The sequence below is a fragment of the Rhipicephalus sanguineus genome, chromosome 1 (genome assembly GCF_013339695.2).
Source record: "Rhipicephalus sanguineus isolate Rsan-2018 chromosome 1, BIME_Rsan_1.4, whole genome shotgun sequence".
Lineage (NCBI taxonomy): Eukaryota > Metazoa > Arthropoda > Arachnida > Ixodida > Ixodidae > Rhipicephalus > Rhipicephalus sanguineus.
Genome location: NC_051176.1, coordinates 82211444 through 82355622, shown reverse-complemented (window position 1 = coordinate 82355622; position 144179 = coordinate 82211444). Strand labels below are relative to the sequence as shown.

The 144179-nt window shown below is 47.1% G+C and overlaps 1 protein-coding gene and 1 long non-coding RNA gene across 2 annotated transcripts; both read right to left on the bottom strand.

The window, feature by feature from the left end:
- Positions 1-49472: 49472 nt before the first annotated feature.
- On the bottom strand, positions 49473-62259 carry LOC119386071 (uncharacterized). The gene is made up of 4 exons (XR_007414982.1): positions 62198-62259; positions 57454-57564; positions 53999-54112; positions 49473-49696 (listed from the first exon to the last, which is right to left on the bottom strand). It is a non-coding gene; the product is annotated as an uncharacterized LOC119386071 (long non-coding RNA).
- Positions 62260-87984: 25725 nt separating this feature from the next.
- Positions 87985-112098, bottom strand: LOC119393467 (defensin). Its single transcript, XM_037660504.2, has 4 exons — positions 112083-112098; positions 106400-106479; positions 105519-105578; positions 87985-88421 (listed from the first exon to the last, which is right to left on the bottom strand). The coding sequence occupies exons 2-4, from the start codon at positions 106440-106442 to the stop codon at positions 88300-88302; spliced, it is 225 nt and encodes a 74-aa protein (XP_037516432.1). The 5' UTR covers positions 106443-106479; positions 112083-112098; the 3' UTR covers positions 87985-88299.
- Between the last annotated feature and the right edge of the window lie 32081 nt (positions 112099-144179).

Here is a 144179-nt window from a genome sequence, read left to right as displayed (position 1 = left end):
TTCGTTAATTTGATATACACCAAAATTGGTATGACTTGACAAGAGCGTATGGCGAACATAAATAACAGGAGGTATTATGAAAATCATGACACGCATGTCATGTATAGCATGACTTACATGCCACGCTCATTGTGCGCTGGCGGCCGTTTCGCTAGCTTGATATACACCAAAATTGGTATTGCGCGACATGACTGTGTGACGAACATAAATAAACGGGAGTTAATATGCAATCATGAGAGGTATGTCATGTACGCGTGACATACGTGCCATGCTCATGGTGCGCTGGCGGCCGGTTCGCTAGCTTGATATACACCAAAAATTGGTATTGCGCGACATGACTGTGTGACGAACATAAATAACGGGAGTTAATATGAAACTCATGATAGGTATGTCATGGACAGCATGACTTACGTGCAACGCTCATGGTGCGCTGGCGGCCGGTTTCCGTTAATTTCATATATACCAGAATTGTATTGCGTGTGACTGACTGTGTGACGAACTACCAATCAACAGGCAGTTAACTATTAAAATCATGAGCCGCATGTCATGCTATACAGCATGACTTACAGTGCCACGCTCATGGTGCGCTGGCGGCCGTTTCGGTAGCTTTATATACAGCAAAATTGGTATTGCGGCCGCAGTGACTGTTATGACGAAACATAAATAACACGGAGTTAACATTGCAAATGCATGAGACGCTTAGTCATGTACAGCATGACTACGTGCCAAAGCCTCATGGTACGCTGGCGGCCGTTTCGCTATCTTTATATACAGCCAAAAATGGTATTGCGCGACAGTGACTGTGTGACGAACATAAATAACACGGAGTAATGCAAATCATGAGACGTATGTCATGTACAAGCATGAATACATGCCACGCTCATGGTGCGCTGGCGGCCTTTTCGCTAGCTTGATATACAGCCAAATTGGTATTGCGCGACATGACTATGTGACGAACATAAATAACGGAGTTAATATGCAATCATGAGAGGTATGTCATGTACAGCGTGACATTACGTGCCACGCTCATGGTGCGCTGGCGGCCGTTTGCTAGCTTGATATACACCAAAATGGTATTGCGCGAATGACTGTATGAACATAAATAACGGGAGTTAAATGAAAATCATGACAGCATGTCATGGACAGACATTGCCACGTGGTGCGCTGGCGGCGTTTCGCTTGATATACACCAAAATGGTATTGCGCGACATGACTGTGTGATGAACATAAATAACGGGAGTTAATATGCAAATCATGAAGATGTATGCAGTACATGACATACGGCCACGCTCATGGTGCGCTGGCGGCCGTTTCGCTAGCTTGATATACACCAAAATTGGTATTGCGCGACATGACTGTGTGATGAACAAAAACGGGAGTTAATATGCAAATCATGAGAGGTATGTCATGTACAGCGTGACATACATGCCACGCTCATGGTGCGCTGGCGGCCGTTTCGCTAGCTTGATATACACCAAAATTGGTATTGCGCGACATGACTGTGTGATGAACATAAATAACGGGAGTTAATATGCAAATCATGAGAGGTATGTCATGTACAGCGTGACATACATGCCACGCTCATGGTGCGCTGGCGGCCGTTTCGCTAGCTTGATATACACCAAAATTGGTATTGCGCGACATGACTGTGTGATGAACATAAATAACGGGAGTTAATATGCAAATCATGAGAGGTATGTCATGTACAGCGTGACATACGTGCCACGCTCATGGTGCGCTGGCGGGCCGTTTCGCTAGCTTGATATACACCAAAATGGTATTGCGCGACATGACTGTGTGATGAACATAATAACGGGAGTTAATATGCAAATCATGAGAGGTATGTCATGTACAGCGTGACATACGTGCCACGCTCATGGTGCGCTGGCGGCCGTTTCGCTAGCTTGATATACACCAAAAAATGGAATTGCGCGACATGACTGTGTGATGAACATAAATAACGGGAGTTAATATGCAAATCATGAGAGGTATGTCATGTACAGCGTGACATACTGCCACGCTCATGGTGGCGCTGGCGGCCGTTGTCGCTAGCTTGATATACACCAAAATTGGTATTGCGCGACATGACTGTGTGATGAACATAAATAACGGGAGTTAATATGCAAATCATGAGAGGTATGTCATGTACAGCGTGACATACGTGCCACGCTCGGGCGCTGGCGGCCGTTCGCTAGCTTGATATACACCAAAATTGGTATTGCGCGACATGACTGTGTGATGAACATAAATAACGGGAGTTAATATGCAAATCATGAGAGGTATGTCATGTACAGCGTGACATACGTGCCACGCTCATGGGTGCGCTGGCGGCCGTTTCGCTAGCTTGATATACACCAAAAATTGGTATTGCGCGACATGACTGTGTGATGAACATAAATAACGGGAGTTAATATGCAAATCTGAGAGGTAGTGTCATGTACAGCGTGACATACGTGCCACGCTCATGGTGCGCTGGCGGCCGTTTCGCTAGCTTGATAGACACCCAAAAATGGTATTGCGCGACATGACTGTGTGATGAACATAAATAACGGGAGTTAATATGCAAATCATGAGAGGTATGTCATGTACAGCGTGACATACGTGCCACGCTCATGGTGCGCTGGCGGCCGTTTCGCTAGCTTGATATACACCAAAAATGGTATTGCGGCGACATGACTGTGTGATGAACATAAATAACGGGAGTTAATATGCAAATCATGAGAGGTATGTCATGTACAGCGTGACATACGTGCCACGCTCATGGTGCGCTGGCGGCCGTTTCGCTAGCTTGATATACACCAAAAATGGTATTGCGCGACATGACTGTGTGATGAACATAAATAACGGGAGTTAATATGCAAATCATGAGAGGTATGTCATGTACAGCGTTGACATACGTGCCACGCTCATGGTGCGCTGGCGGCCGTTTCGCTAGCTTGATACACCAAAAATGGTATTGCGCGACATGACTGTGTGATTAACATAATAACGGGAGTTAATATGCAAATCATGAGAGGTATGCATGTACAGCGTGACATACGTGCCACGCTCATGGTGCGCTGGCGGTCGTTTCGCTAGCTTGATATACACCAAAATGGTATTGCGCGACATGACTGTGTGATGAACATAAATAACCGGGAGTTAATATGCAAATCATGAGAGGTATGTCATGTACAGCGTGACATACGTGCCACGCTCATGGTGCGCTGGCGGCCGTTTCGCTAGCTTGATATACACCAAAAATGGTATTGCGCGACATGACTGTGTGATGAACATAAATAACGGGAGTTAATATGCAAATCATGAGAGGTATGTCATGTACAGCGTGACATACGTGCCACGCTCATGGTGCGCTGGGCGGCCGTTTCGCTAGCTTGATATACACCAAAAATGGTATTGCGCGACATGACTGTGTGATAGAACATAAATAACGGGAGTTAATATGCAAATCATGAGAGGTATGTCATGTACAGCGTGACATACGTGCCACGCTCATGGTGCGCTGGCGGCCGTTTCGCTAGCTTGATATACACCAAAATGGTATTGCGCGACATGACTGTGTGATGAACATAAATAACGGGAGTTAATATGCAAATCATGAGGGTATGTCATGTACAGCGTGACATACGTGCCACGTCATGGTGCGCTGGCGGCCGTTGCGCTAGCTTGATATACACCAAAATGGTATTGCGCGACATGACTGTGTGATGAACAAATAACGGGAGTTAATATGCAAATCATGAGAGGTATGTCATGTACAGCGTGACATACGTGCACGCTCATGGTGCGCTGGCGGCCGTTTCGCTAGCTTGATATACACCAAAATGGTATTGCGCGACATGACTGTGTGATGAACATAAATAACGGGAGTAATATGCAAATCATGAGAGGTATGTCATGTACAGCGTGACATACGTGCCACGCTCATGGTGCGCTGGCGGCCGTTTCGCTAGCTTGATATACACCAAAATGGTATTGCGCGACATGACTGTGTGATGAACATAAATAACGGGAGTTAATATGCAAATCATGAGGGTATGTCATGTACAGCGTGACATACGTGCCACGCTCATGGTGCGCTGGCGGCCTTGCGCTAGCTTGATATACACCAAAAATTGGTATTGCGCGACATGACTGTGTGATGAACATAAATAACGGGAGTTAATATGCAAATCATGAGAGGTATGTCATGTACAGCGTGACATACTGCCACGCTCATGGTGCGCTGGCGGCCGTTTCGCTAGCTTGATATACACCAAAATTGGTATTGCGCGACATGACTGTGTGATGAACATAAATAACGGGAGTTAATATGCAAATCATGAGAGGTATGTCATGTACAGCGTGACATACGTGCCACGCTCATGGTGCGCTGGCGGCCGTTGCGCTAGCTTGATATACACCAAAAATGGTATTGCGCGACATGACTGTGTGATGAACATAAATAACGGGAGTTAATATGCAAATCATGAGAGGTATGTCATGTACAGCGTGACATACGTGCCACGCTCATGGTGCGCTGGCGGCCGTTTCGCTAGCTTGATATACACCAAAATTGGTATTGCGCGACATGACTGTGTGATGAACATAAATAACGGGAGTTAATATGCAAATCATGAGAGGTATGTCATGTACAGCGTGACATACGTGCCACGCTCATGGTGCGCTGGCGGCCGTTGCGCTAGCTTGATATACACCAAAAATGGTATTGCGCGACATGACTGTGTGATGAACATAAATACGGGAGTTAATATGCAAATCATGAGAGGTATGTCATGTACAGCGTGACATACGTGCCACGCTCATGGGTGCGCTGGCGGCCGTTGCGCTAGCTTGATATACACCAAAATTGGTATTGCGCGACATGACTGTGTGATGAACATAAATAACGGGAGTTAATATGCAAATCATGAGAGGTATGTCATGTACAGCGTGACATACGTGCCACGCTCATGGTGCGCTGGCGGCCGTTTCGCTAGCTTGATATACACCAAAAATGGTATTGCGCGACATGACTGTGTGATGAACATAAATAACGGGAGTTAATATGCAAATCATGAGAGGTATGTCATGTACAGCGTGACATACGTGCCACGCTCATGGTGCGCTGGCGGCCGTTGCGCTAGCTTGATATACACCAAAATGGTATTGCGCGACATGACTGTGTGATGAACATAAATAACGGGAGTTAATATGCAAATCATGAGAGGTATGTCATGTACAGCGTGACATACGTGCCACGCTCATGGTGCGCTGGCGGCCGTTTCGCTAGCTTGATATACACCAAAAATGGTATTGCGCGACATGACTGTGTGATGAACATAAATAACGGGAGTTAATATGCAAATCATGAGAGGTATGTCATGTACAGCGTGACATACGTGCCACGCTCATGGTGCGCTGGCGGCCGTTGCGCTAGCTTGATATACACCAAAAATGGTATTGCGCGACATGACTGTGTGATGAACATAAATAACGGGAGTTAATATGCAAATCATGAGAGGTATGTCATGTACAGCGTGACATACGTGCCACGCTCATGGTGCGCTGGCGGCCGTTTGCGCTAGCTTGATATACACCAAAATTGGTATTGCGCGACATGACTGTGTGATGAACATAAATAACGGGAGTTAATATGCAAATCATGAGAGGTATGTCATGTACAGCGTGACATACGTGCCACGCTCATGGTGCGCTGGCGGCCGTTTCGCTAGCTTGATATACACCAAAATTGGTATTGCGCGACATGACTGTGTGATGAACATAAATAACGGGAGTTAATATGCAAATCATGAGAGGTATGTCATGTACAGCGTGACATACGTGCCACGCTCATGGTGCGCTGGCGGCCGTTGCGCTAGCTTGATATACACCAAAATTGGTATTGCGCGACATGACTGTGTGATGAACATAAATAACGGGAGTTAATATGCAAATCATGAGAGGTATGTCATGTACAGCGTGACATACGTGCCACGCTCATGGTGCGCTGGCGGCCGTTGCGCTAGCTTGATATACACCAAAATTGGTATTGCGCGACATGACTGTGTGATGAACATAAATAACGGGAGTTAATATGCAAATCATGAGAGGTATGTCATGTACAGCGTGACATACGTGCCACGCTCATGGTGCGCTGGCGGCCGTTTCGCTAGCTTGATATACACCAAAATGGTATTGCGCGACATGACTGTGTGATGAACATAAATAACGGGAGTTAATATGCAAATCATGAGAGGTATGTCATGTACAGCGTGACATACGTGCCACGCTCATGGTGCGCTGGCGGCCGTTGCGCTAGCTTGATATACACCAAAATTGGTATTGCGCGACATGACTGTGTGATGAACATAAATAACGGGAGTTAATATGCAAATCATGAGAGGTATGTCATGTACAGCGTGACATACGTGCCACGCTCATGGTGCGCTGGCGGCCGTTGCGCTAGCTTGATATACACCAAAATTGGTATTGCGCGACATGACTGTGTGATGAACATAAATAACGGGAGTTAATATGCAAATCATGAGAGGTATGTCATGTACAGCGTGACATACGTGCCACGCTCATGGTGCGCTGGCGGCCGTTGCGCTAGCTTGATATACACCAAAATTGGTATTGCGCGACATGACTGTGTGATGAACATAAATAACGGGAGTTAATATGCAAATCATGAGAGGTATGTCATGTACAGCGTGACATACGTGCCACGCTCATGGTGCGCTGGCGGCCGTTGCGCTAGCTTGATATACACCAAAATTGGTATTGCGCGACATGACTGTGTGATGAACATAAATAACGGGAGTTAATATGCAAATCATGAGAGGTATGTCATGTACAGCGTGACATACGTGCCACGCTCATGGTGCGCTGGCGGCCGTTGCGCTAGCTTGATATACACCAAAATTGGTATTGCGCGACATGACTGTGTGATGAACATAAATAACGGGAGTTAATATGCAAATCATGAGAGGTATGTCATGTACAGCGTGACATACGTGCCACGCTCATGGTGCGCTGGCGGCCGTTGCGCTAGCTTGATATACACCAAAATTGGTATTGCGCGACATGACTGTGTGATGAACATAAATAACGGGAGTTAATATGCAAATCATGAGAGGTATGTCATGTACAGCGTGACATACGTGCCACGCTCATGGTGCGCTGGCGGCCGTTTCGCTAGCTTGATATACACCAAAATGGTATTGCGCGACATGACTGTGTGATGAACATAAATAACGGGAGTTAATATGCAAATCATGAGAGGTATGTCATGTACAGCGTGACATACGTGCCACGCTCATGGTGCGCTGGCGGCCGTTGCGCTAGCTTGATATACACCAAAATTGGTATTGCGCGACATGACTGTGTGATGAACATAAATAACGGGAGTTAATATGCAAATCATGAGAGGTATGTCATGTACAGCGTGACATACGTGCCACGCTCATGGTGCGCTGGCGGCCGTTGCGCTAGCTTGATATACACCAAAATTGGTATTGCGCGACATGACTGTGTGATGAACATAAATAACGGGAGTTAATATGCAAATCATGAGAGGTATGTCATGTACAGCGTGACATACGTGCCACGCTCATGGTGCGCTGGCGGCCGTTGCGCTAGCTTGATATACACCAAAATTGGTATTGCGCGACATGACTGTGTGATGAACATAAATAACGGGAGTTAATATGCAAATCATGAGAGGTATGTCATGTACAGCGTGACATACGTGCCACGCTCATGGTGCGCTGGCGGCCGTTGCGCTAGCTTGATATACACCAAAATTGGTATTGCGCGACATGACTGTGTGATGAACATAAATAACGGGAGTTAATATGCAAATCATGAGAGGTATGTCATGTACAGCGTGACATACGTGCCACGCTCATGGTGCGCTGGCGGCCGTTGCGCTAGCTTGATATACACCAAAATTGGTATTGCGCGACATGACTGTGTGATGAACATAAATAACGGGAGTTAATATGCAAATCATGAGAGGTATGTCATGTACAGCGTGACATACGTGCCACGCTCATGGTGCGCTGGCGGCCGTTGCGCTAGCTTGATATACACCAAAATGGTATTGCGCGACATGACTGTGTGATGAACATAAATAACGGGAGTTAATATGCAAATCATGAGAGGTATGTCATGTACAGCGTGACATACGTGCCACGCTCATGGTGCGCTGGCGGCCGTTGCGCTAGCTTGATATACACCAAAATTGGTATTGCGCGACATGACTGTGTGATGAACATAAATAACGGGAGTTAATATGCAAATCATGAGAGGTATGTCATGTACAGCGTGACATACGTGCCACGCTCATGGTGCGCTGGCGGCCGTTTCGCTAGCTTGATATACACCAAAATTGGTATTGCGCGACATGACTGTGTGATGAACATAAATAACGGGAGTTAATATGCAAATCATGAGAGGTATGTCAGTACAGCGTGACATACGTGCCACGCTCATGGTGCGCTGGCGGCCGTTGCGCTAGCTTGATATACACCAAAATTGGTATTGCGCGACATGACTGTGTGATGAACATAAATAACGGGAGTTAATATGCAAATCATGAGAGGTATGTCATGTACAGCGTGACATACGTGCCACGCTCATGGTGCGCTGGCGGCCGTTGCGCTAGCTTGATATACACCAAAATGGTATTGCGCGACATGACTGTGTGATGAACATAAATAACGGGAGTTAATATGCAAATCATGAGAGGTATGTCATGTACAGCGTGACATACGTGCCACGCTCATGGTGCGCTGGCGGCCGTTGCGCTAGCTTGATATACACCAAAATTGGTATTGCGCGACATGACTGTGTGATGAACATAAATAACGGGAGTTAATATGCAAATCATGAGAGGTATGTCATGTACAGCGTGACATACGTGCCACGCTCATGGTGCGCTGGCGGCCGTTTCGCTAGCTTGATATACACCAAAAATTGGTATTGCGCGACATGACTGTGTGATGAACATAAATAACGGGAGTTAATATGCAAATCATGAGAGGTATGTCATGTACAGCGTGACATACGTGCCACGCTCATGGTGCGCTGGCGGCCGTTGCGCTAGCTTGATATACACCAAAATTGGTATTGCGCGACATGACTGTGTGATGAACATAAATAACGGGAGTTAATATGCAAATCATGAGAGGTATGTCATGTACAGCGTGACATACGTGCCACGCTCATGGTGCGCTGGCGGCCGTTGCGCTAGCTTGATATACACCAAAATTGGTATTGCGCGACATGACTGTGTGATGAACATAAATAACGGGAGTTAATATGCAAATCATGAGAGGTATGTCATGTACAGCGTGACATACGTGCCACGCTCATGGTGCGCTGGCGGCCGTTTCGCTAGCTTGATATACACCAAAATTGGTATTGCGCGACATGACTGTGTGATGAACATAAATAACGGGAGTTAATATGCAAATCATGAGAGGTATGTCATGTACAGCGTGACATACGTGCCACGCTCATGGTGCGCTGGCGGCCGTTGCGCTAGCTTGATATACACCAAAATGGTATTGCGCGACATGACTGTGTGATGAACATAAATAACGGGAGTTAATATGCAAATCATGAGAGGTATGTCATGTACAGCGTGACATACGTGCCACGCTCATGGTGCGCTGGCGGCCGTTTCGCTAGCTTGATATACACCAAAATTGGTATTGCGCGACATGACTGTGTGATGAACATAAATAACGGGAGTTAATATGCAAATCATGAGAGGTATGTCATGTACAGCGTGACATACGTGCCACGCTCATGGTGCGCTGGCGGCCGTTGCGCTAGCTTGATATACACCAAAATTGGTATTGCGCGACATGACTGTGTGATGAACATAAATAACGGGAGTTAATATGCAAATCATGAGAGGTATGTCATGTACAGCGTGACATACGTGCCACGCTCATGGTGCGCTGGCGGCCGTTTCGCTAGCTTGATATACACCAAAATGGTATTGCGCGACATGACTGTGTGATGAACATAAATAACGGGAGTTAATATGCAAATCATGAGAGGTATGTCATGTACAGCGTGACATACATGCCACGCTCATGGTGCGCTGGCGGCCGTTGCGCTAGCTTGATATACACCAAAAATGGTATTGCGCGACATGACTGTGTGATGAACATAAATAACGGGAGTTAATATGCAAATCATGAGAGGTATGTCATGTACAGCGTGACATACGTGCCACGCTCATGGTGCGCTGGCGGCCGTTTCGCTAGCTTGATATACACCAAAATTGGTATTGCGCGACATGACTGTGTGATGAACATAAATAACGGGAGTTAATATGCAAATCATGAGAGGTATGTCATGTACAGCGTGACATACATGCCACGCTCATGGTGCGCTGGCGGCCGTTTCGCTAGCTTGATATACACCAAAAATTGGTATTGCGCGACATGACTGTGTGATGAACATAAATAACGGGAGTTAATATGCAAATCATGAGAGGTATGTCATGTACAGCGTGACATACGTGCCACGCTCATGGTGCGCTGGCGGCCGTTGCGCTAGCTTGATATACACCAAAATGGTATTGCGCGACATGACTGTGTGATGAACATAAATAACGGGAGTTAATATGCAAATCATGAGAGGTATGTCATGTACAGCGTGACATACGTGCCACGCTCATGGTGCGCTGGCGGCCGTTGCGCTAGCTTGATATACACCAAAATGGTATTGCGCGACATGACTGTGTGATGAACATAAATAACGGGAGTTAATATGCAAATCATGAGAGGTATGTCATGTACAGCGTGACATACGTGCCACGCTCATGGTGCGCTGGCGGCCGTTGCGCTAGCTTGATATACACCAAAATGGTATTGCGCGACATGACTGTGTGATGAACATAAATAACGGGAGTTAATATGCAAATCATGAGAGGTATGTCATGTACAGCGTGACATACGTGCCACGCTCATGGTGCGCTGGCGGCCGTTTCGCTAGCTTGATATACACCAAAATTGGTATTGCGCGACATGACTGTGTGATGAACATAAATAACGGGAGTTAATATGCAAATCATGAGAGGTATGTCATGTACAGCGTGACATACGTGCCACGCTCATGGTGCGCTGGCGGCCGTTGCGCTAGCTTGATATACACCAAAAATGGTATTGCGCGACATGACTGTGTGATGAACATAAATAACGGGAGTTAATATGCAAATCATGAGAGGTATGTCATGTACAGCGTGACATACGTGCCACGCTCATGGTGCGCTGGCGGCCGTTTCGCTAGCTTGATATACACCAAAATTGGTATTGCGCGACATGACTGTGTGATGAACATAAATAACGGGAGTTAATATGCAAATCATGAGAGGTATGTCATGTACAGCGTGACATACGTGCCACGCTCATGGTGCGCTGGCGGCCGTTTGCGCTAGCTTGATATACACCAAAAATGGTATTGCGCGACATGACTGTGTGATGAACATAAATAACGGGAGTTAATATGCAAATCATGAGAGGTATGTCATGTACAGCGTGACATACGTGCCACGCTCATGGTGCGCTGGCGGCCGTTTCGCTAGCTTGATATACACCAAAATGGTATTGCGCGACATGACTGTGTGATGAACATAAATAACGGGAGTTAATATGCAAATCATGAGAGGTATGTCATGTACAGCGTGACATACGTGCCACGCTCATGGTGCGCTGGCGGCCGTTGCGCTAGCTTGATATACACCAAAATTGGTATTGCGCGACATGACTGTGTGATGAACATAAATAACGGGAGTTAATATGCAAATCATGAGAGGTATGTCATGTACAGCGTGACATACGTGCCACGCTCATGGTGCGCTGGCGGCCGTTTGCGCTAGCTTGATATACACCAAAAATGGTATTGCGCGACATGACTGTGTGATGAACATAAATAACGGGAGTTAATATGCAAATCATGAGAGGTATGTCATGTACAGCGTGACATACGTGCCACGCTCATGGTGCGCTGGCGGCCGTTTCGCTAGCTTGATATACACCAAAATTGGTATTGCGCGACATGACTGTGTGATGAACATAAATAACGGGAGTTAATATGCAAATCATGAGAGGTATGTCATGTACAGCGTGACATACATGCCACGCTCATGGTGCGCTGGCGGCCGTTGCGCTAGCTTGATATACACCAAAAATGGTATTGCGCGACATGACTGTGTGATGAACATAAATAACGGGAGTTAATATGCAAATCATGAGAGGTATGTCATGTACAGCGTGACATACGTGCCACGCTCATGGTGCGCTGGCGGCCGTTTCGCTAGCTTGATATACACCAAAAATGGTATTGCGCGACATGGACTGTGTGATGAACATAAATAACGGGAGTTAATATGCAAATCATGAGAGGTATGTCATGTACAGCGTGACATACATGCCACGCTCATGGTGCGCTGGCGGCCGTTGCGCTAGCTTGATATACACCAAAAATGGTATTGCGCGACATGACTGTGTGATGAACATAAATAACGGGAGTTAATATGCAAATCATGAGAGGTATGTCATGTACAGCGTGACATACGTGCCACGCTCATGGTGCGCTGGCGGCCGTTGCGCTAGCTTGATATACACCAAAATGGTATTGCGCGACATGACTGTGTGATGAACATAAATAACGGGAGTTAATATGCAAATCATGAGAGGTATGTCATGTACAGCGTGACATACGTGCCACGCTCATGGTGCGCTGGCGGCCGTTTCGCTAGCTTGATATACACCAAAATTGGTATTGCGCGACATGACTGTGTGATGAACATAAATAACGGGAGTTAATATGCAAATCATGAGAGGTATGTCATGTACAGCGTGACATACGTGCCACGCTCATGGTGCGCTGGCGGCCGTTTCGCTAGCTTGATATACACCAAAATGGTATTGCGCGACATGACTGTGTGATGAACATAAATAACGGGAGTTAATATGCAAATCATGAGAGGTATGTCATGTACAGCGTGACATACGTGCCACGCTCATGGTGCGCTGGCGGCCGTTTCGCTAGCTTGATATACACCAAAATTGGTATTGCGCGACATGACTGTGTGATGAACATAAATAACGGGAGTTAATATGCAAATCATGAGAGGTATGTCATGTACAGCGTGACATACGTGCCACGCTCATGGTGCGCTGGCGGCCGTTTCGCTAGCTTGATATACACCAAAATTGGTATTGCGCGACATGACTGTGTGATGAACATAAATAACGGGAGTTAATATGCAAATCATGAGAGGTATGTCATGTACAGCGTGACATACGTGCCACGCTCATGGTGCGCTGGCGGCCGTTTCGCTAGCTTGATATACACCAAAATTGGTATTGCGCGACATGACTGTGTGATGAACATAAATAACGGGAGTTAATATGCAAATCATGAGAGGTATGTCATGTACAGCGTGACATACGTGCCACGCTCATGGTGCGCTGGCGGCCGTTTCGCTAGCTTGATATACACCAAAATTGGTATTGCGCGACATGACTGTGTGATGAACATAAATAACGGGAGTTAATATGCAAATCATGAGAGGTATGTCATGTACAGCGTGACATACGTGCCACGCTCATGGTGCGCTGGCGGCCGTTTCGCTAGCTTGATATACACCAAAAATGGTATTGCGCGACATGACTGTGTGATGAACATAAATAACGGGAGTTAATATGCAAATCATGAGAGGTATGTCATGTACAGCGTGACATACGTGCCACGCTCATGGTGCGCTGGCGGCCGTTTCGCTAGCTTGATATACACCAAAATTGGTATTGCGCGACATGACTGTGTGATGAACATAAATAACGGGAGTTAATATGCAAATCATGAGAGGTATGTCATGTACAGCGTGACATACGTGCCACGCTCATGGTGCGCTGGCGGCCGTTTCGCTAGCTTGATATACACCAAAATTGGTATTGCGCGACATGACTGTGTGATGAACATAAATAACGGGAGTTAATATGCAAATCATGAGAGGTATGTCATGTACAGCGTGACATACGTGCCACGCTCATGGTGCGCTGGCGGCCGTTTCGCTAGCTTGATATACACCAAAAATGGTATTGCGCGACATGACTGTGTGATGAACATAATAACGGGAGTTAATATGCAAATCATGAGAGGTATGTCATGTACAGCGTGACATACATGCCACGCTCATGGTGCGCTGGCGGCCGTTTCGCTAGCTTGATATACACCAAAATTGGTATTGCGCGACATGACTGTGTGATGAACATAAATAACGGGAGTTAATATGCAAATCATGAGAGGTATGTCATGTACAGCGTGACATACGTGCCACGCTCATGGTGCGCTGGCGGCCGTTGCGCTAGCTTGATATACACCAAAAATGGTATTGCGCGACATGACTGTGTGATGAACATAAATAACGGGAGTTAATATGCAAATCATGAGAGGTATGTCATGTACAGCGTGACATACATGCCACGCTCATGGTGCGCTGGCGGCCGTTTCGCTAGCTTGATATACACCAAAAATGGTATTGCGCGACATGACTGTGTGATGAACATAAATAACGGGAGTTAATATGCAAATCATGAGAGGTATGTCATGTACAGCGTGACATACGTGCCACGCTCATGGTGCGCTGGCGGCCGTTGCGCTAGCTTGATATACACCAAAAATGGTATTGCGCGACATGACTGTGTGATGAACATAAATAACGGGAGTTAATATGCAAATCATGAGAGGTATGTCATGTACAGCGTGACATACATGCCACGCTCATGGTGCGCTGGCGGCCGTTTCGCTAGCTTGATATACACCAAAATTGGTATTGCGCGACATGACTGTGTGATGAACATAAATAACGGGAGTTAATATGCAAATCATGAGAGGTATGTCATGTACAGCGTGACATACGTGCCACGCTCATGGTGCGCTGGCGGCCGTTGCGCTAGCTTGATATACACCAAAAATGGTATTGCGCGACATGACTGTGTGATGAACATAAATAACGGGAGTTAATATGCAAATCATGAGAGGTATGTCATGTACAGCGTGACATACATGCCACGCTCATGGTGCGCTGGCGGCCGTTTCGCTAGCTTGATATACACCAAAAATGGTATTGCGCGACATGACTGTGTGATGAACATAAATAACGGGAGTTAATATGCAAATCATGAGAGGTATGTCATGTACAGCGTGACATACGTGCCACGCTCATGGTGCGCTGGCGGCCGTTGCGCTAGCTTGATATACACCAAAAATGGTATTGCGCGACATGACTGTGTGATGAACATAAATAACGGGAGTTAATATGCAAATCATGAGAGGTATGTCATGTACAGCGTGACATACGTGCCACGCTCATGGTGCGCTGGCGGCCGTTTCGCTAGCTTGATATACACCAAAATTGGTATTGCGCGACATGACTGTGTGATGAACATAAATAACGGGAGTTAATATGCAAATCATGAGAGGTATGTCATGTACAGCGTGACATACGTGCCACGCTCATGGTGCGCTGGCGGCCGTTGCGCTAGCTTGATATACACCAAAAATGGTATTGCGCGACATGACTGTGTGATGAACATAAATAACGGGAGTTAATATGCAAATCATGAGAGGTATGTCATGTACAGCGTGACATACGTGCCACGCTCATGGTGCGCTGGCGGCCGTTGCGCTAGCTTGATATACACCAAAAATGGTATTGCGCGACATGACTGTGTGATGAACATAAATAACGGGAGTTAATATGCAAATCATGAGAGGTATGTCATGTACAGCGTGACATACATGCCACGCTCATGGTGCGCTGGCGGCCGTTTCGCTAGCTTGATATACACCAAAATGGTATTGCGCGACATGACTGTGTGATGAACATAAATAACGGGAGTTAATATGCAAATCATGAGAGGTATGTCATGTACAGCGTGACATACATGCCACGCTCATGGTGCGCTGGCGGCCGTTGCGCTAGCTTGATATACACCAAAAATGGTATTGCGCGACATGACTGTGTGATGAACATAAATAACGGGAGTTAATATGCAAATCATGAGAGGTATGTCATGTACAGCGTGACATACATGCCACGCTCATGGTGCGCTGGCGGCCGTTGCGCTAGCTTGATATACACCAAAATTGGTATTGCGCGACATGACTGTGTGATGAACATAAATAACGGGAGTTAATATGCAAATCATGAGAGGTATGTCATGTACAGCGTGACATACATGCCACGCTCATGGTGCGCTGGCGGCCGTTTCGCTAGCTTGATATACACCAAAAATGGTATTGCGCGACATGACTGTGTGATGAACATAAATAACGGGAGTTAATATGCAAATCATGAGAGGTATGTCATGTACAGCGTGACATACATGCCACGCTCATGGTGCGCTGGCGGCCGTTGCGCTAGCTTGATATACACCAAAATGGTATTGCGCGACATGACTGTGTGATGAACATAAATAACGGGAGTTAATATGCAAATCATGAGAGGTATGTCATGTACAGCGTGACATACGTGCCACGCTCATGGTGCGCTGGCGGCCGTTGCGCTAGCTTGATATACACCAAAAATGGTATTGCGCGACATGACTGTGTGATGAACATAAATAACGGGAGTTAATATGCAAATCATGAGAGGTATGTCATGTACAGCGTGACATACATGCCACGCTCATGGTGCGCTGGCGGCCGTTTCGCTAGCTTGATATACACCAAAAATGGTATTGCGCGACATGACTGTGTGATGAACATAAATAACGGGAGTTAATATGCAAATCATGAGAGGTATGTCATGTACAGCGTGACATACGTGCCACGCTCATGGTGCGCTGGCGGCCGTTGCGCTAGCTTGATATACACCAAAAATGGTATTGCGCGACATGACTGTGTGATGAACATAAATAACGGGAGTTAATATGCAAATCATGAGAGGTATGTCATGTACAGCGTGACATACATGCCACGCTCATGGTGCGCTGGCGGCCGTTTCGCTAGCTTGATATACACCAAAAATGGTATTGCGCGACATGACTGTGTGATGAACATAAATAACGGGAGTTAATATGCAAATCATGAGAGGTATGTCATGTACAGCGTGACATACGTGCCACGCTCATGGTGCGCTGGCGGCCGTTGCGCTAGCTTGATATACACCAAAAATGGTATTGCGCGACATGACTGTGTGATGAACATAAATAACGGGAGTTAATATGCAAATCATGAGAGGTATGTCATGTACAGCGTGACATACATGCCACGCTCATGGTGCGCTGGCGGCCGTTGCGCTAGCTTGATATACACCAAAAATGGTATTGCGCGACATGACTGTGTGATGAACATAAATAACGGGAGTTAATATGCAAATCATGAGAGGTATGTCATGTACAGCGTGACATACGTGCCACGCTCATGGTGCGCTGGCGGCCGTTTCGCTAGCTTGATATACACCAAAATTGGTATTGCGCGACATGACTGTGTGATGAACATAAATAACGGGAGTTAATATGCAAATCATGAGAGGTATGTCATGTACAGCGTGACATACGTGCCACGCTCATGGTGCGCTGGCGGCCGTTGCGCTAGCTTGATATACACCAAAATGGTATTGCGCGACATGACTGTGTGATGAACATAAATAACGGGAGTTAATATGCAAATCATGAGAGGTATGTCATGTACAGCGTGACATACATGCCACGCTCATGGTGCGCTGGCGGCCGTTTCGCTAGCTTGATATACACCAAAATTGGTATTGCGCGACATGACTGTGTGATGAACATAAATAACGGGAGTTAATATGCAAATCATGAGAGGTATGTCATGTACAGCGTGACATACGTGCCACGCTCATGGTGCGCTGGCGGCCGTTTGCGCTAGCTTGATATACACCAAAAATGGTATTGCGCGACATGACTGTGTGATGAACATAAATAACGGGAGTTAATATGCAAATCATGAGAGGTATGTCATGTACAGCGTGACATACGTGCCACGCTCATGGTGCGCTGGCGGCCGTTTCGCTAGCTTGATATACACCAAAAATGGTATTGCGCGACATGACTGTGTGATGAACATAAATAACGGGAGTTAATATGCAAATCATGAGAGGTATGTCATGTACAGCGTGACATACGTGCCACGCTCATGGTGCGCTGGCGGCCGTTGCGCTAGCTTGATATACACCAAAAATGGTATTGCGCGACATGACTGTGTGATGAACATAAATAACGGGAGTTAATATGCAAATCATGAGAGGTATGTCATGTACAGCGTGACATACGTGCCACGCTCATGGTGCGCTGGCGGCCGTTTCGCTAGCTTGATATACACCAAAATTGGTATTGCGCGACATGACTGTGTGATGAACATAAATAACGGGAGTTAATATGCAAATCATGAGAGGTATGTCATGTACAGCGTGACATACGTGCCACGCTCATGGTGCGCTGGCGGCCGTTTCGCTAGCTTGATATACACCAAAAATGGTATTGCGCGACATGACTGTGTGATGAACATAAATAACGGGAGTTAATATGCAAATCATGAGAGGTATGTCATGTACAGCGTGACATACGTGCCACGCTCATGGTGCGCTGGCGGCCGTTTCGCTAGCTTGATATACACCAAAATGGTATTGCGCGACATGACTGTGTGATGAACATAAATAACGGGAGTTAATATGCAAATCATGAGAGGTATGTCATGTACAGCGTGACATACATGCCACGCTCATGGTGCGCTGGCGGCCGTTTCGCTAGCTTGATATACACCAAAATTGGTATTGCGCGACATGACTGTGTGATGAACATAAATAACGGGAGTTAATATGCAAATCATGAGAGGTATGTCATGTACAGCGTGACATACGTGCCACGCTCATGGTGCGCTGGCGGCCGTTTCGCTAGCTTGATATACACCAAAATTGGTATTGCGCGACACGACTGTGTGATGAACATAAATAACGGGAGTTAATATGCAAATCATGAGAGGTATGTCATGTACAGCGTGACATACATGTCACGCTCATGGTGCGCTGGCGGCCGTTTCGCTAGCTTGATATACACCAAAATTGGTATTGCGCGACATGACTGTGTGATGAACATAAATAACGGGAGTTAATATGCAAATCATGAGAGGTATGTCATGTACAGCGTGACATACGTGCCACGCTCATGGTGCGCTGGCGGCCGTTGCGCTAGCTTGATATACACCAAAATTGGTATTGCGCGACATGACTGTGTGATGAACATAAATAACGGGAGTTAATATGCAAATCATGAGAGGTATGTCATGTACAGCGTGACATACGTGCCACGCTCATGGTGCGCTGGCGGCCGTTTCGCTAGCTTGATATACACCAAAAATGGTATTGCGCGACATGACTGTGTGATGAACATAAATAACGGGAGTTAATATGCAAATCATGAGAGGTATGTCATGTACAGCGTGACATACATGCCACGCTCATGGTGCGCTGGCGGCCGTTTCGCTAGCTTGATATACACCAAAATTGGTATTGCGCGACATGACTGTGTGATGAACATAAATAACGGGAGTTAATATGCAAATCATGAGAGGTATGTCATGTACAGCGTGACATACGTGCCACGCTCATGGTGCGCTGGCGGCCGTTTCGCTAGCTTGATATACACCAAAATTGGTATTGCGCGACATGACTGTGTGATGAACATAAATAACGGGAGTTAATATGCAAATCATGAGAGGTATGTCATGTACAGCGTGACATACATGCCACGCTCATGGTGCGCTGGCGGCCGTTCGCTAGCTTGATATACACCAAAAATGGTATTGCGCGACATGACTGTGTGATGAACATAAATAACGGGAGTTAATATGCAAATCATGAGAGGTATGTCATGTACAGCGTGACATACATGCCACGCTCATGGTGCGCTGGCGGCCGTTCGCTAGCTTGATATACACCAAAAATGGTATTGCGCGACATGACTGTGTGATGAACATAAATAACGGGAGTTAATATGCAAATCATGAGAGGTATGTCATGTACAGCGTGACATACATGCCACGCTCATGGTGCGCTGGCGGCCGTTCGCTAGCTTGATATACACCAAAATGGTATTGCGCGACATGACTGTGTGATGAACATAAATAACGGGAGTTAATATGCAAATCATGAGAGGTATGTCATGTACAGCGTGACATACATGCCACGCTCATGGTGCGCTGGCGGCCGTTTCGCTAGCTTGATATACACCAAAATTGGTATTGCGCGACATGACTGTGTGATGAACATAAATAACGGGAGTTAATATGCAAATCATGAGAGGTATGTCATGTACAGCGTGACATACGTGCCACGCTCATGGTGCGCTGGCGGCCGTTTCGCTAGCTTGATATACACCAAAATTGGTATTGCGCGACATGACTGTGTGATGAACATAAATAACGGGAGTTAATATGCAAATCATGAGAGGTATGTCATGTACAGCGTGACATACGTGCCACGCTCATGGTGCGCTGGCGGCCGTTTCGCTAGCTTGATATACACCAAAATTGGTATTGCGCGACATGACTGTGTGATGAACATAAATAACGGGAGTTAATATGCAAATCATGAGAGGTATGTCATGTACAGCGTGACATACGTGCCACGCTCATGGTGCGCTGGCGGCCGTTTCGCTAGCTTGATATACACCAAAAATGGTATTGCGCGACATGACTGTGTGATGAACATAAATAACGGGAGTTAATATGCAAATCATGAGAGGTATGTCATGTACAGCGTGACATACGTGCCACGCTCATGGTGCGCTGGCGGCCGTTTCGCTAGCTTGATATACACCAAAATGGTATTGCGCGACATGACTGTGTGATGAACATAAATAACGGGAGTTAATATGCAAATCATGAGAGGTATGTCATGTACAGCGTGACATACGTGCCACGCTCATGGTGCGCTGGCGGCCGTTTCGCTAGCTTGATATACACCAAAATTGGTATTGCGCGACATGACTGTGTGATGAACATAAATAACGGGAGTTAATATGCAAATCATGAGAGGTATGTCATGTACAGCGTGACATACGTGCCACGCTCATGGTGCGCTCGCGGCCGTTTCGCTAGCTTGATATACACCAAAAATGGTATTGCGCGACATGACTGTGTGATGAACATAAATAACGGGAGTTAATATGCAAATCATGAGAGGTATGTCATGTACAGCGTGACATACGTGCCACGCTCATGGTGCGCTGGCGGCCGTTTCGCTAGCTTGATATACACCAAAAATGGTATTGCGCGACATGACTGTGTGATGAACATAAATAACGGGAGTTAATATGCAAATCATGAGAGGTATGTCATGTACAGCGTGACATACGTGCCACGCTCATGGTGCGCTGGCGGCCGTTTCGCTAGCTTGATATACACCAAAATTGGTATTGCGCGACATGACTGTGTGACGAACATAAATAACGGGAGTTAATATGCAAATCATGAGAGGTATGTCATGTACAGCGTGACATACGTGCCACGCTCATGGTGCGCTCGCGGCCGTTTCGCTAGCTTGATATACACCAAAAATGGTATTGCGCGACATGACTGTGTGACGAACATAAATAACGGGAGTTAATATGCAAATCATGAGAGGTATGTCATGTACAGCGTGACATACGTGCCACGCTCATGGTGCGCTGGCGGCCGTTTCGCTAGCTTGATATACACCAAAATTGGTATTGCGCGACATGACTGTGTGACGAACATAAATAACGGGAGTTAATATGCAAATCATGAGAGGTATGTCATGTACAGCGTGACATACGTGCCACGCTCATGGTGCGCTCGCGGCCGTTTCGCTAGCTTGATATACACCAAAAATGGTATTGCGCGACATGACTGTGTGACGAACATAAATAACGGGAGTTAATATGCAAATCATGAGAGGTATGTCATGTACAGCGTGACATACGTGCCACGCTCATGGCGCGCTCGCGGCCGTTTCGCTAGCTTGATATACACCAAAATTGGTATTGCGCGACATGACTATGTGACGAACATAAATAACGGGAGTTAATATGCAAATCATGAGAGGTATGTCATGTACAGCGTGACATACGTGCCACGCTCATGGTGCGCTCGCGGCCGTTTTGATAGCTTGATATACACCAAAATTGGTATTGCGCGAGATGACTGTATGCCGAACATAAATAACAGGAGTTAACATGAAAATCATGACACCCATGTCATGTACAGTATGCCGTGGTGCGCTGGCGGACGTTTCGCTCGATTGATATACATCAAAATGGGTATTCCGCGATATGACTGTGTGCCGAACATAAATAACAGAAGTTAATATGAAAATCATGACACGCATGTCATGCATACCATGACTTACATGCCACGCTCATGGTGCGCTGGCGGCCGTTTCGCTAGCTTGATATACACCAAAATTGGTATTGCGCGACATGACTGTGTGATGAACATAAATAACGGGAGTTAATATGCAAATCATGAGAGGTATGTCATGTACAGCGTGACATACGTGCCACGCTCATGGTGCGCTGGCGGCCGTTTCGGTAGCTTGATATACACCAAAATTGGTATTGCGCGACATGACTGTGTGATGAACATAAATAACGGGAGTTAATATGCAAATCATGAGAGGTATGTCATGTACAGCGTGACATACATGCCACGCTCATGGTGCGCTCGCGGCCGTTTCGCTAGCTTGATATACACCAAAATTGGTATTGCGCGACATGACTATGTGACGAACATAAATAACGGGAGTTAATATGCAAATCATGAGAGGTATGTCATGTACAGCGTGACATACGTGCCACGCTCATGGTGCGCTCGTGGCCGTTTTGATAGCTTGATATACACCAAAATTGGTATTGCGCGAGATGACTGTATGCCGAACATAAATAACAGGAGTTAACATGAAAATCATGACACCCATGTCATGTACAGTATGCCGTGGTGCGCTGGCGGACGTTTCGCTCGATTGATATACATCAAAATGGGTATTCCGCGATATGACTGTGTGCCGAACATAAATAACAGAAGTTAATATGAAAATCATGACACGCATGTCATGCATAACATGACTTACATGCCACGCTCATGGTGCGCTGGCGGCCGTTTCGCTAGCTTGATATACACCAAAATTGGTATTGCGCGACATGACTGTGTGTCGAACATAAATAACAGGAGTTAACATGAAAATCATGACACCCGTGTCATGTACAGCATGACATGGTGCGTTGGTGGCCGTTTTGCTAGTTTTATATACACCAAAATTGGTATTGAGTGACATGACTGTGTGACGGACATAAATAACAGGAGTTAATATGAAAATCATGACACGCATGTCATGTACTGCATGTCCTACGTGCCACGCTTATGGTGCGTTGGAGGCCGTTCCACTAGATTGATATACACCAAAATTGGTATTGCGTGATGTGACTGTGTGACGAACATAAATAACAGGAGTTAACATGAAAATCATGACACTCATGTCATGTAGGGTATGATTTAGACGCCACGCTGCTGGTGCGCTCGCGGCCGTTTTGTTAACTGCATATATACCAAAATCAGTATGGCATGACAGGAGTGCGTGTCGAATATCACGTATCGTAAACATATACCAGAATGTACGTTTCATTAGCATGGAGTATACCAGATTGTACCTGCATAGATTCATGACAAACTTGCGATATATAGTGAATTAGATGTCACGACATGAATGAGTTCGTTTGCTTCAATGACAAACAACACGATGCATGCAGCTCTTTGCTGGCTGCTTCGCATTACATCGATTCCCACATTGCGTGGGATCTGCCGGTTTTTTTGCTTACGTAGATCACGTATACACACCACTAATGCACAATTTCACCTACAGAGATATACACATGAAGGGGCAATTCATAGTGCTTCGTTAAGGTGCATTGTCCTTAACAACATGAGCAGATGCACAGATATCATCACTTTTAGTTTTCGCGGTGCACAATAACTCGGCACACATTTGCTAGCGCTAATGCTGCGCGACAGCTCAATTGTTAATGCTCCCGGCTTAAGAATCTGCATTGCTTCAGAGACATCAGTTCCTTTCTTTATTGGTAGTGTTGCGCGAGGCTTCAGTTTCGTCACTCTCCCTATTGAAACGTACCGTATGCCATTTCAATAATTCCATATGTTCCGTACGTATTACATATGTTTTCTGTATATTCTCCATATATTGTCCATATCTTTCCGTAAGATTCTTATGGAAACATACGGAATTATGGGAATGGCCATACGGAACGTTTCAATAGGGATAATGTGACTATTATGAGACGGTGAGCAATCTACTAATGAATACTAAACAGGAAGAAACTTACCTTTTGATGACTATGAAATAATTTTTCATGCCTGATTAAGCGCTTTGTAAAATCTTGAGTTATAGCAGCTCAGAATTATTTGCGAACCCTCCACCGACACTACCCTGCATTTACTTGAATTGCCCCAGAGCGAATGCACCTCAACGTCATTATCTATGTTGTAACACACTTACATGGGAGGCCTCGGTTGCTAAGCTGGGCAAAAGATCCTCCTCGTGGACAACAGTGCTTTACGATATACTCAGCATTAATGGGGACGTTATTAAAACCTCACTCTAGAGCACAAACCGAGACAGTGGCTTTGAAAATAAAAGTTATCTCTCTACTCTCAAACTTTCCCCACCATGCAGCTGAAGTCTTGTGCGTTTGCACACAGTTTACTTTCTTTTTAATATTTGCCGTTGTTGAAAGCGGTTAAACCAATTTTGGCCAGCAATAGCTCAGTTTCGCTTGCTTTAGGGAAAAGGCGATACCATTCGTTTACACGCTTCAACCACGCAGCGCCACTAAGGAGGCATACTTGTACTACAGCACACAACACCGATCGGCGCCGTCGGCGCTCTCGGCGCGAACTGGCCGTGAACTTGCATGTAGCCAGCACATCTGGCGGTAGTGGCACGAAAGACTCACATTAAGCCACTGAACGGCAGGAAGTGGAAGATGGAAGCTGCGATGAAAAAATCCGTAAACAGGGGGTGGGTGCTCGAGCCAACGTTTCGAGAAGTGGACTTGTCTTCTTCAAGGCTGGAACTGATTTCCTTGGCTATCGTGTGTATATGCTTCGTGCCCTCTCCAAAAGAGGGGAGAAGGGGTGGGGAGAGGCCACCGCGGCGACTCGGTGAGTCATAAGGAACGCGAAAAAAAAAGCGGGGGCGGGGGGGGAGAGGGGGGGGGACGGGAGGGTGTACGTTTCACTGAATGATTGTCAATAGAAGCACGTGGCATTTTAACAATAGTAGGTTCGGAATGCCTAGAAGAAGGGATTAACTCTCATTCGTTTTCGTTGTGTACGTACCATACCGAATAGATTCAAGAGCCCCCTTAGAAACGTTAATGCCTGCTGGCTGGAGTGTATTGAACTTGTGAATAAGGTATGACTCGGTATATTTTCTGTCTCTTGGGGACCGGAAGTTTGACTGTATGTAAAGTTTGAGATCTTCGAAGTTGTGACCTGCTACATTAAAATGCCGTGCCACTGCTTTGGGTAACTTATTCGCTGTGTCCGCGCGATGCCCGTTTAATCTAACATTAACAGGTTGTCCCGTTTCGCCAATGTACCGTTTTTGACAATATGAACATTCGATCATGTAGATAACGTTTGAAACGTTTGTAGATAACCTTGAAAACGTTTGTAGATAACCTTGAAGAAGACAAGTCCACTTGTCGAAACGTTGGCTCGAGCACCCACCCCCTGTTTACGGATTTTTTCATTAAGCCACTGTTCATTTTCACGAACGTGCCACACTAGTGTTCCGCTGCAGGTCTTTCGCGGGCATTGACATTGGCAGAGCTTGAAGGTCAGATTCACTCAACCAGGCATTTTCAGGGTTTATACTGGAAGGAGTTCAGCAATTGATTTAAAATATTCAATTGCGTGTCTGATGGACGAATCTAACCTCGCTCTCACAGCCGAGAAGCTCGATGCTCTAACCATTAGGCTACTGTCTCTCGCATGGTTCCAAGGAGGGTGGACTGCTGGGTGATTTGTTATTTCGTGGTAAATGAAGGCCGCGAGAATATAAAGGTGGGCACTGTACTTGAACAGCACCAGAACCCGTAAACAACATTCTGTTTCTTTTTTTCTTTTGCGCCCTTTTTGTTTGTCGTGTATACGAGTCGCTCTGTAGCAGCCATCAAGTTTCGATGACATCGATATTAGAAGCAATTCTAAATCTTGCAGCCCGTTTCATAGCATCTACATACGATAGTCGGCAAAATATTATAGAATTTAAATATCTTTTAAATTTTCGACATTGCAACTTTGCCACAGAAAAATCACTGTTTCATATATTCCGCTCCATCTTCGAGCACCTGCATTATAACACGTTGCTTGCCCCATATGGCTGTTAGGACTCGGGTCCGGCCGGTCTCGTCCACGGTAGCTGGCCCCCGCCGTCGAACCCGTTAGCCCGTATTTTACAGAGGAAGGTGCGTTCGTACTAGTGAGAACAGAGGTTTATTTACATAGATGCATGATGAGAGATCATGAGAGTGATCTTTTTACAGGAAGTATTCGACTTATAAAGCCCGGAGTCTGCCAACACTGAGGGCCTCGAAGCCGGTATCCGCAGCTCCGGTAGGGTGGCTAGAATGGGGAGGTGTGATGACCGGCCTGCGGAGGCTGGCCCAAAAGCGCGTTCCCACCACGCGGTGGCGCTGCCGGCGGGGGCGCTGTGCTTTTCTCGCGTCGTCTGCTTGCCTCTGCGCGGGCAAATGATTCGACCGCGCTCTGTTTTATCGCTGTAGTGTTTTCAGTGATGTTGTTGACGTCGAGAAACTTTATGAAATGGTTCAGCGCTATAATTTCACGTGTAATCTACAAGCGCCGACCACGCAGCCGATACAGAGTGCGGGTTTCGCGGCCACTTCTTGCGAGGTGGGCGCGCTTGTCACGCGAAAAGTAGCTTAGAGGAATCCCTCCCGCAGACCAGCAGGTGGGAACAACCATGCGTGTGTCGCTCGCAGATTTCTAATACATTTTCGATTGTAATAGTACTTTAAAGAGCGGAAGTCAATGCAATTTTTATGCGATGCGGTAGAAGAATGCAATAAAGTACAAGGCTACAAGACTGGTAGCTTGATACAAGTTTATTGGAAACAGTGCATTAAAACATTACATAACACAGGGTGCCTCACTTTTCTACACTTCAAACACCGCTGAGGCATATGGGCCGGCTACCTGGGAGAAACACTAAATGAGCGACATGTGAAGTATATGAAATATTCTTTCACAGTTGTGATGCCGAAGAGGTATGTACCAAAACACAACATACCTTGTGACACAGATCCATCACACACGGCGGAGAACAGGCCATTTCCTGACAATGTTGTGCATCCGACACAGCTAATCGCTTAAACTCGCTGGTTTTGCCAACTCCACAACACAGATAAAGTTTTTGTGCATACACTAGAAGCTCTTGGGCCTCTTCCTCAGACTCAACGGTGCGCTGACAGTGAAGGTGACCAGCCAGGAAAATGCTGCAGGAGGGTGAATTTCGCTCTTCAATTTCAAGCACAGCTATTTTGTTGAAGGCAACAAGAGGTACTTTGCTTATGATGTTCAGCTGTTTGGTAGCTCGCTATGTTTTTGTTTTGGACCGTCTGACGTGACCAATACCCCGACGGTAGTCGAAGACCAAAAATGAAGTGTTTCCGAGGTACTTCATCGTTGACTATGTCCAGTTCGTCATGAGGAGTGAGCTGAACCGATTCGCGTGCTGAATCGTCGATGTCCTCGCGGCATCTTCTTTGCAGGCACGGAACATCACTGTCCCATTCTCATCTTCCTCTCTTTTGGCAGAGTTCTCATCATGTACTTTGGAAGGTTCGGGAAAATTGTTTGGATAGCACTCTCCTTAAGGGCAGGCACATCGCGTCGTATATGGACCTCCTTTCCATTCACAACGTGCACGTATTGTCTCATGATCAACGTGCAAAAACATAAAAAGTGAGCGCAGCCTCTGTAATGAAGACATTTCGAATTTCCAAGCAACGAAACAATATGTGCAAGTGCTGCAACGTTAGGTGACACACATCGAGACGCGGGTCGATGGAGGCGGAACGCAAAATGCGCCCACGTGGAGCAAGATGTCAGTGTGAGTACAAGGACAACCGATCATCTGAATTAGTCTGGCTCTTTCCGCTGCAGTTCTGCTGCTCATGATCCGTGTGTCACACCGGGCCGTTACACACGCCAATGTGTTAACTTGTAGAAACCTCAACTTTTCTAAATGCTTAAACATGTACGAATTCTATACGTACCTTGGGTCAAAATGCCTGTCGCAACCTGCATAATTCTCTTGTAGTGGCTTGTCGGCCCTTGGTATGGCACGTGCCCACTTCTGAAATTCATCCTTACGGGCAGGTGCACGAAAGAGAGAGAGTCTTTCACCGCAGGACCTGTAGCCACCGTCGCAACCTGGCACGAAGCACCACCTCTGCGTTTTTCCTCCCGTCGACGGCATTCATCAGAGCGGTTCAAAAATCGACGACATCCGCTGACACCATGTCCAAGAAATCGTGAAGCGATAGAAAAACAGGCCGTACTTCACGAACACCGACAGCTAACTTGCGCTGCTCCGTTACCTACGGGACACGAGCAACACATGCTCACAGTCGGCACATGCCAACGGCGCCCCAGACTGACGCGTCAAATTCCTCCCCAGCGGCGAGAACGCGCAGTGGGGCCTCGCTAGGCCAGAGGCCGCCGCCACGGTCGTCACATCTCCCCATTCTAGCCACCCTAGCTCCGGTGGCTTGCCGTCTCAGCGTCCGACCTCCAGAAAAGAGGCAATAAGTCACACAATGCACTCGTAGGTCGAGAAATCCAATTGGGGAACACCAGTACACCATACAACTCACGTGCCACGCCCCGACGACTCCAATCCTGAACGTCAGCGAGGAAAAAGTCCGAAAGGGGAGAGGGGAGGGGTCATTGATCTCGGAGAATATGAACAGCTTACTTGAGCACGTGCAAACCTTGATGTCTGCGCTCGGGTAAAAGAATGCAGCGGTTTGGTGAGAACCCCTCGAGAGGTATTATCCCATGCCGACAACACCGCACCAGAAGGGTGTTCGAGATGACCCCCATGTTTTGCTTGGAACCCGTCTACGGCGGCATTCCACGCTCGCTCGACCATGCAGGCGTAAGCGTTCTCCAGAAAAATGCGGCGGTCTTGCCTCTGTCCAAGCGCCGACTTATGGGGAAACCCTCTGGCTGACAGGCCTGATTCCCAGGATCACGCACAATGGCGCCTTCCAAGAGGAATTCTAGAGCCGGTCGTGACATAGCACAGTAGGCCACTTTCTTAAAGGGGTCATGAACCATTTTTCCAAGTAATGATCTAATGACTTCCGTATCGGAGTTTACTGCCTCCCGAATCGATTGCCGCAAAAATTTCTCGAATCCGTCAAGAATGAGCGGAGTTACGGGGGTTTGGCGCACGCTCTCAGCGCTTTCTCTCTTTTCTCGTGCCGACGAGCGCACTGGAAGCTACACAGGGAGGGATGGCACGGGGGTAAGAAGTTACCTCAGCGCGCATCATGAAACGCGATCGCTCCCCCGCTGTGATTCGCGCGTGCGAGTGCGGCTACCGTCTACTGAGGAGTGCGGCGCCAGCAAGTGGCGGAACCCCGTGGCAAGAAGCGCATCTGATCCGAACACCGCTCTCGATTTATGTCGGCTATCAGCCAATGAGGATGCTATGTCTTTTGCGGCGTGAACAGGCAGATCACGACGTCAACGGGCAGACGCCCCGCCCACCAACGAGAGTGAGAACCGGCCTCTGTTTGAAAAGAGGGCGCCTGAGAAAACAGCAACTTCGCGTTCCGCTTGTAGCCTTTACGCGGCGCGCACGACTGCAATATTTGGCTGAGCAGTTTATAGCCGTGTCAGCTTTCCGCAGGATCTGTTTTTTCAACAAGCTCAAGGGGTGCTTCATGACCCCTTTAAAGGAACCGGGTAAGGAAAAATATCTAGAAAAAAAGTTTTTCTTTTCCGTAATTTGAAATCCGCGGCCTTTTCTCAACAAGAATCAGTTATTTATTAAATGCGAAGCATTTCTTAGCGAACCTCAGGCATTTTGGTCGTTTCTATCTACGTATCTATCTATTTATCTATCTAGCCGCCTACGTCTGGGCGCTCTCCTGGTCGTCTCCATAGCTTCTAATATACCAAAATTGGCCTAGCAGGGGATCAGTGCATGACGAACACGATTCACTGTTCATGACATGAATAACGCAAAATACCTGTCGCGTACGTCATGAAACCCTTTCTCTCAGTCACGTGTGACACATACCCGTAAATCAGAGTTAATGTTATGCGGGTATGTGCCACAGGTGATACATAGTCTCAACCAACACAGTAACCGCGAACACACACATTGACACGCAAGGAAAGTGATAATAATAATAATTCTTGTGCTTTTATGTCCGAAAACGACGATATGATATGAGACACGCCGTAGCGACTGGCTCCGGAAATTTTGACCATTGGGTATTCTTTAAGGTGTACCGAGATCGCACAGAACACGGGCATCGAGCATTTTGCCTCTATCCAAATGCGACCGCCGCGGCCGGGATCGAACCCGCGACCTGCAGGTCAGCAGCCGAGCACCTTAACCGCTACACCACCGCGGCGAACGCAAAGAAAGTGGGGAAACTGAAGACAGAACACCCCTGGAAGACTCTCACGTACCATCCACTCGTCCACATGGTCCGCAACGTGGACCACGCGGATTACGCAAAAGCCAGCGTCAATGCTTCCTACAATAAACATGCTGAGAGAGCCAGGCCCCTCATCATTACCGGTGTCTTGAACATTGATTTATCAAGCCCCAAAAATGATTGGTCCTTATATTGCGTGAAAGATGGATATGATCTGGAGAGGGCATCAAAAGACCTCGCTGCCACGTCCACGACAGGAGGCATCATAGATAATTTCATCGTAAGAGGCATCCAGGATTTCCACCAGTTGTACTTAACTACACTTAGACCCCTCGTAACCGCGATCACGAACGGATCCGATTAACAAGTCCGGTCCAGCTGCTGGTGCTCACTGATCACGGTGATGATGACCTTGTTCGAGAACTGTCAAGAACCCCTTCTACACATACACATGAGTTCGTGAAACGTGCGTGCGTTCTCCGTCATAACGGACAAGTATAAGCATTACAACTGTAGCTGTGACTGTAACATACGTGCAGTGCGCCTGCGCGTGCTATTAGGCTGTGTATATATCTGGGAAAACTTTCCTAAATGAAGCTTAGTTGCGACTTACACCTGTCCTGTGCGTCTGTGTTATTTCTTTGTCCTGTTCGGATTCGCGCTGTCCAGTATTGATGAATATAAGAACAACATATCAGTTTACCGCGTGTGGTCTTGGTAACACCCATGTGTCTGTTGCCATCGCTACGCAACTGTAAACAACAGGTTATATAATAGATATGCGACTCTTCAACATATGAGTGTGCGTATACCACTTCCATATTTCTCTAGCGTCATTCCGTAACGTTTCGCTCAATGTGAAAAATTACGCCACAGTCACCATCCCGCGCATGCTTCGCATAACATCGATTCCCACGGTACGTGGGATCTGCCAACTTTTTTGTCTCAGTGCCACTTCTTTTTGGCGAGAAATGGGATACAGTGAAACCTCGGTGATACGAATCTCACGGGACCACCAAAAATATTCGTATCATCGGCAATTCGTATCACCAGAAAACATGGAAAATTTACATGCGACAAAAGAAAGCTGGCGTACATTTTCATTTATTGTTTTTCAGGGCCGCAGCAACGTCAAGAAGAACCCTGAATGATTGTCAGTGAAGTTTTTGGATATCGGCAATCATACTAGCACTCGTAAATATACGGCCTGTACGCGCGTATTTAATTAATGAACCAGGTGCGTTGTGACCCGCGACAGCAGTAGCCCATTGAAAATTTTAGTATGCTTTTGTGCATGACACCGGAGTTCTGCAGCGAAAGTAACGAAAGAAGCATTTTGTCGCGATGTATCAAGGCCGCAAAATTACAAAACCATGGTCCTGTGTTATGATTTTGTTATTGCGGAGGAGTTGAGCATGCTTTTTGGGACATTTACGGCCGTGCCCGCACAAGTGCGACCTCAACGGTCGCGCATTTTGACGTTGTGAGGCCTGACTCCTTCGCCAAGACCGTCCTTGCCTTCTTTCGGTCCTCGTGCACCTTTCATAGGATGTCTGATGCACGAGGTGGGCACGTGTAAACACAGTACAACGTCAGCATCCCGCGTTGACGCGTTAAAAAAAAAGCATGGCGCTAATGTCTTGTGTAATATAAACGCGAAGGCACAAAAGAGCCTCAAAGATTCGCGCAGACAATCTCGGAGGCCGTGACGCGTCTCTGAAGGTTTATTCTGACCGTAAGAAAAGTGTTTTCCTTACACCGTGATTCTGACCAGTTGGCGCTGTGGCGTGCACGCCCACGCCTGCGTCCCCGCGCTCGCACGTGCTTGGCGCATCTTCCGCGACAGCGCGGACAGCACCTCTTCGTACCTGGGCGGTAGCGTGCGCTCGTATCAAACGTCGCTGGGTGAAAATCGGTTCGCAACAACCGTACTCCATTACATTGCAGGCCAATGGGCCTTGGCCGGGACAAACGAAAAATTCGTATCACCCCGAAATTCGTACGAGCTGTGATCGTATCGCCGAGGTTTCACTGCATTTCCAAACCTATGCGGTGGCCTGCCACGCTCTCATTCCTTACGTTCTGCCGAGTGCAACCGTGGGCAGATAAATACGCTCCGAAACGGTGAATGAATGGGCAAACTTTAATTGATGTCAGTCCGGCAGTTTCTTTCGCGCGTGGTGGGAAGAGAGTGGATTAACCCCTGTCCCGTCCCACCCTCCGTCGATGATGATTGTGATGCCTCAGGTGACGGCTCAAAGTCCTTGGACCCAGGCGGCATCTTTAGCTTGCCGGAAGGCCCAAAGCTGGTCGACCAGCTCGTCGCTGGTGAGTGCCGCCTCCCAGCGGCAGCGACGCCGACGGAGGCAATCCGCAGTAGCGACCGCAGCCGCGGTGGCGCCCGGACCCGGACCTCGCGCGGTTGCAGCAGCGAAGATTGAGCTCGGAGTTTGTCTCTGCCTAGTGTGCGTCGCTAAGTGAGGGCGGCAGCTACGTTAACTTTCCCGGCACATTCCCAAAGCATATGCCGCAGCGTAGCTCATTCCCCGCAAGCTCTACACGCGTCCGTCGGGTATAGACCTCTATCTTTTCAGTGGCTGGGCGAACGCTCTCCTGGGGCCGTCGAGCGCGCGCTCCGCGTCCGCTCGCCGCTGCCGCGTGGTGGCGCTGTGCAAGTAGACTACGAGAAGCTGGCGCTGAACGGCAGCGCGTATCACGAAGGTCACGAATTCGTGTTTGCATCCGAGTTTAATTGCATTTGTGCTTCTTGCAGGCTTTCACAGGTACAGGGGGATGGAAAGAAACGCGAACATAGCGGCGCGCTGTTTTCATCACGCTCTAACCGTGGTGGCCATAAAAAGATGCTAGATGGTCTCTTAATGGGTCATGGATGACGTCGTCTTTTCATCAATCATCGAGGCTATAACAACTTGAAGATAAATGCGAAACAGCAAAGAATGCAGATTCCGCATGTTCGCATGTCTTTCCATCCCTGCTGTACGTATTCCGCAAGCAGTCTGTCAGGCCGTGCTGCCGGTTCGATACTTGCACTCGAGTTTTATAGTATTCGCGTTTTCTTTTCTATTTAAGGCTATTGCAACCGCCCCAATGCCTTAGTATGTTGTGGCATACTTTTCTTCTTCTTCTGGCACGACACACTTGGGACATAAACTAGTAGTGGGTAGTCTGCTGAGGAAAAAGAAGAGGTAGTTGGAACAATGGCGGAGATACATTAATAAACCGCGCTGTGTTTTCGGAACCGCATTTCAGAGTGCTATATTTATTGGTGACCCGGACGTGATCTGGTGATAAGCTTTCACAAGATCAATCTTCGAGTATACTGTTGTGCCGGTTAAAAAGGCAGTACAGTCCTGAATATTGGGTAACGGGTATCGATCTGGAACGGTGACTGCATTGAGAGCCCGATAATCACCACAGGGCCGCCAGTCATTGTTCTTATTGGGAACCATGTGTAGCGCCGACGACCACGAGCTTGATGACGGACGAATGATCTGCAGCTGTAACAATGTCATACTGTTGTGTTCCACTCTGCAAATAGAACTGAACGAAATCACGATTGTCTTTCTTTTTTAATTTCTCTTTACTGATAAAGAAAAAAAATCTCACAGGTTCCCTTATGCATTCATCTAAGACAACTGAAAGGCGAAAGCCATCTTCTTCTTTTTCTTTCAGTCAATGTATTGAACATTCCCTGCCTCCCTCCGAGATATTTCTGCGCCTAACGTGGTTTTCTTACAGCCTCAAGGATCGGAGGCAGTGCAAGCTTTCTGTACATCAGCGGAGGCATGCACAGCCTCCGTGATCGGCCCATTTTGACCAAGCAAAGATGCAATATGACGACGTCACGATGATGTCACAAAATTTTATGATCTGTGACGTCATATGATGAGTCAACACGTAATCATTTTTTGCATCACTTGTGCTGACGCCGCCGACGGTCAATTTTCGCGTTTGATGTGGCATCTAAAGCTTTCTCCTTAATACACTGTTCGGTTGTCGTTCCATGAAATTCCAGCTGCCTCTGGTGTTCGGTAAAGGTGGCTTGCAGTAATTAGGCGGGATAATTGGTCTCCTAATACATCTTCAAACTACACGAGAATGTGCAGCCGTCGTTTACGACGCGAGGACTTCATAGAATTTAAGAAGCGGCGGCTTACGAAGGATGCAGTAGCGTCACTTTTTGCAGACTAGCCTTCACGTTTGCAGCCCAAGGTAAACAGTTGAACCAAGCATGGTAAGTATCCCTAAACGTGACCTTGTTGCGTCCGAACAGTCAACGAATGCATGTAGTACCAGTAGCAACGCTGCCTCGCGATCGCCGCCATGTGCATGCAGCGCTGACATTAGGTCCCGAAGCTGAAGAATCCGAGCCCATGGACACCACATGCGCTACCGGCGAAACAACCGACAAACATTATGTACAGTGTCACAATAAATGAGTGCACGAGGCTGAGCAGGCTGCTCCATGCGACAAAAGCGTCCAGGTCGACAGCCATTCGGCCTCTACTTTGCTCATTACCGAAAAGGCCAAATGGAAGAGAAAAGAAAGAGAGCTGAGGAGCCATACACTGAGGCTACAACAATCCGTCGACAGCCCCGCCACGGTGGTCTAGTGGCTATGGCGCCCGACTGCTGACCCGAAGGTAGCGGGATCGAATCCCGGCCGCGGCGGCTGCATATTCGATGGAGGCGAAAATGTTTGATGCCCGTGTGCTTAGATTTATGTGCACGTTAAAAAAAACCCAGGTGGTCGAAATTTCCGGAGCCCTCCACTGCGGCGTCTCTCATAATCATATTGTGGTTTTGGGACGTTAAACCCAAGATATTAATATATTAACAATCCGTCGACATATACAAAGATGAGCTCAAGCAACTGACAACAGGCCGCGCCATTTTTCACGCCTTTCACATTGGCTCCAGTTGAGAGTCGGCACTACGACTTTATACTTCAACGACAGCGTTTGTTCACACAAATCGGTCAGTGTTGCAGGAAGCGCGCGGCATATGTAGCTGTTTATGTTTGTTTTTCATACCACCATGATTTAACTGGTTTAAGCTCTGAAATGGTGGAATCACTTGGCACAGTTCCTCTTTTTCTGGCGCCAGCTGTTACTTTCTCCCGGTGGCAACAAGTGTAATTCTCAAAAGCTTTACGAAGGGAACGGGCGATCACGTATATCCCTGGAAGCAGTCTAGGGACATTTCATGCTATTTATCGCGTGAACTCCAGGCTTGCGTATAGTGTGCTACACCAGTAGACGGTAGCACGCATCAAGGAACTTTAAGCGCCCAAGCTTTCAGTATTAACTCTTGGCAAATGCTGCTTTCGAAAATCGACTTTCAGACAGTCAAAAACAGACTCTCAGTCAAGCGAACCTCACAGTGACAAAACAATTTTCCGCGCATCACTGGCATGCTCTCTCTTGTATCGAGCTAGCAGACGACGCGCGAGTGTCTCGATCAAATAGCCGCGAAAGACACATGCCTTCGAAATGGGCTGGTTGCCCAGAACTACAAGTGCTTCATGATTCCAAATAACAAGTTTTCAGTATACTTTATAATAATAATAATAATAATAATAATAATAATAATAATAATAATAATAATAATAATAATAATAATAATAATAATAATAATAATAATAATAATAATAATAATAATAATAACGTTTATTTCCACCAATACAAAGTTGATGGAGGGGGTGAGAATAAACTTTAAACTTTAAACAACGCGAATACAGACGAAAACTGAACCATACAGCAGCTTCGAATGCAGCCACGGCATTCGCTTCTACGAGCGACGACGCAATGGCGGGTCTACTACGGGGGCGGCGCCAGGCGGCTAAAAGCCGCACTAACGCCGACGGTCGGTTCCCATAGACGTCAGACTCTGCCCAGGCGGCGCTGCGAAAAACACCGCCACCAGCGCCCTCATCGTAGCCCTGGCACTAACTGGGTAGTGCAAAGGGAGCCGCCCGCAAGCGAATGTGCATAGGCCGCAATATAACCCTCCTCTTTCGTTCGTGTCGAGGCGCGGTTTCCTGAAAATCAAGGACCTGGAAAGCTTCTTCCGCCAATCCACGCTTCAGAAACAAAGGAAGCTGATCAAAGCGAACTGCGAGTACAATGCAAAATAAGTTTTAGTTATTCCCGCGCGCTGCAACTCGCAAGTACAAGCGAGCATCACACGACACCGAGTTCGAGGCAAGCCCTCCGACATCCGTTCTCTAGAGCCTAAATGCGTTAAAATCGGGTATATACGTATGCCACAGCGATAAAGTACCTACATACACGATCAATTTACTTAGCTATGCATCTTACGATCAGTGGTACAAAACTCGGTTCATCAGGGGCGAACTCCGGCGATTTTCGCCTTTTCAGTTGCATTCTCTCTTAATTCATCTCTCGCTTTCTGTGCATTGGAGTGTTTTATTACGCATCCTCAAATGGTCTCTTGATGGTCGTCTTCCGTATGTATGTACTGCAAATGGGGATACGTGCGCGTCCACTTTCGCGGCATACAACCAAAGGCAAAACCGTGGCCTCCGAGATAGCTACGGCAACCGCGGAGGACACGGGCGAAACAAACCTGAAGGGGGTCACGACCAACATTCTGCGATTTACTTGTATGACGCACGTGGTGTTAGCTAGTTAGAACCAGAACTCTGAGCCTTCAAAACGTACGTACGTACGTCCGCGATGCTGTGTTGTGACGACCAACTCGTCGCGGTGTGCGTATCACGCGTCTCCAGTCTGCCTCTAGCTGCTCACTTTGTGTTACACGACAAGCACCGCGGTCAGAGCCTCTGCTGAGCTTCATAGTCAAGGTTACCACGGTTTTGCATCAGGGCTACGCAAAACAACAGCAGAGCCACACATTCATGCCACCGGCTGTGGAGAACGCGGGTACTTCGCTTACCCAACACGCTCGCAACGGCCCGTATCCAGCGCTCTCGCCTTTCTTCTTCGTACGACAACTATGGAAATCGGTAAAACTGAACGTTGTTATTCCGTCTTTTACGTCCGTGGCAATTCACAACGCAACAGTGCGTCTTTTGCGGAGTTTCTTCGTAGCGTGCGGAGGGCTCTCGTCTGCTGCTGTTTTCGCCGTCATTCAGGCGAGTGATCCAGCAAGCACTTCACGACGGCTCGGTGGCGCGTCCGACTAGCGGAGAACAATTCACAGCTCTCGTTCTAAGTGCTAAATGCGCAAACACACGTGATATTAAGCTCAATCGTTGTTTCGCACTCGCTAGTTGCACCTGGTCCCATAGCAAACTGTGCGAGAGAGTCGGTCTATGCACTACTCAATACTTCTCTGACAGGTGGCGCCACACATCTTGGAAACTCCAGAGTCTGACGTCTATTGCGCTCAGCTCCTTCGCCCAGGCAGCTCGGGTAACGGAGGCGTAGTATCGCCGGGCTGAAGTAAGTCTTTGTAATAATTTCATCGTTATGGCCTCTTTTGTTTAATTCGCCGTGTGGTGGTGGGTACTTGCGTCTGTTTAGTCTGTAATGTTGGGGGTGGAATGTGGTCAGGCCGTAAGCCGCGGATGGCATCCTGCGAGTCGCTGATCACGACAGCAGCTTCCGGCATCGCGACCAGTGCGAGAGCTATCGCGACCAACGTTTCGATTGGTTCTAAAAACTTTGATCGCGACCTCTTCGGCTGCCTCTGTGTGTCCCGTGCGCACCGTGGCGCTTGCGACGCATTTGCCCGTGCGGTTCACAACTGCGATCGCGTGAGCACACCTTCCCTCTCGGTATCGCGCGGCGTTCACGTACACCACCTCGTCGATGTTGCCAAACATCCTTTGAAGGTCGCTCGCTCATCTGTTGCGGCGCCCGACGTGGTGTGCCGGGTGCGTGTTCTTGGGGATCGGTGGGACGATGAGACGGTCGCGGACCGTGATCGTAACCACCATCTTCTCCCCGTATTGTGTGTGGTAATTTATGCCGAGCGGCTCGACGATGCGCCGGCCCATCTTAGACATGGACTGTCGCTCATACTGTCCAACGGCATGCGCCTCTATCAGTTCGCCCAGGATATTGTGCAGGCCTAGCTCGAAGAACGTGTCCGTGCTCGCGTTGACAGAGACGCTGACCACCCTCTTGAACGCCTTGCGTATCATGCAGCCGAGCTTGTTTCGTTCGGACGCCAGCCACTTAAGATAAAGGGCTACATACGTTATGCGACTGATCGCGTACGCCTGTAGGAGGCGGATCGCGCAGTTTTCCCGCATACCGCTGCGTCTGTTCGTTATGCGACGGAGGAGTCGGATCGTGTCGTCTACCGAACGTCCAAGTCTTCGTACCGTCTCGCCATTATGACCATTGCCCTACAGGTGCAGTCCCAAAATCCAATTATGTGGTCTACGCTCGGTATGGAAACGCCATCCGCAGTTACGACTCTAATTTCCGATCTCCTCCCTCCACCGGGAAGGACGGTTTTGCGGCCCCAACTCGTGGGTCTGAGGAGTAAAGAGCTCTGACTTGGCCGTCGAGCACTCGAGGCCCATACCTCGCAAGAATTCCTGGACCGCGTCCGCGCCCGTTTCTTCAAGATGGCCGTCGCCTCTTCCTTCGGGGACCCAGAGGTTGATGTCGTTCGCGTAGAGGCTGTGATGCAGCCCCTCTATTGTTGCTATTTTTTGGGGAAGCCCGAGAAAGACCAGATAAAAGAACATGGGTGACATTGCGGAGCCGTGCGGTGTACCCGTCGGGCCTGTCTTGAATTCCGGCGATTCCGCGTTGCTGACGACGCTCGCGCGCCTGCCCGTGAGGAAATCGCGTATGTAGTCGTAAACAACGTTACTAGATTAGCTTCAGTTTGCAAGCTCTGCCCGAGCCGCGCGCGCGAATGTGTCCCCTTTCCGTCTCCTCTCGCGGGGTGGCGCTGCCACCTCTCTCGGCCCTAAAACCGCGTTCGCTTGCCTCCGCGGCTGTCTGCGGCCGCCTGATCCGAGCGCGTTCCAGTGCGTTTCGTTTGCAACACGTGAATTTGTATTTGCTCCGCGATAAGATTGAAGTACAGACCTCAGGGATGGCGAATAAATTACCTTAAGTACACATCTGCGGTAACGCGAAGAGTAATGCGAGGGTATGGACTGACATGCTATTCAGCTATAATCGCGCTAGACGTTTAGTTAAACTGCTCAACACAAAAATAGCCAATCTCGTTTGTTATTTCTGTGTCTCTTAGTGAAGTTGTTAATTTGACGACATAGTTTAAGGCCAGCGATGTCGTTTCCCATCTTTGCGTAAGTTACGAGACTCCGCGTTCACTTCGCGTATTCGTTGCTTGCTCGGGAGTCTGGACGAATGAATGAAAGAGAGCTTGTGTTTCGATTCAACAAGTAATTTATTACTCTGTAAAAGTACAAAAAATTTGATGCGCCCACTTGGCCATGGATAACGCATTTATCTACAGCAAACGGGCCTTTTTATTTGCCACGGCTGCTTTCTCGCTATTTTCAAGGCGGCGATTCACATCCCTAGCGTAGAAGTGCATCCTGGTAACTATAATAAAATTGAGCACCTGACATGTAAAGGCAGCCTCATGCTCTACGCATCCAAGACGATCGATGTTCTCCATCTCCAGCTCATCAAGCACCTCCCAAAAGATGTCTGATCTGACTTGATCCCCGCTCAAAGAATGTGAAACTGCGCGGTTCACAATTTTCACGAAGTGCAGCATTTTTCTCGAAGGATGTTTCAAACATCCTTCCTTGAAGCTTCTGTAAATAGTGAGGTAAGCATCTTTGCCTACAACTGGCTCAGTGGAGCTTATGTCTCCTATGCACGAAGAGCAGGTGGTGGTCTTTGTGAATTTATGAACCACATATCCTGACAAATAGTACAGGATGCTCTCGTCTACTTCTCCTTTGAAATCAGAGTGGTCGCTGTCTTCGTGCTGGTGGGAGTCCCCTGGCCCTGTGGTTAAGTCACGCATCCTAGCCTCAATCAGATCACGCAACTTGGCCTTATTCAAGCTACCGTCTTCTTTCGTCCTTCTCAGAGTATCTTGAACACCAACGAGCACAGCACTTGGTGCACCTTCCACGCTCCCGCGCAGAGCTGTTTTGATCGGTGTATACAAACTCAGAAGTCGGAATATTTGTGTGAAGTTGACGACTGTTGGATGTGATTCATCGCCCCCAAATGAGCGCACTAATCCGAAGTGACGCTGAAAAAAGTAAAAGAAATCTGTCAGTTCTATTGAACTTGAATAAACACAGCTTTTGCACTCACCTCTAGAGGATCTTGGTTAAGCTTGGCTGTCAAAATATAGTGAGCACCCTGGCCAAACAAGTATTCAATGATGTCAAGCGTTGACAGCAAAGTTACCCGCATAGCCTCTGTGGTCATCTGTGATGCAAAAAGCTTCAGGCCACTGCAGACAGCATTTCTCTCGGTCGTATTAAGGAGAGCCAAAAAATCTTTGATGACCTAAAGAAGAATGACATAAAGAGGGATACGAGCAAACGTTTCAGCAGAAATTTGAACAGATTTAACACGAACAGAAGACATGATAAAGCAAATATAACGAGCTGATTTATCACCTGTATTTTTTTCCGAGCCAGGCCTGATTCCTTGGGACGGCAACTTGACATTCAAGGCATCAAAAAGTCATTGATGATTTTGGTGAATGCTTCTGTTCCTTCGCTGTGTTCGAAGCCCGGCACTTTTGCTTCTCGGTACACTTTGATTCCAATTGATGTAGAACGGCTGAAGAGCTGTCAAAGAAACGCTTGGCATATCAGTTCTGTGGAACTCCGCAAGCTGGAGAAGCGTCTCATTTGAGTTGCAGCTTCGTTTTACTCTTAGGTGGACAATCCCGTATAAAATAAACCTCGTAGACAGTATCGTAGTTTAATAAAGTTTGTCCTGGTCTACTGAAGCTGCGATTCTCAGAAACTGGGAAAAATACTTTTTTTATAGTTTTGTGCTGCTGTTGGATGAATGAAAAATTTTCTTTTTCATAAAGAAACATTTCTGTGTTCAAAGTTGCAAGCAAATATCATGCATTGACTATTAGGCGAACTATACCTGCGTAGCAAGACAGACGCTCATTTTACGGAGATTGTCGGGCGCCACATGAGCTCTTGTCAGCTTGGGCATCACTCGCAGTTGCTTGTTCTTCTCTGTTTCATAAAGAGTAACGTAATGTTGAAAATTGATTTGATGATCACCCGCCTGAAAGAGAGAGAACATGTCGTTAAAGGTTTGTTCATTTGTAGTGCGCCATTTGCTCTTACCATTCCGTAGGTGTGTTTCTTTAGGTGATTTCGGATGCACTTGATGACATGTGGGATATCACAGATGAAATAGATGTTCTGCGATGAAGTGACACGCAGAATCCAATTTTCCAGATATTCCGAGCTGGCTCCACATGGAGCGGTTATTGCCAGCTCCGTCACTTATGACAGCCAGCACAGAAGCACCATGGTTATGGAGTTGTATGACAGCACTGATTACAAGCTCGGACAGGACTTTTCCTGGTGCAGCTCCTTTGGTGGCAAATGTAGCAATAGGTTGCACCCAGTCTTCAAAAAGCGGGACAAACATGAGTACTAGCCCATGATCCGCGAGCTGATCCATGCCTGTCGCTTGCTCATCACCATAGTCCACAAATCCATCCATTTTGTAGGAGGCTTTGTTGATGCTATAGCCTGCTTTAGTTTTATCTCATCAACGAGGAGCACACCACAGCGCCTCAGATGGCTCTTGTCATTTAGGTGCTCCTCGATGCACCTCAGTGCTACTTGGTTGTAGCCATATTTACATGGTATTCCACTGATTATCTGACGCAATCGTGCTTTAGTTGGAAGTGGCAGCAACTGCATATCAGATATTAAACTGTATGCCTTCGAACTGGAGATTTGAAGGAGGAGACACGTCATCAGCCACTCTTGGTCATAGCGCCTTCCAAGCTTTGATTTTGCTTTTGCTGCCATGAAGGCAGTTTTGAACACAAGTTGCTGCTTTTTCGGAAGTATTTGAAGAACTTCATTAATCTTTGAATCCGACAGTGTGCGGAGCTGCTTCTTCATGAGGAGGATATCCTGCCTTGCCTTTTCTCGTTTCAAAGTAGCACGAATAGCCTTGCGCCGTAGCGTTTTCACCTGAGTGCTCTTCTGCCTAGGTTTCCTCTGCTTTTGCCTGTTCGTGCGCTGCGAAAACAGCTTGCCGAGCAGCTTGCATTCATGACACGTGGAATTTAAGGACAGAGTTGCGCACGTGTTTCGTCGCCATGTGTTGCCATCCTGAGTAGCCACTGAGCTTTTCGATATAGAAGGGTACAACTTCGCAGGGCAGCCTTCACAGAAATTCAATTTCTCTACATACCCAAGTAAACTCTTAAATTCTTCAAGTGTCTGCGCGTCAACATTTTCATTTTTGGCGTACACTACGGACGGCACAAGTCGCCCATTGGCACTCACAGAAACTGTTGAAGTGTCCTAGACACTACAACAGCCTTATCAACCCTAGGCACAGCATTTTCCATTTTCAGCTTGTACACAACAACACTGGCGTCAACAACTTCAAGAGACCAGCCTTCAATTTTCTGGTTTGTTTTTGCCAAATCCGCGAGCTCGCTGTAGAGCGACGCGACAGCTTCACACACAGGGGAGTTAGCTTCCATCATCGCGCGGGCTTGTAACATCACCATCACCTTGCCTTTTGCGCACCTTAACGGGAGGTGCCCTCCGCACAGCTGGATGCTTACGTTTCCTCGCGGGTTTCGACAGGTATGAAGGGCAATTCGGGAACAAACGCGGAACAGCGTCGTCCTTGAGCGCCCAATTGTCGCGCGGAATGATAACAACGTCCCCGATTATATTGTGCACGAACTCCTTCACTAAGTCACTGTCCTCGAAATGGAGATCGCACACAACGCAAGAACTTGGGAGCTGCTTGTCCAGACGTGGAATCGCACGCTGCCACACTTGAAGACGCGAGGAATCTCTAGGCGCCCGGAAGAAGTGCCGCTTCTCGGCAGATCTTTGAGAATCGTAACCGCTTTTGCAGCCGGTTACGAAACAACGCGGCATGTCGATTGGTCACGATACAACGCCACTTAAAAAGTCAGACGACTCGAGCATGATGAACAAAGCACACGAACAAAGCACACCACCACAGCATCAACAACAACGGTTCGCGCAACGTGCTTCGACGAGCAGCCGGGCCGAGCGTGTGACTAGCGCCACCACGCGGCAGGAGACGGAAAGGGGACACGCGCCGCCGCGCAGCTTTCAAACTGAAGCTAATCTAACGTTGGTCGTAAATTCTTTGGCCTAATACCAGCGATTGGACACGGTCGACAATCGCCGCGTGCTTGACGCTGTCAAAAGCCTTTTTCAGGAGAAGGCCGACAATCGTCTTGGTGGAACTAGAAGTGTTGTCTACGATCTTGTGTTTGAGCTGCAGCATGACGTCCTGCACGGAAAGGTTGCGACGAAATCCCAACATCGTGGGAGGTAGACGTCGCGATCTTCGAGGTAATCGGTCACGCGAGTCAGGGCAGCGTGTTCTATGTCTTTGCCCACGCATGACGTGAGCGAGATCGGTCTTAGGTTATCGATCGTCACCTGCTTGCCTGGTTTGGGAATCATGACCACGCGGGCCCTATTCCACGCCTCGGGAAGAGAGCCCTCTCGCCAGCGCTCATCAACGTACGCCATCAGGCGCGAAACTCATTCGTCGTCCAGGTTGCGTAGAGTCTTGTTGGTCAGCCGATCCGGGCCTCGAGCCGACCTGGTGTTGAGACTGCTTAAGACCGCCCTGATTTCTGCTTCGCTAAACTCTGCGTCTACCTTCTCGTTGTCGTCTCTGTCGTACATTGGGTCCTTTCGCCCGCTCTTGCGCAGGGCCTCAAGAAATTCATCTGGTGTGCCCCCAAAATCGCGTACGAGTCTGCGAATCTTGTGCCCGTGGGCGGTCTTGGTCTCCTCCGGATCCAGAAGGTGCCGGAAGAGCCGCCAAGTGCTCGCACCGCGCATCTGAGTCTCTAGGCCGTTGCACGTCTCCTCCCATTGCGCTAGGCGTACCTGGAAGGCGTGTTCTTCTATGTCCTTGTCTAGTTTGGCTATGCGTCTGCGTAGCGTCCTATTATGCCTTGGACGTTTCCATCTCTTCAGCAGAACCTGCTTGGTCTCCCACATGTGCAGGAGCCTGCTGTCGATCACTTAAAGGTTTGCCTTGGGCGGGACCTCGCGTGTTGCTGCCTCCACGTCTCCCCTGAGCGCCCCGGTCCATTCGTCAATGTTCGTTATCGGCCGGGCGCCTCGCTCATGTTGCTTGCGTGTCTTGCGGAATGCGTCCCATTCCACGAGACGGAGCCTATTTCCCTTGGCCTTCCCGTCGCTGTCGAAGCGACACCTTCTAACATGCTGCCCCATGTCTTTTCGTATCTCTATTAGTGCGTGATCGCTTCCGAGATCCTCCTGCGTGTTATGCCACTGCGCGTCGGCTATGTTCGCAATGAACGCAAGGCGATGAGTTCCAGTCCGTGGTCTGCCGAGTCCTCCTGCAGGCGCCTTCCCTTGGGAGTTCCTCGCGCTTATCTCCAGGCCGCGTGAGGCATGTTGAAGTCGCCCGCGATCAGTAGCGGCGCAATGCCGGCGACTGCGCGCGCCTTGCGAAACAGCTCCCTGAATCGGTGCTGCAGCGAGGGCTTGCTGTGTACGTTCAATACAAATAATCCTTAACCACTCCTCAGAATTAGCTCTACGAATACGTTCGGCATCATTATCCATTGTAGCTCGCGCTGCGCCACGGCACAGCTGACTGGACAGTTGGCGGCAAAGGAGGCTCGGCAGGCAAGATATCTAATTACGAAAACAAAAAATTATTCTGGTGACGAGTACCTGGCTGTTGCCCACTGAGAGGGTCCGTCATTTGGCCGTTCTTTCATTGTACTTTGCTAATAAAGCACCTTTTTCCAATTTAAACGCTATTATTTGAAAACATGTTTCTTGTTCATTTGTTCTTTTATTTCAGCATTGGCAGTTTCTAGGAACATAATTTTCAGTCAGTATTTAGATCGTGAACTGGGGAATGTACTGAAGCGGAAATATTGTTATGGGGGGAAGTACTTTTGTTCAACACGTCATATAACACCTAATATTGAGTCATAAGCAGGTACATCAAGTAAACAAATCACAAAAAATGAGCATTGCAATTTTCAGTGATAATACTGCTACAGTCAGAAGAGGAAATGCGTCCAGTCATAATTCTAGTATAATAATTACTGCAACTCCTACATTTATGGAGAAAAAGATACATAAACGGGTCTTACCCACGTAAGGGGCAAGAGGCGTGCTAAAGGCGTGACTGATTCGGTCTCATTACCCACCTGGGTTACGGGGGGAGGCGGACGTCTGGAGCAGCGATTAAGTCAGGAGGACCTAATTTTGACAGCCAGCCTGCCAAAGGCATCTACTGGACTCCTCAATGTGCCCATCCGAAGGTGAGTTAGACTAGTTTTTGCTTCCACACGCAGGCGTACTACCAGGATGGAGAGCTGGGTTGGCCGAACCCCTGTTGCCCTCCAAACTGGTGCTGGGGCCCTACGACACCAGGCAGCCAGCACGCTTCCCCACCTAGCCACATGAACTCTGAAGAAAAACACGCGTTGCCGGTGACGTACCTTGAGGACGTGCGGGGGGTATGCTCAGAGATTGCGGTTCCTGTTAAGCTGAATTATAGGGGCACGCAACCATCTGCACCGTACATGCACCTCTGAGATATGAATGAAGCTGTAGACATTCCTGGGCCAGCTTATGTGAACCGACGTCAATGCTGCGGCTTGCGCTCAGCTGGATTACAGAAGCACGCAAGCTCCTCCAGCCATACAGCAATATAGCAAGACTCTCTCACAAAGAAAGCAATGCGATACCGAGGGATCGAAACCGTGCTGATGCTTGAAAATATTGTTGTTTTAATGACATTTGAATATTTCAGTGCGCACGATGTGGTCGAATAACTTACAAATAGTGCTGGTGAAGAGGACGGGATGATTATTAAGTGGTGAAGCACGATTACCTGATTTGAAGATGGTGTTCTTTATCTGTGCGCCAGGGAATTGGAATGTGACCGGTCGACAGTGACGGGGGAAAATAGGGCAGTTAATATAGAAGAAATGCTATACAATGTGTTTCTCTTAAACGTTATTATTGATGTCTAGATGACCGGAAATAAATGGTGCTTTAAGATTGCTTAGAAGAGATAAAGCAGTAGGCTCACAGATGACTACCGTATACATAGTGATCCCCACTAATGCCCTCATTTTAGCAATGAGTGAAAGTTTTCATGAGTGAAAATTGTTAGAAACGCATCAATAAAAAGTTCAGCGCAGCCTAAAAGGGCGATATGATCACCATTGGAAACTGTTTGACTGGTGTCAGTACGAATTCACGTGTTCTCCATACGCCAGAAGTGACGTGAATTATTTATGACCATGCATAATGAGTTATGAGGGAAAAAATCACAGTTTCCCAGCAAGGGGGAAGCAATGAATGTGATAGCAACAAATGGGCATGTTATACGAAGTAAGGCTAGCAGCTAACTCTCTTGGATGAGTTCTCGCGTAACTCTGCAAAACGCTGGTGCGAGAGAATGCGGATGCTCCCAGGAGAGAAACGTTCGTGCAGTCTGTCGTCTCGTATATCCTTGTACAGCTTCGTATATCCATGTACAAGGATATACGAGGCGTCTGCTGATGTCTGTCGAGATAGCGCTCGCGACAGCGCCCTTTTGATCGAAGTTCGCAGCTGCTGCTCGAGCGATGCAGCCATCCCCCCCCCCAGCCCCTCACCAGCGCCTCTTCATGCTTCTTCGCCCGACGAGACGGGCGGGAAGTTTCCTCTCTGCTTGAGATCGACGGCTGCTTTCATCTCTGCTTCAGCAGCGTCCGTGTCCAGCGGTCACGCGCTTTGAATCCTTCTATGGCGATGAGCACACCGCCATCTCTGCAGTCATCTATCACAGCGAAAGCAATTAGGAAAGGATACATTCGAAAAAATTCTTGCGGATCTCATGCATTGTGGGAGTCAATTTCATGCGAAGCAGTGGCAGCCAGTGGCAGCCTAAGCCGGATTTTATGTGCGGAATACTTTAAGGGCCGGGCTGTCGTTTCATGTCGTCGCTTACCGTCCCGCTCAAAGTACCAAATTAGGTCAGAAGAGGGCGCTACAGCTCAAGTCAGTACCAAAACACGTAAAAAGTGGGCTCTACAGGTCAAGTCATTACCACAATAAGTGAAGAGACGGCGCCACAGCTTCACAAATGAAGGTTTCCTTTCTCAGTTTCCTTTCTCACCCGTTTGCGGGCAAGAGGGCGCCAGTGCTCCTTTGCCCACTAACCTCACCATCGCGGAAGGGGTAATCCGTCCGTCCAAGCCAGCGCAGCGATAGCGAAACGCCAGCGCAGGTAGTTAGACGCAGATCTACGGAAGAGATCAACGGAGGCGAAACGCCAGCGAATGTGAAGCAAAATAATTGTTCCACACTCGCCATCATGGCTACGAGTGGCGCTAAGACTCCCAAGTTTAACATGCACAGATAAGCCCAAAAAAGGGTACGAGAGGACGGCCGCCGCCGTAGCTCAATTGGAAGAGCATGGGACGCGTTATTCGAAGGTTCCAGGGTCGGTCCCTGCCGGCGCCAAGTTGTCGTTTCGTTGCGCTTTAATTTATTCGCATTCATGTCATAATTAATGCAGTTAACATCACCTACAGTTTCCTTGGCTTGACTGTCTGTTAGTTTTCATTAACGTTGCGTATAACACAGAAAAAGAGCCCTTGAACGAGGTTGTTTGTTCACTAAAGAAGCGTGACATGAATAGATTAGTGATGAGAGGCCACCACAGTGAGCGGAAACACTTCTGCAGCATTAGTGTAGCAAAAGAAAATTTTAATCATTGCTACAATGCGCTTTTATTGGTGAGCTGGTAGATAAGTCCAAGCTTAGAATAACATAGGTGGTCAGCTCTGCGGCGAGAAAAACATTAGTTGCAAACGTGACAGTCCTTTTTAAAAATATAGTAACAGCTGTGTCCCAAAAGCGTGATATGATTATGAGATACACCGTAGTGGAAGGCTCAGGAAATTTCGACCACCTGCGTTTTTTTTAACGTACACCTAAATCTATGTACACGGGGATCTAGCATTTTGCCTCCATGGAATCGCTGCCACCGCAACCAGGATTTGATACCGGTGCCTTCGGGTCAGTAGTTGAGCACTATAACCTCTAGACCACTGTGGCGGGTGGGCGTCTGCATTTGGCCTGCGATTTAGCAACTGCGACGGTTCGATAATGTGCGCACTATGACGCATGTGCGACAGTGAACATGCGACGTAGATATGATTTCGGTATTGGCTGCACCAAACTAACAATCTCCTTTGATTGAGTCCTTCCTTTTTCCTCTCTATGGTTGCAGGATGAAGAAGCTTACTGCAGCAGTTTCTAAAGCACCTTTCTTTGTTTCGCCCTGCACTTAGGGCATCATAAACAGTAAGAAAACCATAAGCGACAGCCATTTTGTGACTATACATGACCATGAGGGGAAACGCATAAGCGCACTTATTTAACTACAGCATCATTGTGAGGCAGTTTTGCGTGAATTGCTTTTGACATTGTGGCATTTCGACAGTGAGAACATGACGCAATGACACAAATATACTTTATTTTTAGCATTTCCGCCAGCATTATTATTGTATTGGAAACACCACCAGAGCCGTAATAAAGCACCGTGCACCTCCCCAAGGAGGTTCCTACATGTCCTTGATTTATGGTACATGCCTGCAGGAACACTCCCCATCGACGCACTTTCCTACGGATTTGCCGGGCCTTCCTGGGTATTTCTCTATGCATTTTCTGTGGCACTCCGACTGTATACAATCTGTAAGAGTCGCAAAAAACTCTTGTTAAGCATCTGATATGGCTCTTAACAAATTTCAAATGATGTGGCAAAAGGTTACGTAATGCACGATATACAAGGTGTTTTTTAGACAATACAAATTTTTATTAAAAATTCTGTGACAGTCAAGCTCCTGTCGTTTTCACACACGTACTCTACATGGAGGCGGAAATACTTTGCCTCAACTAAAATGGCATTAACGACACTACCTAGGTAGCACACATGGCCCAGAAAACGTCTGCTTTAGGGATGCATGGGATGAAACAGATTCTAAACCAATTTCGACGTTTTAAATACGTCACAGATAAGCCGTATCGTATATGTTTTTGGTAATGTCTAGCAAACGCACTTTTTAAGACCATTTTTTGTCTCTAACGTCTTCTAAAGAGATATTTCAAGACGTTTGTTGGATTCTAAACCAATTTTGACGTTTTAAAGACGTCTTGTTTGTGACGTCTAGAACCCCCACTTTATGAGACGTTTTCTCGCCGAGCAGCGGATCGCGCACCATTACGTCCATACATGCATGGGCATGCATGAACCACCGGGAATTGAAATTTGGACTCGAGCCTGCACATGCCATTACTCATTTCGAAAAAGAAAGCAACGTGCAAAATGAGAAAGGCGTGTGGTGTCGATATGGCATCAGCAGTCACGAAGACTTCAAAGTTCATTAACCAGTAAACTTTACGTAATTTACTGTAATTTACTCGCAGCCATAAACCGTCTCACTTCCTCACGAAGGTCTTAGCGCTGACTGTATCCATCCGCGGGGCTGTCGTGTTCGAACGAACATGATCGGAAACTGTATTTATATTTGTTAACCTAATTTCAGTAAATGACGATGTTTTTTCTTGGCCGCTTCATGAGGTAGTTTCAAGGTATACATTAGCGTAAGCTACGTGTGCCAGGTAATAGCCTATGTTAGAATAGGGTACGCAAAGATAGCGTACGTTGGGCGCATATGCTATTTCCGCCCCTTAACGTGAGTACGCAAGAGAATGGCGTACGACACATGCGCAGTAGCCAGTTTTACAATAGTGTACGAAAAGATAGCGTGTGTTGCGTACGTAGCGTATAACGCATGCGCAGTGGCGACGAACGCTAACGCAAAGCTTTGCGCAAGCAATTCTATAACTGCGTAGCTGGGTTACGGCATGTGTCTTATGCTTTATTGTGTCAGTGAAGTTCGTGGGTGAGAGAATCTTTGCAGCGACAACGTACTGGTTCATGGCTTCTTCCGCAGTACTACTTGCATGTAACAAGAGGGTGGGAACGCTTTTTTCTGTTGCGAATTTCTGAGGGCATGAGAGTCAAAGACGCGTTTCACGGGGACGAGTTCGGCATTTTTTTCTCAGTGCTGTGATTTCTCAGTGCTGCCTTGACTATCTCGATGCGGTTTCGGACTTGTGATTTATGTTTCCCTTCTCTGTTAACCTCCTCATTTCTCTGTAAAGCCGGCAGCTCTTAGCAGAACCAAAAGGTTCTCTTGCACGTCTTTTGTGCCTGGTTAAATTTACCGTGCTCGCTCTCTGTAGCCGAATGGTGTCATCGAGTTTTCAACTTTTCACACCGTCCTACTTTAGGCATTATAGCATATAAACAAATGATCTTTTCTCCTATTCATTGCAGGTGGTACTCGCCCTGAATGTTTTCAAACAAAGGCTACACCAACTAAATTATTACTTTCTTCTTTTTCATGAGATGACTGGCCGGTTTTCGTTTGAAAAAAGATGGATGTCAAGAGATTTCCATTTTTCTCTTTTTCTTGGGAACTTTAAAACAACATGGTTGATCCCTCCGTCATAGGAATCGGAATAACACGAAAGTAAAGCGTGCCCTTACACAAGTAACTGAATGTTTACCGTACATTGATATAAGAGAGTTTGCACAATGTATATTGATGTCTGGCAGCTATGGCACCGTTTAACGTGTATGCCTCCATTTTGATGGTTGGTGGTACATCTCCATCTTGACGACTAACATCCATGTTAAATGATTCAACAAACCCTTGTGGTAGCTGTAGTAGTTAACGGTGACAGCGTAATCAGAGAACGAGGTGCGATAGCCAGAAGAGCGTGGCATATTGCGCGCGGCATGTGAAAATGTGATTGAACACTACGGCCGGACTAGAGGGAAACGCAAAGCGCGTCGTGCCGCCCCGTAGCCCGGCCGCGATTTTTCTCGGGGCGAGCGCATGAGCGGGGAACGCGGTGTTACAGCCAAGTGCGGCAGGCGCGCGTCGCAAAGCTATTTTCAGTTTGGATTAGCGTGATGCTGTGAGCGAGGCCGACGCTTTTACGACGCTCGGGCTAAGGTCGCCACCTCGCGGTGTGTTAAGGCATTGACAAAATTGAACTTCTATTGAAAACGCGCCGAATGGGACAGACCAGTAACGCGTTGCAGGTGCTAATCGCGGAGGCCACAGCAATGACGAATTACTTAACTTTACCGCTCCCAGAGGGCAACACCACCCCGCCGACCGGGAGAGTGGTAGATATAAAAGGCGCATTTGTAAAGCCCCTAGAGTCTGTGACCGTGGCGCAATGGATAGCGTGCCCGGCATGTGTTGTTGCGGACCGAGCTGTCGTGGCTTCGATGCCCGTTGCCAGAACTTTTTTTCTTTGCTATCTGATCGTGTAAATTTTTTCGACGTCATTTCCATGACGGAAATACGTCACTGAAGTCTTGGTGGACCCCGGCATAAAACACTTGTGTTAAAAAACAGAAGGTCACAATTTAAAAAGCAGTTAACTTTTTTCAGCGTATGTTTTTGTCGGCATCTTGAGGAAATGGCACACGGGCTATTGTGCTAAAATATGTTTGACGTGGAACGCTCCCCATGCTGCTAATCGCACAACAACTTTCATGTCATTTGTAGTGTTCTTAGCAGACTTCCTGAAGTGCCTAGTGATATACATTGCGTACTTGTCATGAAGCCATGTGTTCAGACTGCCTTGCGACACATTGTGATATTTTGACCCTGAGCAATGTGACGTACGAAGTGCAATAACCTGACCTGCCTCTCACAATCCATAATTTATAGCTGTCTGCTTATCGAGTAAAAAATGGGGAAGAGTCGCAATTTCTTTAGCTGATGTGTCTTATCATTATATCTGTTCTTTTAGCCTGACATTTTTTAATACTTGGCATCATAAAACAAAGCTGGTTTTTAGATTCGAAGCAGCTTTTGCGCTGGGCTGTGTCCGTAGTTCCATTGGCGACTGTCCGCTTTCTACCACCTAGCATAGCCATCTGAGCGCGCGCTCGCACCAAGGAGAAGTCTTCTTCCTCTTGTTCTTCGACTGCCTTCATGATGATACGTGCAGAGCACTTAGGCCCGGGCCGCCTTGTGCTGTCCTAGCTTGGCGTAACGCAGACAAAACCATGTGTGCTGGCGCGCGCTAGCGCGTTCGGGCCTATGTAAGGGGCTGGGTACGACGCCGTGGCCTCTCCCCCTTACACTCTCTCAGCAATCACGCGATGGCGTCGGGGAACGAGATTCTGCAGACGCGCGATGAACCCGCGTGGCGTGCTCCAACAAGAGTTCGGGACGAGTAACAGCAACAGCAACTACAGTGAATTCATGGTGTGCTCCACTTGCAAGGACGCGTTAACATCGTGCAAGGTGACCATGATGAACGGAACTTTAAGTCATGCTATGCTTCGCATCCCCACATGGTTCCATTTAGTGGGAGATGGTGAAATTTTTGATCAGGCTGGTGGTATTTTCATATCGCTAAATTTCACCTAATCATTTTATATGTGGCCCATTCATTGTAATTTTTGTGGCCGTTTCCATTAATTTTCTGTTCATACATTTTGTTTTTGCGCTACAGTTGGTTTAGTTCTGCTTTTTCTCATATGTTGCTGTAATTTACAGTGTTCATGTGTTCTGCTAACCACGGCACATTTAAGGTTAACTGTGTGCTCTCTAGGGATGTCCGACCATAATTCATGTAATAAGTATCGTACGCTGCATTGCGAAGCCTGAAACCAGTACTTGTTCAGTGGGCGCAGTTTCAAACATAGATGCTGCAGCCACAAATATTTTTAGACAACGTCTAAGATGGCGCCTTGTGTTCCTAGCGTCTAGTCTTACACCTGTATTGATGCCAGAGTTCTTTGCGAACATTTTTTCAGTAAGATATCTTCCAACAGAGGCATGTTGCAAGAAAGTGTGTGTGTCCTTTTTTCTCCCTCACTCCCCTCCCCATGAGTAGGGCAGCAAACTAGACGCTAGTTAACCTCCCTGCACTGACTAGGTGAGGATGATAGACCTACCATCTTCAATCACACAAACGCAAGTTGTTCGTTGGCACGTCCCGTTTGCGTTTGGCGCACGCCTCCTTCTCGCTTCTTCCTCGCAACGCAGTTGGCATTTCACCGGCTTGCACGCTGCAAGAGCAAAAATAACACCCATAGTCAATCAGCCTCGCTTAATCTATATATATACATATATATATATATATATATATATATATATATATATATATATATATATATATATATAGAGAGAGAGAGAGAGAGAGAGAGAGAGAGTAACAGCTAGTTAATTCGGCCGCCGTTAGTTAGCAAAGTCGGACTATTCGGACGTGTTCTCTGGTGCAGTTCCGCATAGGTATTGCTTAATGACATCAAACTCGCTAATATGGTGTTGTTTAGCTGGAACCCCGTTAATTCGGATGATCCGCGGAGCGCGCCAAGCAAGTAGCGCCATGAATGTGCGACGCAAAGGAGCGAAAGCGGTGTTTGTGAACAACAGAAACAGCAGCGAGCCTTCAGAAAGGCGTGGTCGCCATCCACAATCTTACCACAATCGTGTCGTTGGCAGCCAAGGCTTCAGCAGCTTGTTTCGTTTTCGATTTCGCTCGCCACACCTTAACTGCGTGGGCTCTATTTATGACCGCGTCGATAGCGACTAAGATCAAAGCTGCGACACGCTGTCGTTTCATTTTTGCCACAGAGGATGCGGCGCTCACTAGCTTCGTTTTGACTTCGAGCAATGTGCACGCAATGTCACAAAACTCGAACATGGTGGAAGCTGTTGAAGAGCTTAAGCCATGGTCCGTATGCTCGCATAATCCTCGCTTGCTAAACCGTGATGGACGAACGATAAGTTTCCAGCGAATTTACGGTCGACAAAAGTGTCGTCACGTGTGCGTGGTGGTGGTGGTGGTGGCGGTACGTAATAAGGGGTAGCTTCAGAGCAGGCTTCGGCTTAAGACACGAGGGTCTTGAGCCGCGGTCACATTCTGAACGAAGTCGCGAATGACGAAAACTGCCGGCCGTAACACTGCTCTTATGCGAAATCAGTACTGGATTTACATATACATCAAGAAAACAAAATTCATTAAAGTAATGCACTTCTTCATTGTTTTTTATGCTTTTGATAATTCGGCATTCGGTAAATTCGGACGCTTTCTTCCGGTCGCGTGAACTCCCGAACGAACGAGCTTTTACTGTATATATACATATATACATATACACACGTTCTGCACAGCCTAAGAAAAAATATTTGCGTACGGCGGGTCTTGGTATGCAAGTATTAGCCACACGTGACAGGACTGTTACGTTATTCGTTCATGACCTGTCAGTCATATACTATCGCGCTCAGTATGAGCTACTACACGCGAACGCGTGGCCGAGCGCTCTGCAAGGTTGTACAGTGGCGCGGATCATGGAATATTTTCGAGTTATTGGGAGAGAGTTTGGCTGTCCCGGCGAGCGCGCATCGCCTCCACTTGCTTTCACCCTCGCCCTCGTTTTGCCCTGCGGTGATATCAGCTGCGAAAATAATAACTTCGAGGGTGAAAGCAAGCAATTGGGGGCGATGCGCGCTCGCAGGGACAGCCAAGCTCTCTCCCAATAACTCGAAAATATGCCATAATCGGCGCAACTGTACAACCTTGCAGAGCGCTCGGCCACGCGCTCGTGTGATGTAGCTCATACTGTGCGCGATAGTACGTCATGCACTCATGTCCTCCTATGCCAATTATGAGAGGGGGCCGCGAGAGCATCCGGACATAGATAGATAGATAGATAGATAGATAGATAGATAGATAGATAGATAGATAGATAGATAGATAGATAGATAGATAGATAGATAGATAGATAGATAGATAGATAGATAGATAGATAGATAGATAGATAGATAGATAGATAGATAGATAGATAGATAGATAGATAGATAGATAGATAGATAGATAGATAGATAGATAGATAGATAGATAGATAGATAGATAGATAGATAGATAGATAGATAGATAGATAGATTATGTGCAATTTCAACTAAATTGCGTCTTAACGAAACGGTGCAGTGGAATTCCAGTCACATTTCGCATTATTTTCAGAAAATAAAGGAAGCGTATTCCTACCCACATCTACACGTACATTGAAGGCAAACAAATCGACATATCTACCACTGATTTTCTTCAATTTCATTCGCTTTACACCTGCTATGCTATATCCAACTTAAATTATATAACCTGCACATGGAAAGCTTTCAAAATTATGGACCATTGTTTTTAGGGGGAGCGAACGAATAGACATTTCTTAATGTGGTTTGCCCTGAATAGGGACCATAATGCAATGCGTTCACAGGTGTACCTTGCAGTAGTCTCTATTACCAAGGTGCAGCTGCTAGCACAGTAGAATAGGTGAGCCTCATTCGCCTGAAGCTTTGCGCATACAATGTTACAGCATTTTTTTTTCTATTTGCAGCGAATACAAGAACTGAACTACTTAGATTCTTCTCTTGTCTCTAATCCTCAGTGCAGGGAAAATAACTTGGCGCCCAAGCACAAAAAGTTCTCCGATGCAGAAATTCAGATCTTTCTAGGTGCAAATAAATAATTCGTATGTGCTTGCGCATAGGACAATTTATTTTCAAATATTCCTGCGTTCACTGCTGTCGTTTTTTTTTATTTTTTGACAAGATTCACTATAAAGTTGTTTTCATTAAGATTCAGAAAAAAAGGGGGTTTGAGGGTTACGAGAAATCCAGAATTTACTCTGAGGCGAAGTAACGTGTTTTCACCGCAGACTAAGACAAGTTTGTCTTTACTGGAGTGCATGTCTCAAGAAAAAGCTGTTAGACCATTTTGCGGCAGGTATCCGCGCGGCCAGAAAAGCTGATGTGGTGCCTGAATAAACTTCGACTAGCAATTTCGCGTTACCAATGGATCACAATTGTCCAGCTCAGTCAACTTTTTTTTTCTATTATGACAACTAGTATGCTGTGTACGAGAGCGCAAACAGCGCCGCATTGAATAGAACACACTGGCGTCATCTTATTGCCCCCACGTTGGAGCACCAGAGCGGTGGGACAGTGCCTGTGGTACGTTTTGTGCAAACCATCTCATGCTTTACGACATAGAATGCTGTGTTCACGGGAGCCACTTGTCATCAACACCACCATTCGGCACACGGTTTGTCGTATTCATTGAGTCCCTCTCTCTCTCTCTTCATATGGGTCTGGCCACGCCACAGCACGCCTGCTTACTTAGCAAGCTCATGCCTACTACTATTCGCATTGCTCCTAAAGCGACCTAGCCTTAATTCGTATAACATTCCAATTTCTTGTCATCCTATTCAATGCTTCGCCCTTGCGCCGAAACTGGGCCTTTTTTCATGCGATCATGGTAACGAGGCCACAAACACTGACAATCAGAGCGAAGTATGCGTGGAGCTTGTCGCTTCGAAAAAGATCTAGGAAAGCGAATAAATTGGTAGCTCACGTTCTTTGAAGAAGCACTTGCACGCCGCGTACTCGCAGTGGCCAGTCACATCGATGTATTCGTTACCCAGCTGAGCCTGGCATTGTCTTTTGCAACCGTCGTATGTGCACGCTGCGCAGAAAAAAAGGCATATAAAGTTAAGGCACATAAGTCGGTGTAAATCACGAGCCTGGCCATACTTAGAAGTTCCCAAATTTTCTGCATGGTTGAGTTTTGACTACGCTTACCGAGCGCGTGCAGTCTCTTTATCGAAAGAAGTAACGATAATGTCGAAAAATGAGAGGTCGACATTATTTGTATTGTTATTTGTGATACTGGCCGCCACTGCTTTACATGCTATGTGGCGTCAACAACGCGTCTCCCTCCGCTTAGCCTCTTTCGGTGGGTTCATATTTTGAATAACTCACAATATATGAATTGTCATGACTCCGCCGTTAGTGCACGACGCACCGCTAAAATTAACAAGTTCAGTATTGTCATATTGAGCTGCTCGTGCTGAAACAACACGCGTAACAAATGTACGAACTCGTTTATTGTCTTGGTCGGCATTAGGCGGCATAGGCATGGCGTCTTCTTCTTTTTAGCGTTCGTAAGCTTCTTTTAACGGGAAGCTTTAAAGTGATGTTTTAGAGTGAAGCATTCTTTGACTCATTCGAGGTAATTTGTGCTATATAGACATGGGTGCTGGAATGTAAAGGTATTGAATTGTGGTTCTAATTTGGAGCAGTCAGTGCAAACCTTTTGTTTGTGAGTTTTCTGCTTTAATTGGTGGCTTTCTGTCTGATGATCCCAAAATTAAATTGCAAATGCCCTAACGTATCGTGTAATTAATGCTAGCGTCATTGATTATGACTTATTTTGGCGTCTTTCAAAATGCCTCGAAACGCTCGCCTAATACCATAGGAAACTAGCGCCGCCACACGGTGAAGCACCATAAGATCGCATGCGGCCAAGTTTTGGTGACGTTGAGAGCTTGCCTTTTGAATCGGGGCCCCTCATGCGAGAGAGAATGAAACGATGGGTGTGCAGCAGTATGAGTTAGGGTGTGACGAATCAGGCACGTTCTGCTCGCGAAATTTGTGCCATACACCCTCCTGCCAAGCATCTATTATATTGTCAAGAGTGTGCCTGCTTAAAAAAACAGCGCTGATCCCTCCGTAATAGGAATCGGTATAACACGAAAGTCAAACGTGTCTTCACAGAAGTAGTGCTTATTGTGTAGGGATATATGAGAGCTTCTACAATGTAAGTTCGACTCCCGGTGACGGAACTTTTTCTTCTAGGTTTTTTCTTTGCCATCTGTTAGTCTTTATATTTTACAACATCATATCCGTGACGGATATCACGAAAATATCCGTGACGGAAATATGTCGGTGGAGCCGTGGTGGACCCCGGCATAAAACACTTTCGTGTTAAAAAATACCGACTTGGTTTAAGAAGAGAAGCCAACGTTAAAAAGAAGCAGTACGGCGGCTAGAACAACAACCGACTTATTGAACGCAAATGATCGTCTTCAACTTCCATCCGCACAGATCATGATACTGTCCGTGTCTGCCGATACTCGCATTCAGCCGGGCTCGTTTTATTTCACCACCCAATCACACACGTAGAAACACACACACGCTGTCGAGGCTGCGCGCGTCTCGCCCATGTCACCATCAGTCTCCGAAGAGCAGCACAGTCTGTGAGTGCGCATGGCAAACATTCAATGCGTCGGAGAGACGCGTGAACCGGAGACTTGTATTGCACGTGCAGTCCTACCTGGAATAAACTACATTTGAAGCTGTGTGCGACAAAGACAATCCTGCTTGCGGTACTTCAAATGCCGCTGGCGTAAGCAGCCCACAACTCTTTCACGACATGCTGACACGTATTTCGGTTGAGATCGTCCCTCCGATTTATCACACGCTGACGAGCACCTGACAAAGCGTTCGAATTGGCGTGTCGAAGACGCGGTATTTGAGACTAACCAACCCAGACAACCCAAGTGAAGCCGTTGCCAGGCATCGCCGCCAGCCGGCACTACAATGACAACACTGAGATCGGCGGTGTTATTGTTGCTAATGCATCGTCACCCAGCGCTTGGGGGCCCGCAGAACGCGTCACAGTGCTGTCGATGTCGCAGGGTGCTGAACGCCCCGTTGAGCCTTCGTACGCTGTCAGCCCTCAAAATAAAATAACTTATACGTAACTGACGCAATACATACTTCTCCAAAAAAACTAATGCACATCAAGCGTTCAAGTGAAGTCCACATCTCGAACTTGAACTTTTATGTCACTGCTCCTTTAAGTATGCGCCGAAGCAAGCACGTTGTGAAACCAGCAACGTTTTTGCAGTAGCCCAATCAAACGGTCTTCTTCACAGGAGCTAAGCTGTTTAAGCCGGCCTTAATGTCGACACTGCCGCAAAACTGTGGTAATCATAAACGGGCATGTGCAACACCGGCGCCGCGCTAGACAGGCCGCCACCGCCTCGCCGAGCGAGCGAATGCTCCTTCCCCTGCGCTTCGCCGGCACTGCGGGGAAGCAACCTGCGGAACTCGCCGCAGACAACGCGTATCTCAGTTGCCGTAACAAGCAAGAAGTCGATAAAGCGCAGCAAAAAGTAGCGCACATGTCGCGCACTGAGTTTGCGAATCTCCCTCACAAGATTCAACTCGGTGTGGCAACGGGCCCGTGCTTCGCTGTACCTAGCTTTGGGCGACTTAGTGCAGACATTATTTTTTAACGCATAGCATTTCCTGCTTTAACAGTATTCTCGCTTCCGCGGCTGGTCTCACTCAATGAGCGCACCAAAAGGGAGAGGGTTCTAGTCGAACCGAGCTCGCCGAGCGGAAGCGGAACAACGGCAGACGAACGTTGCGCCTACGTGTTGCATTGTTCCAAGTTCCTTAGCCTAGCTTGCGTTTACTTGCAATGATCGCGGCTTGCAACGAGTTGCTGAATGAAACACATTCTGAGCGATGAAAAAGTTCGTACAGCAACGTCGTATACGCCCAGAAAGACCTCGACAGCGGTCTGCCGCATCGTAAACGATTATTCATCCAACATTTTTCCAACAAAGCCTAGAATTACCTAACTGTCGAAGTTTAGTGTCTCACGAATCGATTGACGCAAAAATTTTTGGATTCCGTCACATGTGAGCAGAGTTACAGGAATTTTTCGCAAGTATCCGAACGCTTTTTTCTCTTCTTTCGTCCCGACGAGCACGCTGAATCAGGCTACTCAGAGAGGGATGACATGGGTAAGGAAACTACGTCAGCGCGCGTCATGACCTTGAGCATTTTTTGCTTTAACTCTTTTTCAAAACGACATTGCAGGTTCACTGCTGCGTGCATTTAAATAATGTTTGGTTCAGATGTTCACAGAAGCCTGTAGCACTGATCGGTAGCGATTTCTACGTTCAAAAAGTGTTGCAGAGTTGCTTTAGAGAATCCCAGGTGGTCGAAATTATCCGGAGTCCTCCACGACGGCGTCTCTCACAGACTGAGCCTCTCTTCTACGTAAAAAGCCCATAAGCTAGAAGCGAAGGAGCAGTATTTTCATTACAGATTTACATGCACGGTATTCATCACGTCGAGTACCACGCTTGCAGCTAAGTGACCTGACGCGCACGAGATTCAGTACATATTTGCACGTTTTCGCTCGTTCACCCTGCTCCAATGAAAGGCAACGCACACGCAAGTGCTGTACAATGTCACGTGGTATTTGGTTCATTTCTTTCCTTCTCATACAGAAAGAGGAGCAAGAGCTGAAAGCCGTGTGGCCTGGCAGAGCCTTTTGCTCGATCTACGTTCGGCTTCAGACATAACTAATTAGCGCAAAAAAGGACAAAGGACAAAATAAAAAAAAACAACAGACACGATGCACTGCGTCATGTCTGTTTCTCTTTATTTTGTCCTTTGTCCTTTTTTGCGCTAATTAGTTATGTCTGAAGTCAATTCGCACAAACTAGCCCAACTCACATCTTTATTAGTGTATCCGGCATGCGTGTACATCATTTACAATACAGGAACCACAAGTAAAACAATACAGGTAGTACAATCTATAAATATCGTATGATTATACTCTTCCATACATGAAAACTGTTCGTATGCATTTTCAAATAGCAGCACAAACTAAAACACACATATACAGCGTAAATCGCCGGTGCCTTCAAAGAACTAGGTCATGCTGCCACAGACGAAGTATCAGCCTATACATAAACGCACTCTAAGGTTTTGAGCATCTGCATTTTTGCTGCAAGATTGGCATGTTATCTAATTTTCGACCTGTTTTTATTCTCGTTAGTAATGAACAGGCGCAGAGCAAAGCTGAAGTAGAAACTTGCCTCGATATATAGCAAAGCGCCTGACAAGCGGCAAGTCATGCTTCCTAGTAAAGCTTGAGGCCGAGGTCGTGATGTAAAGGTGCTATGGGCCCTCGACCAAAATATAGAAGTCGTACAAGCCCGATATTTTCGTTACATTGCTAGTTTATGCAATGAGGAATAACCTCTGCTGACTACCGGTGCTAACCCGTCTCATCGCGCTATCACCTCGTGAAATATCGCTTCATTCATTACGACACCACTTCTCACGACCGTCTTAAATTTCTTTTGGTAGAAAGTCCCCGTGTCTAGGCAGCTAAACATTGAGTCTAAACATTAATATAACCAAAATATGATACCTGGTTCGTTGAAAAGTGCTTTAAAAACACACTGATGTGGCACTTTCAATATATATCTTTCTGCAAGGTTCCTTACTTGTGGTGTTGCTTTCTAATTGGGCAGTCTTCTTGGCACTCTTTATCCTTACTGTTTGTCCCCTACAATAATGACAAGAGCACGAAGTGAGCCTCAGGAAGAAAGAAACAAACCAATAAAACCTAATATAAATGCGCGTACGTTTTTTTTTTCTGTAACAAGCTGCTACGGTTTTAACAGCGAAGCTCTTAAAGTTCGCAGAAAAACGTCCCTGCTCCCCCCAAAAATATCATGACCATGAAGGGGTATGCGCCACAGAATTTGGGCAAACCCCACTACTCACCGCTCCGGCGTCGCCTTTAATATTCCCGATGGGTGAGAGAACGTGTACAGAGAGAGAGAGAAAGAAAGAAGAGAGAAAGAAACAGAGCGACAGAAAGAAAGATATAAAGAAAGAGAAAGAGAGAAATTCTTGTCGGAAACAAGTTCGTCACGAGGCGGGATCCAAACCCACGTAACCTTATCCGAAGGCTAGCATCCTAACCACTTGGCTATCCAGGCACACAAGCAGAGTGTAGCATAGCTTTGTATAGTACAGTGTAACAAGGGGGTGGAAAAGGGACCGTGAGGGCGAGAGATGTAATGGTGACAATGAGAGAAAGGAGGTGGGGAGAGAGTAAAGCGTAGCACAGAGACAATGAGAAAGAGAGAAACGGAGAGAAATAAATGCAGAAAGCAACAGAGACAGAGAGAACATCAACGAAAGTGAGAGAAAGAAGCAGAGAGAGAGAAAACGATAGAAAAAAAGAGGAAGCAAGCATTGCGTCGTTTACCGACCAGATAACGCACTACCTGGCCAAGCCGCGCATGCGAAGTAGCTAAGCTACGCCCACCGACGGAGACGTCGCGCGCAACCTCCGTTCTACAGCGCCCGATCGTGCTGAGACAGTCATGGGGCGTCATAAGAGAGTGCGTTCTCCCGAGGAGGAAGCCGCGCGCCTTGGAGCTAGACGTGTCGGTCGTAATTGTTCCCGCAATAAAATAAAACGCATTCACGAACTTTTGGATTTAGTAAGCACCGGTTGCGCCAAGCAATAACTCCATAACAGCCGTAGGTATTATGTCCTGTGCATAGCTCGACATCTGGTGCATACAATGCGTAACTTGTTATCTCAATGGATCTTTTACGATGCAGTCAAATACCAAGCCTACTCCCCAGCAGCACAAGTCACGAAGCCTTTTCTTCACAAGGGCTTCTTTTCATGGCCGGCGACCTTCGCTTTCTATATGTTAAGCGTCATGAATGGCAAAGTTTTTATCCTACGAACTATATTCTTGCGTAATATTTGTTGTGAATCTGGGGCCTAAATCATTCAGCGTTAATAATATTTGTTGGGATTTTACGGCCCAAAACCGCGATATGATTATGAGGGACGCCGCAGTGGAGGGCTCCGCAAATTTAGATCACCTGTGGTTCTTCAACGTGCATGTAAATAGCAGCACACCGGCCTCTAGCACTTTGCCTCCATCGAAATCCGCCCACCGCGGTCTCGATTCGATCCCGCTGCCTTCTGGCCAGCAGTTAGTTACCATAACCACTAGACCACTGCGGCGAGTGGAATCATTTCGCGTTGCTAGTGCGGACTTCCGATGCAACTGTGCGTTAAATATTGCCGCTTTAGTATGAAATCCTTTTCTGTAATCAGTTTAAATACACGAAGAAAAACAAGTTGGTCTGTGCTCGAACAACGCATCAGGTCATGATGTAGATCGGCTTGCCTGTACAGCTGCAGGTAATTAATGAGTTTGCTACACTATTAAACTATTTTCATTTCCCACCAAAGCCGTTGTTCCTTCAGAGTGCGACCGAAACCCGATGGGAACCATCGAACGACAACATCCACCGCAGCAGAAGGCTGATAAGCGTCTGGTTGCCATACGGAGTGACCTTTCATTCAAGCTTTCCCGTCTCAACCCACCGCCATCATCGCACGCTTTAAGGCAAGCACAAAAAGCCCCATGCACCATTTTAATTAACATTATTTATGAAAAAGAGGCGGCCATAGGAAATGTAAGAACGAGCTTGCAGGATCTTCATATGCTTGCGGACCCATTGGAAGATGCACTCCGTGACCTGAGATCCGCGGATCAAAAAAACAGGGTCCTGCCAAACTGGCGCCCACAGTGAGCGAAAATTCATCCGAACTTCGAGTACATCGACAAAATAATTACTTAGTCCTCAAACCTGAGGAACCGAATTCAGCAGTTACAGCTAGCCAACGGAAGAACATGTGCCAAACCTTAGTGCGGTGGACAAGTCGTCCCCTAGTCACAGAATTAGGGTTCCACGCCTGGCATTTCTAAAGCTGAACAGAACTCGTCGCAGATGGCCTCCGTTTTCGGAACAGGTTCAGACCGTAGTCCACGGGAGCCCGAGTCTCACCGAGGTGGACAAGTCGTTGAGGTCGGCGCTTACACGGCTTGCCGAGGTTGTCGCCAGATTACCCGCAAGTTTCAGGTGCTATCAAGACACACGTGATATTATCGTTGCACGATATGCAAGAAAAGACGCCAAGGTGAAGGACCGCGCCGAACATCTGATCGACTCACAGCGCCGTTCGATTAGTAGCCGACGTATGCGGATTTCTTCGTTCAAATGGTGACATCGAGTATGACCCGCCCACAAAAGTTTCCGGAACACGGGCTCCACTGAAAATGCTAATTTCTGCTCTATTAGTGCACGGCGCTTGTAACCTAGCTGTTAGCTGTATAGGTCACAAGCACTACTACAGGCTTGAGCATTTATCTGGAGGCTATGTTCTCAGACAAAGCGGGAATATAGCTTTCTCGGAAAGTTCGCGTTCCGCAAACTTTTGGGGGCGGGGGTACGTGGCGTCACGCTTGACGTCAGCTGCACGTCGGTCAAGCCGGGTCCATTTGGTACATGGTGCCCGTCTTAAGCGGTTTCACCCTGCACATTCTCAGGGATTCTGGCTCGCCCAGCGGGCTTCGTCTGGGAACCGGGGAATACAACGGGTATGAACCGAGCAAGGAGAAGAGGAAGAAGAGGTGAGCTGCTGCAGCCTAAACATATTTGCAGGTAAATAAACATATATTAACCGTAACAATATGTTGGCAGGAGGAAACGACACAGCAGGTGAAGAGACGTCTTCAGGTTCACAGATCAACTTGCGATTTCTGTTCTGCTTTTTCTTTATCAAAAAGAGGAGCGGAAACTCGAGAAACCCAAATTAACAAGGTAAACAAACCAAAGCAATCGCATTGTACCAGAAGCTCTTTAAGCCGAGCACGACGAAGGACTTTGCTGGACGAACTTCGCAGTACCAAGCACGCATGGTCTGGGTTTTTTTTTTCCTCTTGAAGCAGTGACGAACATACTACTGAGCATTCTAAGGCCGCACTCACTATCAGAGACAAGAAGCGCAAGATCCAGCCTAATGGGCACTGCTTCAGGTGAACAAAGAAATATCATCTGGCAAATAATGGCCCCAGAAAAGTCAGCTGCCTTAAATGTCATCGACGGCACGCAGCTCACATGAGTCGGCCAAGCGTCGCGGGTTCCGTTCTGAGAGTATGGCAACTGTATGGCAACTGCCAGTGCTCGCGGGGTGACGGCTCATTTACGTTGCAACCATTGTTGTGCATGTGTATCTTTGACGAACAAGTGCTCTCGCGCGCCTTTTGGATGGTGGAAGTGAGAGGACATTCATTGCAAACCGTCTTGCGAAAATATTCAAACGCGAAATGACAGCCATAAACGTTTGTCGGTTGGGTCGTTTGCCGGTAACAGCAACGTCAGAAGCTTTGAAAAAGTTACTCTGCAGTTTGTTGGTACAAAGGAAGCCTGAAGGTATACCACAAATGCACTTGTTTTTGGAAAAAAATGTGCTATCAGTCGGTTCCAATACTTCAAAGTTGCGCTTTAACAGAAATTTCAAGCAGGAGCCTCACACCAGCTGGTTTCAAGTGGCCCAACTAATAAGATTGACGAGACGTCAATAAAACTTCTACTCGAATGTATCATTCCTGGGAATTTTCTACAGGCTAAATTCACTCGTTAAAACAAGGTTTGAGGGCAGGCGAAATAGCATTTGGCTGGACTGTTCACGGACCAGCGACAACCAACACACCGACAGCACTGTGTGTGTGGTGGCCACGTTCCCCAGCGTAAAATTTGGCATCTGTACAACGCGCTCGAACGATTTGGGAATCTCGACTCTAAAGTAATCGAATCGCCGCCAAATTTTGTTCACAGGGAAGATCGCGTTGTGATATATTTTAAAGACTCCGTCAGCCAACAGAATGGTCGTTATGAAGAACGACTTCTGTGGGAGACAGTATTTCTTCGCGACAACAACAAGGCCAGCGCACACAGAAGGCTAAGTCATATGACAAGGAGGCGTCTTTATAACTAAGAGCTACTCGTAACCTGTCACACCGCCATCTCCAAATACGCCTACGATAACATGGCAGAAGTGGTCGACAACACCGGAAGCAGAAAAAGGCCCAGCTTATAATACGCGCCGCTTTGCCGCCATCAAAGAAGACAGCAGTACAAATACTCGTGCTGTCTTCGAAGCTTATTCACATGCAAAAGAGTTAATTTATCGCAATGACAGTATGTTGAGTGGCCCGAAACTGAACGCCGATTGAATAAGACTACTGCTGAGCTTTCGTACCTGCCTTGTCGCTCTTGCGGCCAACAGTGGAAAGGCATTCTTGCAACGTTTATTCATGAAGACAACAAAGGTGCCTTACGGCACCTCCAATATGACGAACTTGTCGTTGCACGCGGTCGTTTCCCAAGGTCATCACATTCCGAATGATACGGCTCCCCTTCGGCGAAATTTCGAACCCGTTCCGACGTGTAGCGACTATCTGGTTTCACTCATATAAGATCTCTGCTGAGTGCCCAGTCACAGTCGCAAACCCAGTTACAGTGCAAGATTGTATGTACCTGCACGTAATAACTGGACCCGGCAACATCTTTGAAGCTGTCGAGCGCTGGACAGAAATAACGGAAATATTTGCGGCCACTTCCATGAAACTTTATAAATGGGCATCAAACGAACAATCTGTACTCAGGCATGTGAAGCAAGCGCATGGAGAACTTTCCCTTAGCAAGCCACTTAATGTTTTCAATGCGCTTGACTTGGTGTGGCATCCAGATACCGACGGCTTGGCATTTTCCCCATGACTGGTCTTTGACTTCATGAAAAATCGAATCGATACCAAGCACTCTATAGCGCAAGTCACCGCCAGACGCTACCACTCATTCGGATTTTTACATACATTTACATTCATACTTTCTGCGAATGCGCGAGCTCCACATCTAGTGGGACGCCGTTCTCCCTCCCTTACTCTAAACGAATGAAAAAGTTGGTGTGAAGAGCTCCCTACTTTCTATTTTTCTGTGAAACCGAACTACCCCTCCCCCCACTACTACCATGGTTTAAGCACCAGGAATTAACATCAGCACGCTCTACGTCACTCCTAATGCAAGTCTATCTGCTTACGGCTCAGTAATGCATCTATGTTCATTCGATTGTCAAGAAGGATCATATTCAACTATCATCTTTTGAGGCTGCCATAGCCTCTTTCAAAGAATTTGCTTTCAAGGGACGAACGTTTTCGGTAGAGCAATTACAAGGTTTAATAATGCATAAAACCCATTCTTGACCTGCAGGTACACAGGCAAACCTAACAGCATCTCGAGCACAGACAAAGTGCTTCTTCCTCGAAAATCGCAAAAAAACGCATTTTAAGTTATTTGCGGTGAGGTATGTGAGTATTATCCCAGGAAATTGTCGAGATCATGGTCATCGCTGTAGTTTAATGACAAACCATCGACCACGTATTGAGAATGTTGAGCGTTTCACTTTGACCAGCGACAAGCAGTGTTTTCGTCGGTTGGATTTCCATTTTCTTGTTGTTTCTAAATTTCAATTAAGCGTAAAAATAATTTTCCTAAGTGCTTTCTTTGCCCTGTGTTTCTTGCTTGTTTACTTTCGTATGGTTTTAATTAACGGAAATAGAGCCACTCGATTTCTCTACAATAATGTTGTCGCTCATTTCTCAATGGCACACACTACCCTGAGGCTTTTCACAAGCCTTTGTAAGCTGTATTGTTTCGAAGGGTACGTAAACCTTGGAATATGTTGGCTCCGTGTAGCCACCAGACTAGGTAATAAAATAACGCAATAACAAAATATGGCTATATACCACAGCATCAATGCAAGAGCACTATTCAGAGCTGCTTTAAGGAATGTCAAACTTACTTGCGTCGCTTTCTACTACTCGAAACATCGGTCATCAAGAAAAGCACGAAGAACGCAGTGAATATAACTGTTTTCGCCACGAAGTTCATGCTTCTGTCTGGAAGCTGCCGCCAGGAGATGCGAATTGGCAAGTTCATGCATCTATATATGACTGCATGCTCCCAGGTTTCTTTCGTCGCATTTTCGTCGCCGCGCTAGCACAAGCTATCTCCTACGATCATAATTTGATAGTTAGAGCTGCTGCTGATGAAAAAGTAAAACTGGCTGTCTCCATTTAGGCAACCACGAACGGCCTGTCGAGACAGGTTTCGTTGCGCAAGCCTCTGTGTGTACTAAGCACTACCGAAGTGTCTAGCACGTCACTGTCGTTAGTATGGCCGTTGCACGCATTTATAAAGCCTTTTGTCGCTCGTTCCGTATCGCGCAAGAGTTGAGTTACGGCATAACTCGACACGGCTGGCACACCCTTTGACGGCGACGGTTGCACGGCGCGCGCTTCCCTCGCGTTACCGAGCGGACAAAAAGAAATACCGTCCATCATATCAAAGCGGGGAACTGCACGCAGGCCTTTTAGGATCCTTTTGCTTCGTTCACTTTGACGGGCGATTTGAAAAACCGAACGCGCCATTCGAGAGAGAAAAACTTTTGAAAGGCAATAAAAATCGCGCTTTATCACGCAGTTAGTGTTAGACAGTGCTATCGTACTCATTTGGTGGATCGCGCATCACTATTCACTTCTTAGTTTAATCAAATCGCCTTAAATTTCTAGGAAACATTAAATACGTCTAAATGCGGTACTGACGTTAGTGAGTTAAACTCGACAGGCCCACGTTCCTACGCATTCACGTTCACCTGAGCAGCATCAGTATTCCAAGCTAGACCAAATGCGCCAGTTAGATCACATGCAGCGCGGCAGTAGCGTAGCGGGACATTTTTATTTTCGCTTGGAATGAGAGGGGGGGCGCGTTGTGGTATAGCATTCTCCTGCCAAGGGGGGGGGGGGAGGCTGGCGGCAGCCCTTCCGCCCAATGTTAGATAACGAATATCGATTTGCTTGATCCACTATGTCATGGCTGTGTCAAGGCCTGCTACCTCGACGGTGGCCTTGCACACCGCCTCGTACTACTGTAAAATAAAAGATTCGCCCACAACGTCGCCGATGACTCTAAGCACAACGCCGAACATATGCTATAGCCGTCAATGCCTTGGTGGGAGGGAATGAGCCACCATTTTCGCCCTATCGTGATATTACTTAAGGAGTGAATATGAAGCAGCTAGTATATTTTTGTTGCGCCATCGATGATGTGAGCACTCCAGGCGCATTTTTGCTGTCGTCGTCGCCGTGACTTTCCGTATATAGTCCAAGGGCGATGTCATCGCCCCGCATGTCGTATGTTTTATGAGCGAGTGAAGGCATGGGAGGGCGACCGAATGATCGCGTCAGAAGGGGAGAGAAAACGAAGGCCCGTGAGGGTCCCGGAATGCAGAGCTGCGGGGTTCCGACAGGCTATGCTTTAAGTGGCCTGGTGTGGTCGCGTGCGTCCTACCTTGACAGGACGCAGCAGATGGCTCATGCATTTGTGCGTGATGCGTGTTGGAACTGAAAGCTGCCAAGGACATGAGACTTATTCTGATCTATTTTGCGACTTCCCTCTCTACGTTTCCCGAAGAAAGACGCTGGCTTCAACGCTGGCGGGCCTTGGAGTGAAAACACTATGTGAAACATAAGAGTACTGGGGTGCTACGCAGAATTGCCCCAACTTTTCGTGAGCACGAGTTTGCTCCAAGCTCGCACTACGGCGGTCATGACAGGAAAACAGTGCGGAGCGCGAGTAAGCAGCGTTGAGAAAAATGGCATCAAAAGCGCGCATGTCGTCACAACCACATGTGCAGTGCTTGCGGCGGTTTCCAAGGAAAAACAGCGCGTGCGAACACGTCCGTGCCGCCACTCAGCCAACATTGCAATAGTCAGAAATGCCAGTGTGATTGTCGCACTATCTCTTTGCCCACTGAACATCACGCCTCTGACAGGTGTGTTCATGGGCGGTCATCCTCTTTCGGGCAAGTTCTTTCGTTGCACCTGGCGCATGGAAATTCCCACTCTGGAGGGCAACAAGGGCGCACACGCACTCTCGTACTCCTTCTTTCCCTTCAATTGAATATTACGTCGATTATTATGTTACGTCAACTAGTATGATGTAAAGTCGCAGCTCATAGATGAATCGTGCCGCTCGCTGGCGTTGCAGCGTGAGTACTGCGCCTCGACAAGAGCAAACGCGGTTGGCGGGCCCGGGCGTTGCCGTGGGCGCCTGTCACTCAAACTACTTGGCACGCGAGCTCGACTTCAAACTCGTTGATTTTAATAACAATATCTGGGGTTTAACGTCCCAAAACCAAGATATGATTATGAGAGACGCCGTAGTGGAGGGCTCCGGAAATTTCGACCACCTGGGGTTCTTTAACGTGCACCTAAATCTAAGTACACGGGCCTCAAACATTTTCGCCTCCATCGAAAATGCAGCCGCCGCGGCCGGAATTCGATCCCGCGACCTTCGGGTCAGCAGTCGAGCGCCATAACCACTAGACCACTGTGGCGGGGCCTCGTTGATTTTGAGAAGGCCCAAGTTCAACTACTGACTGTCATAGTGCCAGTGTGACTTTCAAGCGTGTCATGCGGTGGACGCTAATTAGCAGCTTGTTCCAGCTTTTTACGTTAATGCTCAACGTCAAATCAGTCTGCTCGGTCTGCTCAGACTGCTTTGGAGGGAAGATCGCGTCAGCTTGGTAGGAATTTTTATGGTACTAAATAACTTGGCCTTAATTAGTAAGGTCTTCATTGCAATGATATTGCATATACTTGTCCTAATTAATGTGGTTTTATTTATCGAAACGTTAATTGGCATATACTTAAATATCAATCTCACAATTAGCATGGGCTTAATTAGCTCGGTCTTAGCATGGCACGGCTTCACTAGCGTGGTCTTCAGTAGCATGGTCTTAATTGGCATGTTCTTAGCAAGACGTGGCTTAGGAGCTCGCTCTTAGCGTGACTTTGCTTGACTCACTTGGTCATACGATGTCTCGGTTTAATTAGCTAGGCCTAGCACCTAGCCATTTAGCTAATCAGCCGCGCGCACGTGTGGAGTGAGCGGAAGATGAAGACGAGGATGAAGAGAGCGTGCCGGCCCATCAACGCGCTAGAAAGTAGAGGCCGATTATGTTGATCATAATGATACTGCATGTGGCCTCGGCGATTAGATCCGGTCGCGCGCTGTTGAAAGGTGATCGGCCGGAGCTACTCTCGGAGGCCATGGTACTAATTATTCTAACGAATATTTAGTGCAGGCTCATGCGACCGGCCTTTTCAGGCACCGTAGACTCGGGAGGAAGATGCAGAGGCAGCATGAAGAGACTGAAGGGAAACTTGACGTGGTTTATTTACATGGCGAGCATTTCGTTACATTACGAACATCTTGTTACATGACGAAGATCTCGTGTCGAATGAGCCCACGGGAGCTCATTTTGAAGTGTCTCTTTTCGCCAGATCCCTAGGTGGGGGAATCGTTCCAAGTTGGGAAGGTCCAATCACGTCACACACAGCACTAATGAGGTTGACACCCACACCCGCCCAGGTCAACGTCCTCAACCGGGGCGTGGCCACCGCACTCTGCACCTGCGGCACCAAAGCGGTCCTTCCTTGTGATGTGAAGGCCATAGGGCGATGGGTCACACGCTCGGACAACGGGGCGTATCAAAAGGTCCACCGCTCCGAAGTACCTCACTGCTCAATTAGCGCTACGGGTTGTCATTCGCGCTGACGCCGCAATTTCTTCAAGGAAGATTTGGCAACAGGAAACCATTACGGTCGTCTCGTTGAACCTTGATGTGTTGGATTGCATGGCGCCTGACTTCCCGTCTCGGGAGGACAACTCATGTGTTTGAACGGCTGTCAGCAGGGAAGCAGCCCTTCGACGCCTTGTTCGAAGAACAGGGGACGCCGCTTCCCCTTCGGCGCAAGGGCCAATCGTAACAGCTCGTCCACCGGCGGGAAACCCGACCTGATGGTGATCAGCTGCACAGGTTGCCCGAAGCGTCTGTGAAAAGTCGCGTCCTTTGGGTCACTGGCGGTGACGCACAACTGTGTACTCTCGCACTCGTTCCTCTGTGCTTTCTTCCTGAGAGTACGCATACACGCACAAAACCACAGGCACATGAGAGCGCCCTGCCCGCACTGAGACACGTCGAGTCCAACACAAGATCATGTGAAAAGAACCTGGCCTAAACAGTACAACTAAAACAAAAAGTAGCAATCAAATTGTTTCTCTGAGCTCTCACTGAAGCTCCCAATCCCGATACGAGTATAAGCTTCATATTAAACTGCCTTCAACAAACGTGATCTCCCAAGACATGTGCCCTCTGTGGCCCACCTGTGTGCCAGCGCCAGTAATCCGCTGTAAGTCAACCAGACCTCATACTCATGAACAAAACCCTCACGCTTCACTCTATCTTTTTGGGCCCAAAATTTTATGCGGCCAAAGCTACTTGTGAAGTTCTTATGAGCTGACGAAAAGCAGACTTGTACTGCACTAACATCAGGAACACTATTAACATCAAACGTCCGCAATTGTACGCACTAGTGCTACTGCGCGGATGTACGTTCTATTAAATCTACTTTGCGGTCTTAATTCTTACAACACATACACACAAACTCACGCACTTAACTCTTCCTTACTCCCGCCTACACAGGACACATGCAAATAAAACAATGCACAAAAAAAGCTTTCGCATGAACGCTGAAAAATCTCACGCGTTCTTCTTTGCGCGCACTCAAAATCACTGCTAAGGTCGCTCTAAGAACACTCCTAACGTCGCGCTTAATAACCTACTCGTAGGACACACCTAACGCACTCTCCCACGCGTGTCGTGTTGCAACCGCACAACGCTTCTCTTCTAAAGAAAACATGCAGCGCTTAAGAAATCTCAAACTAGTTACCTAAATAATATCTGGTAGCCGAGATACCAAAAGAAAACACTCCAAAACCAAAGTAAACAATCAAAACAAAAGTTCTAAACAAAACAAACAAAACAAATCCGTCGGCGACCTTCTCTCCAATGATTACTGCTATCGTTAATTTTTGAGGCGAACACGCGGTGGTCGCGCCCTGAGGGTCTTTCCTGTTGAACGGGGAATGCATCAATCGCAAAACCGATTCGCTTCGCCTCCGAACACCACAAAGTCTTTTTTTTTGCTGGAAAAATGCGCTCTTCCCTTTTTCGACTACTTCTTGGGAACCGCGGACCCTGCACTCCCGCGCCCCCTCAAACGCGCCCTGGATAGATCGACGGGAGAACTGACCCCTTCTCCCTGGCTGCATTTTTACACAATACGCTTTTCTTCTTCTTTCCATCCGGCGGCTCGGACGCATGCAAAACAACTTCGACGCTGATAACAAACGCCTCGCTCTGCTTACTACTCTCGAACGTTCGGAGCCTTTCTTCACACTCGTCGTGCTTTTCGTCGCATTCCTGGCTGTACGGCGTCTCTGCCGTATACGCCTACTCTTGGGGCTCATTTTCGAGCTCACATCTCTTGCACATTAGTACTTTCGCTGCTCTCGTTAGCTGTCTCACCCGCGCAATCTAAATGATTTACATACAAATCAGCCTTTCCTTCCCTCTCCAGACTGGCGGACAGCTTAACGCATCTGGCAACAATGCAGCTTTTTTCTTCCGAGCAACCTAGCTCTCATGACTGGAAGCTGTCTACAACTGCATTGTGCTCTCTACAACTACCGTGTACTCTCTACTCTCTACTTTGGCGCCATCTCCTGACCTTGCTCTGGTACTCTTGCCTAGCGGGTCGACATATCCTTGGACACCGCATGCAAGACCCACCGTTACGATACACTCACGTGGTGTCTGGGCCAGGTTTTCTACCACTGTCTTAGCTGTTTCTCTAGCACTCCACTGACACAGCACCTCTTCGCGCTCACTCTGGCCTACAACGGCCTCTGGTGCTAATGCAAACTCTTCTGCAGCTGATACCTTCGGTTCCCTTATGAACACGCTGCTCTCACACGTGCTAACCTTCTCTACGTCTCTGAATTGCACCGTTCTCGACTGTTCCTCGCACCTTTCTTGCTCTAAATCTACAGATTGTCCACTCGGCTGCTATCTCGCTCTCTTTCCAGTCTTTCACACTTCTCTGTTAATGCTTGCATCCTCTTCCTAGTAACACATCGCCAACATCCTTGTCAACCTTTCTCCTGTTCCTCCTTCACTATTTTACTGTCTCAAACATCCTAAAAATCTCCCGTGACGTACCCTCAGCTTCTTCTATCAAAAAATTACACCATTTCCCGCTAAAGGGGACCATGAGGCGATGCGAAGCCGGAGCACTTGCACGATCGCGTTCCGTTGGCGTTCTTTGGGCATGCTACCGACCTCGCGTCGTGGAACGCGAAGAGGAGCGCTACGCGCGTCTTGTCTTCCCTCTAGCCTGGCCGTTAATTCTCACAGGGCGAGCGGGGAACGCAGTCGGCAGGCGTGCGAGAGGGGGGCAGCGTAGGAGAGGAGAGAGCGGGGCAGGGGACGCGCATGCGCTGGTGCTCATCGCGGCGTTGCCGAGGAGAGAATTTCGGCATGTCTAGCCCGCGTTTCAGAGGAAGAGTGGAGAGAGGGAAAGTAGAGATGGGGAAATGGGAGAGGGGAAGAGGAGAGGGGAGGGGAGAGGGAAAGTGGAGAGGGGAGGGGAGAGGTTATGCGCATGCACAGTAAGGGCGGTCACGCCGCACACCACCACCACCGGATTGAACTCCGCCATAAGATACCTCGCATCTAAAAATCAGAGCATCTCCCGCTAAAGGGGACCATGAGGCGATGCGAAGCAATGTTTCGGCATGTAGAGCCCACGTTTCAGAGGTGGAGTGGTGAGGGGGAAAGGGGAGAGGGTAAGTGGAGGGGGGGAAGGAGAGGGGAAAGGGGCGTGGGAAAGGGAAAGGGGGATGGGAAAGAGGGAGGGGAGATGAGGAGTGGAGAGGGGGAGGGAAAGGGGAGGAGGAAGGGAAGGGGCGAGGTGATGTGGAGAGGGTGAGTGGAGAGGGGAAAGGGATAGGGGATGAGAGATGGGAGAGGGGGAGTGGAGAGGGGAAGTGGAGAGGGTTTGCGCATGCGCAGTAAGGGTGGTCACGCCGCACACCACCACCACCGGATTGAACTCCGCTATAAGATGCTTCACATCTAATAATCTGAGGTACCATGCTTATCCTAACGGTCAACGCCGAGAGCTGCTCTGTGCTGAGGTAACAACCACAGTTTCTAGGCAGTTGCTAGCTTTCTCTATCTTTTAACAGGTCTAGGCTAAAAGACTCGATACATCTCAAGCGCAAAGCCAGGCACTCACCCCATTCCGTGCGGTCATAGTACGATGCGTCGATCCCACCGAATTCCAGAATCAAGGGCTTTCGGCTGACCTCCCGTCCATGTCGCTTTCCGTTGATCCGTCTTATCCCACCGCTGCCACCAGTTGTTGCGACCGGCCTTTTCAGGAACCGGAGACTCGGGAGGAAGATGCAGAGGTAGCATGAAGAGACTGAAAGGAAACTTAACGTGGTTTATTTACATGGCGAGAATTTGGTTACATTACGAACATTTCGTCTTAGATGACGAAAATCTTGTTAGATGACGAAGATCTCGGGTCGAATGAACCCACGGGGGCTCATTTTAAAGGGTCTCTTTTCTCCAGATTCCTAGATGGAGGAACTCTTCTAAGTTGGGAAGGTCCAATCACGCCACACACAGCACTAATGAGGTTGCCGTCCACACCCGCCCAGGTCAACGTTCTCGACCGGGGCATGGCCACCGCACTCTGTACCTGTGGAACCAAAAGGGTCCTTTCTTGTCATGTGAAGGCCGTAGGGCGATGGGCCACACTCTCGGAGAACCGGCCGCATCAAAAAGTCCGCCGCTCCGAAGTACCTCACCGCTCAGTTAGCGGTACGGGTTGTCATCCGCGTTTGCGCCGCTGTCTCTTGAAGGAAGATTTGGCAACAGGAAACCATGACACTCGTCTTGTCGAACCTTGATGTGTCAGACTGCATGGCGCCTCACTTCCCGTCTCGGGTGGACAATTCAAGTGTTTGAATGGTTGTCAGCGGGCAAGCAGCCCTTCGACGCCTTGTTCGAAGAACAGGGCACGCCGCTTCCCCATCGGCGCAGGGGCCGATCGTAACAAAGCATTAAATGCTTGAAAATGAATTTCAACAACCCGCGCCTCTAAAAAATAACATTAGTAAATATTTCTAACAGCTTTCTTGCGTGGGCGCACTTCTGCACTCAGCGGAACGACAAACAAATAAAAGAAGATGCCGCTGGTATGAAGACGTCACCCAACTTTGTCGACCGCCCGTGGCGTGGCACCACGTTCCATCGTAACGAATGGAACGCGGCGCGCGCTGGGGGCTGGATTTGGCTTTTTCGTACTGCGAGCTCGTTCAAAAGGGGACGTAGCCAGAGCTCGTAGCGATTCCGAGTTTCGCCAAACTCAGGCCATCCTGCATAGCACCCTTGGATTGTGCAGTAGACTTTGAGGAAACCGTTGTGTTACGTGGCCATTGTACGTAAACGTCACTTCTTCCTGTCCACATCATCATACTTCATCACTCTTTTTCCCCTTTCCTTTTTTCACTGTGCAGAGTAGTGGGCTGGAGCGGACTAGCTGAGGCTGACCTTTCTGCCTTCTTCTAATAAACAATTTTTCTCTCCCCACTCAGTTTGCGTTGAAGCGACAGACAGCACGAAGGTAGCTTAGTTCTCTACGTTAGCCTTTTGTTCAGGTAAGCCAAGTGGGATGCTAGAGGAGTTATCCGCCAGCCTTACTTCGTAGAGCGTTCTAATTTGTTGCTTCACCCATTGCTTCGCCCTTGCGGCTGAACGGTAAACGTGAAGACTTAAGTCGCCTTACGTGCAAAAAACAGGCTAGTAAAGGACACACAGCGTAAATCTTTACATATGCTTGAATGAAATTTTTTATGAAACAACTTCATACAGTGGAGATCATTTCAAAATATTTAACATGATCTCCTTGTACCATGACTAAACGTCATGCAACACAACGAGTGTTGCGTGAAGTTTTGTGTTTCATCGCACATTCTACTGCACGACAAGAAACGTGGTCCATTTTGGAAGAAAGCCCGATGCTCTAGTTCACATCACACAGTTCGCCGTGGACAAGAACGTTGCCCAATAGCACAAGAAGAAAGTCTGGCGTCTCTATGTACCTCTAAGAACAACGTTGTACAGGCTTTTATTTTCTAACGTTTAGGGTATTTTATGTCCGTAGACTAATACGAAAAGTTATATGGATGCAGTGGTGAAGCACTATTTCCTAGAAACTATGCATGTCCAGTACCATCAGTCGATAAAGCTTGCTATCTGTACAATTAGCTTTCCAATTAAAACAAAGTTATTTACCCTACGCTCTACCTTACAGAAGAACGAAGCAAATTGGCACGCGAAGGCGCGCTACAAGTGCGAATGAATGCGGCATTCATCAACCTTACCTGACGTGCTTCCGATACCCTATGAATGCACAAAGTGCATCGAGAAAACGATGACGCGCTTTTTGTAAAGAGGAAATGCTTCCGAGGCACCACCACTTCTTTTGCCTTATCAGCGTAACTAATGACAACGCACGCACGAAACTATTCGTAGCATAACAGCGCTACCTGTAAATTATTCTTCACGCATTAAACAAGTTTATTTATAGCTGCCAGATTTTTGGCAGCGGAAATGTGCTGTTCACAGCCGAGTGGAATGGTGAGCCTTGACAGGACGAGGTGTATTGCGAGTAGAGGTGAAAGCGACGCTTGCTTGTTTTGCGATAGCCAAGAAGTCATTTTGTATGGCGTCTGTTGTTGCGCAATACGTTCCCGAATAAAGCGCCATTTCCAACTCACCTGTTTGATAGTTCTGATCCGACGAAACGCTAATGACTCCACGTATTGACTTAAAAGTTCTTTTTTGTCACCTGTAGTGCCAGACACCTTTATGAGTTCGTCAAGTTTTATTACAGCCCAAGCTGTTACGGGCTCACAACAGCCGATGGGCTTAGATTAGGTGAACGTTTTAAAACCCAGGGGGCATAAATTTATTATTATTATTATTATTATTATTATTATTATTATTATTATTATTATTATTATTATTATTATTATTATTATTATTATTATTATTATTGTTATTATTATTATTATTATTATTCACAGCTCGTCTCCCTTAATGTTAAGCTGTCGCTAAACTATAGATAATAAAAATGGGGTATAATCGATCAGAAAAGAAGGTATACATTACAGAGGGGATGCTTTGGATTGTAATGCAATCTACTGCAATAAACAGCTAATTCTTTGGCACTGATGACATGATGAGAACAGCTTTACTTGAGAGGGCAGTGTGTGTGTGTGTGTGTGTGTGTGTGTGTGTGTGTGTGTGTCCTGAAAAGATCTTCCGCTAAACAGGCTTTCAGATCTTCATAAAGGGTGCTTGAAACAAATCCCCCGCCTCGTTCGTTCCGTTATCATACTGGAAAGTGAGAAAACGTATCTGATTGACAAAGCAAGGGCAGACTTCAAGATGTGGATAGCTTGTTCTCTGCTCGTCGAAAACGAACTACGCTTCATGTTTAGTCATGGCGGTGTCTATGTTTAGTGGAACAACAACAGAATAACATTCTGAGTAAACTACTAAGTGCTCAAGCGGCTGCGCGCGCAGTCGTTCATTTGTTCATATTATCGGCGCATTTGGCGTTAATTTTTATGAGAGCATGTTACTTAAAAAGGTCATTTGTAAATCGAGTCAATGACGCCTTTGCAAAAAAAAAAACGCACTTTCATCTTGCATCAACTAAACATCATTTACTTTTTTCTTCTTTATGGTGTATACATACACTGCGAAGTGAAGATATTCGCAAATTATATGCCACATTTACTCGATTTTAACGCGGCCACGACTGTAACGCGAGGTTTCACTTTTTGTTGCGTCAAGGGCGAAAAAATAAAATCACGAAAGTAACGCGAGGGGCGACTTTCTGTTGCGGCCAACAGAAAAAGACCGCCAGTGTAACGTGCGGCCAGTGGAGGCATGAAAAAGCGCATTTATTTTTCAAACACTGTCTCAAAACGTGGTATTTCGCAACAGCCCACGTGACGCGTTGAATTTCGTTCTCGGGATGCCCATCTGCCTAACGACATCTCTCGCTTTTAGCTTTGCGGCTCTTAAAGCGATTCTACGATCCCTGCCACAAGCAGGTTCTTTACCAGAAGTGAAATTGCTGCTAGATCTTGAGCATCTTATCTTGTAGTAATCATGGCTAACGGACTATCTAACTGGTACAAAAGAAGTGCAATATTCCAATGGAACTGCAACGGTTTGCAGAATAAGACTGGAGATTTTCGGAAATTCGTCGCTCAGCACGGATTTCCGATTTTGTGTATTTCTGAAACAAGAGTATCCACTAACTTTCGCTTGTCTAATTATGTGGTGTACCAAGCAGAACGTCCTGCGGCAAAAAGCAGAGTGATGTTGTGTGTGAGACGCGATATTCCATCGACACTTGTGGCTACGTCAAAAACAGATGCGCCGGAATTTGTTAGATGCAAGGTGAAGTTTGGTAACGTTACTGTAACTGTAGTTAGTGTATACGTGCACCCTCAAGCAAAAGTTTCATACGCAGAGTTGGCTGCAGTGTGTAGATCTGATCATGATCCCATAATTATATGTGGTGACTTTAACGCGCACCATGAATTGTGGGGTAGTGAGCGTTGTGATGTAAGGGGTTCTGCTATAGTAAAGATATGCGAAGACCACGGATACGCTATACTAAATGATGGTTCTCCGACGTTCCTACGGGGGCATAACTACTGCAGCGTACTAGACATCACTGTGTGCTCCTCTGAATTAGCGGCTGGAGCGGACTGGACTACAGACGCTGATACAAGAGGAAGTGACCACCTGCCAGTATTCATTTATCACCCAAAGTTGAAGAAAACGAGAGATAACCGCACAGCAAGAATTACAAATTGGGCAATCTTTCGAGAGCTACAGAGACAAAATCTTGAACCTTGTTATGACGCAGAAACGTATGCATCGAAGATAAAACATTTTCTAACAAAAGCTACTCGTGTAGTACCCATTCCAGATGGATATGCGGGTGTTGACGCTGAGTATGAGCGGTTTCGGGCAATTCGACGTCGATCTGAAAGAAGATATCGCAGGTCGGGAAATTTAGAAGATTTCAAGGTTGCACAGAAAGTACATTCTGCAATGCAGAACCAACTGCAGAACCAACTGCAAGATTTATGTGCCTCACTTTCTCCATATACCTCGGCGCCTCAACTGTGGAACATGGTACGCGCCCTCCGACAGCCAGTAGTCCACTCGAGACCACTACAGGCTCTAGCGCTGTCTCGAGGAGTTAGCGAACGTGTGATTGCCGAAGAATTTTGCGATCTTATACTGAGAACTGGAGAGGCCGTCCAAACTAGCGAATATAAATCCTCAGCAGAATCAGCTTCGGCGGTTGTAACGAAGTTCTCTGCGGTCAGTTCATCAGATCTGGATGACAGCTTCACACCAGAGGAGCTCCAACATGTGCTGTCTTCTGTAAAACGAACAAGTTCACCAGGACCAGATGGAGTCACATACGCTGCACTGGCTAATTTGTGCGAGAAAGGAAAATTGCACCTGTTGGGACATTTACAATAAAAGTTGGCAAGAAGAAAAGGTTCCGGAAAGTTGGAAGATATCGAAAGTAGTACCGTTGCTAAAGCCAGGGAAGAGCCCTATGCAGTTGGATTCGTTTAGGCCGGTTAGTTTGACAAGTTGTATTTCGAAGTGATGGAGAAAATGATCAATGAACGAATTTATGGTGGCAAGACATGAAGAAACTACTACCAGAAAGCATAGCCGGCTTCAGAAGAGGTAGATGCACAATGGACTGCATTTTGGACTTGGTCACAGACGTGGAAAACCAACGTACGGAAGGAAACATCACTGTCGCTGTATTCCTTGATGTCCAACGAGCATACGGACACAGTGAGTCACGTTCACGTTCTGGAAGGCCTGGCCCTGCAGGGATTCAAGGGCAAGATACTGCGTTGGATCGCTGACTTCCTGAGGCACCGGCAAATTTTTGTAGTCACACAGGAGGGCCCGACCTCAGAACACGTCGTCAACCAAGGAGTGCCACAGGGCAGCGTGCTAAGCCCTACTCTCTTCAATGCAGTCATGGCGCAGCTCCCGTATAATCTTCCACCTAACATCAGATGTTCAGTATATGCTGATGATATAAGTATATGGACGTCTGGTCCATCGTTTTTGGATGTCCAACAAACTTTACAAGAAGGATTGGATTATGTAGACCGTTTTCTAAGAAAAAGAGGTATGGCACTGAGTCTGGCTAAAACAGCCATACTACCGTTTACATTGAAAAGACCTGGAGATTTCCAGATTAGTCTGCAAAACCAGCCTATTCAAATGGTAAAAACTCATAGATTCTTGGGAGTGATTTTAGACCGGAGACTAACATGGTCACCTCATGTCCAGTTCCTTGAACAAAAAGTGAATCAGGCCATTCGAATCCTCCGGCATCTCTGCGGGGCAAAATGGGGCGGTACTACAGAGTCGTTATTAGCCCTACATGTTGCGTGGATACGCCCCATCGTAAGTTATTCACTGCCGCTGCTGCACGGACTTCCAGCCTCCACCGAAAGGAGACTCCACTTGTTATTGGCAAGGAGCTTGAGGGTATGTCTGGGGTTGCCACGGTCAACTTCCAGTGCTTAGTGTATGCAGAGGCTCGACAACCACCTTTGGCAGTACTCCGAGCTAAAGAAACATGTCGAAATTTATTTAGAATTTTCACGCAACATGAAAGTCATCCTTTATCTGGTGCACTAACACAAAGGACGGCAACGAGACTACAGGAAAGTGTATCATCATTTCAAGCAGTAGTACCAGGATTTAAACGATGGAAACCTTCAAAACCACCTTGGACGCTGCCGCTTCTCAACGTTATCTATGAAATAGATGGCATACGGAAGAAAGCAGACATGGCGCCTCTAGTAGCCGCACAGATGGTACTTCATCATTTTCATATAACGCATAATGACAAAACGAAGATATATACAGATGGATCATGCACTGAAGAAGCGTCAGCCTGTGCGGTTCTTATACCCGAAATAGAGGAAAAGAGAATGTACAAATTATCCCACAAATCTTCATCGACGACAGCAGAATTGGTGGCTATCTTTGAAGCAGTTAAGCTTATCTGCGAGAATTCTGAGCCACGAAAGTGGGTGATATGCACGGATAGCAAACCTGCCCTTCAGCTAATCAGAAATGCGAGATCACTTTACAAAAATGGTGAAATAGCACAATGTATTGCAGAAACGGTGGAATATGCCTCAGCGCAGGGTCACAACATTGTATTCCAATGGATACCCAGTCACACTGGAATAAAGGGAAATGAAGATGCTGACAGCCTCGCGAAGAAAGCATTGAACGAAGGACGGGATTGCGCAATCCCTGTGTCTGGGGCGGATATTCGACATTTTATAACGCAAGGAGCTAACCATTGTTCGATGGAGAAGTGGTTTGATAGCCCTAAATGAAAGGAATCACTACTTTATGAAATTGATACAAACAGAAAATTTTCATAGCGACAGATCTCCCACGACACTTATAGACATTAATCCACAGACTTCGATTGGAAGTAGCCTACACAAACAGCTTCCTGCACAAGATACATCGATCCAACTCCCCGGAATGCCATTGTGGTCAAGCAGAAGAAAATGTTCGCCATATTCTGTTGGAGTGCGTTAAATACGCGAATGAAAGAGAAAAATTAAGAAAAAATTAGCAAGTTTGGACAGACGGCCCCTCACATTAAAGAAATTACTTGGACCATGGCCTGAGATGCATCTTCAGAAAAAGGCGAACATCTTCCTGACAGATTTTTTAGTGGAGACCGGACTGGATAAGCGCCTGTGATAAACAGCCAGGGATTGATTTATATGAAATGTGTTAGTGCATATACTGATAGTAGAAGAGGAAGGTGTGCGGGTGAACAGTTTATGATAGTGTGAACTGCTGCAAGCAAACTGTGTATTGGTATGATTTTTTTTTCGGATTGTTCATGTTTAGGTACCGTTCAGTATTATTCTTTGTTTTTTTTTTTTTTCGCTGCATAACTTCGTGATATGGAGTAGCCGAGGCAATATGGACCTCAACCTCTCCACAGCAAAACAGTTAGAACAGAACAGAACAGAACAGCTTTCACAGTTCAACACTGACAGCCATAAGGCGATTGCACTGTTCTGTGACCAAATCAGCAACACGCTGCTCCAATTCAAAGTGGCGGCCGTGACGAGGCCCACGGAAACATTTTTGACCGTGCTCGCGCCTGAAAAAAAAAAAAGAGCCGCTACTTGCGGATCGTCGCATCACTCACGTCGAGGCTTCGGGCAGCAGCTGAATTGATTTCTTCAATAGGCAGTTTTAGAATAGCGTACGCTCAGTTAGCGTTAGTGTTTGCGGCCCGCTATTTCCGTCACTTAACTGGAGCCCGCAAGCGGTATGCGTACGACGCATGCGCAGTTGCGCGAAAAGCCAACCCAAAGCTTTGCGTGCGCTATTCTAAAACTGCCTATTAACAAACTCGAAGTGTACGCCATCACAGATCGGAAACAAAGAGAACGGTCATGCATGGCTTGTGGTGGATCCAAACGGTATTCGGCTGGCGTACGTTGCCAACATAATTTACAAAATGGCCAAAACTGTGGTCGTCGTCATCTAGAATTGGGTGCATCATGCAAAATTTAGGGAACTTGAATTTCGGTATTCGATTGTAACGCGACGGTCGACTTTATGTAGCAAAAATGTGCAAAAACTCGCGTTACATTAGTGTAAATACGGCATTACTCAGTATTGGGGCATCTGTTGCAAGTGTGGCTTAAAATGGTCCCTGAAACTGTTTGGACGATATTGTACGAACACATTGGGCCGGTAGAGCAAGTCCTAAGGATCGTTTTCAGACCAATTTAAGCTATGTGCGTAAACTGTGTAATTTATTACAAGGCTTTAAAGCTGCAAATCGCCACCGATCACAGCAGCTCAGCTGTGATCCCCGCCCACTTCCAGTGCGTGTTGCACTGGAAGCGCGACGTCACGTAGGCGGCTGATTTGACTGGATATGTCCAGTCCACGTCACTGAACCTCCTGTGGGCAACGAGCGTCGTCTGCCTCTATTACAACGTGCGTCGTGTTGACGTGAGCTTAGCGACAGTGTTTATCTCGAGGTTTCTTTTTTTTTAACAAAATGAATTGCCCTATAGCCGTGTTGTGTACCTCATGTCTAGCAAATGGTGTCTTGTAGCTGCGACATCGTGCAATGTTTGTGAAGCATCTGGCGAGTGGAATCCCTTCAGCTCGTCGGTGCCATAGGGCTGACGCGCTGGGGTTTTGAGTACTGTGGCGGAGCCTGGTGGCGTGCGCCGAAGTTGCTTGGGTAGTCAAAAATGAACGCCGACCGGCGAGTTACGCAGTTCTCAGTTGCTTTAAGCGTTTTACTTAATTTTGCGCCTAGTTTTAAGGCTCAAAAAGTGCTTAAAACGTACGCAGGAACTTGTCCGCTATGCCTGCAGAGTCTGACGTGTTTGACGAGCGATCCCTGCTTCAACAAACCGTGCCGAAAGCAGGTGGTCTGGGCGACGGCTCTGAGCAGCGCGCGGTCCCGAAGCGCGGTCGCCGCCGTTATTGTTGCGTGGTTAATTGCCTCGAACATGGGGGTACGGATCCTAATGTGCGGTTTTACTGGTTCCCCTGAAAGCCGTACGAAGTGGAGCGACGGAACCGCTGGATACGTGCCGCCCGACGCGTTGAAGTGAGTAGCGAGCAAAACGTGGTTTGCAACGTAACGTGCTGATTACTTTTCGTACGCGCGTGCACGCGTTTATATATGTATATATTCCCTGTGTGCAGTCCAGACGGCACGCCGTGGCTGCCGACGGCGATCACGAGGATATGCAGCCGGCATTTCGTGCGAAACGAGAAAAAAATGCCAGGCCTGCGCGGAAAGCGCAGCACAGTCACAGCGAAAGCTGGAAGAGCGGCATTTCTAGAGCCTGTTGTAAACTCTCTTGGGGCTACTAATACAAGTACACTAGCAAGGGAAAAACGATGCCATGAGTCACCCTGCGTATGTGCCTACGATTTTTCCGGCAGCTTACAGCCGGCTGCTTCCAGCGGCCGGCTGTAAACATTGCGCGCCGTCGCTTCTCGACCGCCACCGCACGCTGACAGAATTTGACGAATTCCCTAGAAGCAAATGTTGAAAATTACGACCGTGCATGGGGAAAAAGTGTGTTTGCGACTGAATGCGGCAGAAAACGGCACACGACGCGAATGCGTTCATTCGGGCCGCCGACGGCAAGCCTTCGTCACTGGACCTTTCTTGATTCCATTTCGTCGTGTAATGCAAATCATGTCGGCTTTCTTAACAGCAATCTTTTCGTTTATGCACTGTCGTTAATCGCGCGAGCATGCCTCGTAAAACTTAACTCGAGTTCAACGTCGTACGAGATTCGCTGCACTTGCGAGTTGCAGCGCGCCGAAATGGTTCCTTCAATCTCCTGCACGTCGTAAACATACTTGACGTTGAGGAGCTTCTTGCGTTTACGCAGATTGCTTGGCCTGAAGAACTCAGCCACGCCAGAAACTGGCCGAGATCCAAAGCGCAGCACAACCGACAGCGGCTGCTCCATTGCGCATCTGAGCTTAGTGCTGCATGCGGCCGCCTGTCTGACTACTCGAAACCAAAGAACTTGTCGTAGGGGGCGCTTTTTAGCACCGTTTTCGCAGCGCCGCCTGGGCAGCCAGTCAGGCCTATGAGCGTCGCGCTCTCGCTATTCGTCCAACACCACGATCCACGGGTCTGCGGCTGTAACTTCACCCCTGAAAACACAACCACATTGCCCGAGTTTACGCTTATCGGTGATCGTTCTCGAATTCTTTTTGCTTGTCCGCATGCTTTTGCAGGTTGTCGCTGTACAGGAGAATAAAATAAGATCGGCTGGTAGTGTGGCGGCACCTGTCGGAGCAGATATCAACCACTCCGCGAGTTTCGTCTTCGTTGCCAGGCGGCATGCTGCCAGGCACACTGGGTCTGGGCGAAGCTCAAACCGTCGAGAGCGCTCATGACAGCGCTGCGATCGCCGGCGATGCCAGGGTATCTGTGAGTTGAGGGTGCAAGGCAGGGTTAGGAGGAGGGTATATATATAATTGTCCGTAGTGGCCTTGGTACACGGTGCGTCGCTTAATTTTGGCCCGATTGATTTTAGTGATGCTCTTGCCTAAACGCTGAAAAACTTTAAAAAAACGTTTCAGGGTCCCTTTAAGGGCCAGTAAACAGGCTCCGTTTATTTTCTTTTTTTGTTCTTTTTTTTAAAACCTCCCAAACAAGCTCGCTCGTTCGTACAGAAGGCCGCGCGATCACATTTTGAGGTTATTGCAGCGCTGCGCGCCGCGCAGACGCTGAATTTCGAAAAACTTTTCCAGCGGCCCTCTCGAGCACCTGTCCACTCCTCTTCGCCCTGGAAGTGACGCAAATGTTTGGCAACGTTACGTGGCATTGACCTCGTCTATTGGCATTCTTCACTACGTAACGGGGCCTTGGCCCTGCGGTGATCCGGTTTAGGCCTCGCAGTTGTCGCGCGTGTCACGCATCTGTTTACCTCGTATAACTCATCAGTGCATCGCACGGCGCTTCCTCAACGCGCCGCTCGGACGCAAGCGACACGTAGAGGAAGCCTCGGTCTCGCGTTGGCTGCGCGCCCATGACGTAATTGCTGACGTCGTGTTAAGTTGCCGATTTGGGCGTAGTTATGACGACAGGCTAAGCCTACACCCCTAAGCGATGGTGAAAGATTGTGAAAGATTCCCTGTAACTTCATTATCACACCACTTATTCGCAAAATTCTTGCGGCCGCATGTTCACATCGTACAAGTGCACAGTTATCTCTTCCGTCACATTTGGACCGCGGGGTTGCTTGCTGATCCTTTATGGCACCAGACGGTGTACAAACGTCTGGATGTTAATACAAGTCTCAAAATGGCCCACGCGAAGGGCATGTATACAATTTCTGCAGATGTAAGATGTTGTGTTGCACTAAGGTGCGTATAGGCATAACTAATCCTTGTTAAGTGTTGTGATGGCATCTGCATATGCAGTAGTAAAGAGGGCTGGCGACCCGAGAAACTGGGTACATGTATATCGATGTTCGTATTGAAGTTATAGTTTACTTACTGCTAGATGGATGTAATGCTCAAGATAACATTTCGGAGCTAGAAAACAGGGCTGTTAAGGAGCCTTCAGCGCAACGTTGCAAAGTCAGTGTTGACAACTTCATTCAAAGGCTTAGCGAACTAGACCTTAACGCTGGCTGCCACCGAGCGATAACGAGAGTCAGCCATTAGAAGAACACATAACAAAAGTAGTTGAGTCAGTGCAGCTAAAAGCATGACAATTTTATTACGCACATTTGGTTACCTTCACAACGTATCTGCAAAGCATTTCGCAAATATGGAATAGAAGCTGCATTCTAAGCTTACTAAAGCAAAACTGCAGTGTGAGTACACAAAAGCTACTAACACAATGTTCAAAAGCGTAGCTACTCCGAAAGTTGACCGTAAATTCCATTCAGATAGAACCGCGTTAATATTTGATACGCTAAAGAATCTCCAGAATCAATAGTAGATGCAGCTAGCAAATATTCATGCTGTTAGTGAAATCTGGTCACCGCTGAGGAGGCATTAATTCCTGTAACAAGTGCATGTCTGCTTGACTATGCCAGCGCAGTAGCCACCCCGGCGCCGAATGCTGCGACAGTGATTGTGACAGGCTCCTTGGTTGAACGGGCATCCGAACCCTCGACCTGTGAAATGAAGAGAACACATTCAGAATTGCCACGACTGTCGGTAGCTGAATGTTCCATCACAGAGACACGGCCACGCGTGGTAAAAAATTCGGCAGATCCCGCGTACCGTGGGAATCGATGTCATGCGAAGCATGCGCGGGATTATGACTGTGGCATAATTTTTCATGATGAGCGAAACGTTAAGGAATGACGCTAGAGAAATGTGGAAGTGGTATAAACACACTCATATGCTGAAGAGTCGCATATATTTTATATAACCAGTTGTTTACAGTTGCGTAACGATGCCAACAGCAACATGGGTGTTACCATCACCAGACGCGGTAAGCTGATATGTAGTGCTTATATTCTTCAATACTCGATAGCGCGAATCCGAACAGCACAAAGACGAAACACAAATGCACAGGACAGGCGTTACTCGCAACTAAGCTTCATTTAGGAAAGTTCTCCTGGACATACACACAGCCGAGTGGCACACGCAGGCGCACTGCACGTACGGTACAGTCACGGTTGCAGTTGTTAGAGTTGCATTACAGTTGTTATGCTTATACTTATCTGTTATGATGGGAACGCACGCACGTTTCACGAACCCGTGTGTATGTGTAGAAGGGGTTCTTGACAGTTCTTGAACAAGGTCATTATCACCGTGATCAGTGAGCAGCAGCAGCTGGACCGGACTTGTTAATCGGATCCGTTCGTGATCGCGGCTACGAGAGGTCTAAGTGTAGTGAAGGGTGAGGTATAGCACAGCTGGTGGAAATCCTGGATGTCTCTTACGATGAAATGATCCATGAGGCCTGCTGTCCTGAACGTGGCAGCGAGGTCTTTTGATGCCCTGTCCACATCCAAGCCGTCTTTCACGCAGTATAAGAACCAGGCCTTGTTGGGTCTTGATAAGTCAATGTTGAAGCCACCGGTAATGATAGAGGCCTGGTTCTCTCGGCAGATTTATTGTAGGAAGCATTGACCCCGGTTCTTGCGTAATCGACGTGGTCCACATTGCGGACCACGTGAACGAGTGCATGGTAGTTGAGCGTCTTCAAGGGTTGTTCTGTCTTCAGCTTCCTCACTTTCCTTGTGTCCGCCACAGTGGTGTAGCGGTTACGGTGCTCGGCTGCTGACCCGAAGGTCACGGGTTCGATCCCGGCCGCGGCGGTCGCATTGCGATGAATGCAAAATGCTAGATGCCCGTGTACTCTGCGATCTCGGTGCACGCTAAAGAATATCAGATGGTCAAAATTAAAGCCCCAACAATTATTATCACTTTCCTTGCGTGTCAATGTGTGCGTTCGCGTTTATTGTGTTGGTTGAGACTTTGTATCACCTGTGGCACATACCCGCATAACTTAAACTCTGGTATGCGGGCATGTGCCACACGTGACTGAGAGAAAGGGTGTCATGACGTACGCGACAGGCATTTTGCGTTATTCATGTCATGACCAATGAATCGCGTTCACCATGCACTGATCCCCTGCTATGCCAATTTTGGTATATTAGAAGTTATGGAGACGACCAGGAGAGCACCCAGACGTAGGCGGCTAGATAGATAGATAGATAGATAGATAGATAGATAGATAGATACGTAGATAGAAACGCCCAAAGTGTCTGAGGTTCGCTAAGAAATGCTTCGCATTAATAACAATTCACAAGTTTGGCAACACACCATTTTTAAATGCGCAGCGTTTCATAGCCAACCTTTGGCACTTTGAACGTTTCTATCTACGTAGTACCTATCTATCTAGCCGCCTACGTTTGGCTGCTCTCATTATCGCCTCCTTAGCTTGGTGTAGACCAAACTTGGCATGGGAGGGTAAGAGGACTTGACGAATATCACTGTGGGGTCATCACACGAATAACGTGAAAAGCCTGTCGCGTACGTCGTCAAACCCTTTCCTCCAGACACGTGTGGCACATACCCGTTTACCAGGGGCCGCGGTGTACGGGTATGCGCCACAGGCGATTGACAGTTTATATCTACCCAGGACCGGCGAGAACAGGCATTGGTAATTTAAATGAGAGAACGTTAAGAAAACCCGACATCGGCAGCGTTGACCCGACGAATAGAAAGAATAAGAATTAAGATCCCAGCAGGAATCGAACCCAAGCATTCTGCGGGGCAACCAGGTATTCTACAACAAAGCCACGTCAGGTCTGTAAACTGGTTTGGAAAAACAGCCTATGCAGGCGCAATGTCGGTGCAACGTAAATTGCGTTTGTGGTGCTGGCTATTAAATTTTACAAGAAAACAATAAAACTACGTATGTACTCCTAGGATACAGGCGTCATATCAGATTAACGTCTTTGGTTCCAGTAGTGGCTCCGTTTTATAGCAGTCTAATAAACATTGCATTTGTATTCCTATGGTTCAGCCAGCTATATTGAAGCATTGCTCAACCGCGGTGGAATATATTACCGAAAGCTACGTGTGATATTCCCCTGATTGCACCATAAAGTGCACTTAGTTTCTATAATACTGACGTATGTACTCTAACGTGAGGGCTGACATTACGTCGCACCATAAGTTACCCTTCAAACGCCAGGGCTGTCGACGTGCCTGGTAAGCCCACGATGTGCACACAGCTACCACAATTACAAAAACACGTCGATCCACCTCGTAACACTTGGCTCAAAGCCATAAAATTCAGCATAGAAGTACTCGCTGACTGCTTCGCATGAAACCGATTCCCACAACGCGCGCGATCTGCCATTTTTTTTTTCCAACAAGCTTCTTGACCCATTATATTCTTAGTTCGCTGGCCCAACTTGTGCATTAAAAATAAAGCAATTCCAACGCAGTCTGTGTAATTGGTACACGCGAAGCTTCCATGAAATAGCAAGGCACAACGACGCAATCACAAGAGACCCGTTGGAAATTTCAATGGCGCGCCTATGAGCCACCACGGTTGACCTCTCAGATAACGTTGAAGTATTAATCATCGCTAAAGTCTGTTGAACCACAAGATATGTTTGACCTAACCAGAAACTCACCACAGCGCCAAGGTATGTACACTGAGAGGCACTTCAACTTTCGTTGATGACGCATTCTGCAACTCCTATTTAATGCGAAGCATTTCTTAGCGAACTTCTGCGACATTGAGCGTATCTATCTATCTATCTATCTATCTATCTATCTATCTATCTATCTATCTATCTATCTATCTATCTATCTATCTATCTATCTATCTATCTATCTATCTATCTATCTATCTATCTATCTATCTATCTATCTATCTAGCCGCCTAGGACTTTGTGCTCTCCTGGCCGTCCCGTTAATGGGATGTATACCAAAATTGGTATGGCATAACATGACTGCATGACGAATATGTATGAGGGGTCATAACATGAAAATCATGATATGCATGTCATGAAGGCCATGATTTACATGCCACGGCATGGTGTTCTTACGGCCGTTTCGTTACCTTAATATATACCAAAATCGCTATGACGAGATATTTCTGTATGACGAACATAAATAACAAGTGGTAACACGAAATTCATAGCATGCATGTCATGTACGGCATGACATACATGCCACGCTCATGGTGCGCTCGCGGCCGTTTCGCTAGGTTGACATGTACCAAACTTGTATTACGTGACGTGACTGCATGATGAACACAAATTACAGGTGGTGAAATAAAAATAATGACATGCATGCCATGTAAGGCATGATTTACATGCCGCGCTCAAGGTGCGCTCGCGGCCGTTTCGCAAGCTTAATATACACCAATATTGGTATAGCTCGACGTGACTGTATGATGGACATAGATCACAGATGGTAACATTAAAAATAATGGCACGCGTGTCATGTAGGGCATGATTTACAGGATACTGTGCTGGAGCGCTTCCGGCCGTTTTGTTAGCTGGATAGATACCAAATTTGCTATGGCATGACATGAGTGCGTCACGAACATAAATTACAGGTTATGCATAGCATATACCAGAATATACGTTTCATTGGCATGGTATATACCAGGTTGTACATACATGCATGCACAACAAACATGGGATATATAGTGAACTAGATGTCATGACATGAATGACTTCATTTGCCTCAAAGAGAATCAAGGCGACGTGTGGAGCTCTTTGCTGGCTGCTTCGCATTACATCGACTCCCGCAGTGCGTGGGATCTGCCGGATTTTTTTTCGTCGCTAGTCTCGCTTGTGCAACCCTAAGTTTCTCTCTTGCCCTACAAGTTCAGTAGCATGTGGCAGTATTCTTTTAGGCTGTCTCACGAGGACGACGGAGACAACAGCTGTAAGGCTGGCAAATATCCATCTCTTTAACGACCCTGTATTTTGCGTAAAGGGTGCGTGCTTATGTACTCTCACGCACTCGTGCTGTGCAATTTGACATCCCGTACACAAGGCAGTGACATCGAAGGCCAAGTTTGTGTTTTGCGTTGACACGTTGGAAGCATGCACGCGATTGTGGCCTAATGGTCACTGGACTGATCTACTGGGGGAGCGGGGAAACCTTTGAGCTTGTAATGTTTTATTGCGAAAGCAATTATATGGGCATTCTTAACGCATTTTTGCCGTTTCCGTCGCCGTCATGTTCTGTATAAAGTCCAAATTAATAACATCCCCCGCGCATCGTATGGTCTACTCGCGTGTAAAAGCACACGAGCGGTGGCAACGAACGCGGCTAAAGCAGAGATTAAACGAGCCGGCCCATCTCCGTCGCACGGAGGCGTATGCGTTAACATCATCCCGCGTGCGATGCGTGCCGTCGATCGCTGCTCAAGCAGAGAGGAAACGCCCTGCCCGTCTTGAAGGAGCATGACGGGATGCTGGGGGAGTGGGGGGAGCTTTGTCGCCCGAGCAGCAACTGTTGTGAACTTACATTATAAGGGCGCGGTCGCGATCGCTGACGCGCGCGCTCTCTCGGCAGGGATCAGCAAACGCCTCGTGTACCTTACTACATGCTGTGGTCTCAGCGCGAAGAGACCGCTCCTCCTTATGGAACGGCCGTATTCTCTTACACCAGCGTTTTGTACAGTTGCCCGAGGTCGGATCCAAAAGACTTAGTTGCTAGCCTTACTTCGTATAACATTACAGTTTGTGGCTATCGCATTCATTGCTTCACCCTTGCGGTGAAACTGTGATTTTTTAGGGCGAAAGCCTTAGATGCCTCATAAAATTCGAAAAGTGACCGGCGGCGGAGGCGTCAACATGAGTGATGCAAAAAACCACCATGTGATGACGTCAGCCTATGACATCATCAAGACGTCACAGATGCGGGGAACTTGTATGGTCATCATAATGTCACATAACTAGTCGTCACATAGGGACATCACCATATCACCTCATCGCTTGGTCAAAGTGTTGCTGATCCCGGAGGCAATGCAAAACCACGGTAGATGCAGAAATCTGACAGGAGGGGTGAAGGAGGACAATACAATCGACAAGGAAGAAAAAAAGGTGGCTTTCGTCTTCGAGTCGTCTTAGGCAAATGCACAGCACAAGGAATCGCGTGACTTTTGTCTTATGGCTGAACTTCATAGGGCAACTCACACCTGCTCTTTACGTCATTTTGCTAGTCACCTCGAAACGTCGCCTTGAAAATCTGGATAAAGGAATATTTTAGTAATTGAAGGTTCGACATGAAATTCTGTATGTGAAACAAAAATAAAGTTGATGAGCCAATAAACTCCCATAAAACCCTCGCTAACATACAAAAGACACCCACGCCTGAAACCCCTCCCTCTCATGGCGTAAAACAGATGTCTGCGCACTTGTATTACAGGTATTCCGATGTGAGAGCGCTTCAAGGTTGATTTTATTTATTAACAGCAAAGATGTTCTTTGTCTAGCCTTTTCATGTCCGGGATCCGTGGTAACACTTGTAGGCATCATAAACGGGTATGTGCCACATATATTGGGTAATCCCACAACTCACCACTGGTCCAATAACTGAAGGCAACAGTTAGCTTAACAAACGGCTATGTGCCACAGAAATCTGTGCGGCCTATCAGCAAACTGCCATCATCATAAACACGTATGTGCAGCAGAAATTGGGTAAATCCCACTACATACAACTTCTACTAAAAAGGAAGAAGGCAACAGTTGGCCCAAGAAATGGCGTGCGCGTTACCACAGTCACACCACTCTCACGTGATACTTTGTGGTCCTAAAAGGAGGTGGCTATACTGCCACCTCGAAGCCTAACAAAGAGTGCTTAATAAAGAGCAGTGATACAGCATATCGGAGCATCTTAAGCGAAGGCTTCTTTGTAAACCTGTGTAAAGAGTTGTACGGTCAAGATGCAATAAAACTATGCTACCACCACAAAGTTTAACGAGTGTTTAATAAAGAGGAGTGATACAACATATATGAAAACTTGGAAAACATGAAAATGCGTTAGCCTGACGAAGGGAACGCCACCAGCTTCGCTGTTTAATTGGCGTCCGTGAAGCGGAGCTGGTTGAATTTTTTTTAATTAGCTGTCATTACTTTGAAGTTTAAATAATATTATTGGCTCCATGGGAATGAGCGCTTTACATAAAACGAAAGCACATAAGTGAAGTATGTCGGCATTTTTTTTAAGTATGGGATATTTGGCAAGAGCGAAACAGCACCCAAAAGCTGCGCCAAAATGTCGGGTATAGTTATTAAACCTTTGAAATATACGGCAGTTTGAGCCGGTGTAAATCACTTGTATGTATCCATGATCAATCGACCGCTTTCATTATCTGATCTCTGGTTGACCTCCTTCATGTAAACTGCATAAATAATATTAATGGAATTGCCATCGTAAATAACATGTAATGACGATTAGGTCGATGCTATTCACTACGTTAGACGGAGAACAATTATACTAATCCAAGAAACCGTCTAAGAAGAAAACTCGGATTGTGTGTTTGTCTTTCCTGTTTTTTTTTTTTTTGTTTTTTATCGTCGCAATTTTTCCTAATGTGCGACGCAACTGCATGAATTCATTAAGCTGCTTGTTATTTTGTGTAAGTTATCCTGTGTATTTCGCTCTCCTTAATCTTTAACTTTCTTGGCACGGCTTTATGGCGGTAACTATTATAGATAGTTCATTAGAGCGTTCAGGATGTTGCGTGAAAACATTTACGCTCCATGTCGTCACTGTTGTTTCAAGGGCAATAAGCGAAGCTTGTAAAGAAATTATCTGGAAGAAGTTGCGGTTTTTACACGGCCTGAGAAGTGTTTGCCAAGGCACTCTCGAGCGACCAACAGAATGTGTCGTTAGTAACACTTGGAGCGATTGCAGTTGGCTTTAAGTGTAGCTCTGCGGCTTCCATTCAGTAGTCTTAGTCGCGCCTATTCTCTAGGGGTGTGCGAATACTCAATTTTAGAGCCGAATCGAATAGCGATGACACCGAATCAAATAGAAAGGCAACCATTTTCAAAGCAGCCCTACAATGGTAATATAACAGTTTCTGAAACGGCCAAAGAATTCCACAATATTTCATTTGCAACAAATATTCACTAGCTTTAACAAAGGAACATTACAATTACTGCTAAACGACAAAAAGAAAAGACCACAATTTTGTAAACTGAGTCAAGCTTTCCTTATGACTCACACATTTCGTCACGGCGGCCTCTCCCCCCCCTCCCCCACCCCCACTGTGGAGAGGGCATGAATCATATGCACACGATAGCTAAGGAAATCAGTTCCAGCCTTGAAGAAGACAAGTCCACTTGTCGAAACGTCGGCTCAAGCACCAACCCCCTGTTTAGGGATTTCTTCTTTTAATACAGTTATTTAGTATTGTAGATCATAGTACTTGAAATTTTTAAATCGTATTGCGATGTAATTATTTTTAGCAAAGAGCACTCGTGAAAGGTCCAGTAAAACACAACCTCTGACGTAAGTTACTCTTAAAAGTCATGTATTAAAATGCATAGGTTTGCAGTGTTTGGACAGTACTAATGGATATTTTACATTAGGTACGGTGCTTTGGAAGCTGAAAACATTTTCGTGTGCTTTTTCAAAGTTAGCCCGAAATATCCGCAATATGTTTCGATGTTTATTTCGAAAATACATCTATATCCAGTTCCTTTTAAAAGACATCTAAACCACTCTCTGTTCTAATTCGGGTAAATGGTTTCCTTGGCGTCTTCATTTCGCTCCGTACTGGTGCTAGCTTCTCCTCGCCGCTCATTTCTTAAAGAGACATGCGGACACTGTTAGTAGCAACCGTCGTGCCTTGAAGGAAGCCTCTCCTCTAGCCTGCATGCTGTTGTCTTTATTGCTGAAGTGCAAAACCCCACAGCGCGATGTGAAATCAGGTGAACGCATACGATAGCCAACCTAGACAAGGAATAATGGGTGTGCGGTTGAGTTCCCAAGCGTTGTAGTAGATAAGTGCCAATTCATAACCCTCGTATAGAGGCCACCCGAGAGCTTGTGTCCTAGTGACGTCCCTGGAATCACCCTGTTGACATCACAATGTGGGGCGAAAAGGGGGCAAACGTGAGGAGAGAATAACGCGCTAATTCTTCGCTCTTCGAAACTGTTCACTGCATGTGAAACGCTCGCTCCTTCGTTTGTGCATGCAGGTATGCGTAGTAACAATCTCAGATCAGCAAAGATCACATCGCGGCTCCAAAATGCGAAAACGCGAATTAACGTCAGACTTAGCTTGCTGCTATAAGATGCTCCGTAATCTGCCGCGGAGCACCTGAATAAATCCCAGGCTGGCTTAACCATGTGCACTCTGTCATGCGCCGTCGGCTAGGATCAAAGGCTTGCGCAAAATGTGGTCTTCTGTAACGTCTAGCGTACACTTATTTGGCTAAATACGCGTCCTGATGCCAGGCAGCATAGGGTTTTACCTAACCCATGAGCGAAGACACTTTTTTGACACCCGCATGAATACATTCTTTCGGTAATGAAATACATTTTATGCTAAACTGATCTCTGTATATGACATTATAAATGCTACAGGAGACTTCCGAACATTGCGAATTTGGTTACAGGTGCGACGTACGAACACGGCACATCAGTCCACCGATGGAGTTGCGCGTTTGCTAGTCCGTCACTGCGAATGTTTACTGAAAGTGATACATATGGCCCGACATTGTGCGTAATTTAGAAGAGCGAATTACTTTTCCGCAAATGACTTTCACTGTTTAGCGCTTTATGAATAAATGGGATTTCATTGTATTTTGAAACGTATTAAGCCACTTCATCCCTTTCGCATTCCTAATGATTTTTTCCTTGGCTTGTTGTGTAACTACGAAGTGAAGACCTTTTGTCAAAACGTTAGCTCCAGCGAGATTCCCTGTTCAACAATGTCTCATCACTTGAAGCTTCCGCGTCCACACTTCTAACGTCTTCGGAATTCTTAATTAGTTCACTGGAACTGCATTTCTAATGAACGTAGTAACTGCGCGGACAAGAAAGGGGCGACAATTTATGTCATAATCAAATCATAGTTTCTTGCATTTCCGATCTGTCATCTAGAAAAACTCGTTCTTGTGTAGCGATTGGTGTAGTTCTAAACCCTGCGTTAAATGCATCTCCACTATTGCTAAACCTGAGGTAGTGCGTACAACGGTCACCCAGCGATTCCCGTTCGTAGAGTTCCCACTGTTTCGTTTACCGCACCGTCGATGTCGCCAGTGTTTGAGGTAAGCATGTAGGGCTTCCCCGGCACGAGTAAAATGTTAGAGAGATTCGCATACTCGGAGTGCGACATGCGCGCTACCTTTTTGCTGCGCTATATCAGCTTCCTGCTTGTTATGGCAGTTGAGATACGTGTCGTCTGCAGAGAGTTCGGTTAGAGTGTACTAGAACTGTAGTTCGGTCAAGTTGTTTCCTCCTTCAGATGTAGCGACGGAGGCACCGGTGGGACGAGCAATCGCGCATTTGGCGAGATGGCGCCCTCTCTTGCACGGCACGGGTGTCAGCCACATGCTGCCGAAGCGTTTTTAGCGATTTTAAGTTAATTATTGCAATTACTTTTCGTTATTTCTGTTAGTTATATTACTTTAGACCTTGTTCTTTTATTTTTACCCTGTTTGAGCATTGCTAGCCTTGTTTTAGGCCTGCATTGACCACTTGAATTCGAGCTTGACCATATGACGTGAGGCACTAGATGGACGACAAGCCGGGCCTCTAAAGTGCTACGCACTTAAAAAATGCCTGCAGTTTGCACTAAGTCGTGCAAAGCCAGGTACATCGAAGCACGGGCCCGTCGCCGCTCGTACTCCACGTCGACCGACGCGTGTAGCTTCGAGATGCGCGGCTTCCCCCTCGAGAGTACGCACTTTCTTAGGACGCCCCATGACTCCCTCGACACGATCGGGCGCAACCAGGCTATGGGAGACCAGCGCTGGATAGGTGGCGCGCCGAAAAAGGGCGCCTGGCGGGGAGTCGTGACATAACTCAGCCGCTCGCATGGCCTCCGCGCCGCCGGCTAATCTCTGAGGCCATGCCGCTCGCGCTCAGACGACCGGCCGCACAGCCCGCACTGTACCGCGGCGAGCGCACGCGCGTGCGCTGTTCCCGTGCTTCATTTCGGCGCGAACAGCTCGAGCAGCCATTGCGCCAGTAATACTGCTCTATGGTTTAGAAAAACATAACTTTGTCTGAACGCTACTTTCTCAGGAAAGCACTGGAAAACGGAGAGAAGCCCTGCATAGCAGACTACGTCTGCTACGTCGTCGGCGTCGAACATACGGCGTCGAGCATACGGCGTCGAAGAGACAGTGCTGTGCCGTGGTGGCGACTCCGTCGTCAACATTTTGTGGTTGCGTCCTCGGATTTGTGTCAAGCTAGTGCAATCTCACAAGCCTCCACTAATAAGTACGTGCTGCGTCGATGCCAGCTTCCCACTACCACAGTAAAAAAAAGTAAGATATGCAAGGGGTAGGTGCGTCAACGTTTTTCTGCCGTGGTATGTATGCCCAGCCCACGTTGTGTACGCACGCGGACGTTGGTCAAGCAAACCACCGTGCTAGCGTAGCACGTATGGTGTCGCGCTGTTATGCTCGAGGAAGCGGATTCCCAGCCACGGTGGCCGCATTTCGATGGGGTTGAAAAACAAAGAACACCCGCGTACTGAGATTTATGTGCACATCAAATAACCCCAAGCGGTCAAAATTAATCCTGATTCCCACACTACGGCGTGCCTCATAATCATACCTTGTTTGGCACGTAAAACGCCAGCAATTGTCAATGTTGATCAAACACCTTTATTCTAAGCAGACACAGCCAAGCGAAAAATCTAACACAGTACGTTAGGCAAATTAACAGCGAGTAAAAATCGAAGACATTTGACCCTTTTCTAGCGAGGCATAAATTGCATGTCACTTCGCCGCGGCAGCCAATGCACAAAGGAGCTTTACCGCATCGGCTGACTCCAGAAAGCTAAGCTTCGAGTAGTCCGCTGCTTTGTTCGTGACAACTCCGTCTGTAGCACAAGTGAAGTTCAACGCAGGCACCCATCGCGTGCGTATTTCTCATAACAGTTCAGCAGGTTCAGCGAACGTGCCCGCGTACGCATCTCGTAGACAGACAGCTTTCCTTCTGCGTAACTGTTTGAAAATAATGTAAACTACCTGCCTATCGTATCATATTCACTGCACGCGGTGGCATCAAAAGGAGCTTGGTGGTGGTCAGATGAAAATATTGTTACATATGCCGCATACTGCATAATATGTAAGTTTCGTTTACGGCACAACACTGATTAAATTCTGCTCGTTGGCCCCGGTTTCCACTGGTAGCCCTCGCTATCGAATAAATCTAGCAGACACGCGCAATTCGGTTTAGAAACCAGCCCGACGCCACTAGACAGGAGAGCAAGAGCAGAACATACTGTGCTCGCCTGACTGCCGGGATGCAACGCCGCATTCGTTCCTATTCATATGTTTTAGAAGGAAAAGCATAGAAGGATACATCCTCCCTCATTTCTACGTATTGTGGCACTTGAATGCGTCGCAGTACCGCCAGAATCCTTTAGTTTTGTTTCGGCGATACCCGCCCGCATTGCCTCAACCAGTCGCCACTCTCGTCCGCGGGAGCGGCTGGAGTATGCGCGCTTTGGCCGCCAGGGCGGCACTACCCACACCGCGGAAACTCCAGCACGTGTTCCCTATACACTATAGAGCGGAGGATATGCACTATAAAGACTGCGCGCGACATCTCCGTCGGTGGGCGTGGCTTAGCTACTGAGAAAGTGCGGCTTGGCCAGGTGATGCGGTATCTGGTCGCTTTACGATGCAATGCTTGCTTTCTCTTTGCTTCTATCTGTTTTCTGTCTCTCTGTTACTTTCTCTTTCGTTGATCTTCCCTCTTTCTCTCTTCCTTTTTCTTTCCGCATTTCTTTCTCTCTATTTCTCTTTTTGTCATTCTTTCTGTGCTACGCTTGGCAGTCTCCCCTCCTTCTTTCCCTCCTCGTCATCATGACATCTCTCCTCCTCACGCTCACTTCCCTTTCCCACCCCCTTGCTACACTATACTATACAAGGCTATGCAATGCTCCGCTCGCGTTCCTGGAAAGTCGAGTGGTTAGGACGCTCGCCTTCGGATCGGGGGGTACATGGGTTCAAATCCCGCCTCGTGAAGAATCTTTTTCTGCAAAAATTTTTGTCTTTCTCTTTCTTTATATGTTTCTCTCTGTCTCTCTGGTTCTTTCTCCTTTCTTTCTTTCTTTCTTTCTTTCTCTCTCTCTCTCTGTACTCGTTATCTCACCCATAAGGGTTATTACAGGCCATGCCGTAGCGGTGAGTATTGGGATTCAGGGTTGCCAGGTTTGGCTACTTTGCGCTGATTTGGCTACTTTTTCAGGTCGGTGGCGGCAGAAAGAACGTCTTGGCTACTTGGCTACTTCTTGGCTAGTTTCTTTTTCCATCGATTTCAACCAAATTTTCAATATATTGTGACGTCGCAGCCGCTAGCATTCAAGTACGCAGTGTCAAAACATGGCTACAAATGCGTGTTTCCAGCTCCAAAAGTTGAATTCGGCATTTACTAGGGGTGTGCGAATATTCGAAAATTTCGAATAACGAATCGAATAGCATTCTATTCGATTCGGTGCTCGAATCGAATAGCACATACTCGAAATACCGAACATTTTTCGAATAGTTTTCGAATAATCAGCGCCGACGAGAGAACCCCAAAACAATGAAACTTTGGAACAGTTAAAGGCCATTTTTCTTTTTTTTATCACTAGATTACCAGTATGCGTGCAGCCCCAGCTTTTACGAGACTACCGACGCTATATTGATTACCGGATGAAGGCATTTTTATGTCTGTTTTTTATGAAAGCTCCACACTGACTCAGTTTTTACTACGCTGCAGCTGCATCGCATTAATCAGTTCCTGTCTTATCTTGCAATAACTAAAGGTGTACCACCATTCAGCTTCAGGAATAACAACAGAAGCAAGGGTTGTGTTCGCGTAAATTGTTCTTACAGATGCAGCTTTCAAAACCGATGTCTACATACCATCAGTGGCGAGGACCATGTTGCGATGACAGGTTTATGCGTTTCATTACAGCCTTAGCCGTATGCAAGGTGTTCGGTTCAAAATTGTTTAGATTTTATGTCTCAGTTTTATTTAAAAGCAGGCGACAAAGCATCTGCAGTCACTGCTATATTTCAGCCTGCAGTTACAAAATACTTTGGTGAAAGTTTGTGAATATTTCTTACAAAAAAAATTTTGTGTAGTTCTAGGACCGTTTTGAGAATGGTTGTCTTACTATTCGAAAACTATTCGAAGAGTATTCGATTAGTATTCGTATTCGATTCGGTGTCATCACTATTCGATTCGTATTCGATTCGGTTCCGAAATTCACTATTCGCACAGCCCTAGCATTTACCTTACTCAAAAGAAAGAGCTTATGAACACGTGAATGCGACTCGGGTGAAAACTGTTGCACGGGGCCTCATTTCGCATGCTGATCGCAAGATTAAACTGTAATGGGAAGTGAACAGGACAATCGAAAGCCATCCGCTTCCAGGACGTTCTGTGCTCATCGGTATTAGAAATCGGATGTCTGAAGAACGGCTTGCGTTATTTCTGGGATTAGGTGTGGACTGCGACTCGGGAGTATTAACTGCTCACACTTTGTCACGACGCAAGAAACGATTACGAAAATGGATGCAATGTATTCTTCATTACCAGAAACTGTGATTCTGAGTACACTCATGCAGCACTCATCTTTATTGTCGCCTCACGGCCGGCCTTTCAGGTCCTTTTAAGAGAAGTCACCCAATACCGTTGAAGAGTGATTTCTCCAACAGCTCAAGAAACGTCGTCATCCTGCGCGAAATGATTGCTGAAACCAACAATTTATGCTTTAATTTCAGCACTTATGATTTTTGAAGGGTTCTTGCTGTATTTACTTACATTTCCGCTAAAAGGCTGTCGCACTTAGTCATTTAAATAGGAACGTCGCAGTTGTTTTCACACACGCGTGGCTACTTCTGGCTACATCTGCTGCCCTTGGCTCAAATTGGCTACATTTTGGCTAGTTTTTCGAATTTCTTCGCTATTCTTTGTCTTTTCGACCTGGAAACCCTGGCATTTGCCCAAACTCTGTGGCACATACATATTCATGATGACGATTGTTTTCGGGCACGACCACACATTTTACGCCGAGCTAGAAGAGCTTCGCTGTCAAAACTTAGGGGACGCTTGAGCTTCGTCTTCAAGAGTTGAACGCGATAGCTTATTTTGGGCCCATTCGCATCGTCTTCTTATTCGCTTGCCACGCTTCGCTTTTCGACGGACACCTCAACCGCGCATCGAGGAACTGCCTCGACCGTGTGCGCGTAACACTGGACGTTTCAAACTCTCCTAGAATGCCTACTGCAACTACAGTTGCGAAGCACCCACTGTGTCATACAACCTCATTTTGCGAATCAACGAAGCACCCACTATGCGTCTGCAAGGAAATATGTGCACCTACGCAGCTGCACACTTTCTTGACGCTGTGGTTAATCATGATGATCAATTATGCCTTAGCGCTTTCTAGTGGTGGACCTTCAAACCACCCACTCGTTGCGCAGTTCACATAGTGTGACGCCTGGTGTGGCTATGCGCTGCTGTCATGCAATATTATATTTTTAATGCGGCTCATCCCACTACATGAGGCCTGTATAGGTATTTTTTTTCCTTCCCATTGACATTAACCTACACACAGCTGCGGGCCAGAGGATTCCGAGGGTGGACTTCATACGTATTTGGGAATGATCATCGAAGCGAACGGACAGAACGGCCGCACGATCGACCATCTGACTTCCAAGACGGAAGGTGTCATCCGATTAATCGCTAGAATTTCCAACAGTCGGGGTGGTCTTCGAGAGGATAACCTCCTAAGACTGTTCCATGCATTTTTGATGAGCCACATAAACTATGTCGCATCCATGCACAAGTGCCAACTCCATGAGAGGACTAAGTTAAACACTCTCATAAGAAAAAGCATCAAGAGAGTCCTAGGCCTTCCTATGCGCACGAGCACAGATAACCTGATGAATCTTGGAGTCCATAATACCCTTGAAGAAGTCATCGAGGCTCAGCAAATGGCACAGGTCGCCAGGCTTTCAGTTACAGCAGCAGGGAGAAAGATCCTGATTGACACAGGGCACAACCCCCTCACGCTCGAAGTGCAAAACACGCATCTCACTGACAGCATGAGATCTTGCATCAAGGTGTCTCCTCTTCCACGAAATATCCACCCACAGTACAACGTGGGCAGGCGCGTCGCTCGAGCATCCTCTCTTTTAGCGCGCGCTCACGCCAACTCTTCGCTTACATGCTTTGTAGATGCCACCCAGCACGGCGCTTCCGCTCACTTTGCTGTAGTATCCATAGATACTAAGGGTCGGATTCTATCATCAGCGTCCGTTCGAACCTCTTCTTCTTACAAAGCAGAGCAGATGGCCATCGCACTCGCTCTCCTTGATCCGCAACGAACTGATATTTACACTGACTCTAGATCCGCTGCTAGGGCATTCGCTTCTGGGTCCGTCTGCAAGGAAGCTTTTAGAATTCTCGCTCACAAGGAACTTACACACCACACAATTACTTGGTTCCCTGCTCATCTTGGCTCGAAGGTCGGGAGCCTTTCCAATGTCAACGAGCTAGCCCACTCCAACGCGCGAGCTCTCACTTACCGCGCCCGGATTTGCGCGGCTCCAACGGAGGAATCAGTCCCCAGCCTCCAGTTTAGGGACATTTTGACTACTTTCAATGAGGTCACAAACCACTATCAAATGGGCCGTAGGTCTTTCCCACTCCCACACGAAAAGTTGTCTAGGCCACAGTCAATCTCTCTTTGCATGCTTCAGACGGGGACATACCCTAGCCTTTCCATAGTTAGTCATTACTCCGACATTTCAGCACTTTGTCCGGACTGTCCAGATCGCAGTGATTTTAGACATATGCTCTGGAGGTGCCCCTCTTTACAGGGAAGGCATCAAGAATTCTCTGAAGAACAATGTTATTCTATGATGAAGAGCCCGGTCCTACTACAACTCCAGGCTGTCCAGAAGGCCCACGACGCGGCGGTGCGGCTCGGCCTCCCCGTCCCTACGTGGGAGCGGCCCGCGATCCTCCCCCTATAAAACGGGGGTGGATTCCTTCAGGACCTAAATAAACTTTTTTATCTATCTATCTATCTATCTATCTATCTATCTATCTATCTATCTATCTATCTATCTATCTATCTATCTATCTATCTATCTATCTATCTATCCGAAGCACTTTCAAGCGCAGGCGTGGCTCTGTCGTAGAACGCCTGACGGCCGCGCAGGAGGCCTGGGTTCGATTCCCGCTCGATCTCCTGATTTTCATTATTTGCATCAATCGCGATTTTTCGTTCACGAACAACGCCATTTTTTCACACACAACCAACGCCGCTGACACCGGAATTTTTGTTGACGCGGGCGCTTCAACGCTATCGCGTTAAGAATCTCTTTACCTACGCTGATGCCAGAGATGCATAAATTTTATCATAATCCATGAATGAAGGCACTTCTTTTGGGTAAGACTTGCATGAGTAAGTTATTTTCGGTATCACCACGAGTGACATACATTTCATACTATTGGCTTCTGTATGCCATGTAAATGTGAGAAGGTTGTCGAATATCAAGGAGCATGTTACGCGTGAAACTTACGGACACGGAGGTGAGCCACCTCGCTTTCTGCTGGGGCAGCAGCCATGCCCGACACGAGACCTGCAAGCGCGAACAATTAGTATTGACACGAGGGTCGATAATGTCATTGGTTGGAATACCTGGAAAAAGTTGAAATGCTACCCCAATAAAACGATCCTTTGAAAAATAAGTGCACATTGTCGACTATGCAAGCTTAAATATTTGACTGCAGGTAGAAAAGTGAGGGAGGTGGGCGTGGCTGATATGGGAAAAGTGCTGTCAGGCGTGCATTTACGTGCCAATTGTATGTCACTGCACCATTTCCTCACACAGTCATTGCACACATTTTCACAGCGAGAAGCTCCTTTTCAGTGTGGTCCCAACCAACAATTGTACAGAAACCATTTGATGAAATACGGCGTCAATAGCCGAACTGGGCCATTTCTCGCAAGTTTGGGAGATCTGTTCATTTGAACCTATAGTGCGACCCTATACGGTCTTGGAAATCGGGCTGGTTTGTAAATTCCGTCACAAAGGCCGTCGAACATAAATAAAATTAGAGACCACTCTATATACACGATTCGGTGAATAATGACCAGTTCGCGGCAAGCCATTGGATTCGGTACTTAAGCAGGGAGCAAGTTTTGGCGAGGTATAGGTTTCTGGGAAATAAAAAGTAATGTTGGTGGCCGCGTTCAGAGCTATTCTAAGCGACCACCAAAATTTTTCCAGCAATCTGTTCCCACTGGTTATGAGGCTGCCATATGGGCGAAGCCACAGTGACGGCAGCCATTTATATGTAGAAAATTTTACATTGCTGCCACTTCATCCATGCGTATGACGTGACAAATAAAATGCCTTTATTGGAAATATCTTCTTTGTGTATCAAAACTGCGTCTTACCGCAGACAAGGACAAAGACGAGGCAGATGCAAAGTCCACGCATTTTAGCAAGGTTCTTCCAATCCCAAATGCTGAATAAACTGAAAAAGAAAATATAGTAATAAGATACAAACGAAAGTCGTACCTCATCAGTCTTGTGAACATGCAGATGAGTCTCACACCAATTTGTCAGATTGCAAAAAGACGCTGGTCTTATTCCTCGAATTCGGTCGATTCGCTTATTCCCTGGAACTTGCTATTCTATCCCTTTGCGACACGGCGTCCTCGTTTGGGGACACGAACTTGTGAGGCGCGTCCCACGCCGCGCGTTTCTTCAAATGTCCTGAAAATCAGTGTGCACATTCGTGCAGGCTTCCTGAGTGGACAAGTAGCGGTCATATAACTTCATTGTCCTGCGTATTGCTGCAGAGGATCACTTTGCTGGAGACACTACCGTGTTAGACGATCGTTCGACGTGCCGCGTTCCAGGACCAACGTAAAGAGTATTTTTTTCTCCGCTCGAAACGAATACAACCAAAAAAGAAGGTGTGCATGCTTTTCGGGCCTAATAGTTGATTTTTTATGCAAGTATTGAAGCTGACTGATGGCAGAATAATTAGATAATTAGTTACACGCGAATTAAGATCAATTACTCAAACTCACACAAAAGGAACACATTCGTTCGCTTTCTTTCCTGGAATGTAATACTGAGTGCCTTCGAATCATGCCATGCGAATTTGACGCATTTGCAGACAGTGAATCATAATGCGTGTCTGAAGGGGGCATAGAAACAGACTTTACTACTTCTCTTCAGACAACAGCGCTTTTGCCCAGCTAACAATGTGTTGTCAAGCACGAGGTTGTGAATCCGCTTTCCAACTGTGTCTGCCGTGTTCATGAATCTGGGTGCAAAGCAAGAGCGCTCGTGTTCAATTTAGGGTATTATAAAAAAATGACCTGGAGCCCTTCACTACAGCGTCCCTCATACACTTTGCAGTTTCGGAACGTGCAGCCTGGTATTTACGTTTTAGTGCTGACACCCCGGTTTTTTTTTCCGGTAGGAAAAGAGCGCATAACACCCACGTACATTCCTTGTCCATCATAACCTGAGCCCGTATTCACAACAAAGATTTTGCGCCAAAAATCGCGCGTGCAAGCAAAGTTCAGCCATCCCTGATGCTGGCCGTATCATTAGCAAATGCTAATATGTACACAGAGCCCATGAACACAAGTCATTCGAAATTCTGCCCCAGAAATCAATCCAGCCAGTTTACCACTGGTATTGAAAGGTAACCGTTATTAACTCTAACTATGAAGACATCACTTCATTGCTGCTTTTGTACCACTCGCTATTTGCTTCTCTCTCAACACTGCTTAAGCAGCCAGCATGTTAGTCTACAGTACATAATATAAACTGTGCTCGCTGTGAGGCCACAATGAGAGCTCGCGACATCTTGAAGGAAGCCGCTGTGCTATGTTTTCCAAAAATACGACAAGAAAGCTTGCATTTGCTGATTGTAGCCTATATGTCTTGATATACGAATACTACACTGCTCGACACCAGCGTGGCCCTAAGTACATTCGATACGTGCCCACCTACATGTTTACAAATTTGGTGTGTCGTAAGCACGTGCCCAACACGGATATTCGAACAAATCGTTTTAACGATACACCTCGACATAACGCGTACTATACGTGCAGGTAACATCAGCGCGCACTAAATCTACTCTTCTTCTTTATGCCGTTTGTAAGCTCTCAACAACTCAGCAATGTTTTATGCAAGAAGAAATAAAATATTCTTTCACACAAACGTGTCGCACCATTGTACATCATCTCATCAATCAAATGAGCAATTTAATCCCCCTCACACTTTCATCGTGGTTGCAACATTGCTAACATAATTGGTCCTGCAATAAAAGAAGATACAAGTTGTTTATAGTCAATAAAGAGAAAGAACAAGAACCTAAGAGCCCGTCCCTATGTTTTGTAATCGTGAAATTAACCAATAAACATGAAGCCGCATAGCAAGAATATTTTTTGTTGTCGCTGGAGCATAGACATGTTTTAAACTCAGAATTAAACCGCATGAATGAAAAGAACAGCAATCAGCCACTGGTTCCAGCCGAACACCACCTTTAATAATAATAATAATAATAATAATAATAATAATAATAATAATAATAATAATAATAATAATAATAATAATAATAAACAGTCGCTGTGTGGGCTTCGAAGTTCCAGATATAAGTACTCAGCACCTCCACCACTTTCGAAGGGGGTTTATTGGACGACGTTGGGTAGCAGGCAGAAAGCCGACACAGCGAAAACCGTTCAACAGGCTCGGCGCCAACAGCTCGCGATCCGCGCTCGCGCTTCGCACCAAGAGATCGTCCCACTGGCGAGTGCCTTGCTCCTTCACCACTACAATAATAATAATCATTTTTATTTGCGCAACATGATGAACTCCCGGGTGACGTACAAGGCGCGACAGAAAGGAAATTCCCTTACGCTCGTACGCCTGCTCGCCCGTCAACGCATTACGTAGCCGTTGCTCCACCAATTTATCTACAGAGGCAGCTTTTTACACGACCACATTTGTGAGGTAATCCTATATGAGTACGAAATCACACTAGGAGTTTATGAGCCAGCTTCCCACTTCAACAGCTCGTCTACTACGTGATGCAAACAGTTCAAGTGACGTGCCATATCGCCATCATGGTCATTATTAGCGCTTGTTAACGCTCCCAGCGCTATACACAGCCCAAGTAGATAAGTGCCCACGAAGGAACACTTGCCGTCGTAGCTCAGTCGGCAGAAGGCATCATTGCGCAGCGTGTGGATGCGGAAGACAGCCATATATATATATATATATATATATATATATATATATATATATATATATATATATATATATATATATATATATATATATATTGCACGACAATAACGAAACCCGCGGTTCTCTTTTGTATTCCTTGATTTCGTACCGATTTAATGCACACGCATTCTTTACCTAGGTCTCTAGGCGAGGTCTCTTTGTGCGTGTGCATGTGCGCGCGCGGGTGTGTGTGTGTGTAATAACATGACAGCGTAACAGAAAACAGTCGTTGCACGATTAAAGTACGCCACTACAGCTACCGCAACAAGTAACTACACCATTCAGTTGGTGCAAAAAGAGAACAGGACAGTTGCCGCAATGATTAGCCGTAACATACAGTCGACGCATCAAGTAACTATATCGTGCAGTCGGCGCAATAAACAACCCCGCCATTGAGTCGCGCAGAAGCAAAGCCGAACAGTGCACCGCCGCATGAAGAAACCGCACCATAAAATAACAATAAGTGCTAGGGTTTTACGTCCAAAAACCAAGACATGATTATGAGGAACGCCGTAGTGGAGGGCTCCGGATATTTTGACTATCTCGTGATCTTTAACGTGCACCGAAATCTAAGCACACGGGCCTCTAGCAATTCGCCTACATCGAAATGCGGCTACCGCTGCCGGAGTTCGATCCCGCGACCATCGGGTCAGCAGTCGAGTACCATAATCACTTGACCACCGTGGCAGGTACCACACCACGTATACAGTCGAGGCAGATTTCTTTTCGCCAAGAAATTCTCTCTTTCTCTTTCTCCCTATTTCTTTCTTTCTCGCAGCAGAAAGAAACCGTACCATACAGGCTATGGTCGGCTTATGTTGGCTAAACGTGTCATATGCTGGTGGTTACGCAATAATGCTTACGAACTATTAGAAAATTCTCCTGAAGGAAATTTCTGCTTGTGTTTATATAGCCATTGGCTTAAAGTTTCGGCTATGCTCACCTCAATCCTACCTCAGCATTTATCCAACAGCAATCCTAGCTCAGCAATCCTAGCTCGCATTCGGATTGTGGGTACGCGAGTTCGAATATCGCCTCGGCAAAAAATTCTTTCGCCAAGAAATTCTCTCTTTCTTTCTCTCTCTCTGTACTCGCTCTGTCGCTCATGAAGTTATTTCATCCCTCGCCGGACAAATCGGCGCACGTCTTCTGTTAGCGAAACAGAAGAGGAAGAAGAGGAAGGCGATGAAGAACAGGACGAAGATGGCACGTGCCGGTTCATCATGATGATAATTTTTTATCTACGACACACGGTCAAACTCGACCTTAACAGCTCTGCTGTAATAGAAAATAAGGCAGGAGCAGAAAAACATCAGCCACCTAGGAGGGGGGGGGGGCACAACGCATGCCTATTCTTCCAGGAGGAGGCAATAAATAGAATGTAGATAAGAGGAAATGTATATGACATAAACAAATGATGTCCGGTATACGTGAAACATGCAAGCAAATGCAATCACTCAGGTTTTCATCAGAAATAGCGGCAGCTCTTGATCTTGTTTTGTTTACGACGAATTTATTATAACTGCAAACTTCATGTCGTATAGTGTAACATAGGGTAACTTTATGAGTAGTATTTCCCGGCGCCTGAGCAAGAATTTGGCCCTTTCAAATCTCTTCTACTGACGGACTTTCCTTTTTCCATCAGTAAAATTTCTTAACGAGCCCCCTGTGAATCTCACACGTAAATGTACCCATGCGAGTATACATTGCAGCGACAACAATTATTCCCTAGACTTTCATGATTTTTTAAGTGTTGATAATATGGTGGCTATCTTGTTAAAAATATCAGATTGCTAAAAAGTTTAGCAGACAGTTTTTAGGTGAAGCCACGGCACCACTAGAGCTGTAATGGGATGTCTGTGCGATTCTGCTACCTCAAGATATATATAAGAAGCACAATTAAATAAAGCAAAAAAAAATGAAACAGTGCGTTTCGCATGTGACACGCAAGAGAAAATGGCATTCGCCGCCTACCACTCTCCCTGCACAGAGTCACAAACAATTATTTGAAATGCTTTGATAAACCGATCTTTTCAAGAAGTGGCAAAAACAATAACCACCGAGGTGCAGAAAGAACCAAGAGGAGGGGAGAAGATAGTGATTGGCTACTTTCTAAGCAAATTCATCTTTCAGGTTAGCAGAATCCGGAACCATGAGCAGACCGTTACCGTTGCTAATAATTTCTTTTTCAGATTTCATTTTTTTAACACGAAAGTGTTTTCTGCTACGCTGCACCAAGACTTCACTGACATCATTTCCGTCACGGATGTGACTTCGCTAAAATGCACACGAACATATGACAAAGAAAAAACATTAAAAAAACTTTCGTTGATTTTAATGACCTGGGAGTCGGATGCACCCACGTTGACAATAAACGTCAACGTGGGTGCATCCCTGTCAGAGGTATAGCTGCCAAATACCAATAGACATTGTGCATGCTGTGGTGCATGAATGTACAATAAACAATGAACTATACTCCTGTGAGGAAACAGTTCACTTTCGTGTTACACCGATTCCTATGACAGAGCAATCAATCTTTTTTTTTTTTGGCGGAACTACTGCTTATCCCTCCGAGCTCCTCAATACAAGCGCAGCGTTTATCACATCGCAAAATAAAATAATTTCGCATCGGAAGTGTTCACTCAGTGATGTCCGCGTTTCTATTATATTTTTTGACTGGGTTCGTAGCAGCGACACGGCCAACTCAGACGCAAACGCACAAAACGCTATCTCGCATTATGTGGACAGATTTCCATCACCGTAATTACAATGCTGAGCTATCTGCATAGGCATGCCTCTCCTCCTGTACAGTAAGAGAACTCTTACCTGTTAGATTTTAGTCGGCCTTTCTTGTTGCCTAAAACCGGAGTAAACACAACCGTGCTTCGCCGACTGTATTTATACGTAGCGACATCCAGTTGCGGTAGTTATTAACGGAAATCGGGAGATACGCCGCAGTCGACGCGGACGATGCAACTGCCGGGAAGTGTCGTATCCTGGAAACCCTTGAGCAAAGACTTTTTTTAAGAGCTTATCTGCATACGGCACCTTGTCTAGCAGTCGAAAGGGGGTAAAAGCAAAACTTCAGCCAGAAACTGTGCGCAGCGAAGCATTGGTTGCTGCACTATCATCTGTTTAACGCACTGAAGGACAAGGTTACATGCCCGCCGACATGAAGTGCTATTTCTTTTTTTTTTCACATATATTACACACACACGCACACACACACACACAAACACACACACACACACACACACACACACACACACACACACACACACACATGGTTATATGTATTTCGGATTCATAAAAAGCAGTCCCATGCCACATCTGCAAATATTGAGCAAAGTGCCATTAGCGCTAATTTAAAATAATGTCCCTCTTAAATATTTGCACGAGGACTTTTTTTTTCTTCGTTTAATTCTGTCGAATATTGACACGGACAGACAGAGACAAGCTCACCAGCAACAAGCACGAGGTCGACACGGTGCTCAGTCACGGAAAAGTGTATGTGGATCTCGGCAACCACCGCAGGAACGGTATGACGGCTGCGCGCAAACACATGGATCCTAGTACTTATTCGAGGAACGGTAATTGAAGCGACTTCTCCTTAGCCGCCGACAGGTTCGCAAGGGCTCTGGCATAATCGAAATCAAAGGAAATAAAATATCATGACAAGGAGCCGGCAGGGTGATGGTGAGCACGGATGCCGGTTGCGCAATCGGTAGGTACAATACCAACGCACAGGTTGACTCACAGCAAGCCTGATGAGGGTGAACGCGATACGAGGTTAGCAAGAGCACTTAATTCTGCAAACCGTAGGGGAGCACTACTCACCTCTACATTTTGTAGCGTTGGGTGCGTCAATGTCCTCCTCGCCTGCTGCTCCTTGCAGTAACGAGAATTTCTTTTTGAAGAGGTGGAGTGACATCAGGCTCAATTTATTTGTGCATCCTTCATTCATGTGTCTACCGTTCAGAATTCTGCATGCAGCGAGGTGCATTAAACTCTCAAAATCGCTCACCTTTTAAGAAATATACCTGGGTGATGCGCTTGTGAATGCACGAAACACTTTAGAAATGACTGGAGAATGTTCGAGGAGTGAAGACACCAAAATAAGACGGTAACCTGACACGAAACTGACTACAGCGTGAGCTTTGCGTGCTTGCAACAAATGTTACATCTAGTGAGGCAAAAATTGGGGGCCGCTTAAGCTTCGCCTTTAAGAGTTGAACGCGATAGCGATATCCTGCCCTTAGTGCGCACTTCGAACACTACGTGTGTTTAACAGAATGCGCGCACTAAGGTTTGTGCCTTATGTAATGGGTAGCATGCTTTAAACCAGAAACTATTTCGAAGTTGCGATGCACCCACTACGTGGCCTTAAGGGAATACGCGCAGTAATGTGTGTGCCTTTTGTAATGGGTGGCTGTCTTTAAACCACCAAGCCGTTAGGATATTGACGTGGTGTGACGCCCGATAGCAATGTACGCTTGTACCACGCAATATTACTGCGATATTACATCTCGTACTGTGACACCTGTATACAGACGTGTATTTTTGGGAAGCATGAAAGGTACTTTCAGTGGAGCTCGAAGCAGAGGCGTGGCTGTGTGGTAGAACACCTGCTTGCCACGCGGACGGCCTGGGTTCGATTCTCGCTCGGACCCAACATTTTTATTATTTATTTTATTTGCAGCTTTTCCGATTTTTCGGTCATGGACAAGATGATGATTTTTCGCTCACAACCAACGGTGCCGACGCCGACGGCGGAATTTCTGCGATACGAGCTCTTTAACGCTATCGCGTTAATATAGAGGTGGACGGGAAGACGCCGTCGCGGTGGCGCAGTCGGTAACGGCATTGCAAGGCTGACGTGAGCACGTAGATTTCTATCCCATCGATTGTTTTTCGCCAACTTTACGTTTACCTTATTGTTTCTTTATTTCCCCAAATGATCCAAGGGGATCAGTATGACTGTCGCACCTCATCGCCGCACTTTTAAATGAATTTGTTTCCAGTTAGCTGCGATAGGAAAATGCAGGCGCTGGCTACTGGGGAAGATACGTACGTGTTAACATTATGCGATGGCTCTTCCGTAAGAATCACAGGTGGCAGCGAGACGCGTTATTCCATGAAGCCACCCATGCAGCATGTACCTATTACAGCGATATTATTCTGTAAATGTTTACCAGGAAGGCAACGAGGCTCACAAAGCTTTGCACCTCAGGCTCGTTATGCCATATATAAGATGTGAGCACAACTTAGGGGAACTATATTGTGAATTGGAGACTCGGGATGCTCTCTAACGGGCACTTAATGCGTGGTACGCTAGTATTTTCGTATTCTGCTCTTTCAGAATACTTCTGCCGCTGCAGGACCCAAAACCCTCATGCTCTGCGCTACAACGCCATAGCTACTGAAATATTAAAGGAATTAGGCTTTTGCCATTTTTTCATCGTGCGAACCGCTGAGAAAAGTTGTGAAAACACTTAGCCAGATGGAATATACCACAGGGGATGAGAAGGCAAGACTATATATTGCAAATGCTGTATTCTGGATGAATGTTTGCCTGTATATGTTTTACAGTCACTTAAGCTTGGGGGTAAATGAAAAAAAAATGCCCAAAGTTCGGGACTCAAATGGGCATTTTACCATCCCAGTTGCAGCAGTAAATAATTAACTATCGCACAAGTGCTTTGGGGGACTAGTTGGTACGACGTTCATATTGAATTAAAACTGCGCAGGAGACGGAACACAAGTAGAAGTAGCTGCTCGTCCTGTCTACTTCTTCTACTTGTGTTCCATGTCCTGAGCAGTTTTATTTCAGTTTAACTGTGGTACGCATTTATTTTTTTTTGTTATGTTATTCTTTTTTGGTTAACTTTATCTTGGGAGTAATGAGCATGATCAAGGATTCACTGACGCATGTTTTAACTCCACCACTTATGCTCTAATAGGCCTTCAATATTAACTGGTGGACTTGTCATTATGGCGTCGTTATGGCAAACTACAAACCCAAATCTGGCAAATGTTGTATACATGAAAAGATCTTCGCGATCCGCAGCGGAGTTGCTTGGCACGACCAGATGGATTTATACGCGTATCTAAGTTCATTTAAACCGTCCTGAGTTCGTTGTGTTTTTGTACCAGTGCGTGCGTCACTTTTACTCGAGATATTGTAAGATAAGCCGCAGCGGTATTAATCTTTAGAGACGCTTTTTGGTGCATATAAATGTTTTCATTCATATACCATACTGAGCTATTTAAATGGCAATGTTCTTTCATGGAATATTGTGCATCATCGCAGGTGCGCTATGAAATTACTTATGCTACTTGTGTCTACCTTTTCAGAGTTTTTGTTTTAGATAAAGCTTTATTGGACATTATTACATGTCATACTCGCTGCCGTAACTCAATGGTTATAGCATAGAGTTTCTGGGGTCAAGGGTTCTCCCGGCAGCATCAGCAGCATTCACATCGAGGCGAACTAAATAAAACAGAATAAAAAACTCGTCTTCTTAGAGTTACGCAGACGCTAAGCAAGCCAGGGTGGTGTGGTCAAAATTAATCTGCAGTCCCGGCTACCAAGCGGCTTCTAAACACGTCATGATTACGAGCTTATCTGAGGCATGATGGGCAGTTTCAATGGCTCTTAGAGCCCGTAAATGCCTTCGGTAAAGGTGAATTGCCTTGTGGAAGGTCATGAATTTGATTATATTCGGATTTAAAGCATCTTACCAGTTGCCACTCAATTAGAAGCCCGGAATATTGTCAAATTAGGTAACAGTGCACCCTGTGTACATATTCACAAATAGCAGCGTGCTCTAAATATTACTTTTAAACGTGCTTCCACTCCCCAACTGCTTGCTACCAAGTAGACCAAAGGTGTTGCTACAGCTCCGATCGGACAAGCATTATTGAGACGTTCGGATGGCGCTCCACCGCACAAATTTTCGTTGCGATAAATTTTCGTGAATAGGACAAAGACTTATCTCTTTACTGCAAAGTACATTTATTGGTTGCATTTTAAACGGAGCGTGGTACAAAAATGACACAACACAATATCCATATGTGCTGCTAAATCTCCGTTTGCCTTGACGAAGGTCAACGTCAGGCCACAATGTGTCAATTTTAGTTGTTTATCACATACCTGATGTCATCGAACTATCACTAGTCTCTGTCCGTTAAAGGCAACAACATCGGGCGTATTCGTCGATGCATCCAATAAGCTCCCGATTAGGTATACAAGATACAAAAATAGGCACTTTTATAGCTCAAATAGCCATGCAACTTAAGAATGGCGCAAGAAGTTAAGAATGTTAGTGCACTATAATCGTGAACAAGCCTACTACAGGTGGCCTGAATCCTCGCAACCATGACATCTTTCTCAAACACAGCATTTTCACATAATGTTTTCTAGTAAAGCCGTTATTAAGAGCGTCTGCCATTCTCTTACTACATATACTCAAAAGTGTATGTGTTGAGCCCGGTGTATGCGAACAAATTAACAATTTGCTTTCATTGCGCCCCGACTATCACATTGTAATCTTTTAAAGAAAATGATGCTCTTTTACATAGTTTATTGGGCAATTCTTGATATTGTTGCACGAAGAAAGCAGGCACACGAGTGCACAGGTGGTGTATTTACAACAAATATAGCTGGTGCCCAAGCGGCGGTAAGAGGCGTCGTCTTTCTCTAATCTGCGCCAGCTTCCTCTTTCTTTTCACCGCCACATCACCCTCCCGGCAGGTTTAGCTCCGTCCCGGTGCCAATCATGGCGCAACACTTAATGTGGGTATATAAGGCTTGAGTCTGGCGACGTGAACAATATCGCTGGTGACGTGAGGTAGCAGAGACACGTCGGCTGGTGTGATCTCGTACGTCACGTCTGACAGTTGGCGCAAGATCTTGTACGGACCAGAGTAACGAGAAAGGAGTTTTTCCGCTAAGCCGACGCGACGAGAGGGCGTCCAGAGGAGAACAAGGGAACCAGGAGTAAAGTGTGTTTCTTGGTGCCGATGATCGTAGCGTCGCTTTTGAGAAGCTTGCGACGCTGTGAGTCGACGACGAGCGAGCTCTCGTGCATGGGCGGCCAAGGTGATTGCATCGCGGGCGTAATCAGTCGCTCAGAATTGTGTGTCAGAAGGTAGCAACGTGTCGAAGGGCAAGACAGGGTCGCGGCCATACAAAAGGTAGAATGGCGAAAATCCGGCGGTGTCGTGACGGGACGAATTATAAGGAAATGTAATGTACGGTAAAGCGGCGTCCCAGTCACGGTGATCGTCGGAGACGTACATGGCAAGCATGTCAGTTAGAGTGCGGTTCAGGCGTTCGGTGAGCCCATTCGTTTGAGGGTGGTACGCGGTAGCGATCTTGTGTTCGGTAGAACAGGAGTGGAGTAGGTCATCGACGACCTTCGATAAAAAGTAACGGCCTCGATCCGTTAGTAACTGGCGAGGGGCGCCGTGGTGTAGGATGACGTCGTAGAGTAAGAAGTCGGCAACATCTGTAGCGCAGCTGGTCGGTATCGCAAACTCGCAATGGCGTACCTTGTGGCATAATCTGTTGCGACGGCAATCCACTTGTTTCCTTTGGTAGAAATAGGGAACGGGCCAAGTAGGTCGAGGCCCACACGGAAGAATGGCTCTGTAGGGATTTCAATAGGCTGAAGCAAACCAGCGGGAGGCAAGGCAGGCGTCTTCAGGCGCTGGCACAGGTCACAAGAAGCAACATAGCGACGCACAGAGCGATAGAGACCGGGCCAGAAGAAGCGGCGCCGCACGCGATCGTAAGTACGAGTGATGCCCATATGTCCAGCCGTAGGAGCGTCGTGAAGTTCCTGGAGCACGGCCAGTCGCAGATGCTTGGGAACGACTAGTAGCAGCTCAGGGCCACGGGAATGAACGTTGCGGAGGTATAAAATCCCATCACGCAAGGCGAACATCCGGAGAGAAGGGTCAGTGGGCGCGTAGCTCAGGCGGTCCATAAGGTTCTGAAGAACAGGGTCCTGTCGTTGCTCGTCGCCGATGTTGAGAAAGCCGGATAGGGATAGAGTGCACATGTCCACGTCAGCATCGGTGTCGTCCGGTTGATCCACGGGATTGCGAGAAAGGCAGTCAGCGTCATTGTGCATGCGTCCAGATTTATGGACTATGGAGAAGTCATACTCTTGCAGACGCAATGCCCAACGTGCAAGTCGTCCAGTTGGGTCCTTCAAAGAGGAGAGCCAACAGAGTGCGTGGTGATCAGTTACAACGCGGAAGGTACGACCAAACAAGTACGGTCGAAATTTCGCGACAGCCCAAACGAGCGCTAGACATTCTCGCTCGGTTATGGAGTAATTACGTTCGGCCGTGGATAGAAGGCGGCTCGCGTAGGCGATGACACGGTCGTGACCCTGTTGATGCTGAGCGAGGACAGCGCCGATACCATGACCACTCGCGTCAGTGCGTACTTCAGTGGGCGCGGAAGGGTCAAAGTGCGAGAGAATCGGGGAACTCGTAAGCCGCTCAATAAGGGTAGAGAATGCTTGCTCTTGGTGTGGTCCCCAGAAGAAAGAGGTATCCTTCTTAAGAAGGTCGGTCAGAGGACGAGCGATGTCGGCAAATTTTTTTACAAAGCGACGGAAGTAAGAGCATAAGCCCAGAAAACTGCGGACATCTTTCGTCGAAGAAGGAATAGGAAAATTTCGCACAGCGCGAACTTTCTCTGGATCGGGTTGGATTCCTGCAGCGTTTACGAGATGTCCGAGCACGGTAATTTCGCGGCGACCGAAATGGCATTTAGACGAATTCAGCTGAAGGCGAGCAGAGCGAAACACAGAGAGGATAGTTCTGAGGCGCTGCAGGTGGCTTTCAAAAGTCGACGAAAAGACGATCACATCGTCGAGGTAACAGAGGCACGTTGACCACTTCAAGCCACGCAAAAGAGAGTCCATCATGCGCTCGAATGTAGCTGGCGCATTGCACAATCCAAAAGGCATGACTTTGAACTGGTATAACCATCTGGTGTTACGAAGGCGGTTTTTTCGCGGTCCATCTCATCAACACTAATCTGCCAATAGCCTGAACGGAGATCAATGGAAGAAAAATAGTTGGAGCCATGAAGGCAATCAAGGCGTCATCGATGCGGGGCAGTGTATACACATCTTTTTTTGTTATCCGGTTGAGGTGACGGTAGTCTACGCAGAAGCGCCAGGAGTTGTCCTTTTTTTTTTTACTAAGACCACCGGAGATGCCCACGGACTACTCGATGGTTCAATGATGTGCTTGTCCATCATCTTGTCGACCTCTTTTTGTATGATGGCCCTTTCCGCAGCGGAGACGCGATATGGTCTCCGACGAATGGGGCTCGCGTCACCGGTGTTGATGCGATGGGTGACAACAGATGTCTGTCCGAGAGGGCGGTCGTTCAAGTCAAAGATATCCCGATAAGATGACAGCAGGTGACGAAGAGCTGTTGTTTGTTCTGCAGGAAGATCAGGAGCAATCATCTTACTAATGTTGTCCGCAGTCGACGAAGCCGAAGTAATAGGCGACAGAGGTGGGCTAGTACTGGAGAGGGATTCAGTGTCTAAAGAAGATATCTCATATTCTCCCAAAGGGGTGATATGCGCCATGGCGATGCCATGTGGAAGCACGTGCGTAGAAAATCCAAAATTGACGCAAGGGACGCAAGCCCGATTCTCGATTATTTGGATTATGGTGCTTGGCAGGGCAATATTTCGCGTCAAGACCACGTCGGTGAGCGGCGACACGACATAGTCGCCATCTGGGACGGGAGGAAGGGCGTCAGGAGAACAGCTGTAGCAACTTGTGGGGACAGGCGAACGAACTCAGCAGAACATAAACGTGGTGATGCACAAGGTGCGGCGTCGGCAGAGAACGGCAGATCCAGCTGTACAACTCCTTCGGAACAGTCAATTTGGGCTGAGTGCTTCGAGAGAAAGTCTATGCCCAGAATGAGGTCGTGCGGGCATTGTTCGAGCACAATAAATAAAATAATGGCGTAGTGGCCACCAACGGTAACACGTGCTGTACACATTCCAAGAACAGCTGCAGTGCCCCCATCGGCGACTCGTACTGTGCTCATCGCGGCGGGTGTCAAAACCTTCCTGAGCCTTCGGCGGAGAGCAGCACTCATAACCGAAAGCTGCGCCCCCGTGTCGACAAGAGCTCTGACATGAACACCATCAACTTCCACGTCCAGTGGGTTTCCGCAGGTAGGCAGGGTCGGTAGAGGATTTGAAGGCCGGTTCTTAGTTGCAGCGTCACCTCCGGGAGCTGCGCCGCCTAGTTTCCCGAAGTGAAGCGGCCGGTTATAGATGGGGACGAGGAGCGGTGAATGAGAGGTGAACGTGAGCGACGACCTTGCGGAGACGGGGAGCGGCTGGACCTTGGCGGGACACTGTCGACGTTGATACTCCGATTCGGCGTGTAGGGCGAGAAAGTATGACTGTCCGACGGCTGGTGGTAGCGACTAGGAGACGACCACCGAGGAGGTGACGACAAGCGGCTGCGGCAGTAACGGGCAATGTGTCCAATACGGGAACAATTAAAGCAGATGGGTCGATCGTCCACGGTGCGCCACTCGGCTGGATTGCGGCGAGGAGGAAGAAAACATTGCGTCTGGCTGCGAGGGGCCGGGTGAGCTTGGTAAGTGTTCGTGTGACGGACCGAGCATAGTGACGGCATGCCCAAACTTGCGATTTCTTCCCGAACGACAGCTTGTATGAGGGAGATGGACGGCATGGTGTTTCCTGAAGTCGGAACGCACTGGAGCCGGAGACATGGCCTCAAGCTCACGGCGAATAAGGCGCGTGATGTTTTCAGGTGCTGCCGGTTGGGCGAGCCGTGGTGGGTCTTCGCATGAAGAGGTCGCGGCGGTATTCGGCAATCTGTCGTACGCATGAGCAACTCGACGTCCCTTTGCCTGTTCAAAGCACCGACACTCCTTGATGATTTCATCCACCGTAGAGCAATCTTTGCACATTAGGAGGTTAAAGGCATCGTCGGCAATACCTTTTAATATGTGCCCGATCTTGTCTGTCTCGGTCATGCTGTCGTCAGCTTTGCGGCAGAGAGACGGCACATCTTGTATGTACACAACATAGGACTCTGTTGACGTCTGAGCACGGCCCGCTAGTTCTTTCTTGGTGGCCAGCTGACGACCGACCGGTCTGCCAAACAGATCTCGCATTTTCTGTTTACACACATCCCAGCTCGTTAGGTCAGCTTCATGAGTGTCATACCATTGCTGCGCAGTTCCCTGAAGATAAAATATCAGGTTCGCTAGCATGAGGGTCGGGTCCCACCTGTAGCTGTCACTCACTCTCTCGTACAGTGTTAGCCACTCCTCGACGTCGGTCTTATCCGTGCCACAAAATGGCCCAGGGTCCCGCGGATGGGTGAGGAAGACTGCCGGCACGGACGTTGACGGTGGGTGTGCCATCGTGGCGGCAGGCAGATGACGTCCGCTGCGAAGTTCCGTACTGGTACCCAGCACGTCCACCAAATATGTTGCACGAAGAAAGCAGGCACGCGAGTGCAGAGGTGGTGTATTTACAACAAATATAGCTGGTGCCCAAGCGGCGGTAAGAGGCGTCGTCTTTCTCTAATCTGCGCCAGCTTCCTCTTTCTTTTCACCGCCACAATATTTATGCCAAGCATGTAAGCAGCGTTCTGTAAAATTCCAGTTGCTCTAAGCTCCACAAGAAGGCGTTGTGATTTACAATCAGCAGGCCCAATCACAGGTAACTTATGCGCCTTGAGGAGGTCAAAAATAATGCATTTGTCCTGTTTCAACTTAAATATGGATATTCGTTTGGAGACCCAAAGCCGGAAATAACTCTGATTAAAACAAATCAGTCATTTCTCAGGGAAGGTAATAAAGTCTGGTTGCATAAAACCACGAATGACAATATCTTCAAGATGGGTTACCTTAAATAATGGGGGCCATGCGAGCAAGTACATGCAGATTCCTTAGAAGGACGAAGCTGTATGGCTCAGTATGAACTCCTGATTTCAACGTAATTTGCATTCGCTTTTTTCTATCATTTTTCGAGCATCTTGCCGTCACCAAGCCTGCAGGCTAAAATTGTTTACTACAAACTGCGATATTTTCTAAAGCACTGAACCATTCAGAAGATGGGGCATTTCAGTTTGCTGAGATGAAAATGATAAATAATTAAACCTAAGGCCTACTCCCCACATTCGCATCTCTAGAAAGAGTTAAACAGGGAAACTACGTAAGAAACAATGCAGTATTTAAATAAATGTGATATTGCTCTTCTTCTCCACTTATTCTGATCAACCGTAGACACGCACCGAACGCTTAGTGTGTGTATGTAACATGTCCAATATAATAGATGAACTATTCCCCTTAAAGCTACCGTGGCTGGAATACCCTTTGTGTCTCATAAACTGAAAAGCTTTTATAGGCACAGTGATTCTGTTTGCTTACCTCCATGCACTTAAGCTTTTTTTTCGGCTCATGCCTGCCCTCAGCGAGTAAATTGTCGTTGCAGTGTACTCTTAAAATGCATAGTGGCGGAGTGCGATCTGCCCTACGTACCGAGCATCAATCATGGCGTAACGCTTACATAAATGGCACGTTTTCACTCTTACAAATCCTATTCAGCTGCTAAGCTTAATCCAAGGTCTCATCACACTTTCTGATTTTGCTCTTTTTCAGGCCCACAATCACACAATTGTTGCAATATTCCATGAACATTCGAAATTCGATGAAGCTGTCGAATTAAGCTTCAGGCGTGTGAATAAGACATAAAAGCAAGGCCCTCCTATGCATTCAACAAACAGCACCGCTCACGAGTGTAATGTTCCGGCTACTTTGAACGCTCAGCAGACCTTGGGCAGAAATAAAGAGGTCATTGTTCAATCATTTTGCATCACAGCTGAAACAAAAAAAATGGAACTTGGCTGTGTTGTTTGAGAGAGTTGTTTTTTACGTAGTTATCTTAGGACATCAAAATTTTTTTCGCGTCTTTTTCACCAACTTTGGACGACCGATCAGTTAGTGGAGCAGCTTCGGGGGCCTCTTCGTGCTACCGATGCATTTCCGCATCCGCAGTGCGATTACATGCAGCCGTGTTTGCTGCCGCTTCCGACGCGTGCGGTCTGAAGATCAGGAGATTTATCTAGCGTCTCTGAAGTACACTCACGGAAACAGAAAACAACCGGTTTCGTCTTTGCACGCGAGAATTCCGGGGGAAGGTGTCTGGCAACGATAACTACTGTGACATATTCAGCTGCTTCTGAACATCCAGGTCTTCGAAGCAGAGTGCACAAACTTAGAGCGTTATTGCGCAGCGGATAACATCTCATAACCATTCTGAACTGCTTCTGTTACTCAGAATAGATTTTAGAAAATAAAACCACCCTAATTCAAGTATCCTAATTCACAATGATTCAACTTTAAAAGCTACCGAAAAAAAAGAGCAACAATTCTATTGCCCACCGCAAGACGTTGTATACGCCAGAAAAAGAAAAGATGCGCCCTATATCTTTGTAATGAAGGAAAAATTCGTAATGAAGAAACAACTAGTCTTAAGGCAAACTTACTTTGTGAGACCCGAATGAGCGCGCCAATCACATGGTCGTCTTTCGCTCTGCCAAGAATCTTTTTTAAGTAACGTATTTTTCAAGGAGGGGCGCTGCGGTGCCGGGCGCTGCCACTGAGTGTGGATAAAAAACTCGTAACGCGACTGTACACCTCTCCACTCTCCCCTTCACGCCGCCTTGAGTTCCCGTTGCTTTGCACGCACGCCTCAGGCGCTCTGCACGTGTTTTCGCGGGTCTTGTGCTTCGCGAGGCGTTTTTAGAAGATCCGCGTGACTGAGGACTGCTTTCGTAGCTGCCGTGTGACGAACAGGCAGCGTCTACTCAGCCTTGTTGGAGATTCGGAGCAGGTAATAGCAGGCGACATCATCCTGGTCTGGGCGAAGTTCTTTTTGCGTAACCAAATATTTATGGCACAACTGAGAATGAGGAAGAAAAATTAGAGAAGAAAGGATTGGGCTCAACGTTCACTACATCTGCCCCAAGAAACAGCATTGTCCAGTTTCCAAGAAAATATATCTGCTACAAATCCGTGTTGCCTCTGTTCGGCACTGTGTAAACAAATACAATATATAACACTACACAACACAAATGTGACATGTGTGCACATACCATTACCTAGTACGCCCTCTGTGATATAGAATAGTGGCGGCAGCGTAAATACAGGGTGGCGCGGAGTCAATTGATATATTTCAAGTAGTTATATACGCAGTCTAGTCACATTAATGTGACTACCACGTACTTTCGACAAAGACGTTAAATAACCAATCACAGAAGGCAGGTGGCACCACAGTGCAGTTGAGCGTATATAAAGGTTGTGTGAGGGCTGCGGAAAACATTCGAATTGTTGGTGTAATGCAGAAACGAAGCGATTTATACGACGTCTAAAAGGGCATGATCATTGGCTTTCGGGCAAAGGGCAGAAGTTTTTCCGAAACGGCTAAGTTTGTGAACTTTTCGGGCGCCGCCGTGGTAAAAGTATACCGCGCATGGCAAAAAGGGGCTGTCCAACATCAGCGACGTGACAAATGTGGTGCACCATGGGTCATAGATTGCAGAGGTCACCGACGGATGTGGAGATGCGTTCGGGGAAATAGACGTGCTACCGCTGAGCAACTGACCGCCCAGATGACCCAAGGGGCTACCAACAGTGCCTCCCAAACTACTGTTTAGTGAACGTTGCTGCGTCGGGGCCTCCGCAGCAGACGCCTGCTTTATGCACCTATGCCGACTGCTGTTCATCGGCGACAAGGCTGCAAATTCCAGCCTTCGTTCCAGCCTTCGTCTAGCCAACCTGTCGCCACTAAGTGGCGACAGGTGGCGTTTTCCGGTGAATCACATATTGTGCTCCATCGGACAGAAGGACGTTGGCGTATACGGCGTGAAACCTCTGAAAGCAAACACCTTGCAAGCATTCCCGGAAGGGTCCAGGCTGGCCACGGCACTGGAGTTGGCATGGCTCAATATCCCAGTGAACATCTTCAGGAACCTAATTGATTCTTTTCCTGCACGTCTGGCAGCAGCCCGCTCTGCGAAAAGTGGTTATTCTAGCTTTTCACAGGTGGTCACATTAACGTGACTGGACTGTATTATACACGGACGCAGAGAAAAATGGGTGTCTATAAATAGGACCAAGTATGCCATTTATTTACCACCAATTACAAGGTCATTTTTTGAAAACTACATCTGGCAGGTGGACTCCTTTTACATCAATGTATTGTTGCAAACGCTTCTTGATGTCGCACACGGGCCTCCGTAGGTTCTCATCAATGAATGTTCGTTATCAATGGCTTGCTATTGTCATCAATGGCTTCGTCATCGATTTGAAATGTGTAAGTAGGCTCCGCGCCAAGCTATGTAGCTTCGTAAATATTTATTATTGATGAAAAGACGGTAGTTGAACGCACTATAGCAATTTCTGCTTCACTACCGGCGCAACCAAAGCGCAGACATGTATCACCCTGCAGTTGGAGTTGGACAACCTCAGCAAAAGGCGGACACCGGCGAGCGAGCTCCACCAGTCAGCCGTGGCGAAAAGCCACGACAGTATGCAGGGGCATCTCCTGCTGTTTACGGAAGGGCTTGTTCGGGACAGCCCCCACTCGGCCGCGGGTGCCTGTGTTATACCAAGGACTGGAGCGACCATCAGGTGCCGCCTTCCCTTCCACGCCAGCTCCACTGCAGCTGAATTGGCTGGCCTTCACTTGGCAGCCGACTACCTCGCTGCAACAACACCCCAGCTGCCTGTGGCGATCCTCTGCGACTCCCGACCAGCCCTGCAAGCGCTGCTAGAACAAGCCGGGATCACCGTCGAGCTGCTGCACGCCAAGCTAACTGCCATCAGAGCTAGCGGTGTACATCTGTCCCTCCACTGGCTTCCCTCGCACGTTGGGATAGCTGGGAACGAGAAGGACGACGCCGCCACTAAGGCAGCACACCACGGCGACACCCCAGTCCCCAAGGCGGTAGCCCTGTCGGAGTACTCCCGACAACAGCTGCGGCAGCTGCTACCAACGGGCCACCCTGACAAGCGAGTGGCAAACGCCAAACCACCGCCACCCCTACCGGAGACCGGCCTGGAGAGACGAGCGGTGTTGCGGCTTCGCCTGCGGACCCGCAGCGCCTGGCCTGCGGCACGCATGTACTCCAGGGGTCGCTGCTCATCGCCTGCGTGCCGTAGATGCGGCGACGAAGAAACACTGGAGCATTTCATTTGCTCTTGCCCTGCTCTGGCCGCTGAACGATGCGTGATGGTGAGCCTTTACCACCGCCCCGCCATGGTGGTCTAGTGGTTATGGCACTCGACTGCTGACCCGAAGGTCGCGGGATCGAATTGCGGCCGCGGCGGCTGCATTTTCGATGGAGGCGAAAATGTTCGAGGCCCGTGTACTTAGATTTAGGTGCACGTTAAAGAACCCCAAGTGGTCGAAATTTCCGGAGCCCTCCACTACGGCGTCTCTCATAATCATATGGTGGTTTTGGGACGTTAAACCCCAGATATTATTATTATTATTATTATTATTATTATTATTATTATTATTATTATTATTATTATTATTATTATTATTATTATTAGCCTTTATCATCTGCTCGGTCTCCCTGCGACAACTGTGGAGTCATGGTAAGGACTGTGCAGCGCTCACAAAAAGGACAAAGGACGGAAGAAGTACACACGACGATTGTGGACGACTTCCTTTTTCCCGCACGGCGAAGATACCAGGCCTGCGAGTCTTCCTCGAATTTTCGGCTCCTGCAGACCTCGCCACCCTATAGGCGAACGCTTTGGCTTCGTGCTCCCGCCTGCGCTGATAAGATACTCTCTTGTCATGTTACTCTCTCCTTCTTTCTGTCTTCTCTTCTTCCTATTATCTTTACTTCCCCTTCCCCATCCCTAAATGCACTGAGCCGGGCCCCCACGAAGGGAGGCAGAAAATAACGCCCTTTTCATTTCTTCTTCCTTCCCAAACCTCTTTCTCTCTCTCTCTCTCTCTCTCTCTATCACCCAGCAACTCGATTGATCAATGCAGTTGTGAAACAGGAATGAATTCTGGTTATGTTCAATGCTCCGTAAACATGCTCATTTTCTCTGCGCGCGTGAACTCCGACTACGCACTGCTAGCGCATGCCGCAAAATTCGTTTACCTTGTTCAGCGCGCTTCAGTAACCCATGCCTGCCGTTGGCTTTTTTGTGCCATCTATTTGGGAATCAGTAGAATTTTACGGCTGTAATCAACCCCTTCGTGTTTACAAGGATGTTATGACAGTGAACGCAGAACGAGAGACGTTTCACGTGCAGCGCGAGCTTCGCAAGTGCGTGGGAACCAAGGGGAGCGGAGGGGTCGTGCCCTCCGGTAGGGGAAGGGCAAGCGCTGTCGTTGGCGCAGAAACTTGACCGCTTCTCCCCTATATGCGTTAAACTTCTCAGCTGGTGAGTATAGAAATCATATTGACTATATGCTAGCAAGGAATTTAGCGATAAACTGTGTTAAGCCGCAAGACACTACTTGCTGCCGATCTTGGGTCAGGTTGTCAACTAATAGTGACTGCCCAAGTTTGAAGAAAACAGCTACATCTGACCCTGACAACTTCAGTGACAAAAAGCTTGGAAAACTTTGTGGCTCTCATTGAAAGCCGCTCGCATGCACAAAAAATAAGATTAGCCAAAGTGAAGCATGAACATACTAGAAAAGAACATACTAGATAATGCCGCGAGGAGGCTATATAAAGAAATCTACGAAGCCGATTCGATGGAAACAAGAGGATATTTCTCAAAGGTGAAATAAGCTACAGGAGGCGTTCAACCTAAAAATAGTGCATTCGTTAACGTGCAAGAAAAGCGTATCGCAATGCTGGAAGACAGGTGGAAGAAATACATAGACATGTAATAAAATTGTGCCATGAACGTGGAGCCTTTTGCAGACATCAAATATTTTATCACTACTCTCAGAGCCCTACATAAATGAGCTTTACACCAAGGAGATTCTGACAAGAAAAGTGGTGCAGGCATCATCGATACCGACACAACTGATAAATTAGTGCCAGAACTAACAAAAGCCATTATTAAAGTATGGCACCGATGAGAAGAATGACCTGTAGGCAGGTAGAAATCCATCGATGAGAAATATCTTCTATCAGTAATGTACTCCTTAAAATCAAACATACGTCATTCCATGCGAAACCTCCCAGACATTGCGCTCGGCCCTCTCTGATTCTGCGCACTATTTGCCCTCGTGAACTATTTTTGCAACAAAAAAAATTTTGTCTGCTAGAGTGATTTGACTGTCGCCGCACTGAGCGGAACATAGGTTGCCAGAAATAAATTGCGGGGAGTTTGTACTAAGTCGCGCAAAGCTTGGCACAGCGAAGCACGGGCCCGTCGCGGCTCGTACTCCCCGTCGACCGACACGTATAGCTTCGAGAGGCGCGGCTTCCTCCTCGGGAGAACGCAGCCTGGCTATTCACTGAAGATCGGAGGTTGCGCGCAATGTCTCCATCGGTTGGCGTGGCTTAGCTATTGCGCATGCTCGGCTTTGCCAGGGGGTGCGGTATCTGGTGGCTAAACGACGCGATCTCGATTCCTCCTTCTTTCTATCTTTTCTTTTATATCTCTCTGCTTCTTTCTGCCTCTTTCGTTGATGTTCTCACTGTCTCTCCAGCTTTTTCTTTCTGCATTTATTTCTCTCTATTTCTCATTCTTTCTGTGCTACGCTTTACTCTCTCCCCTCCTCCTTTCCCTCACCATCACATCTCTCCTCATGCTCACTTCCCTTTCGCACGCTCTTGCTACACTATATACTATACAAGGATATGCTATGCTCCGCTAGCGTGCCTGGATAGCCGAGTTAGGGCGCTCGCCTTCGGAGTCCGCTTCACAGCGCCCCGCACTTACTTGGTGCAATGGAAAGATGCGGCGGCCCCGAGGGTGGCAAGGTCATATGCTGTTTGTGTTTTTACGGCGTTTTGACACGCGTTTGTCTGCTTTCCGCAGTGCCGCCTACGATGTGTCAGAGAAAACAAAAGACGATTCGTTATGAATAGATTGTTATAGTGTAGTAAGAGTTCACAACAAACACTTGGGATACACTTTTTGCTCTTTTTAGTGGGTATAAGTATGACTCTCGCCAGCTCTGCCACGGAGCTGGCTGCTGCTTCGGTTTCTTACGCTCGAGTCTTCGGCAGAGGGAAACTTTGCTCCAGGGATCACACTGCAGACCGAGGGCACGGACTATACTTAACGCACTTTACTCGACCGGGCGCCGACACGCACGCGCTTTAGCTTTACAGCGATCAGCAGACGGGTCATAGCATTGTACGTGCTGGTCTCACCACTTGGTTTGCGATGCAATGCTAGAAAGCCCGAAGGTTACTTAGCTCGCTTCAGCGGCCGCTGTTTCCTTACGCCTGCGTTTTGTTGACTTACGCCGGCTTGGATGATAAAACCTAATGACTTTCCTTCGTAGAACATTCCAATTTGTTGCTGTCACATTCACTGCTTCGCGTTAATGGCGAAACTGTGGCTTTTTTTTCCAATTTTAAGTATGAATTACGATACGACAGCAAGTGAAGAACAGATGGTTCAAATAGAAAGCAACAATCTACGTTTTGTTGAGGCATATCCTTTCTTTTTCTTGGATACAGAATAGACAAAGGCGGCAGGGCTAGCAATGGCTCGACTTGATTATGAAAGACGAAGATTATAGCCTTGGAATTAGAATACATCTGGTTCATGCTCTAGTTAAAGGCGCGCGTGCGCGAGTGTGTGTGTGTGTGTGTGTGTGTGTGTGTGTGTGTGTGTGTGTGTGTGTGTGTGTGTGTGTGTGTGTGTGTGTGTGTGTGTGTGTGTGTGTGTGTGTGTGTGTGTGTGTGTGTGTGTGTGTGTGTGTGTGTGTGTGTGTGTGTGTGTGTGTGTGTGTGTGTGTGTGTGTGTTACGTTGGTACTTTGGTCACGTCATAGGGGCTAGGCTAGTTCAAATGAGCGAAAATTAATGTTAGCCGGAGTAAAAGGTAACAGAAAACGTGGTCGCCCATATAAAATGCTGGCAAGTGGTTACTCAGCGAGCTTAAAGAACTTGGTTAAGCGTAACTCACTCTCCTTCACGCATTCTTCATGCAGTATCACCAGAAGACGGCAGCGACTGGAAGGCACCTAACCACAACGAAAGCAATCAAGAGAAAGTGGACACTGTTAGAATACTATCGATGATTTCAAATAAAGCCATGTTGTAGTAGGACGGAGAGGACACGTGAATTTAGTTTTCAAGGAGGAACTCTAGGGCATTGCTTAATAAGTTCGCTGAATGCCTGAAACCCGAGTATTCAAAATTTAGACACTCACGTTCATCTCTTGACACGTTCCTGGCTCGGGAGCCAGATATTTCTTTCAGTTTCTTTTCTGTTAGTGCTAAGTTCGCTGCAAACGTGAATATAGTGCCATATTCGGTGCAGCGAAGCTCTCCTTGAAAAAGCAGGATGAACTTTGTTTCGAACACCGCATGCGAAATCCCAATTTTATTCAACTATAGATCTCAATTACTTCATCGCGCTATATAGAACCGTTTTATTGTGGCAGGCGTCATGCGGAATGCGTTATAGTGCTCATAGCTAATTGTTCTTTCACGCAGGCATTAACTCGAGTTTCAGCTGTGAGATCTAGCGCGGTAGTATCACAAACACGAAAAACACCAGTCGTGAAGGCAACCAAAGTGCGCTTGTGTGACCTACCACCGATTATCGCTGGAACTTAACTTGCCTAGATATGTCACTGCTGTGGGATGCTTGCATATGTATCATGCTTTTCGTCAACCTAAACGCCTTGAATGGAACGCTAATGTGGATTCTACAGCATTGCACAACTTGATCCAGTGCGTCACCAGCACAATCTGGAGAAGTGGCGAAAGGCGGGCTAGTTGGTACATAACTTAAAATTTGAGCAGCGCCCGTCCTTGTGTTACTTCCCTGCCTCCTGTCTTTGCGCTGTTTCTCAAGTTTTAACCAACACAATGTGTACTTATCCTATGGTCAGGTCATGCTGAATTGCAGCCATTCTTTTGATATTGCGTAAGAAACAACATTCGAAAGAAAGTAGCCCGCCCTTGAGAATAAAACGACCTTAGAACGCTGGATCGTTTATATTGTACTCTTATAGCACTGCGCGGTACATTGCTTCTCCAATAATAATGCCTGCATAGCTTTAGAGAAACGACGTCCGAACAGCTATATCTGCAATCGCCGAAGCAGCCACACATTCTCAAGCTCAGAGCAATCACCAAGCTACCACTTGTCATAAGCGTCTGGTTAGAGAGACATACATCTCTCTAAAAACCTCAAATGCGATACAAGTTTATAAGTCCGGGGAGGTCCAGTTACCGAAGTGCGGCAGCCAATCGCCTCCGCGACTGAATAAATAGCCCTGCTCATACATAATGCTCTCCGAAGGCGGGGTCACCGGCTGTCTGGCCCATGACGTCAGTCTGAAGTGCGCGCCCATTGGTGTAAGCTTGTGTGCATCCGCGTTTGTGGAGCAAATGCCGCATACCTCTAAAGTTGTATCTGACTATAGATGTTCATACTGGTGTTGAAAGTGAGCCAGGTAAGAGAATGAAATATTCGCTGAAGTATGCGCATTTCTTAAGCTGCTTTCAGCAACACTAGTTTCTTAGTGATGCGCCCATGTAGGTTGTTTCAACGAACCTGTGCAAAGCTCTCAGGTAGGTGTGCGCTACACACATCCAGTACATTCAACATGTTTCAGTGCCCTCGTGAGTAACTTATCGCGCTTTCTTACTGTCAAACTTTGTAAGTAATTAACACCTTTTAAATTATTCTATTGGGAAACCTCCTAATGAGTTGTTGACGACTTCATTGAGAAATATCCTAGTGACGTTCTCGTATTAGACAATTGGCGCGGTTGTTTTGCGTCCGGAATTCAATGAAAGTCGCACAAGATGTGAGAACGCAAGCATATACCTTGTATGTAGGTGCTCTCCCGCAGCCAAGTTGGCGCCCTCAGACAAGCTTCCAACCAATGATTGATATATACTGCACGCAGACAGGGTGTATGAATAGGGCGTAAGCAAATGAGATGAATAGAGGATCTATCCTAGGCCTTCCGTTTTGCTGATTTGTCAGTTATTGTCATAGAACAAGTGAAGTCAATGAATATAGTGAGTAATGTTGCCTGCGGTAGTTCTTAGAAACCGCATGGCATTTACTGTTCTCTGTACATTAGAGCGCACTATTCTCGCACCCAGGTGAACCGAATGTGTAGCCTCGCACCGGGACGACTCGTAATTCCGTGTTAATCTGCCATAGTACGCATGCCTGCAGCTAGTAAGCAGGGCGAGGGTCAGATCTTAGACTCCCTTATGCGGAATGTAGCCGTTCGTGTCGCTTCAAGGTACAAGAACGCATGTGAGCGACATCGCGTCATGTTTCTACGCAAAAACAGCCAGTGCAAGAGGGAGGAGCATGCAGTATGGTTTGCGCTGTCTACGATGAGCGCGACAGACGGCGAGAATGGGGCCGTTGCAGTGTTTTTAGCAAGCTGCTCCGCAGGACTACTTGGTACGTGATGGAATGTAGCCCCAAAAATGTGGAAAACAAGGACCAGATCATCAAATACTACTTGTGCTGCACCGCGATTTCATAAGGCAATTTGCCCAATGACATCTACCTCGCATCATTCGTGAGGTGTTGGGCATATTTTTAGCAGTGCATATGTATACTATTAATAGCTTTAGTCATGCTCTTCTTGTCCTATCTGACTACAAGTAAATGCATGTTGCGCTCCGCTTGTTTTGTGTCTCCAGCTTTTTCTACGAAGTTAGTGTGCAGTAGTGCTTGCCGCAGAGAAGGACAAAGATGAAAACACTTTAGGACACATGAAGGGGATTCGCTAATCACCAAAATTTCAGGAGCACAAATATATACTCCTGCAAAGATGGCGACTGTATATTGATGCACTCAACGCCATATCGTATATAAAAAAAATATGTGTCTCGGCTACCTCACGTGCAGCAGTATTGCGACTGTTTTTCGAAACTATTTACTTTTCGGAGGAGGAGAACCTCGCGCAAGCACTGCTTGTTGGTCTTTGTCAATTTGCGCTTGTTTAGGTAATTTTGTTGCGCAGTTTGCTATCGTGTGTTTTCAGCTAGCTCCGATTTGCATTCTCAACGAAAAACGTCTGGCTGCGTGCTCATGGCTTGGTTGGCCCCCGGAAAAAAATTAACCTAGAAGAAAGCGTGGGTAACCTGTACCACAGCTGTACTGTATACAGCTGCAGTCAATAGGAAGAACTATACGAGCGTGCAGGGAAAATGGACAAGTGAAGTGAAATATAGCGCACACTAGGAATTCACTCGTTTATGCTAGTAAGACACCTGACTGCACGTGCGCTTAAGTGTAAACGCCGCTACATCATGTGATTCACCGCAAAGCATGCAACCGCGTGCACGAATTACTACGGCATGCATTATGAAAAAAGGTCTCACAGAGCTGCATCATGAAATCTATCATAACACGAGGCATCAGCACAGCGACGGGCTCTTTTACAGGTTGCACGCCAAAATATACGTTTATATTAAGGCTGACGTTTTGTATACAATTTAAAAGCATAATATTACCTCAAGTATTCCCTTCTGCAGTCGGTGCAGAGCACACGTGCTGTCATTGTTGACTTCTGAGACGTCTTCACGTTTGAATTAAGATATTAGTGAAGATCTCGGGCTATATGCAGAGTACGCAATTTCTGCAGGAGCCATCAGCACCCCTCCCCCTTCCTGGTGTATTCCTCGTGCAGTAGAAGCAGAGATAGCTGTTTCAGACAGGCGGTGACAAATCGGATTTTTTTCTTGATTCCTGGTACACTGAGGTGCACTGCAGGACGAATCAAACACCAAGGTGAAATCGATGGTTTTGGATGCGGGGCTGAAGCCTGACGGTAGGTTGGCGGAGTAGCTCCAGGTTGCATATTTACGCCGACGGCTGAACGACCATCCGTGATTCGTCCGGAGCAGTAGTTGTCCCAGTGAAAGGTGTAACTGTTAGCTTTAAGACCGACCACCCAACAACATCAACGGCTGCGGAACTCACAGCTCTTCGCACTGCCCTTTGTGTTGTCAATCGCGAGCAACCACAGCGATTGCCTATTTTCAGTGACTCCAAAGCGGCCCTACAATCTCTCTTGTCAGCCCTGCGGCGTGGACCATACGAACAACTGGTATTCGAGATAAGACACCTCATTCATACCTAATTTGAGAAGGGGCACCGAGTGACATTTCAACGGTTGCCAAGTCACTGCGGCGTGCTTCGCAACGAACATGCCGATAATGCTGCTCGGTCAGCTTTGCAAGGCGACAAGGAAGAGGCTATACCACTTTCAAGGTCTGATGCTGCTGCCATGCTTCAAAGGATGGCAAAGAATATTTCGCACTCAGCACTGAATACCTCAACAAGCCAAAACTATCGGCAACACCACCGAAACGACTTGCGGCGATTTCAAATACCATCTGGACTCCGCCGAAGAGAGCCCACTCTGCTATGCCGCTATGGCTAAGAGTGGCTTTCACGAAGTCATATTCGTTTCGGATAAGGATGGCAGACAACGCTCTTTGCGACGCCTGCGGCACCAAGGAGACCTTGCAGCATATCTTCTGCGACTGTCCTCGCTACGCTGCACAGAGACGATCCCTCTCATTCGCTCTCGCTCGTCTTCACAACTGAACGATGACACTAAAAACAATTCTCCAATGTCATCCTGAAAAGTCATTGAGAATTCAAGCAAGCAGGCATTGCTCAAATTCCTAAGGACAACAGACTTGCACGAGCGGCTGTAGACTCTTAATGATGCCGCATACCGCACAAGACTGCCGCTCTGCGCTGTGAAGTTATTTATGTGCGTGTGTGTTCCCCTCTCTTTCTCTCTTCCTTTACTCTCCTTTCAATCTCCCCCATCCCTTCCCCCTGTGCAGGGCAGCATGCCGGTCATGCCAAACTGGTTAACATCCCTGTATTTCCTCTCTCTCGTTTTCCTCCTTCCTTCCTTCCCCCGTCCGGGAACCCTGGTAGGCCTTTCGCGCGACGAAAGACGGTCGGCGCGTTTCCTTAACGCTTGAGCTGCGGTATCGGCTACCCTTGAACGCTTTCACTCGCACATAGAAGATGCGACGCGCGTAGCAATGTTATCGCAACTCGGACTTTATATGGAACCTCAAGACGACGTCGATGGCAAAAATTGGCCTGGAGTGTCCAAACTATTGCACTCGCAATAAAAGCAAATCACGCATTCTGTCGTCCGAAATGACTGATAATTTGTGAAGTTTCGCTTTTACCCTTCGGCGCTTCTCCTGATGTGACAGCCAGGAAGTTTTGCTTCGCGCCACTTGCAACAGATGGAGGGGCGGCGTTCTCCAATAAGGCGGCGTGCTTTGTCGGGCGGGAGCTCTGGGTTGTGCGTGGCAATGCATCCTACGCAAAGGTCATGGCGCATTGGCTACTGACAATTTTTGTTCATACCTGTCGGTATGCATGGGATACAAGTAATGCATTCAATACCTGTAAAGGTGAACACGTGTCGCAGTGCACAAGCCCTTATTGAATCACATGGTATGTTTTTTGAACTACGTGCCTAATTTGGAGCCCAGATAAAAGGAATACAACAGGTGCACCCTGGAAACTAATGAATTTCAGTATTTCCAAGTTGGCTGACAGTTTGACCTTCCGAGTTAAAATGTGCCTTCAGCCACTATAAATACCTTCAGAAAGTCACTGTTATTTTTATATATGACGTAGGCCAATAGTTAGGAAGGATATAAGTTACTTCCTCTAGCACAATCAATAATGCTGAGTTCATTGCATTAAACTTAAACCTCATTTTTTTCGATTATTTTATTGCGATAGCAATTACAGGGACAGTCTCGGCTGGTTTTTGTCGTCGCCGTCGCCGCCGTCATGCTGCGTATACGTATAAGTATATATATATAAGTCCAAAAGAAAAATAATTCCGAAAAAAGCTTCCGAAGCGCGGAATCGAACCAGTGACTTCTCGATACGCAGCGCGTGGCTCTATTCACTATGCCACAAAGCGCAGATCGTTCAGCTAGCTAACGGCGAGCGTTATATACACACCCTTTACCGCAGTACTCGCAGACGGCAGGCGCTTATAAGTGTTTCTTCATTGCCAGCGAGCTGGCGCTAGGAGCGCAACGGGTGCACTTAAAGGCGTCGGCCAGCTCGCTCGCTTCCTCTAATATTTGCGCAGGGAGAACCTTGCCCTTCCGCTGTCTGCTCTCGCGGTATTTATATACACCATTTACTTCAGCCCGCTTTCTTACTCACCAGCGAGATGGCGCGCAGTGCGCGCTTTAAAGTTCGTCGCCTCGCTCCTGCGAACGCCGTTGCTCTTCGCCCTACAGGGCGCGGTCGCATCGTGCGCTTATTGCGAGGAAAGAAGGGGGCGGGCGGGGGTGCTGGAGCGGGGGGTTGTCTGTCTTGTGCTTTCTCCGTGATGTCCACGGTGAAATCCCAGTGCGTACGAAGGTCACTTCGCTTGCTGCAGCGGCCGCGTTTTCGAAAGGAGCGCGCTGTTCAAACAGAAATAAGTAACAACTGTGACAGTTAGTTCGCGCTCTTCCTGTGTGTACCTGTTCGTTCGTTTCCTGCGTCCTGCTTTATGTTCGAGCAGTGCGCTTCAAGTGTCCAGCTGTGACGCATGATAGTTCGCGCTCGTCCTGTGTGTGTTCTTTTCGTGCGTCCTTTGCGCTTGAGCGACGCGCTGGAAATTTCTAGCTGGTTTCCGTTCTTCGCGTCACATTCCAATTTGTTGCTATCGGATTCATTGCTTCGCCGTTGCGGCGAAACTGTGACTTTTTTCTGAAAGTCTTCACACAGGACCACATTAGTACTCTACCGGGTGTTTTTGTTGTTGTTTTTGTTTTGTTTTGTTTTCTGACGACGCAGATTTTTATTAAAAACATGGCTGATCCCTCCGTCATAGGAATCGGCATAACACGAAAGTGAAACGTGTCTTGACGGAAGTAGTGCTTATTGTGTAGTGATATATGAGAGCTCCTACAATGTCTATTGGTGTTTGGCTGCTATAGCTTCGTCTGACGTGGGTGCACCCATATTGACGCCTAGTGGCACATCTCCATCGCGACGACTAACGCCCATGATCACGATTTAACCGTTGTGGTAGCTGAAGTCTTTAACATATACCTGGACACAGCGTATCGTAAATCCCGCGCAGAGATGACATCAACAAGCACATAACAAACATTGGTATATAATCTATATCCACTTTAAAGCGTCATCAATTAAGGAGAGAAACGGCATCGTGTGCGCTCCCGAGTAATAGGGTAACCTTAGCCTGTGCTCACGCATACACTACCACACTGCATTTCAGCAACACGGTAGGCAGAGGTTTGTAGCTTGAGCCGCGAACGCGCGCAGGAGTTCCACGTCCCGCTGGCCTCTGTCTCGCTCCACCAAGGCGCGACATTCGCCCGTGGACATCTTTGCCTTTCTGCAGCGCTTATTGCAGCAGTTTTATAAGTCGATGCTATCGCACTCGAAGCAGTCGGCGGCGGAGAAATACCGTTGGTGCATGTGGGAGCTGCACTACTCCGACTACGAGCCGTCAGACTCTAACACGAAGCGAAAGGCAAAGAACATAACTGCGTTAGGGCGGCTCCCCGATGCTAGCGCGGCCAGTGTTTTTCGCTGATATCGAGACGTTGTAACCATGGCCTCTGAGGTCATGTTTTAACTGCGTCGTCACCGAATTGTTCTCTATCGGTGCTAGTAAGTGTCATGCCGCAGAATTTCACGTCAGCGCTCACGGACGGCGGCACGGCCCCGCCCCGTCCGGCCCTACCAACAGAGAGCACCGCGGAATGTGTGAGAGAGATAAGTCGCGTTTGTGGAGCGTCGGGCATCTGCCTTATCGTCAGGCGCTTGTCGTAGTGGGCCAAGGGGCCATAGGTTCGATTCCCGGTCGGGAACCTTTTTCTTACAGTTTTTTTCTTCCTCATCTGTTAGCGTCCATTGTATCAAGGTCATATCCGTGACGGAAATGCGTCACTAAAGTCTTGGTGGACCCCGGCATTAAACACCTTCGTGTTAAAATGCCATAAAAGTAAGGCACCTGCAGTCTTCAATGACGAATTCTACATCGAGGCGGTAATGCCTTGCTGCATCCCCGGTGCACACCTAGCGCGCACGGTTTCGATATGGAGGCCTTCGATGAAAAATTAAAGGGGTACTTAACCACCCTCATGCTTGGTAAAAAACACATCCTACGGAATGCATACACTGCTGTGAACAGCTGAGCCAAATCTTGCAGTCGTGAGCGGCAAGGAGAGTTACCAAGCGAAGTGCGAAGTTGCCATTTTATCAGGCGCCCTCTCTTCATACAGAGGCATGAGCTCACTCTCTTCAGAGGTGGCGGTGCCTGCTGTTTGACGTCAAATAATAGATAGTACGCTATTGGCCAACAGGCAACGTAAATCAAGAGCGACGTTTGGATCAGGTGCGCTTCTTGCCGCGGAGTGTCGCCATTTTCCAGCGCTGTCTGCTGACATTGTAAAGTAGCCACACTAGCCCGTCAGGATTCCCAACGAGAGAGGGCGATTGCATTTCATCACGCGCACTCAAGGTCGTGAAGCGCGCGGACGTAACTACTTTCCCCGTGCCAACCCCCCCCCCCCCCCCCCCGCCCGGTGTAGCTTCCAGCGCGCTCGAGAGAAGAAAGCAAGCGGTTAAAGCGTGCGACAAATATGTATAACTGCACCCATTTTTGAAGGATCAAACGTATTTTAGCGGCAATCTATTTGTGAGCCAAGAAACTCAGGTACTGAGGACATTTGCAATTGCTCTGACACCTTTATTATCTCAAATTACGTTCGTTTTTCTGGATTTCAAAAAATTAGTATGCCATATATTTTGACGCCCAGCGGCATTTCGATCTAAACGGCTTCCCTTAAGTAGGTACTTAATTGACAAATATTGTTAATTAGTCTATTTAGAGTAACTTCAGCAGCAGTAGGGTATTTCCGCCTCGATGGGGAGTTCGTGTGTGGAGACGAAAGGGTCTTACTGCCATAGCGTCTTCAAAAAAAGAAAACGTATTGTGCAAAAAAGCACCCTGTACATGAGGCTAAATACGCAAGTTCCTATCCAAACACATGCTTACTATATAGTATAACTGGATCCAAAATAATGAAAACCAACAGGTAATGAAGCCATGGAAGGTATAGGGGACGCTAATTGTACTGTTTTATGTGTGTTGTAGTAATTAGGATATAAATGTGAAGAAAGTAACGTGGACGAAAAGACAACTTGCCGCCGCCAGGGAGCGCACCTGACTAATACTCCCACGTTTGCATGCACATAAATGCCTAATAAAGTGGGCGAGGGGACGACCGCCGCCGTAGCTCAATTGGTGGAGCATCGGGCGCGTTATCCGAAGGTTGCAGGTTCGGTCCCTATCGGCTGCGAGTTGTCTTTTTGTCCACTTTACTTTCTTCACAGCTGTATCATAATTACTACAGTACACTTAAAACAGTACAGTTGTCCGCCTCGGTGGAACAGTGGTTACGGTGCTCGGCTGCTGACCCGAAGGTCGCGGGTTCGATCCCGACCGCGGCGGTCGCATTTCAATGGAGGCGAAATGCTAGAGGCCCGTGTACTGTGCGATGTCAGTGCACGTTAAAGAACACCAGATGGTCGAAATTTCCGGAGCCCTTCACTACGGCGTCTCTCATAATCATGTCGTGGTTCTGGGACGTAAAACCCCAGATATTATTATTAAAACAGTACGTACAATTAACGTAACTTATACTTTCCTCGGCTTCATTATCCGTTGGTTTTCATTAAGGTTCTATCAAACAAGAAACGAGCCCTCAAAATTCCCTTCTTTCATACACGTAAAATATGCTTTTATCAACACTGAACATCTTACTGTGCCACATTACGACCGCCATACTCGCAAAAGCCTAAGGCAAGCGTTACTTTTGCTCGTACGAGCGTAGGTAATCGAAAGCTATAATTTATAACGCGCTCGCTGCACCTTCGTAACAATAATCGTGCACGTCCCCTGTCGCATGCATACCCATTATATACGAGGCATAATGATTATCCTGGTCAGGAGAATCGCTGCGAGGCCCAGATGCGCCGCTCACCGCTTTAATGAACGTTGTTCCAAGAGGTCCCATACGGAGCATTCTGTAGCTGAAAGTCAAGCACGTCGCAATCGCAATAATGATTTGTTATTTGTCCCCTTGACGCTTAAGGGTAGACGTGGGCGATTCGCTTTCACGTACAAACGACCCTCCAGGACAGCGAAATGAGCTGCGCCCGGTGCCTGCTTCCGGCGCTTGCTTACACGTCGCTGCTTTCTGTTCCGGCCGCCTGCATTCATGGCTTAGTAACCATTCTTAGTTTAGGTGTCACCCGGAGCTCTCTAAATACCTCACTCCAACATCCCTGCCTAAGATGATATCTCACCTATCATAGAGTTTTGTTTGAACTCTACGCCCACACACTACGCGCTTGTCTCTTCTCGAGATATTTCAACTTGACATACAACTACACATCGTTTTCCTTTTGTTTTCTTTTTTAATATGCTTTCACGAGCTATTGGTGTTTGGCAGGTGTAGCACCGCATTCAGTACGCCGAGCGAACGAGACATTGGCATCCCATATATTCCGTACGACTATAGCCGTTTCTATATGTCCTCCCTAGATAGGTATATGGACACGTTTTCATGACAGTGAAAAATAGAATAGCCAATGCGATTGTAAATAAAACTTTTACTTAGCGTACTTGGACCCAGCAACGAGCAAGGAACACTCAATACACAATAATAGCGCTTGTCCGTGTGTTGTTAAGTCTATGTCTAGGTTACGCGCTCGTATTTCAAGCAAGCAGAATGAATCGCCAACTAGCCCAGTCAGCCATTTTGACAATGATAGAGGTGACCAGAGTCGTCAGTCATCAATATGTGCCCTTCAGTTTCCCGATGGAATTTGGTCGAATTTCATTACTCTGAAATAATTACCGGAGACCGCTTTTTCGAAAATCTCAAAATGGCGATGGACTCTACGTAGGAATGTCTTAAAGGGGCCCTGCAACACTTTTCCAAGTAATCTTCGAATGGCTTCATTAAAAGAGCTTATTGCCTCACGAATAGACTGCCGCAAAAGTTGTAGAATCCGTCAAGTACGAGCGGAGTTAGAGGGATTTGCCGCGCACTTCAAGTGCTTTCTCCCTCCTTTCGTACTAGCGAGCAAGCTTAAAGCTACGCAGGGATGGGGATCACAAAGGCGCAAGAAGATGCGTTCCTTCGTGAACACAAGTCATGACCTAGAGCCCTTCCTTTTCTTTTCTTCTTCGAACGCGCGGCTTACTTTCAGTGTGATCGCGAGCGAGCGCGTTAGAGAGCCTACATGACCACAGTAGAGCGCGTGGGCACGTGGCGGCATCCCGCGGCGGCCACGGTAACTATGCAGTTCAAGATGCTAAAATCAGCCAATGGACGTGGACTTTGTTGTGTTTGTGGAGCTGTCATTTTGGTTTATGGTATCATTTGCCGAGAGAAGAGGAAACTATTTCTAGCTGACTTTAGAATCAATTGTAAATTCCAGGCCTAGTGCTGCGCTAGCCAAATATTAATTTGGCTCGCGCATTCTCAGGAGCCTATACTACAGATCGGCAGCGTTTTCTGACCATGCTGAAAAATGTTGCAAGTCCCCTTTGAATATTCCCTTTTGACCAGACCGCTTGTATCCAATATTTAAAAAGTTGATTAATTTGATTATTTTTATTACTGCCGTAATTAATGTCTCTAGCCATCTTAACACGACTGCCGCTGCAGAAAAGTAATTATGAAGTCTGCAAGCAAATATTCCATTTTCCTTATTTTAACACGAAAGTGTTTCATTTCCGTCACCAAAATACGTCAGCGAAATACCGATGAGAAAGAAAAATTAGAAAGTGTTTCGTTTATTTGGATGGCCTGGGAGCCAGACCTACAACCTCTCTGTCCACGACGATAGGTACCGGGCGTTTTACCCACTGCGTTACCGGAACACGTACTTAAAGGCTCACAAACGCCCCTTATATCTCCCAAACCTTCCCGCTTTCATGGCGCTCTTGGTTTGGCAGGGCGGTGTCGCCGACCAACAGCAGTGACCTGCAGTACGGCATCCTGATACCAACGAGCGCCGACAGGGAGCGCTTCGGTAGTGTCAACGCAGCGGAGGCTAGCTCCCCGATTTCCACTCCCATTTCGTTTCAATAAAGCTTATCACCCCCCCCCCCCCTTCCGAACCAAGGCTGTCGGTGCAACACAGCGTTCGTAGTGGCTCGATTTCGTTACGGCGCAGCTATGCGCTCTGCCTTTCGCGTCGTGCCAGAGTGTGCCGAATCGTCTCAAGTGTAGTAAAGCTTCCATATGAACCAACAGTGTTTCTCAACCATCTACGGCATTCATTGTGATGGAACCAACTAAGAAAACTGCTGTATTAAACGCCGCAGTTGTCAACGACGTCGACAGTCGATGCCCCGTGGGTAAGTACAGAGAGCGACATGCCAGCAGGAAGCGGAACGCCTTCGTGCTTTCACGGCTCAAACTACGAGCATTGCCTCTCGCGTTCCTGAAGCGCTGTGTGGTACTACATGTATGAGTAGACGCGTAGGTTAGCCAATCAATGGAGAGCGAACGCCTTTCCATTTCTATTTTGAAGTGACGACGCTTTCCATGAGCGCATATCGAGTACCAGTGTAAATTATGTGCTTGTTCACGCCATCTTTGCGTGGGATTCAGCATATTTGTGCTGTGTCCGGGTATTTGTTAACTACTTCAGCAACCGCAAAAGGTTTAATCATGATCATTGACGTTAGTCATCGGCATGGAGACGTGCCACCAGGCGTCAACCTAGGTGCATCCGCATCAAACGGTGCCATAGCGGCCAAACACCAACAGACATTGTGCGAGCTCTCAATTATCAATGTGCAATAAACATTCAACTACTTCGGTGGAGGCACGTTTCACTTTCGTGTTGTACTGATTCCTGCGATGGAGAGATCAACCATGGTTTATTTTAAGGATTTTCGGACACATTTGGTGAAACACCTAGCATAGGCCGTCGTTTTCTAGCGTACTCGATAATCTTAGGTTTTCGCACCACGAAGTTCCAGGAAAACAGGTTAAAACACGATTTCCCTTCAAAAATCTGCCCTGTCTTATAAAAAAAGCAAGAATAAATGCCGATGCCTCTCATACTCCATCTAAATTTAAGGGGTGTCACCGGAAAGTAGCCTTGTAAAACACCATGAACGGACGTGTCTGTGCGTCCCGCGCAATAAGGGTCATTTTAAAGTTCTTGAGACACACTTATCTCCGGGACATATTTTGATATTTTAGAGTTGCGGTGGTGTTCTTGTATGTTGTGTATTTGTAATTCCCTGTAAATGGCGTTTCATTTTTCATCCTATCCATATGGACAAGCATTCTAGGCGCGCGACGAAGCACTTTTTCCTGGGTTCACTAATAAAGAAAGTCGTTCAATAAAAACAAAACAAAACAAAAAGCAATGGGAGCCTGTCTCTCTTTCTCTCTGTGTCGTTCGCCCAACGCCATTATCTCCGTATCTACACTCGCTCAGTGCGCGCACAGAACACTCAATGCAGCGAAAAGAACGTTGCATAATGGTTCCAGACAAATAACGATGTTGTTTAGCTCGGGCCATGTTTTAGAATCACGGAGATGGCACTGTTTTTGTAATGGCCGGGCAGTAGGTCGTGTCATTACGGGGAAAACTAAAAAGAAGAAGAAATGACGA

Excerpts from the sequence above, each read along its gene's own strand:
- LOC119393467 (XM_037660504.2), bottom strand. The coding sequence starts at position 106,442 with ATGCGTGGACTTTGCATCTGCCTCGTCTTTGTCCTTGTCTGCG. Across the intron at positions 105,579-106,399 it reads CGTCTTTGTCCTTGTCTGCG|GTCTCGTGTCGGGCATGGCT; the intron begins GTAAGACGCAGT and ends TCGCGCTTGCAG. Across the intron at positions 88,422-105,518 it reads GGTGGCTCACCTCCGTGTCC|GTCGAGGGTTCGGATGCCCG; the intron begins GTAAGTTTCACG and ends TTCATTTCACAG.